The sequence below is a fragment of the Mirounga angustirostris genome, unplaced genomic scaffold (genome assembly GCF_029215605.1).
Source record: "Mirounga angustirostris isolate CCGP_5_RB_7025 unplaced genomic scaffold, mMirAng1.0.hap1 SCAF_1, whole genome shotgun sequence".
Lineage (NCBI taxonomy): Eukaryota > Metazoa > Chordata > Mammalia > Carnivora > Phocidae > Mirounga > Mirounga angustirostris.
The window spans coordinates 10,825,644-10,969,822 of record NW_026991709.1 but is presented as its reverse complement, the minus strand read 5'-3'; the positions used below and the strand labels follow the sequence as shown (position 1 = coordinate 10,969,822).

The window sequence follows — 144,179 nt, the reverse complement described above, 5'->3', positions numbered from 1 at the left end:
TATCACTTTCTGGTAGACGGCTTATGGAGGCTCTCTCCCCCTGCAGTTTATCTTCCCTTGTATTGTCTTGGATTCACTTCTCTGCACCTCCTACCTTCCCTAGGAAGTGGTCACTTTTCTATTTGTAGAATTGCAGCAATTCTTTTCTTAGATCTCAGGTTGAATTCACAGGTGTTCAGAATGAGTTGATAGTTATCTAGCTGAATTCTAGATGAAATGAGGATCCCCTACTCTTCTGCCACAGGCCGCCCTGTCCATAGATCAGTCTAAGCTGGATCTTTCCGGCTCCCACCATGTCCTGGCTGAGCCTGCAGGTCTCATGTATGCAAACAGCACTGTTGACCAGGACAAGCCGTGCCTGGTGTGGATCCTGGATGCTCCATGGTGCAGCCAGTAAACAACGATGTGTGTATTGATAAATTATTATCATTGTCAAGTTTCCAGCCACCTCCCCACCTTCCAGTGACCAACAGGTTGGCTCATGGTTGGCACCAAGAATGAGAGGCTTAAAAATTTAATCAGGTTCAGGTAACAGGTAAGGACTGGTTCTCCAGTGAAGGGAAAAACACAGCAAATATTTTGGATTAAACTATGTGTGCTGTATCTTGCTGGAGCTTGCAGGCCCTTTGGAGGCTCTCAGACGGCTCTTAATTAATTGCTGGAGCCAAGTAGGGCAATCTTGTGAATGAGGCTGCTTTTGCTAATCTGATCCAGCCATGCTCAGGGGAGGGGGCATCACTGGCCTTGGATTTGGGGGATGAGTGGGGCGGGCTGGGGCGTGGGAGGAGCTCAACCCAGATGGTTGCAACAAAGCTTGGAACAGCCAACCTGTTGGTCAAGGAAACAAACAGGCCTTCCCTTCTAGGCTTAGATTCCTGGCTTGGGAAGGAGGGACCCGAAATCAAATCCTAGCTCTGACATAAGTGTCCCCGAGAAAGTGGGCCGATTAACGCCTTTGAATTTCAGTGTATCATATGTGTGATGAATATAGGATTACAACCCTGCAGGATTGTTATGAGAATCAAATAAGATAAGGATGACGGCATGAAACACAAGCCCTGAGTCCAGCCCTGCAAGGCCACTGATCAGACGGGCATGGCAGCAGCTAGAAGCAGTGCTGATCCTGGGGTGGGGGAGAGGGGAAGAGATCTAGGGCGGGTCCATTTCTTTGATAGCAGAACAAGCTGTAGGTCTCTGGGGCACCACGGTGCTGGGGATAGAGGGTTGCCAGTGCTGGAGACCATGTCCCTAACTCCTCAGCAGCAATGGAGATAGCTCCTGAAGAGCTTGGCAGAACTGGGGCCTGGATGGGGTGTTCTTTTCTACCTTAGCCTAGGCCTCCAGTGGGTGCAAGGGAACCTTCCCTTGGGCCTGGTCCCTGTGGTGCCGCTTTTGCTTTCACTGCCTTTGGTGTGGCCCAAGGTCCAGTCAAGGAGGTTGAGGATTCCTTCCACAAGCTCCCATAGTGAGACAGAACACACCTCCTGGAGAATCAGGGTGGGCTGGACCTCAGGAAGGGCACGAGTACAGCTGCATCTGCTGCATCTTCCTGGCCCATGCTGACACTTCAATAATCCATGCTGCTCGGGCTTCCCTCCTGTTCCCTGGTTATGCCTTTGCTCTTGCTCTTCTCTTTGCCTGGGACACCTTCCCTCCTCACCCTTCTCTTGCAGAAAGTCTTCCCTGAGCACACAAGTTGGGGATAGCTCTCTTCCAGGCATCAGCACTCCCTGGAGACACCTCTGGCATGGTCCCTACCACATTCTGTTGCCCTTGTTCTTGTCTCCACTGCCTCCTCCAACCAGTCTGCAAAGTGCTTGAGGGTAGGCGCTGGATCTTATGTAGCTTTGAGTCTCCAGGATGGGAGTCAGCTCCCAGCGAATATTTGCTGAACTGAGCTGATTCCTTTCCTTATAATGTAAGAATTGAAGCTATGAGAGGGACAGTGACCTCCCTAAAGTCATATGCTACTCAACAGACTCAACCCCTACTTCTGGCAGGGTCAGACATAACATCCATTCTTATCACATTCTTCCTGGGTTGAAGAATGTCATACTCATGACTCAATAGGATCAGAAGCAGTCAATCAGAAAACGCTCTTTGAACATCTCATTGTGGTAGACACAGGAAGAGCAGGTAGTAATCCTTTACAAGTCTCAAAGTCAGATGTGCAGAAATGCAACTTTACTTTTTTTGTTGTTTTTCAATAGATCACACAATCATTACATAAAAGCAAAACAGTATTAAAAAGCCATACCTTAAGATGTCTTGTTTCCCTTTTATTAGTTTCTTCTGAATCCTTTTAAAATAGAACCAAATGTGAGCATAAATTCTTATTCTTCCCCTTTGACATTAAATGGAATAAAAATGAAATGCTTTCCTTTGCATATCATGATGTAGAGAGTTTTATCATTATTTTTTAGTAATAGAATATTCCATTATTGATTTAACCTGGCTTCTGTTGATGGACACTTGGTTGCTTTCAATCTTTTTTTTTAAGTTTTTATTTAAATTCCAGTTAGTTTACCGTGTAATATTAGTTTCAAGTGTACAATATAGTACAATATACTGTGTGCATATATCAATTTGCACAGAGGAAGGTACATCAATAGGAAAAATTCCCAGAAGTGGAATCACTGAAATACAGGGTAAGTGCTTCTGTAAGTTTTATGAATATTTCTAAACTCCTGTCCATAGAGTTGTGCCAATTTAGACTTGCACTGGCCCTGGAGAGAGTGCCTGCTGGCCACAACCCCAACAACAGAGTGTCTACTCAGTCCCTGATGGGAGTTCCCTTTCTACCTAGTGATAGTGCCAATCACTGAATTGTAGCCCCCCAAATTCAAATGTTGAAGTTCTAAGCCCCACTGTGACTGCATTGGAGATAAGACTTTCAGGAGGTAATTAAGGTTAAGTGAGGTCTTAAGATTGGGGTTCTGATCCAGTAGGACTAATAGTCTTATAAGAAGAGGAAGAGAGAGATCATGCTCTCTCTTCCCACATGTGCACCAAGAAGAGGTCATGTGAGGACAAAGTGGCCATCCAGAAATTAGGAAGAGAGCTCTCACCAGAAACTGAACCCTGATGGACCTTGATCTTGGACTTCCAGCCCCTAGAAGTATAAAAAATAAGTGTTGTTTAAGACACCTAGTTTATGGTATTTTGTTATGGCAGCCTGAACAGACTAATATGGGTAGAAAAAAATTATATTTACTCCAGGGTAACTTACTCATTTTGGTGTTTTTTTTGGGGGGGGGAGGTAGTTGCTTTGGGAACATGCTTGGTAAGTTCAAGAGTTTTTGTCTGCTCCTTCCTTCCAGGGCAACATCTGCATACAATCATGGCAACATGTCTTTGGCTTCCGCTGTGGTCTCATCATGGTTGTCTCCAGGCAACTAGTGCATGGCTACGTCTTTCTCCTCCTTCTCTTTTTCTTCTTCTGTGGATCTTGCGAGCACAGAATTGGATTATTCATAACCCTTGCTTCATGCCACACTCTCACCATCACCCACTTTTATTGCATTAGTTATTTATAATAATGATTAAAATAATTGTGAGTTGCTTGTATCCCACTAAAGTCTCCAGTTATCAGCTTGTGACTGTTTCTTTCTTGTTCTGATGCTCTCTGAGCCTCTCTGATGCTATCTCATCCTCCCTTCTAGTCCTGCTGCCTTTTCTACCCAACTGCTTTTGAGGTGGAGGCTGGGAGAACACTGCAGGCTCAGCAGTGCTGCTAAATGTCTAACAACTGTCTCTGGTGCTGGGGAGGGGGATGGATGTAGAAAGCCCAAATTTGTAGTTTTGCTTTTTTCAAAAGTGTGAAAACTAACCCCATGTCCAATTTTAAGCTGCTAACCTCAACCAGTCTACAAAATTTCTGAAAATTTAACAAATGGCTGCTAGCATGAGTGTGTTTCAAGCTTACCACTGGGATAGGGCATAGGGGCCCTCTTTAGACACCCACAGCTTTTTCCCCTTCGGTTTCTATCCCCTTGTTTGGGCAGCCCTTCTCCAGTCTAGGGAAAGGTTCATCTTGTTCTCATTTATGCTCTTTTAAACCCATTATGGTTGACCTGGGCTTGCCATTCTTTGGAGATTACCTTACAAAAAGTGACTCTGATCTCTGTACTCTGTGTACTCTGTACACATTAATGAGTGTGCATTTCTATAGGAATAAGGGAAGAGAGTTATGGAAAGAATAAGGCAGCATGGGGGAGAGTACCTCCACTATGGAAGGGGTTTTGATTTGTTTTGTCTCTGTTGCCTTCCTGGTTGGCATATTGTTGATGTGCAATAAAGATTTGTGGAATTAATAGATAACTAAAAATCTTATCTTTCTACTCAAAGGCGTAAAAGACATGGTCTTTGTCCTCATGGGACTTACAGTTGGTATAAGTCATGGAATGAACAAAGTGGTAGATGGCCAGTGCCAAATTATGGTCCAGACAATGGGTTTCGGTGGTTGTCTGGAGGATGGAGAGATCACCATGGGCCAAGATGCTCAGAGAGTGCTTCATGGAAAGGATGGGATTTATACCGAGGCTTGAAGGATGCTATTTCCAAAATAGGCCCATTAACAACTAATTGAAAGCACATAATTCAACTTTGACAGCCTGTCAGTGGTGTCTCACAGAAAGCCAGCAGAATTCTTCTTGCTTGGCCAAAAGACATATGCACCATGTCACTAGGAAGCAGGTTTGTTCAACACACTTTTGAAATTTTAGCTCCCCCAAGCCATCTATGGCCCAAATTTGAGAACAGTCATGTTGAATCAATCACTGAGTAGTGAAATAGGACCTGCAAACATTTGAGGAAGCTTCCTATTCTCTGAGAGCTACCAGTCTGATTAGGAAGATCCTGACACACTCAACTGACAGATACATGAGCAATGCCAGGGAAATGCAATTTCCCTTGTTGTCCATCTCAGCATGGACTGGAAACCTAGGGATGGGAGGTATGAAGGGAGATCATTATGCAGAGCCTCCCAGGATGTCCCAAATTGATATCTTAACTCCACACAGCTCAAACTTAACCCACTATCTTCCTTTTCATAGATGTCCAATCTTTCGTGTTTCTTACCTCCAGACCCAATGGAAACACCTACCTGGCTGTGCAAATTAGAAAACTTGGCAGTACCCCTAGTTTGCTGTGTGCTGTGTAGTAAGCATTCAGTTCATATGTTCTTTCACCCACATATTCATTTATTCATTCATTAATTCATTCACCATGATCTGTAGGGAAACAGTATAGTGTATAGACCAAGAGCTTGGGCTCTGGAGAGGATTACTTGGGTTGGAACCCAACTTACTGGCTGTGTGACCATGAGCAAGCTGCTTAACTTCTCTAAGACTCAGGTGCTTTATCTGTAATATGAAAACAATAATGTACCTGTCATATGGTTATTGTAAAGATTAAATGAGGTAATCCAGGTACAGACTTCATAAGGGCTAAGCACAGAGTTAACACTCGATACATTTACTATTTATCATTATGATTACTACTAGCTCCATCATTGTGTTTGGTCTCATAATTTAGTAGGAGGATGGATGAATATGACCCTGTCCTTGCACCTTTAACAGAAAAATTTTGTTGCTTCTTTTTTGGAGAGTGCATATCTCCCTTACCAAAAGGGTGTGTGTGAGCCCTTTAATTAAATCATTCATTGGAGGTAGTGTCTACCACGTGGACTTGAGTTTTGTTCGTTTGTTTTGTAGAATTATTTTTGCTTATTTTTAAGAAAGAAATTTAATTTTAGGTTGATGAAGAATTGGCATTAGGATTATGTATTAACATCAGCATTAGCTATTAGCATTTAGCATTAACAATTAGGATTCAGAGAAAATAGCACAGGGACATACATGGTAAGCTATAAACGACCTATTATTTTTAGAAATTGGAATTTTTTCATAGTGATTAGTAATTAAGAAAAACTGATTGACTATTTTATGTAATTTCAGATGATGATAAAGGGAAAACATCTACAACAAACTTTTTGAAAGTTAAGGATGATTTTTCATGTGTTTTAACATTAAATATGTTAAGGCAAGATATATTTTATCAATATGTTTTTGAGGTAGATTGATGAAGCTAATCTATGTTCCTCTAAATATTCTAAAGATATGAGCATTTGAGTCAATTGCACAGAAAACAAAAAGCTATTAAGAATAATTACAACAACATTGTGAAGAATTTACTTTGTGCCAAGTGCTTCATATCTATTGACTTATTGAGCTTCACAATAAACCTAAGAAGTGAGGAACTATAATCCTCTTTCTCACTGATGGCAAAATTGTGAATAATGTTCCCATGGTCACACATGCTGTTAGTGGCAGGGATGTTTGGACCAGGCAAGGTAGACTTGAGTCTTTTTTTTTTTTTTAATTCTTATTTATTTGAGAGAGAGAGAGAGCAAGTCTTAAAGGGAAAATGTGATCTAATCCCCTCTTATCCTTCCCTTGTAGACCCATGTCTGGAGGGCATCTGAGTCTTTCTCAATATGTGGAATGAACCGTTGACTCCTACCTTAAATACGTCTGTGTCTGTGGGCCGTCCCCATCCTTGGCTAGGTTGACTTCAGCTGCTTTTGTGCCTCAGCTGGTGCCCCCAGCCTCATTCCCAACAGTAAGATGCTGAAAGATGGTCCCAGACACATCTAGAAACATTCATCTCTTGCTGAAGGGAATGGATGTAGGCATGCACAAAGGGACCAAAGAGGTAATCATTAAGTTCAGTAGTAGCCAGGTAACAGGAAATTATTCAAGCCCAGGCTCTGTGGCAGAGGACAATGCAACAGAAATCACCTGGAGAAGACATGAAGCAGCAATTATTACATCATACTATCCAGACTTACTCAACTGTGATATTTGAGAAGGCTGGGCCACATAGATGTGTTTAGCAGTGGAACCTAGGTGAGGTGGCCGCTAACCCAACACATGTTGACACCTGTGGGAAGAGCCTGAGGGATCTGATCAGAGGCTCCAAGGAACAGGTGGCTCTGTGGGAAACTGGGTGTAAGGTCTGAGAAGACAAACAGGGAATGAAGTCCAAGGAATTTGAGATTAAGTAACAGGCTCAGGTCCACTTTTCTCCATGAGTGAAGCAAGGGTCAGCTTCATGGCTACTGAGAAGGCTCCCTGTTCTAACTCCTTGACTTCCTCACCTGCTTTCCCTCAACAAGAGGCCAAGCCTCCTGTAATTCTAGGGGATTCTTGAAATGCATCTCCACCAGGAAAAAAAAGCAACATAGTGATTCTTAATCACACTAGCAATGTCAATCACTGGCCCAGGGGCTTGTTTCAGAGAGTAGGCTGAGATAAGAGGACCTTAGAAAGGCGGAGAAAATACTGACCAATTTGGAAGACTCGATGGGGTGAGAGAGGTAGTGGGAGAGGACAAGGGCAATGAGGAAGAGGCCTGGGTATTTAAAGACAAACCTTGCCTCCTTTGCTCACAAATTAATTTGATTTCCTTTTTTTCTCTCTCCCTTCTTCCCTTTCTCCCTTCCTTCCTCCTATACAGATCTTTTGAAGCTTAATACATTTGTTTTTTGCACTGGACATATAAAAACAAATGATACACAGACTCTGTCCTTTCTGAGTTCCCAAGAGAAGACCAAGGGTAAACTAGTAAAGTATCACAATAAAATGTGAACATGCACTATAGAAAGATTAAATATAAAATGTAATGGGAGGAAAGGGGAGGGAGGAATTACTTTTGTCTGGGGTTAGCCTTCTACTTGCACAGCCTGATCTTGAGGGATTTCAATAAAGGCTGGATGTTTCACTCTTGCTTTTGGCTGGGTTGCAAGCAGAAACAGTCTCTCTCCCCAGAGGAAAAGAAAGGTTGGTAGTGGTAGTGGTGTCGGATTTACCCAAATTCGTAGAGCCTAGGTGGATTTTGGACCTAGGTTTTAAGTCAAGCTTGTGCCTAGTAATAACCTTACAGATCAGTTCATTTGCAAGCACCTCTGCTGGATTGAATAAATTCAGGTGTCTCTCTATGCTTTTCTCACAATTATTTGAAGGATTTTTGGGTTAATCTCCACAGGGCAGACAACTCACTTCCTTTATGAAACTTGTGGCTGGGAGGAGGGGGTAGAACCAACATAACGGTACCAGTTGCTTTCAGGAACCATGCCAGGCAGTTTTCTTAGGTCATTTAATTAACTCTTCACACAACCTTATTGAAAGGCATGCTATTCATCCCACTTTGTAGACAAGGAAAGCAATGCTGAGAGCAATGAAGTACCATGTCTGAATTTACACAGTCAATTTGTGACAAGGTCTGGATTTTTTTCCTCCCAGATTTAATCTTACTTCAAAGTCTATGCTCCATCCACCATTCTGCACAGGATGATCTGGCTTTGTAAAGCAATGGGAAAAATGGAGTCTGAATAGCCATGTTCATGGATTTCACTACAGTGGTTTAAATGGATTTTGTTAAATTGGACTCCAAGGGGACAATATGGTCAATGGTTCAATAATCCTAGAATGTTCTGTTATTAGATAACTTGGCATTGTGATAGTAGCTATAGCATCTTGGATGAGTCACTGAATTTGTCAATATTTCAGTTGCTTCATTTGTGTTATGGGGTTAATAACAATATCCACCTGCACACCCTATGCTCCCTCTGATGGCTGGAGTGAAGAGCAAGGAAGATAATGTATAAATACACTTTTTGGAATTGTAAACTGCCATGCAGTTTTTATTTGGTGTAATTTAGTTTTTTGGGTCTTGGGTGTTTAAACGTCAGTTTTTAGTTCTGATATTCAAATCCATTTATATACATAAAAAGCACAAATGGTAACTAGTGATTAGCTTGATTAATTACTACAAAATCAACATACTTCTATGTAACTCATATCAGAGATAGAACATTATCAATACCCAAGAAGCCTCTCTTATGCTTACTCCCAATCACTATCCTCTTCTTCCATCCTAGAGGAAGTAATCACTATGCTGATCTCTATAACCTTACATTATTTTTGCCTATTTTGAGGTTTATATAGATGTAATCATACAGTATGTATTCTTTGTTTAGCTTCTTAACTAAATCATATGTTTGGGAGAAAGCTCTTGTTGCTGAATCAGTAATTTACTAATTTTCATTACTGCATAGTATCCTATTGCATAAATAGGCCACAGTTTATACCATCCTCATAAATTGATTATTGAATAGTAAGTCAGTTTGAATTCTTGGAACAAACCCAACTTGATGTGATGCCTTATCCTTTTTTATATTGCTATATTCAGTTTGATGATATTTTGTTCAATTGTTTTGCCTCTATGGTATTATGGATGAGATTGGGCTCTACTTTTCTTTCTTTTTTTTGCAATGTTCTTGTCAGGTTTAAGGTTATGCTGGCTTCAGAAAATGAGGTAGGAAATGTCTTTTCTTTTATCATCTGAAGAAGTTTGTTTATAATTAATGTTATTAATTTTAAGAAATTAATTTAAACTTAAATTTAAGTAAATTTAAATAGATTTAAATTTGGGGAATTAATAACACAAATTGTAAACAAACTTTTTACCAATGAAAGGTACAGACTTGGAGTTTTGTTTATGGGAAGGTTTTAAATCATAGATCCAATTACTTAAATAGACATGAGATCTATTTAGAGTTTCTATTTCTTCTTGTGTCAGTTTTGGAAATATTTTTAAAAGAATTTTTCCATTCATTTAAGTTTTCATAATAATTGGCATTTTGTTCTTAATATCTTTTATCTATTTCATATCTGTAGTTTATTTTATCAGTGGATTAACCCTTTTATTACAAAATGTCATTATCATTATGAAATGTTCCTCTTTATCTAGTAATGCTCCTTGCCTTCAAGGCTACTTTGTTTGATATTAATATGGCTATGTACACTTTCTTTTGGCTAGTGTTTGCATGAGGGTGTATCTATTTCTATTCTTTTATTTAAAATTTTTCTATATACTCATTTCAGGTGTGCCTCATATAAGCAGCATATTTTTTTATCCAGTCTGATGGTCTTTGTCATTTCATTGGAATATTTGGTTTTTATACTGAATGGTTTCTGATATATGTAGTTTAAATCTACTTTTTGTCTTTTGTTCTCTTTTTGTCTCATCTTCTACAATTCCTTTAATTTCATTTTTTTCATGGCATTAAAATGTGTCCACAGATTCTTTGATATTTCAACCTTCAAGAGGTACAGCTTTATCTTCCTGTGAATGTGCCCTAGGCTTACTGACTCATTTCTATCAATAGAATAGGCAGAAATGACAGTGAATTATTTAAAAGACTGGATCACAAAAGGGACATTATTGGGACTCTCAAACATCCATTCACATGTAGTGAAGAATTGAGACTTCTTGCCAATAGGCTTACAAAGGAGTCATCTTAAAAGTAGGTTCTTCACTCCCAGTCAAGTCTTCCTACAATGTAGCTCCGGCTGACATCTTGATGGAAACCTCATGAGAGGCTCTGAGCTAGCACCACCAGCCAAGCTGCTTCTAAATTCCAGACTCACAGAAACTGTGGAATATTACTGTGTTGTTTTAGCTGCTAAGTTTTCTTTAAGCTGCTACATTTCTTACTTTATTTGGAGTAATTATTTCTTATTATTCTTTTACTCTGTTAGATATTTGTTGGTTATATATTCTTTTATTCTGGTTTGTTTTGTGCAGGCCTCAGCTTATTAATAGTGATGTTATTGGCAGGAAATGCCTGGGGGCACTCACCTGGGCCTGTGGTGAGTTCCTCCCAGTCATCTTTTTTTTTTTTTTTGAACCAAAGTTGTTGATAGACTGGCCTTTGTAGTTCTTATTATGATTGCAAGATGACCTCAGGAATAGCCATTTAGAAACTTTGAGAAAATAGACAAGATTTATTACTTACAGGTCCTGGAGGGCACATGGCACTCCTGGGGCCACACAGTGAGGACATGGGAAGAAAGAGGGGAGGTGGGGGAAGCATCCCTAGGGTTGTTTTTTATTGGGGTCAAGGATGGAGGCCTAAGGTTTGCAGGTTCACTCTTTATTGAGTGATTAAGACATAAAAGTGGGAATTAAAGTGCAGGAAGGGGAAAACAAGTGACCAAATGGTCATTTATCTGAGTCTACAAGAGATCTCCAAAACAGAGGGAAACTTCAGGGGTGGAGAGGGCTGGTTCTTTATCTAGTCCTGTGACTGGCAATTTGTTTATTCACAGTAGCCATCTTTGAAGTGGATGTCTTGGTAATCAAAAACTTAAGTTGGGCACTTGTGTTATAATAAAGGTGCTACCCCATTACTTCCTGGCTGCTACTGTTTTTGTTTGTCAATCTTATGGTTGCTCTTTTGAAAGTAATATGTTTTTCCCCTTTTTTTCTTGAACTGATTTTAGGAGCTTTTTCCTCTTTGTTTTTGGTTTTCAAGAGTTTTACTATGAGGGGCCCCTGGGTGGCTCAGTCGGTTAAGCGGCTGTCTTCAGCTCAGGTCATGATCTCAGGCTCCTGGGATGGAGCCTCATGTTAAGCTCCCTGCTCAGCAGGGAGTCTGCTTCTCCCTCTCCCTCTGTGCTCTCTCTCCCTCTCTCTCTCTTTCAAATAAATAAATAAATAAAATCTTTTAAAAAAGAGTTTTATATGAAGTACTTAGGTATAGTTTTCTTAGTATTTAAACTGCTTGCTTTTTTAAAACACTTAAATCTGTGACTTGATGTCGTTAGTTGTGGAAATTTATTGGCTGTCATCTCTTTGAATATTTTTCCTACCTACTCTCTTATTCCTGTCCTGGAATTTTGATTACACGTATATTAGAACTTTCACCATGTACTGTATGTCTCTTATGCTCTGTTCTGTATGTGCTGCTTTTTAAGAAAGATTTTATTTATTTATTTATTTATTTATTTATTTATTTATTTATTTATTTGAGAGAGAGAGAGTGAAAACAGGGGAAGTGGCAGGCAGAGGGAGAAGCAGGCTCCCTGCTGAACAAGGAGCCCAATTTGGGACTTGATCGAATACCCTGGGATCATGACCTGAGCTGAAGGCAGACGTTTAACTGACCTAGCCACCCAGGTGTCCCTATGTACTGCTTCCTTTTTTTTAACTCTGTATTTCAGTCTGGCTATTTCTTTTGACCCATCTTCTAGTTTACTAATCTTCTCTTCAGCCCTCTCTCATTTACTATTAAATTCATTAGTAAAGTTCTTAATTTCAATTCAAGTATTTTCTATTGTAGAATGTCTACATTTTTTTTTTTAATAGTTTCGAGTTCTCTGCTGAGGGTCTACAAATAGCCATCTAACTTTCTTACATTTATTGGCCACATATATTTTGAAGTCTATATCTGACAACTCTGGTGGGACTCTTTCTTTTATCTGTGATTTCTCTTGGTTTTCAGTTATGTGTTCATGTCTTTTGGTGTGCTAAATAATTTCCAATGGTACAGCAAACATTGTGTATAAATAATTGTTCATATAATTTGAGGATCCGTTATGCTTTGGGAAGCAGTTGGGTTTAGAGTAACTTAATCCATGCAGATACTGAAATGATTAGAGTCTGTGTTTCAGTGTTTGTGAGGCTATACTCCCAAGTATAGTTCTTTGAGCATTTCAGTGGGAAGCTTGGGTAATTTATAGCACCTCTCTCATGTCTCTTTCTTACAGGACCCTGAACCTGATTTTTGTCCCTGTACTTTGAAGACTAACCAAAAAAATTTTTTTTAGCTTCTTAGCATCCTTGAGATACAGAAAATGACTGGAAGGGAAAAGCAAAAGTAATGCCAAATGTCAGACTCATATCACTTCTCACTTCTTTTCTACTTCCCTTGCTTTCTAGGATATTGACCCCTTAGGGTCCCTGCTTACCTTGGTTTGATGTCTTCAAACACACACACGACACACACACATTGAAATTTTATTAGTTGTTCCATATGGGAGTGTTGCTCTGAAACAAGCACTCCAACCATTACTGGAGGCAGAAATCTCTTAAAACCTACTTTTCACATACCAAATGCATAATTCTTCTTAACTTCATGATAGGCAGTCTAATAAACTTCTGAGAATCAGGTCTTTGAAACCCTAAATTATGTTTATGATTTCAGGAAATGTATTAATTTAAACTCCTTTTCTGACTTTATATCTTTACCCTCCCATTTTATTCTTGCTCTTATTTGTTCTATCTTAGTCTGGGTAAGAAATATGTAAACTGTCCCAAAGTTCAGATTTGAACACAATGTTGCCAAGAAGATACAAGATAAACATGTAGGGACAATGACTATTAAGCAATGTGACTTGGTCCCCAGGCTCTCCATGACTTTGGAGACTTTTTTTGGGAGCCATTCTTTAAACTTCAAGTTCAGGCAGCACCAGAGAAGTGGTATCCTATGAGCTCTTACTTTTTTCCTACTTTGTGATATTTTCTTTTGTCAATGTGACCATTTGATTTTGAATCATAGTTATGGCATCTTCAGATTGACACATACGGAAACTCAGACCTGCACCCTTTAAAACTCAGCTCCATTAAAGGGAGGAACTGAGATTTTCAACATGTAGGGAATAGAGGTGGATCCTCCATTGAAGGTATTTCTTTACAAACTGTAGGACTCATTGTTAAGACAAGGTGGGAAGAGCCTAATAAGTTATTCTGAAAGAACTACCCGTTAAATGGTAGTACACTACATGTTTCAAAGTGACAAGCCCAAGAACTGAAAATGACTCTTTGATCTTTAAAAGGCTCATAAACAGGGGCAGTGTACTTGCAGACCTATATTTATGTATTCAAATATTAGGAGAAAATCCAAGCAGAATCTCAGGACTGCAGGAGTTTGTGGTTTAGACAAAGAGGCCAGGGAGAAGGGCAATTACATCAAACCTTTTACAGCATAAAGCAAGCTTTCTTCCCTCCTTGCTAACCAATGAGCTGGGATCTTGCTAAGGGCTTGTTTTTTAAGTGGATCTTGAACCAATCATTACACAGACATGAGGTATTTGTGAAGAAAGAAAAAGACAACTGAAACCAAATGAAAGACTGTTTTGTTTCTGAATTAAATTTGTGGTTATTGCTACCTTCTTTTACTATCTCCTACCTCTAAGTGCCACCCACGTGCACATATCCCCCTCAGTATTGAAATCATTAACCACATGTGGAGAGTTAATCTTTGGACAACATAGCTATTTCCTCTGTTTCGTGGAGCAACTAGAGAGGGTTCATAAATAACTTCAGGGACATCATCAGGGCTTTGAGGATGGTTTATTGTTAAAAAACATTCAAAGGAAGTCAAATAAGTATACCAGTTGTCCCCATGGATACTTTCAGTCCTCTTAGCATGTTCTTGTTTTTTCTTCCTCTGACCAAATGATCTGGTTATATAAGAACCACAGGCACTGGAATGTGGGATCTGAGCTGTGGTTCCAATAGCAGCCACTTACTCTTTTACTTAGTTCCCATGATGACCACCCATATATTTGTCACATGACAGGTTGGTTCATGGGACTAGAGCCACTGATCCAAAATTGAGTTTTGATCTCATTAGCAGTCTACTTGAACCAAGTTCTATGTATATGATTAAATAAATATGCCTATATGTACCCCCTAAGCTAAGAAACAGTATAACAATATCCCAGAATCTCTATTTGTTTCTCCCTCATGCACCAAATGTAACCAAGTATCCTGAATTTTGTGTTAAGCATTCCCCTAATTTTCTCATAACACCTGTGTATGCATCCCTTAAAATATTTTGCTTGCTATTGAACTTCATATAAATAGAATTACACTCTGTACACTCTTCTGATTTTTCTACCCATAACTTATTTTGTGACATGAAATTGCAGTCCATTCACTTTTATCTTGATATACTATTCCATTGTAAGAATATAACACAACTTATTTATCAATCTTCTATTGTGGACATTTGGGTTGTTTCTAGTTTTTGCTATGACAATTAATGCTGTGCTCCTGTAAGCATTTGAAATAATCTCTTGGTGTGTATGAAGAATGTATTGAGTATTTTTCTAGTGGTGGACATGCTGGGACTAAGAGTAAGCATGTGTTCAGTTTTTTGAGGGTAATGTCAAATTGTTTTCCAGAGTGGTTATGCCAATTTATACTCCCACCTGCAAAGTAGGAGAGTTGTAGTTGTTACTTATTCTCTCCAACATTTTCTATTGTCTTTATTTTTTGCCAAATATATTTATTATTTATAATAGATGAAATGGACATTTTTATTTATATCTCACAGGTGTGGAAGTTGAGGCTTGGGAATTTCAAGTCATTCTATTAGGCTTAAGGAGCATAGATTTTGGAAATGTCTTATGTATAAGGAGAAGATCATATCACTCAAAACCAATTTATAGAAAACCGAATTAATGGCCAGTCATCTAATCGCCAGTTTTCTTCAAATCCACTTTTTTGAAGGTTTTGCATCTGTTTTGAAGCTCTTCATGTGAAACTAAATACAAAGCAATATAACTAAATAAAACTAAGTAAAAAATAAAAACCAATATTGGTTAAAATTTGACAAAAGGATCTTTAGAAAAACTGGCTAAAAAGTCCCCCATTTATTTACAAAGGAAAAAAGAATATGCAAATTAAAAAAACACATTATCCATATAACACTGCAAATTTGATGACTGCCTATCAAAAGCTTTTTTAAAAAGTCAGAAATGCCCTCAGACATATTCAACAGTTAGGAAAACAATGTGGCAGATGAGGATGGGACATGGAAAGAAGGTGAAAACTCTGTAGCTGGATTAAATTTTAAGGCAATTTGATGATCAGGCAAATGAATCACAGGCAAAGTGGTTACTGACAAACTGACCTAGGCATTTTTGGGTTATTACGAATGTTAGGGCAGAGTTAGGGATGAACTAGCAGTGGACACATGTGGCCATTCATCCTGGTAGATTCTGGAGCAACTGTGCTACCTCCTCTCACTTCCTCATTACTTTGCAGTCTCTGAACACCCAGAAGGGCCCCTAATAAACTGGAAGGAATCAGAGTTTGGGAGAAAAGACAGCACTTCTTCCTCCAGTCAGTGCTTCTGCATAAGGTAATCATTTATGTGTGCATGCCACTTAAGATTAAGTTTGTCTGGGGTGACAGAAAACCCCACATATAGGTGGCTTAAGTGAGAGGTAAATGTTTAGTTTTCTTTCATGTAGATGCATCCAGACTTAGGCAGTTCAGGTGGGATGGAGATTCCATGAAGACATTGGACCAGGCTCCTAATGCCATCCACTCCTTGGGGTATAGGTCTCTTCCACTGACCATTACCTCCCCATTCTAGGCAGCAAGGCTGGGGAATGGATGAAGAACAAGAGGCAACATATGCATACCCACTCTCCTTTAAGTAGTTTCTCTGGAAACTGCCTCCATTTAGATAATATTGGCCAGAAATTTATTACATGGGATGCCAAGCTATAAGGGAGTCTGGGAGGTACAGTCTTTCTTCCAGGCAGTCATGTGCCTAAGGGAATCTTTACTAAGGAAAATAGATATTGGGATAGGCAACTTGCAGGTTTTGGCTCTCTAAAATTTATTAATGAAAGGAAGGTACATGTATTTCAGCTATATGAATCCTGTTGTTTTTGCAGGTTTTAACATGCAGGCCATTCTGTTTGACAACCAAAATCAAGGCACAAACAAAATTAGTGAAATCCTCCCTCCATCCTTGGGTGCCAGCTGATTGGTGTAGGGAGAAGGTGAAGCCGACACTTAGGCCTTGCTCTGGGTTTGCCTGCCCATGGGCCTTAAGGCCACATGGAGGGAAGATTCCTCACCTACCAAAGTAAAGAATGAGAACATGGTAGGAGGAGAGTTCAAGGCCCCCCTGTCCCCGCCCCTCCGGTTTTGCAAAAAGTCAGATCTAGATCACAGAATACTTGTTGGAAAATGGAATACTACTTTCTTAGTAAACCATGTATGTGGCTCTCAAGTAGAATTCTTAACAAGCAATGGAGGCCAATCTTTTTTGGCTACCACAGCTTCTGTTTCCACCTGGGTGGATTCTCCATTGTTGGAAGAAATCTTGAAGAGCATGTAGTACATCCTCCTCTTCCCCTGACCCACCACGAGACAGGGGTCTCTAGACAAACTCACTCCTCCCCAGACTTCTGTTTCCAGAGTGCCTACTTCATTCTTGTTTCTCAGATCTAAAACCTGGAAGGTATCTTCAATTCCTTTATCTCCCACACATCATATTTAATCTATCAGCATAGCCTGGTGGCTCTACTTTGAAAATAGATTCAGAATCCAACCATTCCTTACCTCCTCTTCTGCAATAATCTCCTACCTGGAGCACCCAGCTGAGTAGGTGAATGGGAGCTGAAATGAGCTCTACTCATTGAACTGTGTGCTTTGCTCCAAGGCTGCATCTATTCTTTTTTATAATTTTTAAAATTATGTTATGTAGTTGCCATACAGTACATCATTAGTTTTTGATGTAGTGTTCCATGATTAAGGAGGGCATGTATTGTATGGAGCACTGGGAGTTATATGCATCTGTCTGATAGAATAAACCTCGCCAACATCTTGATCTTGGACTTCTGGCCTCCAGGGTAGTCAGACACTAAATTTCTGTTGTTGCAAGCCATGTAGTTGTGGTATTTTGTTACCCATTTTTTTTTTTTTTTGTTATTTTTGTATTTTGTTATTCCAAGCAATCCTTGGAAATGAATATCCCATCTGATGCACAATATGTTATTGTTGATTTGTTTGGGGTCGGCTTCCCCCAGTAGGAGGGAAAGACTCTGTTGTTCACTGCTATAGAATAAGTTTTTGATGAAAGGCAGCCATTTTGTAAGAAAGACACTGCAGCTTTGAATTGTCTGCCGAAACCCTCCCATAATCCCTAAAGTGAGGGAAGAAAGTGGCCCCATACCACTACTTGTAATAACAAATCATCATACTTTGTATGCATGTAAGACTTTTCATCTTCAAAACACTTCCAAAACATTAATTAATCTTTACAATAGCATAAATGAAATGGAAACAAGGGAGAATTTGAGGTATGCAAAACTTAATTATCAATACTAAAATTTGGCACACAATGAACACTCCTCCTTCTGGGGCAGTAAACACATTCTGTGTCATCTTTCTCCCTTTGAAAATGTGAGCAGGGAACTTAATTCTAGAACATGTCAGGAAGGAGGAAAGGCTATCCCTGAGAAACTATAAGGGGTAGAAAAGGGTATTTATGCATCAGAGAGAGAGGGGAATTTCCTCACTTCAGAATTCCCTTAGGATTCTGGGATCTAGGATTCTGAGACACCATTTAAGGTGGGGGGGTGGGGAGGTGGATGTGGAGTGGGTTGGTTTTGAACAAAGATATGGGGAATTCTGTCAGGTCATAAGATAGAGCTCAACCAATGATCCACAAACCGAAAAAAAAAAAAAAAAAGATGGTGGTGACTTTTTGGCATCCTGAGCCACATTTGGATACTTTTTGGTCAGGACTTTATTAGCATCATCTGGAAGTAAAAGGTGAAGGAAAACTTGGCTTTGAAAAAAGACACTGGACCCAAAGTGACTAGGCAACATGGAGCTGGTTTCTAGAAATCTGAAACTTTGGATTGTCTAGGCTGGAGGGGGCAGAGACAGGGTGCTCATGCACTTAGCAGGAGGGTAGCAGAGAGAATGCTTTATGCCAGGAACAACCTGACTGTTGCTGGGGCTATCCTAGTGCTCTCAGCAAGGACTCCTGCCTCTTGAAGGGAGAGAGAATAATTCCTCCTTTCTTAAACACGGCCTGTTTGTAGTGACTTCCTTCCAAAGAGCACAGTATGGAAAGGGGAGTGGAGATTGAAGGGTAACTTTACAGAGGAGAACCTGACAAACACTTCCACCGGCTGATCAAGGTCAATGCCAACAGTCATAAATTATGTTGATAGTATGTACCCTTGATAAGATATGATAAAAATAGCATGTTACCTCTGTGATCTTCCTCCTCAAAACTCATAACCCCAGTCTAATCATAAGGAAAAAACGGCAGAAAAATTCCCATAGAGGGGCGTCCTACAATATGACTGACTAGTATCTTTAAAGATCCTCATAAACAAGGGAAGTCTAAGAAAATGTCACAGCCAAGAGGAGCCTAAGGAGACATGACAACTAAACATAATGCATATCTTAAAACAGGAAAAGGACATTAGGTGAAAACTAAGGAAATCTGAATAAACTGTGGACTTTAGTTAACAATAAGGTATCAATATTGGCTCATTAGTTGTTGCAAATGCACCATACTAATGTTTAAGATGTTAGTCATAGGGTAAATTGGTTGCTGGTGGAGGGGCTCTCAGAAGGTGCGGGGGAGATGGAAACTCTAGGTAGTATATGCTCAACTTCTTTGTAAATCTAAAACTGTCTTAAAAAACATAGTTTCTTCATTACAAATAAATAAATAGATGAAAGGTAGAATCGAGAAGGTATGGAAGACTAGGGCTGAAGCTTTCAATTAGACCTCAGAGGGTCTGCCTGACACACTCAGTCATGCAGGGAAGAGGCTTTTCACTTGGAACTCTCCATGATCTTCGGTATTGAGCAAGGGTGAACAATTTCTTTGGAAGCCCCTTGGGTTCCCCGTTTTCTGGAAACTCTCATGCACTCATTTCTCCCTTCTGCTTTTCAGACTAGCATTCTTTGAAGGGAAAGGCCACCCATGAGTGTTTACTCAAGTCTTTGGTCATCAGTGAATGTCAATGTTGCTCAGAGTTTCAGTCTAGAAAATGGTGAAGGGCAAGGAGTCATGCACCAGACTTGGGGCTCAAATCCTGGCTCCTCCACCAACAGCCATGGGACATAGGTGGATTGTTTAACCTCACTTTGTAGTAAGCACTTAAAGGTGTGTTGTTGTTTTTAATTTTAATTTTAATTCACTCCTCCTCTGGAATGCTTTAAGCACTTCAGAAAGTATAAGATCTCTCTGGCACTAAGATCTGCTCTAAAAACCTGCTACAGACAGTGGCCATCAAGCATTTACCTGGCAAGTTTCTGTTTTCTGCTTCCTAGCATATGGCCCTGACCCTGGAAATCTAATTCAATAAAACCTTTTGAAAGAGCATTCTGGAGGTATCTGTCAAAATGCAAAATCGTTTTGAACTAGCAGTTCCTTTTAAATGTACAAAAATTCAAGCATGAGGTCATAAGATATATGCAGAGAACTGTTGTATAGCAAGACATGGGGGGCACCTTCACTGTCTCTCAGTAAAGGAAGGGGTAAACGAATGAGTCCAACCATACAGTTTTATGCAATGTAGTCATTAAGAAGAATGTGGTAGATCTAAGCATGCTGAAGGACTCACATTGTATATTAAGCGCAAAAGCTATGCAATGATACGTATTGTATGATGCCTTTTTGCACAGATGTGATAAAATATGTGGTGTGTATTATAGGTATAGAGAAAAGTCTGGAATGGCAAACACCACCCAGTTAGTAGTAATAGCAAGGCATGGATTGGGAGAAGTAGAAAGCATTTTAGCTTTTTATTTGAAGCTGTTTATGTTGTTAATAATGAGCAGTATTGTTCTATTTCCATTTATTGAGAATGTATTATGTGCCAACGCTTTATACAACGTTTCACATATGTTAAGTTATTTAGATCTCCTAACTGATAGCATTAGTGTCTCTCTTTTATAGGTGAGAAGAGCGAGGCCACTGGTTTAATTTGTTGCCCAGTGTGAGGCAGAACTGGAACTCAAACCCAGGCAGTCTGGCTCCTGAAGACACACTCAGCGGCTCCACGAGGCTCCCTTTCTGAACACATATAACCTGATCCTCCCACCCACTTCCTGCCTCTGCTCATTAACCATGACTTTCCCGGTCAGTCATTTCTTTTGATCCCACTTGCGTGGGTTCCTGACATTCTTTGTGGCCACCCTGAAGACCATGGGAGACCCTGAAAAGGCAATGACAAGAACTGTGAAGGAGGGTTAGCTGGTGACTCTTGGCCAGGAGGTAACTTGTTTCACATAGTCTCGAGGCCGAGCTACGAATAATGCTTGGCACCGTGGGGGTGGTGAGGGAAGAACTTTAAAAAGCTCCCCATCACAGCTCAAGGCTGACTCCCGTGATTTAAAGAAATGGAGGCCAGGGATGGTGACTGGTCTCCTATTGAACATCCACCCTTTCCACTTCGTGTTTGCAAATCTCACGTCATTCTTTTGAATTATTATTATCATTATTATTTTTTTATACAGACATGAAAGCATGCTTCATTGCTCCTTTATACCCAGAGAGGCAGCACCGGGAGCCTGGGCTTTACCTGGGCCGTCCTGGCCTCAGAAGCCAGGGGGTGCGGGACGCATGGGAAGAAGAAGGCACGGATGTCAGCCTGAAGCCTGGCGAGCCCGTGAAGAGCTCGCTTGAAGGTGTTCTCCTGTGTGTTGCAGTGGTTTCACTTGGCTTCCTAGCCCCTCCATCTCAGAAAAAGACCACACCAGTGTGCTATGGTGTATGTACTTGCCAAACTGTTTATTTGCCATTCACTAGTGATAATATTGGATTTACAGAAGAAACTGTGGTACAAAGAAAGTAAGGCTCCAGTGGCTCCTGGGCAGCAGCAGTCCAGCTGCCCTGCACAGGCTGGGCATGGGAAAGCTCCCAGCAGAGGGGGGGGGGGGGGGGCAGCCACCCTGACTCTGAGCAGTAGACCACACACGATGGAGTGCCTGCTCTCCTGCACTGTCTGGAAACACCTTGGAGAGGACTTGGGGTGGGGGGTGTTCTCTCATACCGTATCTGGTTTAAACCTCTAGATTGACAGTTCCCTTTCGGGAAGTATTCAATATGTCAGTACCAGGGAGAAAGAAAGCACACACAAATTTCCAGGATGCTTTGTGAACAGATCCAGTAACTGCTACACAAATAGACACTAGGTGGGGCCTGTCCAAGTAGGACTGCAATTCCCATTGTTACTTTTTCAATAGATGTGTTTTACTGTCATTTCAATTTGGAAGTTTATTTTTTTCCATTGATTTTTATACATCCAGAATAGCGCAAATAACCAACAGTTATTTATTTTTTTTGCACATTCATTTCCCCTAGAACAAAACGTGAACTTAAAAAAAAATTGGAACCATGCTATTAGCTCTTTACAAAAGTGAATAAAAAGTAGCTCATTTTTAAGTCTAAAATAAACAAAGTAGAAAGAAGCATTTTTTGTCTACAGTATTTAGCAAACATAAGAAAAAGTCCTTAGAAACACACACAAAAAAATTGAAAAAAGTTATTACAGGTATTAACAATATTTTATAATGAAGCTTAAAATCTATTTACATACATAAATACAATTAACTTTGTTGATGCAACTCTTCTGGAAGGAAAAAAAAAATGCCAAATGATCAGCCTCATCAATTCTGATCTGGTTAAAGGGAGGGGAAAAACTCCAAAGAGACAAACAAAAACCCCAAACAATTGTATACTGTAGGTAAACAAAAAGGCATTTTGTTCAGATGTAAAAGATGTTTTCTGAGATTATTGTTAACTGATTTTTCATGTATAAAAGACCCCAAACATGTTGTACCCCCAGAAAACACAACCACCAGAAACAAAAATCACCAGGACGGAATGTCCTAAGGAAGCAGGTCTTTCAGGACAGAAACCTGCAATCCTAAATTGTAGGACATTTGAGTGAAACCATTCATTTCCTTTCCAATCAGAGCATTTCTGTTTATCTGCACAGAAATGGCGAGGCAGCAGAAAGGCTGTCTATTAACTCACTGATTGTAATTTGTCCAGGAAGGCAAGCAGATCCAAAATGGTTGGCAATGTCTCTGTTCTGCTGGAAGAAACCCACAACGAGCAGGAGAAAGGCTGACTCACCATGCTCCTTTATGTAAAGGGAGGAGACCTGCAGCTCCTCGTGTTCTGGACATTTGGTGTGAAGTTGGGGGTGTGTGTGTGCTGTCTCCTTATATAAAGCGAGAGAATGGAGGGAGGAGAGGCTTGGTGGAGGGAAGGGAAGAGAAACAGAGGGAGATATTAGGGGGTCAGAGAAAGAAAGAAATATAAGTCATATAAGAAATATAAGTCATATAAGAAATATAGCAAGAAAACCAAAAAGAATTAAAATACATGTCCATGTTGACATAAATAAAGGCATGAACAAGCAGTAGAAATGGCTTATTTAGTCTTTCTTCTCTTGGACCAATGCTCCCAGATACATCCAGTTATTACATTATTGGCTTAAAGGTCTCCTTGATTGAAGGACCACCTTAATTTACCTGAAGGCAATGAATGCTATTTCTCCAGGGAGGAAAAAAGCATTAAGTGTGACATGAGGCCTATCTCCAAAACAACTGAAGTTTTATTTAATTTTTTCTGGGATGATTAAGTACTACATATGCTGGTAAGGGTCTGTGAAACCCTTGACTGGCCAGACCAGTGGGTCTCCAACAAAGTGACAAGCCCTCATCATACATGTCTTTGAGAGTGAAGATTCAATGTGAAGCACTGTCTGATCCCCTTCCAGGGCATTAGGCTGGTTTTGAGTTGGAATATCTTCAGGTACCAGAAATGAACTGAAAAATATAATTTTTTTTTCCTTCATTTTCCCCCAACGTTTTGTCAGGTCAGATATGGCAACATGTGCTGAAAAGAACACTTAGGTTCGATTTGGGGTCAAGGGACCAAAGGTCCTTTTCAAAAATAAAAATTTTCAATTTACTGACATTTAAGGGTAATTTTGCTGCAAAAATGTAATATAGAATAAAACATCAAATTGAATCATGGAGAGAGAATCATGTCTAAAATGAAAGTGAATATACTCTGAGTTTCTCCAAGATCTGTTTTAGCTCTTTTCTAGATAAGAATGACCTGACTGACAACACAAACTGTTTTACATTTTAATTCTTACCAAAGTGCTACTGCATCTGTGTAAAACAAATAATCAATATATATATATAAGAAAACTCAAAAACAAGTTGCTTTAAATAAGACCAGCTGTTTTGCTGCCTGCAGCCAAAGATCTTTCTAATTTGAATCCTTAAATTTATAAAATAAAAATCAAACACTGTTCTGAAGTCCTGCTTTCAAATACTCTTCAGAGTTGACCTGAAATCATTTCAACTAATTTAAGAGGTACATTAAATAACAACCAGATCATTTTGAGCACATATATGTCAAAATCAGCAGTTAGTATTTATGAGTTGTACAACTGCATTCTGACCAAATTCTCCAACAAAAATAGTGCCATAAAATTTACAGTGACATTGGATACTTTTGAATTGTAGCCATGGGCAGCAGTGACATGAATCTCTCCTGTCATGCAGATGCACGGATAAAAGTGCACACACCCCATTAGGTAGGGTCTCAGCCTGGTGAAAGCAATGCAAAGTTGGGTGCTGAATGAGCAGCATGGGATGGAGTCCGGCACAGGTGGGACAGTACTTTCCCATGTGACATCATGGAGGCACACAGATGTAAACTGTCCTGTTCAGCTCTGCTTCTGAGCCCACCCTATGAAAACTGAGCTGGAGACTTTCAGGCATCAAAAGCACCAGGTCTAGTTTCTTCTACTCCCAGCCTTGGGGAACAGCCACAAGTTTTGTTCTGCATCAATGAACAGGTACTGTATCAAATAGGAGTATTTTCTTGGAGCTAAAAAATCTGAATTCTGGATTCAGATCATCTCCTTACTCCCCCAGAAGGGAGCAGTTAAAGAACCCATAAATCCGTTCATTCGGTTCCCATGTGGATATTGCTCTTCCACATAGCTTACTTTGGATTCAATGGTTACAAAGCATGTCTGAAATTATCAAGAGCCCATGGAGGAAGCAAACCCCTAGGCAGAAAATAAATCCTCTCCAGAGGTGCAATCATTGGCATCTATCTGAACCTCCTGGAACCATATTTGACCTTCTCTGTTTGAAGGGAGGGAGTCAGATATGAGACCCTTTGTTGAGCTTGGCAGAAAATTCCATACTTCAGATCCTTCAAGTGGCCCTCAGTATCTAAAAAGCATATTAAAAAGATTGCTGCATTAGCTACCAACTCGTTTGATTAACATGAAAGGGAGTTTAATGTAAACAATATTTAGATAACCAAGTCATCACATTGCCCATCCTTTTTTTCCAGCCTTCTTCAATGTGATACATTTAACTTTGGCTACTATCAAAAACAAAAATGTAGTACTTGATATTTTTCTTCTTAATATAAGTACATTTAAATAATAAAAAAAGTATCAACACATAAGTAAGTGTCTAAACAACAAGATACATAAATATCTAGGGATTCCTTGTGGGAATACAGTAGTTGAAAATGACCCAAAGCTGTAGCTGTTTCTCAAAAAAACAACTACACCAAAGTCCAAAAGAAAAGTTAAATAAAACTTACAGAAAAAGGAATCATATTTCTTTCAATTATCAAAGCAAGAAAGAAGCAAGCTCAAATTTATATATATATAAAAATAAAAACCACCCCAAATGCAAATACAAATTTTGCAATTCATAAGGTGCTGGAAAAGAAAATTAAAAAATATGAATTAGATATCAAACAAGAGGAGTTGCATTCCCCGCCCCCACCCAAACCAAAATTCCACTCTTTGGAATAAACAACTTGGTTAAAAAGTGAAGTCAAGGGTATAAAATCTTTCTTTTATTCACAGCATCGCTAAATCAGAAGCATTCACAGTTTCCCTCTGGGAATCTTCCTGTTTGCCTTACGACGCGTCCGCGTGGTGGCGAGACGGACACCCTCAGGTTGGGTCAAGCTTCGGAAAAGGTGAGCCGGGCCCACGGTGACGGCGCTCAGGCGCTCCGCACGGCCTCGGGGGGCGTAGGCGGCCCTAGGGCCTAGGGGGGGGCGCAGACCGGAGCTAGATCCCAGAACCCAGTTCGCAGGGCCCCGCCCCCTCCCCAGCGCCGGCCGCGGACCCCGCGTTCGCGGGCTCTCCCCGGCGAGGGCTGGGCCTGGGCAGGCGCGCTCCTGGCGCCCGGCCGCCGCGAGGCCCTCAGTAGGGCCGCCACACGGCCTCCTCGAGGCGCGCGGCGGGCGCCATGTTGGTGGGCGAGTTGCTGTGGCTGCCCTCAGCCTCTACCACGTCGCTCTGGTTCGGGAGGCTGGGGTTGAGCAGTGCGGAGCCGGTGGAGGCGTTGGTGCACGGCGGCAGGATGCGCGGCGGCGAGCGCTCGCCGCCCACCATGGAGAACTGGTAGGAGCCGGCTGAGGCGCCGTAGTACAGGTGGTAGGAGGGTGAGCTGGCCTGGAAGGGGCCGCCCTGTGCCTGCGACGAGCCGGGGTAGGGCGGCGGTAGGTATGTGTGGTAGCGCGTGGCCGAGCTCATGGCCGACATGCCGATGCCGATGCCCGACGTGACGGGCGTCGGGGAGTAGGTGAAGGCGCCGGGGTAGTGCATGCGAGGGTCTGAGATGGAGGGCAGCGCGGGGAACTGGCGCGGGTCGCCGAAGGCCGTCAGGTCGGGGGCCGCTGCGGGGGCGAGCGAGAAAAGAGCGTGAGGCTGGAGCAGGGGAGGCCACGCCCCTCCCGCCCGCGGCCCGCCCACAGGAGGATTACCCAGAATGCTGCTGCCCTGGGAGCCGAGGGCGCCGCCTACCCAGCATGCTAGTGGGCAGGGAGGTGGTGTGATGCTCTGCGATGAGAGAGGGTGGTAATCCGGGGCTTCGTGGAATGTAAGGTGGGGTAGGCTACAATGTCATTACAATATAATAGAATGTAATACAATGTAACGTAACACATACTATGTATAGTTAAAACAGGTATAATATCGATGTAATTACAGGGTTGGCAAAGCGACCGTCTGGCCACCACCAATTTTGTACAGCCCCAAGCTGAGAATGAGTTACTTTTCTAAATGGTTGAAAAAAGTGAAAAGACATAATATTTCCTGACGTGAAAATTATGTGAAATTCCCATATCGGTGGCCATGCCTAAAGTTTCACTGGAATGAGCCTCACTCCTGTTCAGTATTACCATAGCTGCTGATGAGCCACCACTGCAGAGTGGAATCGTCATGACACAGACCACAGGACCCGGGAAGCCTAAAATATTTAGTATCTGGCCGCTTATGGAAAAAAGTTTACCAGCCCTCTGTAATCAATATATTAATATGCCAATATTAATATAAATGTAATCTGTGATATTAGTATCATTGTAAGCATGTGTAACTTATAAAATTATGTAATACTAATGAAATGGATGCATCCCTAGATTAGTATTAATAGAATATATCATAATGATATTGTGTTTTAATATTAATATATAATAACATTATAATACATTATACATAATATTTAGATTGAATCATAGGAAACTGCTGTTTCTGTAGGTCTCAAACAATTAAAAATTGGCAATTTCTTATGATTCGACCCAATGTGTGGCATAGCAGTGACTGAGTGAATGTCAGTGAGTATCAGTACCACTCTTTGTCTCCCACATGTGCCTTTAAACTACTTCTACATTTTTAGAAAAATATGGCCTCAGTGTCACCTGGTATTCTCTCACATGTGCTTCACTGATTTGTTAACACAAATGGCCACAGGGCCTTGATTTATCCACTCCATTTTTGCACATGTTGAAATTTTACCAGGAATGGCAAAGCTTTGTCTGTAAAACTCATTTTGTTAGGATTCTGCATTTATGGTTTCAGAAACTGGCTTCGGCCTTTATTGCATCCTTCTGCATTTTTCTTCAGCATAGGCTGCCCTTGGGAACTACTAGGGCTTTGGGTGCCAGGAAGCGTTTCCTGTGTCCTGTAGATCAGTTTCTCAGCAGTGGTACTATTGACATTTTGGGCCAGATAGTTATTTGTTGGGAGGTGGGGGGTTGTCCCATGCATTGTAGGATGTTTGGCAGCATCCTTGGCCTCTGCCTACCAAATGTCTGTGGTGCCCCCACACCCCGCATTGTGACAACTAGCAATGTCTCGAGACACTGCCAAATGTTCTGGGGGTAGGGTGGGGGGGGCAAGAATTCTGCCCCCCGCCCCAACTGAGAATGACCATGTAAATATAGGATGGTGTCCTGGAGGTAACTGTTCTTCAGAATTATTCATCAAATACTGGGCCAGGACCGTACTCTTTACAACAGCAAACCCAAAAGATAGCAGAGGCAAGAATTAAATGTTTTAAAATCTGTAAGTTCTCAAATCAACATACAAAATAACTTCAAGCTCAGAATGGCATGTGGTTGGTGTCCTTTTGTGTTCAGGCCCATAGAGAAACTTGATGGAGCCAAGAGTTTGCTCTGAAAGGAAAGCTACCAGGGTGGATTAATCTGTTTTTGGAAGGCATCCGGGGTTGATCAACTTCCTCATATTTCAAGCCTATTATTCCAGCAGGGAGAGCTAGTGTTCTCGTTCTCTTTCTGCCTGTCTCTCTGTCTCTCTCCCACTCTCTCTCGCTCTCTCTCTCCCTCTCTCCCCCTTCTCCCCCTCCCTTCTCCTCCTTTCCTCTCTCCGAACTCCTCTATAAATTTGGGGTGAATGTGATGAGGAGGTATATACTCCTCATCAGAGAGGTAATTAAAGTTTATAGAAACAACCAAAGTCTGCAGCCAATCTCTCTGCTAATGAGGAAACCAGGAGTCTGACTTTCAAACAGACACTCCTGTTAATCTTTTCAAAGCCAGTCAGACATGTGGGCAGGGAAAACGTTGTAAACTGACAGTGGTTCTGGGGCTGCCCTTCTACGGCCACTCTCTAGCTCGTCCTGAAGCCAGACCGCACCTCATTCCACACAGTTTGTCCCTGCCCGCTTACTGGGGCTGTCTGTGAGCAAGCTCTGTGTCACTTGTTTTTGCTCATCCAGAGAGCTGTGACAGGAAGCTTGACTCCATTTTTCCAGTTAGATTTCTATAGTCTAGGGAGAAGCCAAGGTAGGAGGAAGAGCATTAGGCAAATACAATCAATTTGTTGGCATCTGATGCAAGACTCTGGACACAAATTAATGACTCCGCCCAGTATTCCTCTTGCTTCATTTGCCCTGAGACAAAAAGGTGAATCCACTGGAAAATGAATGAAAGGTCACCCTGTTTCATGGCGATGTCTGGACATGCTCTGCCAGTCTGTTCCAATGACTACATGGTAATGTGGTGATGGTACCAAGTTACCGTAATCCTGAGTGAGTCCGAGGCTGGTCACGGACATAAGTAATGGAATGATGTTATGGTCTCAGCTGTCAGGGGAAAATAGTTCTTTCACTTGTGGGCAGAATATCTGAAAGATCTTCAGTACTGCCCGTGATTCTCTTTCTATCTACATGGCACCAGTGCCACTGGACAAAAGACCACCTGTTTGGTGAAAGTAGCTTTTCCCGCATATTTTGATAATAAAAGAGCTTCAGCCCTCTAGATATGTTCCAGTTCAAATGATCTATTCAAATATTTGTTTCCATTTTTATGTCCCATCTGACATTTCCTACCAAGCCCCACGGTCACGCACCATTCACCCCACCTGTCCGTCGCCCATTTGTCCTTTGGGCTGGCCTAGTGCCCCCTTATTCCATAGTGGGTGGGGGTGGGGATGCCTGATAGTCACAGGGAGCTTTTAAAGAGTAGGAAATCTGGGGATTAGGAGGTTCAGGTATTTTAGTTGGAAATGTTTCCCCACCAATGGCGCTAAATATTTGCCATGACAGCTCAAGTGTTCGTTCTACAACTTGACATGGATGAAAGCTGTCCCACTCCAGCCCCTCCCTCTGCCCCCAAAGGATTAAACAGCCTGAGCAGATAATGATGGCCTTAAAAGGATATTTTGCATGACTCAGATTAATGCATGCCGTCTGTCGCCCAGGTTGGCAGCTAAACATTAATATTTTTTTTTAAAGAAAAAAAAAATAAAGGAAAACCTCCAGATGACATCTCTTTTCAGACAAGGTGTGGAGACTGTCTGCAAAGGAGAGAGCGAGAGAGACAGTGCAAGTTCCCCCCCCTCCCCCGCCCCCGTGCAGAAGGAAGTCCAGGTGGGGTTGGGGGCGGGGAGAGGGGCTGAACACAGACCTCTGGGGCGGGATTAAAAGGAAAAGCAGGAGCAGAGCAGTGTCAGGTTCTCAAGGCTGGCAGCCAGGCAGCCACTTGGCTTTTATGTGTTGCAATCCCCTACCGCTCCCAGGCATATGACAACGCTTCTCAGGCCGGCACTCCAGGCTTGATTTCTCAGAGGGAGACCTGCCAAGTTGAAGAGCAGTCTCCCATGCCTTTCCCAGCCACTGGAGAAAGCTCATCTGAAATTCTCTCCTGCCCTCCCTCCATGACAGGGGAGAATCATTCTTGGGTGCTGAAATGGGACGTGGTTTTTGTGTACCTCACATTCTCATGCCATAAAATGTCCTTCCCCACTCCTTGGGTAATTGAAGTCCTGGTTATTCAGAAGTGTAACAGCTACATGGGACTTGGGAGCGCACATTACTGATTCCCTTTAAAAAAAGGAAAAGTAACCCTCACATCTGAACACTGGTCAGTTGGAGCGGCTGCCCCCTGAGGGCTCTTGAAACTATAAGGTGCAGATCTTGGGTGCTGAGCAAGTCAAAAGTCTTACGTAATAAATTCCAAGGGGCCCAGAGCAGGCACATTACCAAGGAAAACAGTAATTGTTTTAGTTGTAGAGAGCAGAGCAGTGCCACTGAGAAGAATCAATAAAAGTTGACAAGTGCCTTTGGAATCAAACTGGTCCTGAGGGAACAGAACTTCTGAAACAACAAGCTGAACAGACGTCATCATTCTTATGCTACTTCCTCAACTCCTTAGCCCAGCAGGTGCCCTGACAATGTTGGCATTAATGCAAAAAGTGGACAACTAAGTTGGCTTTCCCATTTTACCACAGCACCTAAGAATACTCGAAGGTGGTGGTTCTCAACTGGGGGGCAGCTTGGGGGCCCTCTGGATATCTGGCAGTGTCTGGAGACATTTTTGGTTGTCTTGATGCTGGGGAGGAGGCCTGTTGCTGCATCTAGAGGCCAGAGATGTTGCTAAATATTCTGCCGTCAGGACAGCCCCCCACAACAAAGAATTCTCTGGCCCTAGATGCAAATGGTGCTGTTGTTGAGAAGCTCCGAGAAGAAGCTAAAGCATTTGGTGAAATCTCAAGTAATCACAACTGTCTGGAAAACACCACATTATATGACATTTAAAATTGCAGACGTGATGCCTTTGCCCCTTTCGCCTGCCCCCTAATCTACTATAATCTGATCTCAAGAGCTGAAAAGCAAAGACAACTACCCTCCCCCCGACACATATGAAGTTTGTTTGCAGGCTTCACAATGCTGAAGTTCTCTTAAGTATTTTCACAGTTTGGTCCAGCTCCAATTTCAAAGCTCCAAGCAGGGAGTTAGTTTCTTCTTTTGCTTTCAACAAAGGAATTTTTCTCTACCTCCGATTTCCCTGCCCACGAGCAAAGGTGAGTGCCAAGCCCAAAGGTCTCATAGGTTAAATGACTAATATTTAATGAGCACGTATTAACAACAATTATGCTAACCACGACACCTGAGCTTTCCATTCTGTTCCTCTAATCTGTGTTGAACAGCTCTTAGTTTGAAATGTCTCATTTGGGGTGTAGCTGCCTCCCGTTCCACAGGTACCCCAGTGTTGTTCACATGACCTTTGAAAACTCACCACCGTCAGATGGATAGTCCCACCTGAGTTCTAGAAGCTGATTCCTTTGGCCTTGTATATTATTAACCCATCAGCTGCTACCTCTGTCTGCCAAATATGAGCAACCCCAAAATACCCAAAGAATCCTCTTCTGCCTTCATATTCATAATCTCTGTCTCTAGGTGTCAGGGAAAATCAGTGCATGGACATGGGACTTAGACAACCTTGTCTTTAAACCACATTTTACCCCCCAGAATGACTGCCAACCCCTTCATGAATCTCCAGTCTCTCGAACCTTCCACTCTAGCTCGACTTCAAAGGGTGTGTTCAAGCAACTTACTTGTGAGTCGACTGGAAAGCTCTGCAGAGAGGGTTGTCATGCCACTGGCCCGTCCAGGTGAGATGGGTGTTGCTGGGTGTACAGAAGGTGAGGCGATCGATCCCAGGTATTGGTAGGACTGATCATAGGACCACGGTGGGGATGGCTGGATCTGCCTTGTGTCTGCAGAGAATCAGGGATGTCAGTCATACATAGAGTGGGGTGGGATTTAAGAAAAAAAAAATTTTTAATAAAAAGCTAGTCACCTTTTTTCTCTTTTAAAATTTCATTTATTTATTTGACAGAGAGACATAGCGAGAGAGAGAGAGAGCACAAACAGGGGGAGTGGGAGAGGAAGAAGCAGGCTCCCTGCTCAGCAGGGAGCCCGATATGAGGCTTGATCCCAAGACCCTGGGACCATGACCTGAGCCAAAGGCAGACGCTTAACGACTGAGCCACCCAGGCACCCCTAGTCACCTTTGTTTAAATATGTTATACATGTCTGTGGCCTGTTGACCAGTGTTTAGTAAGTCCAAGTATTTGCTTTTGTTTGATGATTTCCATCCCTCCCACAAAGATACTGAAATACAGTTTGTGTGCGATTCTTGAAGATTTTCCTCCGATAACTGTTCCTTCTGGAGGTTTGATTTAATCATGCTAATAATGATAGGAGAAGTTGAATATGCTTTCCAGGTAGAATTGTTAATGCTCACCTGTTGAACTACAGCACGTTTCAACTGCCCAGACAATATCAGCTTTACCAAGGGTTACAATTCTCATCCTCAGGAACATTTTATAAACTCAGGCGATCACCTATCCATCTGTACTCAGTAAGCGAAAAAGAACATAGAGGGTTTTTTTTTTTTTGTTTTGTTTTTTTGTACCTTTGGCAAAAATATCCCAAGGGCTTTTAAATATCCTCTATTTAGGTGAATTGTCTCCCAAGGAATTTAGAAAAGAAGGTCTGGCTGGGAAGCTGGTGATGAGGCCTGAGGATTAGTTCACAAGCCCAGCATAGAGAGCTGGCTCTACCACCCCAGACTGACAGGTGTCCCGCACCTTTTCAAGACCTCAAGTCTGCAACATTTAAAGGGCCGAATGTTGAGCAAGTATTTTATAGATGGCCATTAAATGAGGACTGGGATAGAGAAGAGACAAAACTCTGACTTCAGAAGATTTAGGTAAAAGGGATTTTGTAAATTTGACTCCAGCATTCATAGGAGTCTTAGTTTTCAAAAGCATCCCATTGCAGATGAAAAGGAGAAGAAAAAATGAACAAACTCTCTAATCTCAGGCAATACGTGTAAAAAAGTTGAATGGGACATGGTCCCCCCACAAGATAGCCTCCATTTCTTTAGGGTTAAACATTGATTTTCTCTCTGTGTCCCACCTTCTCTGTGGACTACGCTAGTTCCCAGGGGTCTTCATAGCCAGGGCTGCATGATGCTGGGAGTACATCTAGAAAGAGCAACGATCCTCAGGAAAATATGGGATGCAGGCTGTGTATGTGCCAGGATGTAAAGAAGTGAGTTCTTCCTACTCATTGTGAAATATTCAGTTCTCATTCCTCCAGGGGCTTTTCATTTCCAGAAGTTCAAGTTTGCTGTTTCTGTTTATCTGTTCGAAGCCGGCAGAGTGGATAACAGAATCAGGGGTTTGGAGATCCACCTGGATCCCCGGGTCTTCTGCCTGCCTGCCCCCTCCCCCTGTCCCTCATGTGGATTGATTTCTTTCTTTTCGTTAAAAATAACTCAATTTTTAAGTTTGGAAAATCTGGGCAAATATTTTAACTTAGAATCTCTGAAATCTAATATTAAAGAAGGGTCCTCATTCCATTCTGAATTTTGGGGAATTGAGCAGAAGGCAAGGAATAAAAGAGCTGGTCCATTCTAAACTCAGTGGAAATGAATGATCAGCTATAGTCAAAGATCCTGCACAGCCTTCCAGGCGACAGTGTTTCCAATAATTGAAAGCAAAGAACAAAACAGCAGATTGTTCAATATTCCCATTTTACTACAAGGGTTTTCCTCCAAGTGAAAAATAAATTATAGATTCAGATATTTTTGTAAGACTTGCATATGTCCTAGCTATACACATTTGCTAGGTGAGTATATAGTACTCAAATATTTTAATCATTTAAGAAGCAAACAAAAGAGGTTTTATAATTGTCATAAAGCCCTCCGGGGTGTGAATTGTGGTTCAGTAATTCAAGACTTGCTGTGTAGACAACCCAGCACCCCTAACCCCATGTCTAAAACCACAGTAAGCATAAAGTATTATGCCATGATTCATGCTCTGTCATGTTTTACTGTAGTGAAAAAGTTGTGCTAGGCTTTTCTAAACTCATAATTAAACCATGCAAACGTTGCATAATGTTTCACAGCCTTTTAAAAATATGCTTTGGTAAAATGATCTTTATGATTAAAGTCCAAGTTCTGTGATTGTTTTTTTTTTCAACACAGGGTTTTAGATTCAACATTCTTGCTTCACACCACAACTTAGCTTTCCAGCGTTAGAGGAGGGCGAGCACTTAAAACCCCTGCTTGATCAGTTTTCATTCATGTGACCCATAGTGAGCTGCCTTTGGATTCATTGCCAGCGGTGGGCCAGAAGGTGGTGATGGCGAGCTTCTCATGTCAGGTTTTTTGGGTGTTTTCTAATTCTATGTGTATTATTAATAAAAAAACCCAAAAGCACAAAATAGAACAAAAAAACTAGGGCCGACGATATGGTGTATGCTGAGTTTACTGTTCCGTTACCATTCTTGCTCTGATGGGGCCAACTTGAACATATGAAGGCAGTATGGAAATGGCAGTGCTGTGGGCAACCCCAAGCATGGGACTGAGAGGCAGGACAAGTGGCCTCCATGTTTGTCTTTGAGCCTGGACCACTTGTTTACACGTCCTCATTCTCCTCTCTAAAAACACATGATCTCAAAGCCCCTTCCAACAGTAACGGTGCAGGATTCTAATTCAAATAGGTCCTTTACAGTGTTTCTCTGATGAACATGTGCTAATCAGATTTAAGAAAGAATCAGGTGGAAGGAAGGGTGCAGTGAAGAATGGTGCTTACAACAATAAATATACCTATTCTCGGGAAGAGGAAGTAGGCAGGGAGAAGATGGGAGTTATCCAGAAAAGAAGCCGTAGGGTGAGGAAGAGAACCACTGTCAGCCATTCTCCAGAGAGCAGGGCTATTTATTCTTGAAGGGAGTGCCTCTGATAAGTCAGTCCATCAAAAAGAACAAAAGTTTATTGGAATTTTAGTATGTGCTAGGCATGTGCTAACTTAGCTAGTAATAGCCTGATGAATAAGACCAATCCCCTGCCCCATTGGAACTTCTAGTCTGATATCAGTGAAGATCCTGGGAGTAGATGATGCTTCAAAAGGTTTTTTCCTATGGCACTGATTATATGCTGAGAGTTGCTTCATTTATTCATTCACATTCATTAGTTCATTCACTCATTCATTCATAGGCTCATGAAGTTATTCACACCCTCATTCATTCATGTTGCCAATGAGCATTTTTGCTTTACTAGGGTCACTGCTTTGGGGACTCAGTAGTGAATGGATTATAGTCCTTGCCTTTAGGGAATCACAGCTAGTGGGGGACCTGTACTCAGGAGAACTGATGGGTTATCTGCCTAATCTGGACTTGCAAACAGCTGTTCCCACGTTAGAGATAACCCTAATGACATTTATTATGCACTTATGTTCTGCCTCTGCAAGGAACAGATTAGGGAAAGCACCTAATTTAAATAATAGATTTCAGTCTGAATTCTGCCTTTACCCTGGGCAAGTCACTTATTTTCTCTGATATGTAGTTTTCCTACTTCAAATGGTAGTAGTGAAGAATAAGTGCGATAAGTCATATGTAAAGCAAGTAACACAGTTTTTGGCCGTATTAAATGCTCAATAAGTCTGACTATTTTTTATGATTATATTATTAAAAAGGAAAATGAACCCATGCCAAGGGATTTATCTGATAATTTATTGGTAAGGCCACACACACCTGCTCCAGGGTGAGCCTCGTAATGCCACGCTGTTCACTGATAAAGGGCTTGCCGGCCGGTCTTCAGCACTGGAGAGGAACTGGGCTCCAGAGATTAAGTGGTAAAGCTCAAGAAATCTGGAGATTTGAGGTAAGGATAGAGGAGGCAAAGACCCAATCTCAACTAGTTCACATGTCCATTAAGAAAACGACTGGATTAGAAAATTTAAATTTGAGCCTTTCTGCCTCCTGTTTTTTTCAGGGTACATAATATTTTGATGCAGCCACTTTACTGAAGTCATTTTGTGATGGGTTATTTTCAGCTGTCTGATCATCAAAAAAGTGGGCAAAACAGAGCTCCCTCTCTCCCTTCTCTTTGAAATGAAGTCAGAGAAGGGGGAAGTTGGGGATAAGGTAGGGCGGAGGCGAGTAGTGAAGTCAGAGGGATCCAGGGCATACATCACTCAATAAGAAAGTAGAGTGCTTTCACCTTTTGATGCAGCAGTAACAAAAAGTCTCCAGAGTGAAAAATGACCCTATCAAATAACTGATGTCAAGATGTTCTGCTGCTTCCAGCTGCAGCTCTGAAATGTAAAGAGCTTGGGGGTCACCACTCCCCTCTCTACAAGAAAAGAGCGGCACAGACTGATAATCCATGACTCTTCTTGGATCTGTTAGAGAATTGAGACTGTAGGGCAAACTGCCACCCTGGAATCTTGAGAGGCAGGTGACTAGAAAATCACCTGAGGTCTGCGTACCAGGAGCAGAAGCTGCTAGAGTCAGAACGCTTAACTGGTAATTTTGATTAACTGTTGGAGACCGAGTATAGTCTACTGTGAGAATAAGAAACTTCTAGGGGCTGCAGTCTTGTGTACATGTATGGGGATTTGGGTGGGGACACTTTCATGAGATTGGCATCAGGAACTCCTCCAGGTTTTCACGGGATCCAGTATAATAACAGTGGGTTACGGCTGAAAGAGACTATTTAGGGAAGAGTTCTTAGGGAAGTCCAAAGACAACAAGGGAGACAAAAACAAGGACATTAGAGGAATTTGAAGCCTCTGGCATCTATAGCTACAGTAAACATGAAGCACAGCCCAACTCCTAGCTAGATGAACATAAAATCTCACACTGAAGGCCTATTTACATCCATTCCCATCACCTGATACATCATGTCCAGCTTTCTTTTTTTTTTTTTAAGACTTATTTATTTTAGAGAGAGAGAGAGGGAGTGTGCAAGCAGGGAGAGAGGCAGAGGGAGAGGGAGGGAGAGAATCCTCAAGCAGACTCAACGCTCAGCATAGAGCCTGATGTGGGGCTTGATCCCAGGACCCTGAATCAGGACCTGAACCAAAACCAAGAGTCGGTGCTTAACTGACTGAGCACCCAGGTGCCCCTCATGTCCAGCTTTTAAATCAGAAATAATGCCAAAAGGTAAGAAACGCAGTCTGAAGAGATACAACAAAAAGCAGAACCAGACTCAGATATGACATAGATTTTGGAGTTAACCAGACAGGGAATTTAATTGTGATTAATGTGTTAAGGGCCCTAATGGAAAAAGGAGACAGCATGCAGGAACAGATGGGTGATGTAAGGAGGGAGATGGAAACTCTCAAATACAAAAGGAAATTCTAGAAATGAAAAACATTGTAACAGATAGATGAGAAATGCCTTTGATGGGCTCATCAATAGACTAGATATGGCTGAGGAAAAGAATCAATGAGCTTTAAAATATGTTAATAGAAACTTCCCAAACTAAAAGGTAAAGAGAAAAAAGAAAGAAAAAAACAAAGCAAACAGAAAAACCCAAAACAGAACATCCATGAACTTTGGGACAATTTCAAAAGGTGTAACATATGCATAGTGGAAATATCAGAAGGAGAAAGAAAAGAAAACAGAGTAGAAGAAATATCTGAAGTATTAATGGCCAATAATTTTTTAAAATTAGTGATGGACACCAAACCACAGATCCAAGAAGCTCAGAGAACACCAAGGAAGATAAATACCAAATAATCTACAGAAACACCTTACCGAGAGCAATAAGGATAAGAATTACTTCCAATTTGTCTTCAAAAACCATACAAGCAAAAAGTGTAGTGAATATTTCAAGTGTTTAAAGGAAAAAAAGCCACCAGCCTAAAATTCCATATTCTACAAAATTGTATCTCAACAGTGATGGAGAAATAAAGATATTATCTGACAAAAACTGAAGTAATTTACCCAACAGCGCTGTCATGCAAGAAATGTTAAAAGGAATTCTTCAAGGAGAAGGAAAATATAGGTCAGAAAATTCAATTGAAACAAAGAAAGGAAGTTTCAGAGAAAAAATAAATGAAAGTAAAATAAAGTCTTATTTTTCCTATTCTTAGTTGATCCAAAAGATAAACTGTCTGTTTAAAATGATAATAGAGGGAATAATGTATTGGGTGATCACAGCATATTGGTAAATGAGATGAATAGCAGGAATGACAGAATGGGAAGGAAGGAATGGTATAGTGTTATTTAATGGTGACTTAGATTCATTATACATGTATTTTGCAAACTCCAGGGCAAACACTAAAAACATTTTTTAAAAAGGTATAATTGATTGGCTAAGAGAGGAGATAAAACAGAATCATATAAAATGTTCCATTAAAACCAGAGGAGCCAGGAAAAGAGGAGAAAAAAGAACAAGTAAGCAAATAGAAAACAGTTACAAACATGACAGATATGAATTCAACCATATCAATTATCACTTTAAGTATGAATGTTCTAAATGCACAAATTAAAAGATAGGGATTGTCAGAGTGAAGGCCCAAGTATATGTTGTCTATAAGGAACCTACTTGAAATATAAAGACTCAGGGTATAAGTAAAGAGATGCAGTAAGACCATGCTAACACTAACCAAAAGAAAGGCAGAGTAGCTATATTAATTTAATGCAAAACTGACTTCAGAAGAAGGAAGAATTTCAGGGATAAAGATGGGAATTACATGATGATGAAAGAGTCAGTTCTCTAAGAAGATGTAACAATCCTTAACGTGTATGCACTTAACAACAGTGTCAAAAAACATGAGGCAAAAACTGATTTCGAATTAGAAGAAATAGAAAAATACACTTAGTTGAAGGCTTCAACACCCCTCTTCCAGTAACTGATGCATCAAGCAGGCAGAAAATTAGGGCATTTTGACCTGAACAGTACTCCCAACTAACTTGATGTAATTAACATTTATAGAAGATTCCATTTAACAACAGCAGAATACACTTTGTTCTCAAGCTTACAGGGAACATTTGCCCAGACAGACCACATTCTGGGCCATAAAACCCACCTTAACAAATTTAAAAGATCAGAAATCATTCAAAGTATATTCTCAGGCCTCATCGATTTAAAACTAAAACCAAAAAAGCCAAAAAACCAAAACAACAACAACAAAAAACCCCACCAACAACAGAAAGTTAGCTAGAACAAATATTTGGAGCTCAACAACACACCTCCAAGTAACCCATGGGTCAAATAAGAAGTCTCCAGAGAAATTAAAAGGCATTTTGAACTAAATGAAAATCCAACATATCACAATTTGTGGAACGTAGCGAAAGCAGTGCTTACAGGGATATTTATAGCATTGAATGCATATATTAGAAAAGAAGAACGATCCAGAATCAATAATCTAAGCTTCCAGCTTAGGAAAGTAGGGGAAAAAGAGCAAAATAAACCAAAAGCAAGCAGAAGAAAAGACATAATAAAAAAGTAGAAATCAATGAAACAGAAAGTGACAAAGAAAATCAACAAAACTAAAAGCCGTTCTTTGAAAAGTTTAAAAGGTCCTACTTTGGTCCCAGGCCCCCACAAGGCCACACAGGAGAGCATGGCCAGAGACCGCTCTTGGTTCTACTCGACCACCTACCTCTCTGGGGTCTTGAATGCCCACCCTCAAAACGTGGATTCCCAACAGCACCACCATCTTCTCTCTGCCCTGGGCCAGGAGGAGGTTGGTGACTCTGTACCGTGGCTACTATAGTTAGAAGGCCCTTCCTTTGGCTCTTCAGCTGATATCTTTAAAAGATGCGACCTTTTGGTAACCTTTCAGAGCAGTTTAAAAACAGAGACCAGACAGTTATGTATGTCACGGGGCCCCAGCGTCTATTTTTAAGAGCCAAACCTGCTTGGTGAACATAGAAGCCCTCAGGGCCGTCCTGGTATTTTTTCCCTAGAGGATTTTTTTCCCTCTTTCTGTTTGGAAGACGGCTGGGTAGTTCCCAGGGTGCCCTTCAGATTCATCTCAGTCATGGGTAGCTGGTGTAATGCCCTCTTGGACGTCTCCAAACGCACAACAGGATATGACTCAGGGCTCAGAGATGTGAGTCAGTTTCCAGGGTGATGTGTCAGGGCGGGCCCTGGTGGTGGTGGCTTGCATCTCCCCGTCTGGGACCCTTGGGAGGGAAGATCTGGGCTCCCCTGCAAACAAAAGGCTGCCCCCCGGGGCTCTGCTGCTACGTTCAGAACCCCGTGCTGTCGTGGCCCCAGGCCCTGGGTTCTTCTCTGCTCTGAAAGAGGCATTTCCCTGGTGAAGTCCCACTGTCCTTCAGCGCCGTTTCCTCCGGCCTCTGCGGCAGGGAGTCAGGACGCAGCATGGCACAAGGAAGGAGGGCTAGCAGTCACCTAGAAGGGCGCCCAGGTAGCAGACACGGGATTCGCACGTTGTTGCTATCGGTGAAACCCCATGATAATGTGAGTCAGCTCCTACCAGCTTTGGATCCTGGAAAAAAGCGAGGTTGTGAAATAGCTCTGGTATTTGCCAACCGTTGTCTCTGCCGGCTACAGACATCTTGGTTAGTCATGTACAGCTAAGATGCAGTCATTGTTCCAGCAATTACTCTGAAGGGAAGCATCCAGCACCAAGCCCGGGCAGAGACCTGCCCGGGGATGCTGCGTTTTAAAGGCCTTCAGGGTTTTGAGGGGTCCCATCCAGATCACGGGGCCTGGGAGGTGGCAGGCTGCCTGCAGGAGGGCCACGTCTCCCCCATGCACAGCCTCTGGGACCCATATTCTGAGCCTGGCCCCCGGGGAGGCCCCCTGGGTTTGCACTCGGGGCCACTGGGTCAGGGCCGCTGGGAATCTAGAAAACCAGTTCCTTCCAGCAGAGCCGCCCCCAGCCCTGGTGGCTCACTACAGCCCTTTTCCTCTCAAACCTGTTTCCTCATCTCTAAAAATGGGGGCAACCAGCCTCACCTGCCTCACAGGTGTGAAAGTTAATTAATGTTTGTGGAGCAGCTTTGAGAACCACAGATGAAAGGCGCTCTATAAATGCAAAGTGCTGGTCCTCATTAGAGTTGCCAGACACTTCCCAGGGGAAACAGTTCAACTTTTGCCATGAGGCCTCTCCCCTCAGCCCCATCAGTCTGAGGCGCGTCTGGAAAAAGGCTCTGGATTCGGGCACAGTCGTTTCTGACGAAGGGCTAGGGGGTAAGTCACTGGCTTCTAGAAAAGATGGGTGTGTGGATAAACACCTCCTGTTCTCTGCCAGCACCGTGTCCCCGGGGCAGAGGGAGAGTAGCCTTCGGTTCCCATGGGGGGACTATGGTTTTGAGGGAACAGAAGGCACCTTCTGGTCTTCCCCCTGCCTTCCCTTGCAGATAGATCACTGCCCCGCACTTGGTTAAACAAACATCCACTGCAGACACCCTTCTGGTGAAGATTTTCTTCACTCTCACTTTCTGCACCTCTGACCCCGAACACGCTTTCCAGGCCCGCGCTGATTGTAGAGGCGGGCTGTGTAAATTCCTGTAAGGCCAGCCCACTGGCCATGTTCGAATGATTCCATGATTGCGTTGTTAACTTCCTGCCCTTCTTCCATTCTTCTCCAATGAACATCTCAAAACATGAACGGCAAAGATGGCTTTCTGGTCCCATCCCCTCATTCTCTAGCCCCTTTGCCCTCTTTGCAGCTCCTGGAAAGGGACGAAATACTGTGTCAACTGCGGGGAAATTTCTGGCAGCTCCGAGCTCGGGATCGCGCCCTTGACGTAGAATGAAGACCCTCCCTCGCAGGAAACAAATGACAGACACCTCGAAGGGGGAAGCTCCAAGCAGGAGTGGCACAGCATCACCCGGGATCCCCCGAAGCTGAAGAAACGGAATCTTCTGAAGGAACATTCCACGGGGGTAGCACATGCTATAAAGAGGACCATGCAGGTTTGAGCATCGTTGGCCCATGGCACAGGGCGGGAGACTGTCAGAGCCAAGCCACAGTCCAGACTGTCACTGGAAGGCCCTGTGCTGCTGAGGAGGAGCCCATTGGACTCCCCAGAGAGACACCAGAGATCTCTGTGACTAAGTAGATTCAGTAAGAGCTGTCCCTTGGGCAGCTCCTGTTAAGTAACGTGGCCGAGCTTTGCTAGGGCCCTTGTAATGCCTCAGGGTGGCAGCAGGCCAGAAAAGAAGGAGTGATGCTAGCTTTGGGGCCTCCAGGGCCGCAGGACGACTGACCCCTACCCCGTGAGCTGTCAGTATTGGAAGAGACGCTCTGGAGCCCAGCTCAGAAAGAGACACAACAGCTATGCGTCATATCATTTTGCGACCTGGCTTCCCCTGAGGCCACTCCATCCAGCTCTGTCGCCCCCAGCCCTCTGTGTCCACGCGCCTCCCTCCAGCCAACACCTGGCCTCAGGCACATCTCTCGTGGGAGACACAGAGGTGGCTCGGGGCCGAGAGAGTGGGAGGCCACCCTCCCACCAGTGCCATCATGGCTTTCCCCGCTGGGCTTTCTCCCAGAGGCAACCCTAGATTTTACTTTAGCACTTTGGTGGTTTTGTAAAAAGTGAACGACTGTTTGACAGATTTTTTGAGTGGCTGGAGCCGTTCAGGCAGCCTCTGTGTCCTCTGCTCCCATGCGGCGTGGACCTGAATGCACTCTTTCTGGGTTTTTCGGCCGGACACTCTGGTTTGACCAGCACACCCTGCAGCATGGCATTCTAATAAAATCAGGAGTCACGTGAAGGGGGAAGCAAGAACGCAGCACAACACAGTATCTAGAGAGCGCTGGCAGGGCACCCGCAAGGATGTTTCCCTAGCCTTTGGTTTGGGTAGCCCCCCAAACAGTTCCAGGATTTGGGAACCATGGCCGGGGGCTGTCCCTCAGACAATCAGGAGGGCCGGAGCAAGAGCCGAGCAAGACTATCTGTCCTTTGGGAGTTGGGAGAGATTAGGGCCAAGCCCCTGACTCGCCCTTCACTCGCGGTGTGCTGGGGCCAAGTGACTTAATCCCCTGGAGACTCAGTTTCCCCACCTGCGAGGCGCCGAAGTGCCCCCGAGCCCTTCCGCAGGGAAAACATGGTTTCGCGGGGAGCACGTGTGAGGTTCGGGCAGGCGGTACGCGGCAGGTTACCCAGAGGGGACCGAAGCCCTTGCTGCCGCTGAGCACCAGCCTCCCTCAGGGGGAGCCCCACAGCTGCTCTGCCCAAGCGGGCTGCTGGGTGCCCGCGTGTCGCGCCCTGCTGGCCAGCGCACCGAAATCCAGACATCCAGATGCTGAGCTTCGCCAACCCAGGACACCCTGTTGTTCTTTACCTTCCGAGGTGGGACCCATGCCGAGAGGCAGCCGCTCTTTCTTGAGGATCTTCCATTGGGCGCTACCCCCTTGAAGGGGAGTAGGTGAGCTTCCCAAGCTGAAGCGCCTGGCCTCCTTCCATAAACCACTGGCTCAGTGTCTGCTTCAGCATGCTCCCGTTTTCCTCACGCTCGCTGTGCTGTCCTGCCATGACTTTTCTTCCCCGACCTGCACCCGCTCCTTGTTTTCCTTTCCCACGCATCCAGCCGGCTCCGGGAATTCCCAAGGCAGCAACCAGGAGGCCGGGGCTGGGGAGGCCCGCCCCCTTCCGCACCTCCGCGAGCATCCGAGCAACCGAGCCTCCTGCCTTTGGCCCCAGGCACGAAGACGCAGCGTGTGCCTGGAGGGAGCGGCGAGCGCGGTGTGGATCCCGCCGTCCCTTCACCTCCAATGCTCTGAGCGCCCATAAAACTATGGGGCATGTCTCTGAACGGACCGAACAATGAACTTCTCCCTCTTAAAGGGCACTGCCATTCTAGTTGGCTATGGACCCTCTCGTTCCCCCACGGACATGAGGCAGGCCAAGGATGCATATTCTCTTCGCATAAGAGGGGTCTCACCCCCCACTCTGCAGTGGAGACCTGGGACCTCTGTGATTCACGGATTTACTGTCTTCCGTTCGTGGCCTCGGAGACGTGGCAGGATGGGCCACTGTGAGCTCAGCATCATCCTTCATTCCTAAAACTCAACATGCTCCCGACCCACCGGGTCTGGCTTCTTTTTCACAGACAAAGTCTTAGAGGAGTCGTGTTCATTATACTTCTTAAGCCCAAGGCTTCTCCATTCGTCAAAAGTCCCCAAGAAGTGGCTCTCTTAATGCTTCTCTTTATGTTGCAACAGCTGCAAAAGCACTAGGATATTTGCCATCGGAGCAAGACATTGAAGAGGAGCCCAAAACAGCTTCCTCATGGGGCGGCAGGTTCCATGCTAGTTTTGGGTTCTTTAGAATAACTGGGTTTCTTTGGCTTGTGAGCCGGTGTGGGGGGGAGTCGCTATCAACCTCTCCCGGGGGAGTGGGAGCGGACAACCCCCGCTTTTGTCTGACGCCTCTGCGGCTGCCTTCTCCCCCACCTTCACGCAAGCTCTGCACGAGAGGAACTTGTTCCCTTAAGTCTGCAGCCGGTTTGCACCCCCCAAAGGACTGACCTTGATGTGAACTAATTGGGACCGCCATAGATTAGTAACACAGGTTGCTGAGGTGCACTTTTGCTGCATAAAGGGGAGCTTTGAAGATAAGAGCCGCGCGTGCTTTCACAAGCTCATCCCTGGTGCTCTGAACAAAGGACATAAACTAATAAAGTCAGATTCATCTAGGGGCAATCTACACTCGCAGAGGAATATCACCCCAAACTGATTCAGAAAGGCAAATGGAAATCTGCCGGAATTCTTTTAAACTCCAGCACGGGTCTCGATTTTAAAAAATGACACACACACAAAAACTCTTGGTAATAAGCAGACCTCTGATGATCTAAAGATCCACAGCTTCATTTATTGACTTAGAGAAAGTAAATGGTATTTCAAATACAACCTTCATACTTTAATAGATGAGGTCACCCTGAGAAAGATGATACCGAGCCCAGCGGTGGGAAACCTCCCTCCAGAGGACTGCTTTGATTTACAAGGTCAAGGAAGGCTTTCTCAGAGAAGCAATAGGTTTTCAGTGACTTGGACTAACACAGAAGAATTAAAAAAAAAAAAAAAAATTTTGAAAGGAGTGTGTGAGATAGCAGACTAGGAAACTCTTGCTCCACAAAAGGGATGACCTACGGAGAACCGAAGTAAGGTGTCAAAACTGGTTCACTACCGAGTAGAGACGCCCGAGCAACCCCCCTTTGTTGCAGGCCTGGAGCGCCTCTGTGGACCACGAGATCCTTGTGACTTTCCCAGAATGTTCTCAATCGGGGCTGTTTCTCCTCCAGGGGACACGGGGCAATGTCTGGAAATATTTCTGGTCATTACAACTAGGGTGAAGGCTGCTCCTGGCATCTAGTGGGTGGAGGCCAGGGGTGCCGCTAAACATCCCACAACACACAGAATGCCCCCCACCGCCATGGCAGAGAATGATCTGGCCCCAAATGTCAGGGGTGCCTGAGGAAGACCCAGGCCAGGCTAGGCACACACCCCAGGCACGGGGCACATGAGACTCAGGGGTGTTGAGGAGAGAAGGGGTGTGCTGGGAACCTTTTGGAGCCCTTGTGGGAACCAGGGGCGCTGGGGGCCACGGTCTGCCCATGTGGCCTCAGCCGTTGGGCTGTGCCCAGGGAGAACTGCTCCCCCATGCCAGGATTCGGGATGACTCTTTCTCACAGCCTCATGGCCTGGCACCCAGACTTAAAGCTGGCAGGCCGCGTCCTGGGTGAGATGCAGGTGTAAACGACCAACAAGATCACTCCTGAGCTGACCGTCAGCTTTGCCACCTGGGAAGGGGACAGGCTAGTGCTTGCCTTTCCTGAGCTTCCCGGGCATGAGTCACATGTAACTAGATAATGATGCAAATCACTGTCAACATTTCTAAGGTTTCATTCCAACGTCTCAGGGAATGATAGCACAGAAAGCGACCTCAGAGACTTTCTGAGCCAGCCCCAGCTCGGAGAAGGCCAAAGCCTGGACAGGTGACGTGACTCTCTGCTCCCTGTGGTGGGCTGGTGAGGGGGCAGGGGACAGACCTTCTGGTTCTTTGCAGAGGGCTGTTTCTTTACTGTGAGACCCCTGCCCCCAGCCTAGTTACCATATACTGACAAAACAAAACAAAAAAAACTGGTCTGACTCTCAAAAAGAAAAAAAAGAAAGAAAGAAAAAGAAAAAAAAAGAAGGAATTGCTAAGCACAGCGCCCAGTGGACACAGGGGAAGGGATCCTTTCTTCTGCGTACAGGCCTGGAATTCTGAGCTCTGCGGGGCTGCCTGGGAAGCCCTTACTCCATTTATATCCCCTTTCCACCCTGAAACTGAGCCCCAACACCCCCAAATCTCAAATGAAATTTGGTGTCTGTTGCTGTGAATTCATGAATGCCTCAAGTCAAAGTTGGGGGAGGGGGGCGGCAGCATTTCCCTCCGAGCCCCCTGTGTCTTGGGGTGGTCATGGGGAGGGGGCAGGCTTCCAGAAACAAGGAGGCAGCTGCAAGGATCCGATCGTCGCCCTGGTTCCGCCTTTCCTTCTAATGGCCTTCAACCGCCAAGTGGCTGCAACGTGCCCATTTTAAGCCCTTTTATGGAAAGTGCCATACCCTTTTCGGCTCACATCACTTAAAATAATGAGTTAGCCGCACTTGTATTAGTCTGTCTTTCAAGTGGATTAAATTCACGGTCTCGTTCTCCTCCAGTCTCGCAGGCTTTGGCCTGGCTGTCTGAACCTCCAGATTAGACTGATGAGCACATGCCAGACAGCAATGAAACGCAATTACCTAGGCAAACTTTTGAAGGATTTGAGCCCTGGGGCACAGGCTGTTTACCGAAGACTAAAAGCACCGTTTGTACTGAGCAGGACCAGTTGCCTCCGTCTTTTTGAGTTCTGGATCCTGCCTGCCACTGGACTCCAGGCAGGATTTCTAGGGGCCAGATAACATCAGCCTTCTGTCCACACCTCTGTACCTCAGGGTCTTTGCTGCTTTTCAACAAGAAAATGCAAGTACCAACAAAAACCTATTATAACATCTCCTTTTGTGTTCACTGACTCTCTTGCTCTCATTGGTTTATTATGATTATTATTATTTTTTTGTATTGTGTATCACCCCGAGAAAAGGCAGTGAGAAATCATCCTATAGCTGCTTGGCTATGGAACGTCTTTGGAAATGAACAACCTTTCCAATAAACAGGAACTTCCTGTCTTTGAACAAAACAGCAAACCAGTCTCAACAACACGTCCGAAGTACTTTCCCCTGGCCTGGAACAAAAGAGGCTTCTGAGGAACTGAGGGAAGAGGAGGTGAAGAAAGCGAAAGGGAGGGTTGACAAAGAGGGTGACAAATGGCCTCCCCCGCCCCCCCCCCAGATGGTCCACATTCTGCTATTTTTTCAGACAGACGGGCGGGCCAGCATGGGTGGGTTGGAATGGTCCTTCATCCACCAGCTGAAGATCATAATGCGACACCACAACAGGGGATGAGCAGGGGGTGACTTGGCTTTTGTTGTCTGTCTTAGACACATGGTGAAGACATCGCGGGGGTGGCGGTGAAATGTTTCGGTGCTGGGGGGCCTGGGGTCCCAAGGCCGGGCAACGGGTCCGTTGGGGAAAGAGGCTTGGTTACAGGTGGGCAGGGAGGGGGGCCACCAAGGTCAAGAGTGGATGGATGGAAGGATAGATTTGAAAAGTGCCGTAACCAGGAAGAATCAGGAATGCTTTTAGGGAAGGAGGCGACACAGGGACACACCTGAACATGGGGGGAGGGGGCAGAGCGCAGGTGTCTGGGAGGCAGCAGTGAGGTGGGAGGATGGGGTTCCAAGGAAGTAGTGGGTAAACAACCTATTCATACATTGGGGTCCAAATCTCTAATTAAATTCGTAAAACCAGGTTCAGGTATTTGGAAGACAGTCTGAGGTGAGCTGTCTGAGGAGCAAGGCAGATGGCAAGGAAAGGCAGTGACACAAGAGGGTCTGGCCTGGGGGGTGGCGGGGGCAGCAAAAGAAAAGGGTAGCTTTAAAAAACAGAAGGCTGTAGAAGGTAATGGGGTCAGAAGCTCAAGAAGCAGAGACACTTCCCATCTTCTTCCTCGTCACAGAAGTGAAGGGAAAGGGGCAGGTATGTTGTCACCTGGTGGGGCCACTGAGGCTCCCTCCCCCAGGCTCTCAGCTGGGCTCTGGGAGGAGGAAGAAGGGTCAGTCGCAGAACCAAGATGCAAGGCTCTGCCCTACAATTGGTGCCTTGGGAGGAAGGAACTCATTCCGGGTGGAGAATTTTGGAATTGAGGTGAAAACGTGTCAATCACCAGTTTTGACCTGCTGTCCCGAGAGCAGGGAAAATCTTCCTCAATGACTCCCACTCACCCCTTACCCTGGAGATCTGGGCTAGGGTCGTGGGGGTCTGGAGAAGTAGGAGAGACAGTTCCTGCCTGCCTGAGCCTTCGAGGCGAGCCTGTTGCTCTCGGAACTATGACTGGAGATGGGGAGGAGAGGGTGCAGGTGCTCAGGGCTCGGGGATGCTTGGAAAACATCTCATCAGTCGGTTTCTAGGTCTGGATGATCTTAAAGCACAGAGGGAAATCTTGGGTCGTTGTTCCCAGGAGCCCAGGACAGTCAGGGCATCAGCAACGTGCACCCCATCGGGTAACAATGGGGCATGGCATGGGGAGATGGTGGAGTCTCAGGCCCCAACGGATGGGCTCCAGAGGAGAGAAGACGGACCAGCTCGATCACTGGAGGGGAAAGAGAGGGGGCAGGGAGGTGCCCTGAAGAATGGCAGGGTCAGGGGGAGGCAGGGGTGGGTGTTTAGAGGTCAGAGGAGGAGGCAGGTAAGGCAGCAGCTCACAGGAACCTCAGTGCTCCAGCCTCCCCCCACCCCCACCCCTTGTCTGCTTCCACTTGGTCATTTCGGAACCTGGATGGCTCAGGAGAGGGATGGAAACCTCATGGCCCAGAGACAGGCCGAGGCAGGACCAGAGAAGTCGATGAGAAGCCTGTGCTTAAAGTGATCTCAGTAGGAGCAGGTTTGGCTTCTGTATCCGGTCCTCCTTGGCCACCAGATGGCTTGAGGGGGCCACATCTGCTTCCTCTGCCACCATCCTCCGCAGGCCATGAGGTCAGACGGAGTGGCCTCAAAGAGGAGGCTTCGCAGGGCCACCCCTGGCCTCCCAGAAGGCCACGGGCTTAGCAGCGATGCCCCCTCCCACGGCTCAGGCTCTTCCCCTGAGTTGTCACTCAAGGTCACATGGAAGGGGTTCAAACCCCGGGGAAGGAGGGAGCCGGAAGTCCCCATGTTTTCTATCCCTCCTTGCTGCTTCCCACGCACGCCTCACTCTGCTGGCTGCCTCGGAAAAGGTGTCCTGGGGGAAGCCGGCTGATGTGCGCAGAGAGAAAGCAGGGCAGTGGAGTTCAAAGTGATTTGCTCTGAAGTCCCAGGCCTCAGATAAAATAAGCAGCCTGCACATTTTCCCCGCTGTGTCTCTGAGGCTGAAGCTATGAGTCAGCAATGGGACTTAGCGCTTAAGCCGGGTTTTTGCAGCTGAAAGGATGGGGACTACCTGTTTGTCGTTGGAGGACAAGCAGAATGGAGTGACCGTGGTACCTACGTGCGTCCCGGCTCAGGTGAGAGCCTCGCTTACCAAGAAGGAAGCGGAGAGATTTGTTACAAGCCTCCGAGACGTGACAGGTCCACTCGGGAGGAGTCACTAGGTGCTAGCGAGGGGCCTACTGTGGGGTCCGGCAGAAAAGGGTGGCTTTCATAACTCCGGGAAGCTCTTGCTTGATTTTTATCCCAAGGGCTTGCACATCGTGTGGTCCCATGCAATGCTAGTCATTTCAGGGTGGCTTTGACTGAGTAATGACCCTTCACAGCCGTCAGCCTTGAGAGCTGCTGACCTGGACCCAGAAGAGGTCCTGCCCAGTGGCTGCCTCGGGTCGGGGTCTCTGAAGAGCTGGATCTGCAAAGGGTCTGCAGACGTAAGCGCAGGCGGGCCCTGTGTTACAAGGGACTGGAGGGACAGAGCGGGGCAGAACAGTTTGCTGGTTCATCAGCGAGTAACTCCGAGCTGGGGAAACATTCCCCTCTGCTTACTGCCCCAGGCACTCAAATGTCAGCAATGGAAGGGGAAGAACAAGAAGAGAAAACCTTTCTTGCACAGACCCCACTGGTGTGGAAAAAAGCTCGGATTTCGGCACTGGTGTGGGGGCTACCCCCTCCCCCCCACGCCCCTCTGACTCTTCACTCTGTGGCTCAACCCCCTTGGTAACTGTGGACTTATTCTCCACCAGGCCCCGAGCTTCTTGTTTGGCAGTGGGAAATTCTCCTTCATAAGAGGGCTACTGTTGGTATTGTTTGTTTGTTTTTAATTTCCAAAAATAAGGAAAAGTTTATAAAATGGGGGGGGGGACGGACAGGGAAGGGGGAGAAGGAGAGGGCAAGGGAGGCAGCTGACCCCAGCATTTCCCAGTCTCGCCTTGGCTTCTGCCTGGCCCCCAGATCCCCCCGCCCCCTGTTCTGAACGTGAAAAATAAGCAGCCTGAGCCGCCCTGACTGGAGATGTGTCTAACAAGGCCCTCATTGTCTCAGACAGGTGTGAGATTGGACTTGATCTGAGGCCAACACCTCCGGTGCCAGAGCCAGCTCCGTGAGCTGAAAACATGCACCAGCCCTCCAGTAATACCACTGCAGCCAGCCAGAGTCTCAACAATTTAAGGCTTAACACACACAACATAAATCAGTGGAGGATGGACCAGCCGACCGGCAGCTTCTTGGGCGGATGCCTGCACACCGTCTGCAGATCAGACCCTGCCTGTTTGGGTTATTTGAGACCTTTTTTGGGGGGGAGGTAATATAAAGATGAGAAACTGGGTGGAGCAGTGCATGGGCACACTGGTGTTTGCCCTATCTTGTTCCAACAGCCCCTCTTTCACAGAAGTGCTGTTTTGCAGGGACTGCTTGGGAAGGTTCACTTTGCCGTATCCAAATACTAGGAATGTGTTCAGGCTGGGGAGGACGGGCAGGAGAGCTAAGCACGTGCGTATAGGAGCTGGCTGTGTGATCTTCGACAAGTCACTTAACCTCTCTGGGCTCCCAGTGTCTCCTCGATCTAATGAGGGGGCTGGCCATCTCATTCTAGCCCAGCTTTCTAGGATTTACTCATCTCCATGGTTAGAGGTTCAGAGTCTCTGTAAAAACTGCCCAAATCAGGGGAAATCAAGACGCTTGGGAGAAAGTTCGCAAGACTGCTGGATGCTGTGTTTCTGAGTGGATCTGTTCCTCTGAGCCAGAAAAGGCCATTTCACAGAATTTCCTTCATTGCCCCCTCCTGTGGTCTGTTATTTAGAAACTTGAGCTCCTCAGACCACTGAGGCCAGCCTCGAGAGCCCTGCGAGGCCTGGAACTCAAGCCCCTGGGGCTGTGGTCAAGACACGTCAAGACCGTGCACTGTGGGAGGTGAAGACCGGAGGACAGGTCCACATCGCTAGTTAGTGCAGGATCTCAAGTCCCCACTTCTCTTGATTAACCACTAAGTTTCACGTAGGAGAGGTGACAACCGAGTCACTGGGTCTTAGCCACCGGAGAGAGCCCAGAAGCCACAAACATGTCAGATACGGTGCCTCTGACAGAGGGCCATTCGGTTTCTGCCCATGAAGGTCCCAGGGTAGCTTTAGCCTTGCTGTCCATGACCCTGACTCTGAAATCACAGCAGTGGTCATCGAAGGGACGCCTGTCTCTGGCCCTAGTTCCCCTGTCCGCACGGCCACACACTGTTCAGGGAGTAAATGCAGAAGTTGGCAGGGGGTCCCAAACTGGGACGCAGGACCATCACTCAGCACCAGTCCCCAGACCCCCCCGCTCCCCCCCACAGCTTTGCTGTGTTCCCACAGCTGTGTCTGCCCGGCCCCGCCCACCACACTCGCACACCTGTCTGCAGCCCTCCTTTTGGCCCTGCAGCCCTCCTTTTGGCCCGCCAGCCCCAGCCGCCAGCAGACTTCCAGGGCCCGGGCCTGGGGGCGGAATCAGCCCAGGGAGGTATTTACTTAAAATCACACAGGAAGGTGAAACTCGGTTCAAAGAAATCCTTTTGCAGATGGTTCATTAAAAATGCCGAAGAGGCTGACCATTCACATTCTCTGAATGTGTCCGATTCATGCAAGTAAGGGACGGGTCAGGGTTCATCTCTGACTGCTGCCCACGTGGGCCTTGTGGCCAGGGAGTGTCCTGTCAGCCTCTCTGCAGCCGTTTGCTGTCCCCCAGGGGGCAGGGCTGAGAGGGACAGAGCGTGGCCTTGAGAGGGGTATTCTATCCTTGCCTTTTTGAAAAATCCCTCCTCCCAGAGCATGGAATTCAGCATTTTGAAAATGGAGGCACCAAGAAGCACACGATACAGACTCCAACCGTGGGGGCCTACTCTTTGAGGAGACAGCGTACTTCCAGAAAAAGGCCATGGAAGGCTGAGTGCAGTGTCACATCCTAGTGTACGTTCCATATTGACAGGAGAGACTATATTCTGTGGCCACCTCCCAAGCAGAGGCGGGACAGGCCCAAGACCGGGAGTTCAGGTCTGCCTCCAACTGGGCCAATCCCTGTCCTTCCCCGGGGCCTTGGGGGGTCTCAGGAGGAAAATAAAATGCTTTGAGCAATGATGTGTAAGGTCCCTTTCAACTCTAACAGTTCACCATTCCCATTTGATCTTGCGGAGCAGTGGTTATGGGCTCGCCTGTTGGAGTTCCCCCAAGGAAGCGGAACTTGACTGAAAACACTACTAAAACCACCGCAGGGTGACTGTTCTCCTGCAAAACGAGGTGCGGCTCATCTGACAGGACGGATGGACGGATTATAACACCCTGGTGAGACTCCACTGTCCCCCACGCGGGTACAAACAAACAGTAAGAGTAAAACGAGTAACACTGACCATTTATTTAGCGGGTGAAGTGTACCAGGCTCTATGCTAAATACTTGAGAATATACCTCCATCCTCGCAGCAGGCTCCTGAGGTAAGAGGAAAAAACCCATGCGATGCTCACTGCATGCCAGGCATCCCGCGCATACACGTAGGAACTCACTTACGCTCACCACTCTCCAGTGAGTCAGGTCCTATTCTTACCATGCCCATTTTACAGATGGGGAGCAGTGGCGCAAAGCATTTCGGTGATTTTCCCAAAGTCACATAACTACCCGAGCGGCCAACCTGGGATGTGAATTCCAAAGTCCATACCCATTACCCACCATATCGATTTTAGTGTTAATTGATAGATCCAGATTCTGCTTTCCTCAGAAAGTGCATTCTGGGGGCTCCCATGTTTTTCCCGAGTCCCCTTCTGATGATAAGGTGGGAGGAACAGGTGTATCCTGACTGATGGGATGGATGGACAGAAGAACTGGCGTTCTGTCTTGACATGTCCAGGCCGCTGTGTCTCCCTCTGAGGGAGCCATGACTGACCAGGGAGAAAGTTTGAAAAATAAGAGAAATTCCTTACAGAGCCTCTAATGTATCCCCCCTCCCCCCCCACTTGCCCCCTCCCCCAAGGCGTGAAAGAATCAAATGAGGAATTCGGGAAGAGATTCTGGAATAAGAGTAACAAGATTTTCTCTCCCTTCCACCTGAATTGGCCATCTGTAATTTTGCACAAATTCAATTTTAAAGTCATGCTTTGTAATTTGTGGAAAATCATATTAAATTAAACAGATCCACGTCTGGGCAATGACTTCTCTCATTTAGCAACATATGGTGCCTCAGAAAGCCCGATCCCATAGCAAAAATATTACCAAAAAAAAAAAAAGGGGGGGGGTGGCCTTTTAATCATAGGCAATAGAGCAGAGGTGTTCTCGGACATCCCTACTGGCTTCCCTGAGAATGTGAGGAGCGACCGTTAATCTCCAGGAGCTGCAGCGTCGAGAATTACAGAATGTTAGTGTTTAAGACCACGTCTCTAATTGCTTATATGAGATGGGGGGACCTGGCTCGGCGGTAAAGGAAACCATGGACCTGGTCACTTGGGCGGCTCCGCGCCCGCGCAGGCGCAGCCAACAGGACCCGCAGGACGAGGTCGTGCACCTCATGGGGGTGGCAGGCGGTGGGGATGAAAGGAACCAGCAACATCAGTCGTCTCTATAACTGTGAGCTCTAACTACTTTGTTCTATAGACACCATCACAAACATACGCTGCAGGTTCAAAACCCAGGCAGGGGGTGGCGGGCCGGGGGGGTGGCGGGGATAACTGCACGTTTCAAACACTCATGCTTTCACCCCTGCGATACCAGCCCTCTTGGACCAGCGAGAGCAGCACGGCTGAAAACTCAGGCAATGACAGGTCTACATAGCCAGCAATTTACAACACTGTACAGATGAAGATTAACAGACCCCGAGAGAAGCGATCTAAATAAACCACTTAATGGGCAGAAATGCCAAGTCGAGCCCTTGAGCTTGTGCTGACTTTTACAGATATTTTAATAACTTTATCATGTAATTTGCCATCTGATCTTGCAGAGAGATGCACTAATGGAGTGCGAGTGGCCACACAGCGCAGTAACCCCAGGAGACTTAATAAAACCACCATGTTCGCTTCCTGACCTGCGACTCCAAAAAGCGCAGTCGCTGGCCAGATTATTTCCTCCTCCCTTTTTACCTTGAGATGTCCTTTTACCCGCCATACTCCTGCCAGTAAGTGTGTATTGGTAACTCTCCCAAAGATGGAAGAATTGGCACAGCCTAAGCTGTCTGGGTCTTGGATCTGGCCTTGGAATGACTCAGATTGAACAAATAAAGCCTGTACGTAAAGAGACATCCTCTGCGGGAATCAGCAAGTTTCAGATCTGGGAGACTTAACTGTCCTGGATGGGTGAGCTGCTTACACCCAGGGTGGTGCCAACTCACCGGCCTTCCCTAGGGATGCTCCGCCTTTAGACACACCGGCAGCCACGCCCAAACCCCAGAGCTGAAGGATCACAATGCCTCCTCTCCCCGTCCTCCCAGCAGAACCGAGCTCATCACTACAGTGGCCCAGACCTAGCAAGCCACACTGCTCACGCTGACGTACAGAGGTGTAGACTCAGCGATGACAGCCGGAAGAACCAAGACGGTGTGCGGCCACGAGAACTCTGTTCGCGGTGTGCGTTTTAAAGCTCAGGGTTCGTGGCCACCCGGTAGTCGCTGGTGACATGAGATGCCTTGGACAGTCCTCTACCACCTCTTCCCCACTCTCGCTCACACTCCCTCCAGCTGGAAGAACAGGGGGTTCCGTCTGACAGAGAATCACCTTCACAAAAGGAGTAGTAAACTCTTGCTGTGGATCACAATTGGAAGATGTTTTTCAAAATCTTGAAACAGATATTTGGAATGTTCTAGATCCTAAATATGACCCTAAGGCGTCGTGAATAATGATGGTGCCCAGGACTGTGGCACTTGAGCCTGTGTCTGGAGGAAATGACTGTCTTTTCTGCCCAACCTGTGGTACTCACGGCTCATTCAGGGACTTGGTGTCATGAGACCGTTTGGTCTCGAAACTGCTGATTTCTTTTAAACATAAATATAATATTCCATGCCACGTAGGACGGCAGAACTGGCTAATACCTCAATCTGAAGACTGTCCGTAGCTCCACAATTAAAAATCAACTGGATAAGAAGTACTACCTCCCTTTCTCCCCCCTGTCAATCCTCAGGTGTGCACAAAGAAACAGAAAATAAACATGATTGGCCAATGTTTGTTTTTAGGGTGAGTTCCGTACTATTTTTAAAAATTATTTTGTTTTATTTACTGTGGTTGGTAACTGAATCTCTGGTATCAAAACATAAAATGTTCTGCCAGAAAGAGATTATGGAAGAAAGGTCTATGGAAAGAAACTGGGTTTGTCAGTGAAGATTTTATTTACAGGCGTTTTGCAATCTGTACCTTTAATCTCCATAACAATTGGGCTGTTTTACTGCTTTGAAGGCCATTGTTCAATAATAAGAAAGCTGCTGTGGGGCTAAAGCTTTGAACATAAAATGCAAAGATACAAGACAAATATGCACGGAGGTGGCCTTCTGAGAAGCCCTCTGCCTCTGTACACTTTCCCCCAAAGGTCTGGCAGTGGTGCCCCGAGGGCCAGAGAGAAATAAAGGAAAGGCAGAAGTCACCACAGTTCCTCAGCATTATTTAAATCATACATGTGGACTTTTACAGAGCCCTAAAATAACTGAATTACAGGGGGCCTGCATTTCCGTTCCCTGCTGTGAGGAAAAATAATGCAAATGAGTAAAACCAAGTCGGTTTGGGGAACCACCCCTTATGAGAAAGCATTCCTACCTTGCGCTCCTACCAGCACATGAAGTCTGTTCCTCCCTTGGTACCAACTTTTGGTAAACTTTGACACGGACTTCATGGCCATAGTCAAAGTTTCTTTTTCCAATATCCAAATTTGAAAGGCTATCTTCGGGTGATTTGTAAATTTGGGATTATGAGGTATGCAAAGTGAATCACCAGCCTTTCCAAATGGGTGTCCTGTCAACAGTGCCTTGCTGTAAAGCCATTTTTAAAAAGGCAGCTTGTCGAAATACGACAGTGATATGCCTGGCTCTGGGGAAGTCAAATTCTTGAATCCATCCCAACCGGCACAGAAGGTTCCTGCCATCTTCTGTGCCCCTGCTTACGACCCTGCACAATGTCATGAGCTGTGGGGGGCTAGGGCAGAAGGCACCCGGGGCCTCCTGTCTACGGTCTGCTTTGCTCCGGTGACAGAGGGCGGAGCCTGTTTTTTTCCCCTATTGAGCTCTGCTGGCCCTCTGGCCCCATCTGCATAGATGCTCTAGAAAATGTTAAGAAATATCTGATCTCATTTAAGAAAAAAAAAAAAATCATACATTTTCCTGCCTGGGAAATAAAAGTACCATGATAGTGAGTTCCGGCAATGGTGGGGTGAAGTGCTGGGAGCCAGAAGAGGTGATCGAGGCATTTAGCATGAGCCACTGAGCCCATACCTACCTGCCCATAATATCTGTTCTGGCGTGGGGGACATAGGAAGGTTCTTTCTTTCTTTCTTTCTTTTCTTTTTTAAAGATTTTATTTATTTATTTGACAGAGAGAGACACATTGAGAGGGAACACAAGCAGGGGGAGTGGGAGAGGGAGAAGCAGGCTCCCGGCCGAGCGGGGAGCCCGATTCGGGGCTCGATCCCAGGACCCTCGGATCACGACCCAAGCTGAAAACAGACGCCCAACGACTGAACCACCCAGGCACCCCAGGCAAGTTATTTCTAGACTCCTCTGCTGCCTCCTCTCCTTTCTACCTTGGTATAATTGCTAGGATGGTGGTCCCCCAAAAGGTGTGCCTGTGTTCTGACCCGTGGAACTGTGAATGTGACCTTATTTGGAAAAACAATCTACAGAGGCGATTGAGTGAGATGAAGTGAGATTCTTCTGGTTTATCTGGGTGGGGCCTAAATCCAACCACGGGTGTCCTTAGAAGAGACAGAAGAGGGGATGACACGGACACAAAGGCCAGGCAAAGATGAAAGCAGACATGGGAATGATGCAGCCACAAGCCAGAGAATGCCTGGAAGAGGCAAGGAAGGACACTTCTCTAGGGTCTTCACAGGGAGCCTGGCCCTGCCAGCACCTTGATTTTGAACTCTGGTCTTCAGAACTTGAGACCATACATGTCTGTGGTTTTAAGCCATCGAGCTACAGTGGCCACTGAAAACGAATACACCTGGTTTGGTGATGCTGAGCTTACCAGTTAACTAACAGTTTTAAGTGGTGTCCACGGGCTGGCACTATGGCTCGCTGCTTTGTGGTTCACAGTGACCCTAGGATCTCCAAGCATTAACTGGTACTCCCATTTTGCAGATGGAGAGACCAAGGCTTTAAGAGCTTCAGTAACTATGGCAATACGTGGTGCAGGCCAGGTTTGGGCCTCAGTGGCCTGCCTGTGGAGCCTTCACTCTCAGTCACTCTGCGCTCTCTTTCTTGGACATTAGGTTTCCAGCTTAGCTTTCCTGCTGATTAACCGTTGATACCAAGTAAGTGTTCCAACTGCAGTTGTATTAAAAATTTACTCTCCTGAACCAAAATCCTTTGTCGGGGTGTGTGAACCCTTCTTTCTTGTAATTAGAAAAGATGCCCACAAGGCATTATCAACATGCTCGGGAAAACACGGTCCGGTCACCTTGAACGACATCCATGAACACATTTGGTGTGAAAACGCAGTCCCGCTAAAATGTGGTTGATGATGACTGGGGTGCTGATGCCCGGCCGGGTTGGCAGCTCCTTTGAAGGGCCGGTTTATTAAGTACTTAGCTGTGCGGTGCTTGTAAATACAGCGCAGGCATTTGAGTGGTGCTGTTCAAGGGGGTTCTGTGTTGGTAGCTCTGCCTCTCCATAAACAGAGCGCAGAGAGTCAATGTCAGACTGGCTTCCACGCCAAGCACGGTTAAGTAACTCACAGGAGTGAGTGGAAAGCAGGGGTGACAGACACAGGGCAGCCACATCAGACTCAAGCCATGAAGGCACAGGCAGACTAGGATGCAAAGGCTTTAGGGCCGTTTTTTTTTTTTGAAGGAGAAAACAAAGACTTCACTTTCTTCCCATCCTACTTTCTCCTTTTCCAAATACTACGACGCCACTCATTAGTATGAGCTTTTCACACTTTCCCTAAACCTACAGTTTACATTGCACCGGCCCAGAACACAGAAAACATGAACTGAGTTCTCAATTCCTGCTTCTAGCCCTATTAACTCTAACCCCTCTGCCTGCTTGGGAGAAGAGGGGACAGGACAGGGTCGTGGCACCCCTCAGCTGGCTCCCACCCCACGTGTCAGCCCTTCATCACGCATCCATTCCACCATTTTCTTTTTCCCTCCCTTCCTTCCCCCTTGCATTTATTTATTTTGATTTATTCATGGGGACACCTGATCTAGGCTTGATGTCAACCATGTAAGATTCTGTCGTCAACCTTGAAAGGCTCTCAAATTCTACCACACCTAGATAAGAGTTATTTTTAAATCATTCACTTTTCAAGTTTACAGCATGCCTTCTGTGTTGATTCCTAGCGCCCTGACTATTTTGCTTTGTCGTGTGACCATTAAAAGACCACCGATAGATCTATACGTGCACATTTCTGGTGTCTGATGGTCGTCTTTACTTCCAAGGTTATCAAAGGGCTCCCATCCCCCCTTTGATTTTGAACTTCTAGAAGAAGAAGGAAGGAGAGAGAGAGACAGAGAGACAGAGAGACAGAGACAGAGAAGGAAGAAGAAGAAAAGAGAAGTGCTATGCAGTTCGGTATTTTACTCCCAAGGCTGGAAAGGGGATTTCTCTGTCCCTTCTACAGGGAAGTGGAAAGGCTTTTTTTTTCCCCTTTTGTCAATGCATCTGGTAAACACTGACATAAGTAAGCCTGAATAATAGGGGAGGAACCAAGGCAATTCATATCTCAAAAAGCGTCACAGACAACAGTACCAGAGAACATAGTCTTTCCAAAGTAACTTTATCCTTTGGGGAAAATCACTATCCACACAAAAAACATTTGGAAGACAAAAACTGAGGAGGTGAATCTGAGATGTCGGGGTCTCTGCTCCCTGACCATACTATCAACCTTCAAAGCGAGGTACCCACACTCCTCAACGCTGATCAGAGGTTGCCTGGATTTGGACGTTAAGGAGGCTTTGGTCCCAGTGGACCCCAAGGCAGACTCTTCCATGCAGGAAGGCCAGGCTGTCGCCCCAGTAAAGCAGACAGAGGGTAGCTGGGAAGCCCTCCTCCTCCCCCTTGTCCCTCATTCCCTCGCGCGAGAGATGCATTATTCTGAGTTAAGTTTTCTTTTGTCCCCAACTTGAAAAATAAATGTACATGTCCCCCCACCGGCCATCCCCCCAAAAAAACAGCTTATCGAGGTGCCCATCACAGAGTCTGGCCCTAAGGTTCTCATTATTAGCAATATCTAATAATAACAGACCATATTCAACACAGGCCCGCCAAGGGAATGCCCAGCCCCGTACTTCTCCCATGTCCCCTTTGATGATCGGGATTCCCTTGACGCTGGTCAGCCCTGTGTCTAATCGATCCTCGATCCCAGAGAACCTGCCACCTTGTCCACACTGGCTCTGTAGCCCAGAAAGGTCTGGGTTTGAGTCCAAGTCTGTCACTTATGCTCTTGGAGACTCTGGGCAATTGTTAACCTCTGAGGTTCAGCTGCTCTGTCTCTAAACCACACCCCAGGATTGTGGTGAGAGCGGGATAATGCATACAAAAGGCTTGACCTGTGCCAAAAGCTATCATAACCGGTCCAGTTAAAGAGTTAAACCTCACGCCCTGACGATTATGGCAACGCACGCAAGAACAACAAAACTGGCCTCTTTGTCCAGTTTTCTGCACCAGCAGATACTAGCCTGTCTCCATCTTCCCAGAAAGAGGGGTTTATGCAGCCTTAAATGTGGTTCATCATTTTTGGTAAATCGGGAGTCAAATTCTTAAAATTACTTGCTGGGGTTGCCTGGAGCCTTCTCTAGGAGAGTGTGTGTGACCCATCAGCATCAGCGACTTCATCTCGCTAGCATCTGTGCTGTCCCATCTTTTAAAAGGACACGTGTCCGTGTTCCTTCCCATGACTGAACACGAATTCTAAAACCCGCCTGTAGAAGTTCGAGACGATGTCTTCCTTAACTAATCGTGCAGCCATGACAAAAATGGCTTTCTATTCACTTTTAAGAGCCCGTGAAGGAGGAAGTTGAAGTTAACCTCAGCCCTTTTAATAGTTAAAACCTCAACAAGTAAACAGTGGTTTGGTGGCATGACAACCTGCCCCCCTCTTCCCTTATCCTGCTTCAGATAATTTGAGATGCCTATTTTGAGTGATTCTCCGCACATCTGATTCTAGATAAATAGAGGTGTTATTATAGATCTGTGATTTCCTACTGACAGAGTTAAAGGGGCAGGCTTAACTCTCCGGATGAAGCCCCATCCTCTCTGTCAACCCACGATCCCTCCAAGCCCCCAGTCGCGGATATTTCCCGAGGCTGGAAACATTCACACATCTGTACGGCACGCTGTGGCATTGCTGTGACTACCTTTGGGATATTTTTCTTACGACGATGGCTGCCGTTTCATAGCGAGCCATAAACACAGGCTGGATTTTTATATAAAGCATCTTCTTAAATATAATATGGAGTCTCTAGAGCTAAGCCAGGAAAATAACCATTTTCCTACTTGTCAAGAACAAAATGAAGGTTCTGGCTGAAAGAGACTTTACTATTATCCCTGTTAACTTTCTAATTTCAGGGGAAAAAACATCCCAAGGGTCTACTCAAAACATGACTAGGATAAAAAAGCATTTTCTTACAGAAAAAAAAAAAAAGAAAGAAAGAAAGAAAAGGAAAAGTAGTTTTACGTGAATATATCCTGGATAGTTATTTTTTTTAAAAAGCTCCTACGATTTTACAAGTGAAGGATTGAATAGGCAAATCATATTTTGGAAAGAAAGGGAATCAGCAATATAGTTAACACATTCTTTCGAGCAGCAACCAAGCCTCTGGGGCACTCTAAAAGCAAGTTATTACTACTTACATGTTGCAGAAGTAAAAAGTTTTTAAAAGGAACAAGAAAGGGGTGAGGCTCTGTGTTAAACCTGATCCTTTGCTAAGCATATAGTATTCCAAGAGCTAAAGAATGCCCATTCGGCCCTGGTAATATCTCCACCCCCGCCCCCCCCCCCCCCAAGAGCTGCTGACGGCTGAGGACAAGAATTCACTTACCACCCTCCCCCTCTTCTTTTTGGGAAAAAGAGCTATCTGACAAGGAGGCAAATCAGATCTGATTCACTCCTCACCAAAACTGTCCGAAACAAAGCTGACTTAACGGTGACCATTTCATCTTGCCGCCGTGTGGCTGAATCTTCCATTGCTTTTAAAAATGCTTCATAGTTTGGGTTCCAGTATCAGTAGAAGAAGGCAAGTCCCTTTATCAGCCGAGTAGGCTAAATCGTCAGTTACACGATGAGAGAATAAGAAAACAGAAGGCTTCCCTTTGCTGTTACAAATGGAGGCCTGCAGATGGCATAAATTAATTTAAATGGCCCTAAACACAAGATGAAGGAATCTCCTCGAGAATTTGTTCTGTTTGGAAGGAAAGTTTCATTTCACCCCTCATCCATCTCTCTCACTTAACTCCATCCGATTTACCACACACACTTGCATTTTGGCATTTAAAGAAAAATCAATATGCATATTTTGAACAAGTATTCATGATAAGCACCACAAAACTGATGATTTCAAGGAGGCTTTCTCCTAAATACACCGAAGATGAGTCCGTAGATGAGAGAGAACCCACCAACATCAAGCTTCGGTTTCTGTTTGGAGACAACGGGGCCACCCTACGGATGGGCCACTTAGCAGCTGTGGGCACGGTATCTGACGGGAAGCCTTCTCTGGGAACTTTCCACTCAAATAACAGAACCTCCGCAGACACATAACTAGGAGAGCTCGTGGGATGAGCCATCAAACTCTGTGCAAGAGAGCATGCTTGCCTTTCGAGAGCCCCACATGTGCTAACCCCAAAGGGAGCGACTGGCCCGGAAACCTTAAAAAACTCATGACGAGCACACATCCCCCGGTAGGACTCACACAGTGAAAACGCCTGGGGAAGCTAATTTCTGCGGTCCCAGAGGGCAAGTAGCATGTCCCTGGCTGGCCACCTGCCCTCTCCCCCAGATGTGTTGCTTATCTCTCCCTTTGAGTTAGACAAGCCTGCTACTTGGAGAAAGAATCTTACTGTGACCGTATCCCACGCAGCTGTGTCCTGCGCAGCACATAAAGAAAATGACTACATTTCGGAAATTCGAAATGGTATCACAGAGCAAATAATCATTGACGTCAGTGGTTTCTACAGTGCAAATGAACTCTGTGTATTATCTAATTTGGCACAGTGTGTTTTATGCAATTATTGTATTTTACAGTCATTTGTTTTCCAAACTGGCAATTTGTTTTCCAAATATACTAACTTACACTCTCACCATCAAGGCATAAGGATTTTCTCTTAATTGTTACCAACTATAGGTATTGCTCGCTAAACCCGGGTATGTGTGTATGGTGTGTGTGGGGGGGGGGGGGCGTTCATCTGCATTCTTTACTGATGGTCCATTTATTTATTGTAAATAATACCTTTGATGTGCTGGCATCCAGACTTTCCTAGTATTTCTTTATATTTTTAAAAGAACATATATTAGATACAAACCCCACAAATAATCTGAAGACAACAAGAACTGGAACCATCCTGACTTTCACCTTGCTTGGGCTGTGTGTGTGTGGTGTGTTCAAGCCTGCTGGGTAGGTAGGAAAACAACAGAGCCAAAGCTAACTTTTAAAAAATTCAAGATATTATCTGCATATAGATATATCTCTCCATAGCCCAGGCACCAGTGCCTCTCGATCTGGGGATCTCATTACAGCGTGGATCTGACTCAGGAGGTCCCGGGCGGGCCAGAGACTCTGCTGTCTAGCGCGCTCCCAGACTGCGGGTGTGAGGACCACCCTTTGAGCAAGGAGGAGAAGCCAGGACTGGTCTGGGGGGGTGCAGCCCAAGGGCGAGGCAGGAAGCGGGCTCCCTCCAGGTACTTACCCTGCATCTGACTCTGAGGCTGAGGGTTAAAGGCAGTGGAGTGGTTCAAGGAGGCCCGAGGGTTGGGTGTGGGGGCTGGGTGGTGTGGGCTGACCCTCATGGCCGTTCGCCGCAGCTGCTCCAGCTCACTGAGCCGCTCAGAAAAGGACAAGCTCCCGGGCTTGGTCTGATCATCTAGTTTCTGACGATGTCCTATTGTGGGGAGGGGGAAGGGAGTGGGGGTGGGAAGGGGAGAGGGAGGCAAGGAAGGAGGGAGGGAAAAGATCAGAAAATGTATTGTGGATTTTCTAAGATTGGGGGTTTTCTCGTCTTTCCCCTCCCTCTCCCCTCACCCCCAATGTGGATTTACTGGAGATTGGCACACACGGGGCTGGCTTCCCGAGGAAATTTGGGGCCATTGTCCCCATGGCAGACGGGGGGGGCCCTTTCATCACAGGCCACTGGGTGCTCCCCCAGCCTGCGCCCCATCTCCCCAACCCTCTGCGCCCATCTCCACCGGGCAGAAGGCAGTGGGCATACAGGGACTGGTGGCGGTGGACGGTCGGGCGGGAGAGAAGGTGCATTAATGGTTGGCACTTGGCCACGCGCTGCGGGCTGAGCTACGGCAGCCAGGAAAGGTGCCCTCCCTGTGGCATCGCGACCGCCGCTCCTTACTGCAAACCCAGCCACCGGCAGGTTTTAGAGGCAGCAAAGTGGGCCCTGGAGCTTAGCACACGCCCCTTCCAACAGGAAATGAGGTGTGGCTACAAACCCGCAGTCCTTGGGGAGGTCAGATTTCCTGTTAAATGCAGGGCATGGGCAGCCCCTTGGCCCCTCTCCGCTCCCTCTGTAAATGACTGCGATTAAAGCTTCTCCTCGAAAGCGTCTCACGAGCCTTCTTCAGCATGCTTCTTCCCTGAAACCGACTTCCCTAGGTGTACCCTCTAAGCTTTAGGGGGTTGACGGGAAGGTGGAGCCTGGGCCTCATCCGGGCCAGTCCTCCCAGAAGGCTGGGCCTCCTGGAGCCCAGAGGTCACGCCAGGAGGCTGGATGGGCTTCCCCCAAGGGCTCAGGAATCCAAGGTGGGAAGGTGGGCCTCTCTGTTGTCCACATAGACCATCAGTATCCTTGCCTTGTTCCCCATCCAAATCACTGTCACCGGGATGCAGTGAGCAGAAGCCATTCACATGGGACAAGCCAGGAGGGCTGCGCTTCCTGTTTCCTTCCTTCCTCCCCCAACACGAGGGCTTCACACTGGAGACGCAGGCCTATCAAGCACAACTGAGGCTCAGGGTGCACTGATAGAGCCACCGTGGGGCCAGGCAATCCCTTCTCCTTTCAAAGAGGATGTGCCCTTGCTCCTTTCTCACCCCTGGGGTCCGAATGAAGAGTCACTGACCAATTTCACCAGCATCACCCGCCCCCCAACCCGCCGCTGTCATCAGGTGACCTCCAAACGACACTGGAGGAGCGGCCCGCTTGCTGCCATAATCGAGGGCTTGTTCACGTGTCCTGACCCAGACCTCACTTAGAAAGAGGATCCGTGGATTCCACTCCCCATCCCACCCCCACCCCGGCCCAGGCTGGGAGCGGGGTGGGACAAGTATATTTTAGCCCAGCTCCCAATCGCTACAGTTACAAAATTAAATTTTATAACTTGTATTATGGTTCCAAATCTCCGTGGCTGGCCGTCTCTTCCTGCTGCCAGGCCCCTTGGCACAGTTGACATGGTTTCACATTCCAGACCAAAAAAAGGCCCCACTATATTGCGGTGATTTTATCATGAACAAGACCTGTTTGGCTCCCAAATGAGGAAAACGACTTAAGCATAATATCTGTGTAGTTCAAACGCAATGCTCCCTCTTTTCATAGGTCACCAAGGCAAATCTGGACTCTGATTCAGCCCCACAGCCCACAACCCTCGACCTGAACACAAACAGCCTGAGTCACACAGGCAGGGCCAGCACACATGTGAGAGGCCTCTTACCGGCTGAGTATTTTAAGCACCGGCCTTGTGGGCGAAAGGCCATCGGGCCAGGTCCCGGAATCACTCCTGTCATCCCTTTCCCTCAGAAGTATGAAAATGTCTTTTTCTAGAACGTTCTATTTCAGTCGGCCATGGTGTAACTGTCTCTGGATGGATCTTTCCCTGACTCCTCCCTCCTCTTATCTTTGTGACAGATTCTTAGCTTTCTGGTGATCAGACTGAAAAATCTGATATTCTTGCCCCCCAAACAATTCCAACTCAAAAGCCACTCAAAGCACAGTAATTTAGCCTTTTAAATGCCTAGCAACCTAATGGCTAGTATTAGGAGTCGAGCAGAGAAAAAGGCAGGAAAAACGATTCTGGACAGTTCTACAGCCTCCAAAAGAATGCCGGTTGGCGAAGTCATAGTGCAGAGGCTTCCAGCAGGCTTTGTACCCATTTCAAAACTTCACATTCCTTGGGCACCCAGTGGCATTTTTGAAGAACACCATGTCAAGGACAGTGGGTGATCCAGGAGAATGATGTGTACGAGATCATTCTAAATACAAGCATTCGGCACTGTGGAGTCCACGGTTGGCCTTTGAAGAAAGGCTGTCAGTTGTGTCTGTCTCAGCCACCGAGCTTGGGGACCACGTACCACCAAGAAACGGAGCGAGAATAAGTCATTTTAGGTAATGCACTCCTGTGGCCAGGCACAACGTGAGATTATTATTATTTTTTTTTTATCAGTCCCCTCTCATTGCCCTATGTTTAAAAAAATGTTTTAACATGTGAGCAATTTCTGGACCAGCTGACACCTGCCAAAATCGTAGTCATTTACAGAGATTAGCTGATGACTGTCTGCTTTAGCAGGAATGTTCAGGCATAACTTTCAGAGAAAACAATTCTTCACTCTGAGCTATTTCCTAAGCCCCGAGAGTCAGGAGGCTGAGTTTAATGCTGGAGGAGTGGTGGGTTGGGGGGCAGGGGAGCGTTCACTCCACACCCTCCCCATATGTGGTCCTGGCAGAAAGAGCGTTATTGCCTCTGCAGGGAATCCTGAGCCCCTTCCTCACCATGGGGCTGGAGGGCTGTAACACCAAGGAACAAGGGAAATAAAAAGCATTATCATATTAAAGGTGTGGTTCCGATGCATTTATAAGCTAGATCGAAAGAACACCTCATTCTTCTTTTCTGAAGCCATCAGATTTCATGGGCCAAAGAGCAATATTTTGTGTGAAATACAGAAGCTTCCGATCTAAAATTACAAGTGGGGGGAAAATGAATGCTTTATGTCTCCGGTTTCCTGTATCTGTGTGCAATTAAAATGTCAATTTGCCCCCTGAATTTTAAATACAGGAGTATGGGAAATGCCCACTATCAAACTCACTTTCCTTCTTTCTTGCTGAGTACTGGGCTTCAGAGGGCAGCAGGGAATTCAACTCTGGATCAGATCTAGTAGAATTACAATGCAGGCCTAAACACTTGCATGTTGGCAGCCTGGGTTTTTGAGCACATCGGAAGTCCACTGAAAATGTGGACACAGTGGTCCTTAAAATTGTGGCTACTTCGAGATTTCACACTAGGACATCTTAATGAATCTTGACCAGAGTTGAAAAGGATATACTAAATTATGTTTCTCTATTACCATTCCCACATTTTGAAAAAAAGTCTTTGATTAGGATTTTATTATATATGCAGAGTCATAAAAAGCCGAAAGAAAAAAAAATAAATTAATCCCATCTGCTAAATTTTACTTCTTCATTCCAAAGACATATGTCCTGTAGTTTTCTGGGCTGGCTGCCCACAAGGCATCCCTAAACGTTATGATATCTGTGATGGATAATGAGACCAGCTTTCAATTTTCCGCTATAAAAACGAGACTGAGGAGGTATGCATATCTCATCCATAACTGAACTATCTTTTTCAAGAAACCATTGCCGAACTGTGAAATATGCTATTATTTCTATCAGAGAAAATAGGTAAGGCTAAATTGTCACCTTTTCCTGGAAAATTCTGGCCAGAGAGAGTAATTTTATGGCAGTTTGTTAGTCCATGTTTCTGGTATGGGCTTACTACTTTTCTTGATAGATTCTCAGCAGAAAAAGTAGGAAGGTGTAGACTCAAAGCATCGTCATGACGAGCAGTTGAGGAAAATGTATGCAAAATGATAATACAAAAAAGAGATCTATCTCTCGGTGTGTATCCATCTACATCTGTATCTATCTATACATAACACTGTGATTCTTCTAAAAGCATACATGCATTTCAAAACATGCCTGCCAATCAATCTGATACTAACCACAGGGATCTGGATAGAAGACATGGATTTCCCCCTCCCCTTAATTTGCTACTGCTTTATGACCATGGAAAAGAAATTGACGTGTGTACAGAACAGCTCACTTTTCCTGGTGTAACAGTCGGGTCATTAAAGTCCCGAGGACAGGAAAGTAATAGTACTGAATGCGAATGTGATACTTCCTTAAAGCACCTTGTAGGTAATGAAATAAATCTTCTTAACCGCAAACCTATCCGTCTGCTGGCTAATTTTTTTTTTTAGATTATTTATTTATTTATTTGAGAGAGAGAGAGGGAACACAAGGGGGGGGAGTGGGAGAGGGAGAAGCAGGCTCTCCGCCGAGCAGGGAGCCCGACGCGGGGCTCGATCCCAGGATCCTGGGATCACGACCTGAGCCGAAGGCAGACGCCTAACGACTGAGCCACCCAGGCGCCCAGTCGGCTGGCTAATGTAATGTTGGGCAGCATTATACCATTGTGTATGTCACAATAGAAAATATAACATAACAATATATATGATACCATATTGTATATTAGAATGCATATTATATTTACATGTTTCTATATTGCCCAATGCTATATAAACTTTGGTGGCCTAACTTTTCCCTCCAACTTCTTCCCATATTATTAAACTAGGAGATCCATACAAAGTTAGAGTACTTCACAACTGGAGAAGAGCTGGAGAAATCAGCCTTGTTTTTTAACCCACGTGGGAGAAGTGAAGTTCAGAGAGGTTGTTATTTATCTAATCTCACACAGCTGATTAGAAAAAGAGGGCAGGTCTGAAAACACACCTACTCCCCCCGCCGCCCGCAATCTTGCTCAATGCACCTATAAATGCCAATTTCTGTGCGAGCCCAGGGTGCACAGTGTTAGGTGGTTATAGATCCCGGGGCCGGCAGAGCCTCATAAGGATTTGCCCTTTATCATCCCACTTCTGTTCCCAGCTCGTGCTTAGCACCAGACCCGTCTTGTGACCCACAGTGGAGAGCTAATGTCTCACACACCTGAATGAGCATCCGAATCACAGATCTGGCTTGGTAGGTCTGGGATGTGGCCCGAGAATTCAGATTTCTACTAAGGCCCAAGTGATGCTGATGTTCCTGGTCCCGGGACTATCCCGGGGATTTGAGTGATTCTTCCCTATACGCATGCGCCTTCAGCGTACTTCTAATTTGCCCTGGGCTGGAAAGGACCACAGCAAATAGACCAGAACTGTGCTTAGATTAAGTGTCCATGAGCACCAAGTGCTGGCCTTGTTTTGGTGACAACCATTTGGTGGTCTTTTTCTTAATCTTTTAACTCTTCAATGTATGCAGAGCAGCTGAAAATGCCAAAAGTCTGCCCGATAGGTAAGTGGGTGTTGCCCGTTTCTCCATGGCCATCACTGAGTTGAGTCAGTGAGTCACCGTGGCTGTACTCGGGCTGATCTGTAAGGTGGACCCAGAATTTTCAAGTGGAAAGTAACTCCTCTCCAGGCATCTAAGGAAGGACTTTGAGGAAGAGCAGGAAAGGTTTATGAGGAACCTATTCCGTGCCAGTTGAGACTTCCGGGTGCCCACAAGGATGGGGGTGTGAACGCAGGTGCTCTCATCCTTCTCTCCCCTAGAGAAACAACATGGCACCAGGGAAACGTGGTTGCCAGTCTGCGTGTTAAGAACCTCCATTATAAATCTGCTTTTCCACCCAACTTTCCTGCGGACAAGAGCAAGTCTCTTCATCACCCAGCCTCCTTATCTGAAAGCCTGGAATTAAAGGACTAAGATGGATTACTCTGAGGGGCTCTAAAAGCATTCACAGCAATTATACCTGCAGCAATTAGCTACTCAACTGGTTCTCGTTGGACGCCTCCAAGCACAGGCTTTCTTGAACAACTTCATATGATGTTAGGACTTTCAAAGGTTTCCTTCTGTCTTTTTTTCAGCCAGACACCTGGCCTGTGGGAGCCAGTCCCAAGCTCAGCTGTCAAATTGGTCCTTGGAGCTCGATCTTGAAGCTAGGCTTCTACCGGCCTCACTACTCTCCCATGTGCTGGTGAAAAGCAGCTCTGACAACACATGCTCACAATTCACTCTCCCTCTGCCTCTGGCTGTGTTGTCAGTGGCCCTTTGGACAGTGATGAGCGACCCAGGACAGTGGTCTTCCTGGAGCCTCACCTCTCTCCCCTCAAGACTTCACTGAGCCTTTCAGACTACCCTCCTCACTGGGGCGTCCCACTCTGGGGTTTGGCCCCTTCCACATTATCATCCGAGAGCTGCTTCCAGAGGCAGTGGGCCATTAGACTCACCTCAAAACCTGCTAGCAAGTTTCAGGGGTTTGCAGCTGGGAAAAAAGCCAGTCTGCCGAACCTTCTCCAGGGTCTCACTTCTTGCTTTTCTGATTGGATAGAAAACAGTAACACTAGGGGCGCCTGGGGGGCTCAGTCAGTTGAGCCTCCAACTCTTGGTTTCGGCTCAGGTCATGACCTCAGGGCCGTGAGATTGAGCCCCGCGTCGGGCTCTGCGCTCAGCTCAGAGTCTGCTTGAGATTCTCTCTCTCCTTCTCCCTCTGCCCCTCCCCCCGCTTGTGCACATGTGTACTCTCTCTCTGTCTCTCAAATAAATACATAAGTAAATAAAAATCTTAAAAAAAGAAAAAGAAAAAAATGATGATCTTTTGTTCCCGGCCAAACTCCTCTCATCAGCAGCAAGAGGAATGTGAGTCTGAGATTAATGCTCATCACCCTACCTGTACGATTATCCACTCCCCCTCACCTACGTGCCTTGGGCAGGTGCCCTCCCGCCTTCTACACATGGATAATCACACTGAGCCAGTATAGAAAAGTCCATCAGGATGCTGCTTCTTCCTAGGTCATGTGTTTCGACTTACTTAAGGATCCCACAGACATGACACTTTACCCCAGGAGAATCAGCTACAGGGACAGTGATGCCTTTGGTCGGGGAGCACTTTGATTCTCTTGCAGGTGGCAATAGGTAAGCGAGAGACCACAAGTCTGGCTGTGCATGGGGCTTCCCTCTCCTGGGTCTTCCCAAACCATGGTCCTGCAGTGGCCCCTCACACGGCATAAAGCACGTGTTTTAGAGGCCAGGCTCTACTTTTGCTAAGCCTGCTTTCTAAGGTCAATACCCCCCTATTTTGAAACTAGAAGTCAGACAATCTGAATTCTCCACTCTGCTCCAGCCACCCTGGCCACCTTGCTGTTACTCCTATACGTCTGCCTCAGGACCTTTGCATCTACTGTTTCTTCTGCCCAGAATGCCCTTCTCCCAGATATCTGTGGACCACATCCCCCCATCCTTCAAGTCTTTGCTCCAATTTCATCTTCTCCCTGAAGACTTTCCCAAACACCCTAGTTTAAATTGCAAACTCTCCCGACCCAGCCAATGCCTAGCCCTTTTCTTCGGTTGTCTCCACGGTACTTATTAATGTTACTTGTGGTCTGTCTGTGCCCACTGGACTGTACTCCACGAGAATGTGGGGTTTTGCCTCTGTTCTTCACGGCTGTATCCCTAGCACCAACGGGAGCATCCAGCACATGACAGGCTCACTAAACACTGACTGAACGGGTGCTCAGACCCTTCATGACTGGGGCCGTCCACCTGTCCTTCATCAGAACGTAGGAAAGAAGAATGTGTCTGGGGCGAAGGAAGCTGGAACTCAAGTTTTCTGCTGCCGCGGAACGGACAAGGGCTCAGAAAAAAGGACTTGTGGAGGAAACGTGCCATATTTGAGCTTATCAAGTTTCAGGGAGAACGGTCTCATTAGAAGTCAAACAGCCTGCAAAGCTTGTACCCTCTAGTGTTTTCTTCATCAAACTAAAAAATAAAAGAGAATGGATAAAAGGCCCTTGTGCTGAGTTGAGCCTCGCACCCTTGTGGGAGGAAAGGACTGCTGCAAAAAGCCTTGGGGTTTTTGGAGTATCTTCACACACGCACACGGACACACACACACACACGGACACGCCCCCTCCCGCCCCCACACACCGTCCCATGGGCCAAGACCTAACTTCGAGAGACAAGTAGAGAAGGAAAGGTATGCAAAACCACGGTCCCGGGGAGAGGCAAAGGCCGCTGGGGAGCAAGGAGCACAGCCTCCAGGCGGAAGGAAGGCCCACGTGGGGCCTGCCCCACTCCCTCCCAAACCAGGCCCCCAAGATTCACAGGGACAAAAACAAAAACAAGACAGGGCTGCTGCCATTTTCAAGCTTCAGAGTGACAGACAGCGGCATTTTTAGCTCGCCTGCAGGAGCTTTTGGAGACCTGGACCTCCCTGAAAGCAGAGGAGTTCAAAATCTGCAGTCACTGGTCGCCACGGGTTACCTCCTGTTTCTGTCTGGTGACTCAGGAGGTAATTGTAGCTTAGGGCGGAGAACCCGCCCGGTTTCTTTTGCTTTTGACCAGAGGCAGCCCTCTGTGGGGGTGGTGGAGGCAACCCCAGAGAGGGAGGGGTGCAGACAGCTCACAAGTTCAAGATCCTTTCTTCTCTATCAGCCTGTCATTCCAAGTATTACCCACTCTCCTCAATGAAGGGACTGTCTCCAGAAAACTCCGTTGGAGGGTGATTATAAAGTAACCCGAGAGCCTAAGGGCTGGTAATGTGCATTCATTTAACCTGAGGAGCTCCTGCCCCCACCGGGCTCTGAATGGAAGGTGCCTTCAGGGGGTACGTTTTGGTGGCAGGGTGGGGGCAGTACTGAGAGGTGAGTATGGCCCGAAATGTTGCCTGGAGCTTCTGAACTGGCTTTGGAGTCCTGGTTTTCAGCAGAGCCAGCCCCAGGGCCAGGCCCAGGGATGAGGAGAACACGATGGCAGAGGCCCACAGATTCCACCTGCTTCACAGCGTTGCAGGGGCATTCCTGTTCTCCACACAGGCCACCGCTCCACCCCGCAGGTCTCCTCCCCTCCGTCCTGGCACATACCCCGAGCGACCTGCAGAGGCGTGGGGAGGGTACACTGAGGCCCCCTGCCAGGTTCGGTGGTGCCCCAGTCAGTGTAAGCTGAATGAATAAATGGAGGGAAGGAAGGAGTGAATAAACTCCCCTTCCGTAGGCTAGACTGATTCTGGGATGTGCACCCAGCCGTGTGTAAGATGCTCTCCACTCCTCTACTTCTGAAGAGGGGTAAGGAAATTCCTTCCCATTCCTAAAAGGCCTGCTTACTGGGCCCCAGGGGATTTTCCTAGCAGTGGGGGGCGGGGGGTGTGGCAGGGGGGAGCATCTGATTTCTATCTCTCTCTCTGTCTCTCTCTCTCTCTCTGTCTCTCGTGTCATAAATGCCAACTGACTTTAGGGCTGTCCTCACAGAGGCAGGAGACCGAGGGGCTGTCAAAGTCCTTTAGAGAGTGGGCGAGCAGACCCTGCAGGTGAATGGAAGACCAGGGCACCCTGGTTCCTGAGCACTTGCTGGTCAGAAAGGCAACAATAACTAGTCGTTGTTCTTAATGGGCTATCAACCCCACCTCACACCATCCAGAGAAAAAGCTTTCAGGTTGTTTGGGGGATGAGGACCTCACTGAGGCCAACTTCTCTCCACGGCTGCCAACACCCAGATGAGAAGGAGCATCTGGAGGGGAGAAAGTTCTCCTCCACCCGTTACCTGAATGGGCAAGCGGCTATTTGCCTGGGGTCCACAAAGAGCCACGACGCAGTGAAGACAACATGAGTCCCACCGCCTGCCAGGAGACGTTGGGAGGGGACCAAGACACAAACTCCCCCTATTCACCCTGGTGACCACATACATCTGAGCCAGTTATGGAATGAAGGACGAGAAGGCTCCCCTAGCAAAGAAAGGCAACCTTCTCCCGGCAAATCCTTCCCAGATCTGAAAGGAACAGACTTGCCCCTTTCTCAGACTTGCCCCTTTCTCTGTCTTTTTCCCTTGGGGCTCTGCCTACCGCAGCCTGGCTTGCTGGGACCAGTTGCCCAGCTCCACTCCGTTCCGCAAGCAATAGGAGACCCTCCTTCTCCACGCGTGTTTTGATCTTTCTCTCCTTTGAACTCCGTAAACAGTCCCTCCTCTGTCTGAATACTCTGGTGCATGAAGGCAGAATCGCAGCTCCGGGAGAAGGTGCTCATAATCTTCTGCAGATGATGCCGAGTCCTGCCGCGGTCTGCGGGGCATCCCCCCCCACCCCACTCCTGCCCTGGCTCTTCCCCACCCCCAGCTTTTTTTTTTTTTTTTAACCACTTCTGCTTCCTTCATTTCTTTGCAGCTGCAGCAGGGAGCTATAGTAAAGCTACTGTATAGGATTTTGAAAGCAGGGCCTCTGAGAGCTTTCCAAACTCCACACAAGCTGGTTATTCTCTGCCTTGTTTTCTTTGGCTTCAGGTTAGTAACACAGAATGAGTCAAACAGTATTAACTTTCAATAGGGAAGTGGTGTGGTCAACCAAAGCTGTTTGCGGCTAGATTGTGCAGATAGGTAGGGCAGGTAATGAAGAACAGCTCATAACTCTGCGAGGAGGCGAACAAGGGAGGCAGGCCTCGCTCAGAAACATCGAACAATGAAGTCGACAGGGCTCAGACCATCTTTTTCAGTCGGCGGTGGAATGAACACTAAGGTCTCTGACCGGCCACCTTCAGGAAGCTGGCCATGTTGGGACTCTGTGGCTTGCACAATTGAGCACTTTGTGGGTAGAAGGATGTCTTTTTTTTTTTTTTCTTTTTTCTTTTTTTTTTCTTAAATGATGCCAAAGCCATGGGAAATCTAGTTAGGATGATTTCTTCTACTTGCGGCACATCACCTTTATTCATTTCTTGCTCTGGCTTGGGGAGTGATAGATGCACCCCCCCCCACTCTGTCTTCCCCTGCTGTTCCTCCCCCATCTTCCCAGTCCCAGATCTCTGCCTCCCTAGGTTGGTGGGCTGGCTGCAGGTCCGCAGGGCCCCGGGGCGGGGTGGGGTGGGGTGGGGGTTCTCCTTCTCCGGGTTGGAAGACGATGCGTTGGAAGTGCCACTGTCCCTAGACACGGATTGAGTCGTCCTTTGAGAAGCCGATGAAAGATCTTAAAAATCATCAGATCCTCTCTCATTCTGCAGATGGGGAAATGGAGGCTCTGAGAGGGGGACTGGGGGGCCCGCCGAGCTCCGCAGAGCCAGCCGGGGCCCGAAGCTGTGGCTCCCAGGCCAGGGGTCTTTCCACCAGGCCGGCCACCGCTCCCTTGCCCAGGGCTCAGGATTCCTTTTACAGTTGAACAGAGCAGCTCCCAAGATGAGCCCAGCCCTGCAGACTCAAATTTCAGCAGTTTCCAGTCCTTTCTGCCTGCCCTCAGCTGCCTATTTATTTTGCGCCTGGCTGAATCACCCAAGGAATAGAACGAGTTTCTCCCCACCTGCTCCTGGCAGCCAGTCAGCCAACTGAACAGGACAGAAAGCCGGCCTCTCTCTGGAGCCTTGAAAGATTCTCACCTCTGAGCGGCTACAGATTTGACTCTCGTCCTGGGAAACTGGCATGGAGGCTCAAGGGTGTAACATTTCACCTCCCTGAAATCTAATCCAGAAATCTCAGACAAGCAGCATATGTAAAGAGCCACGGGCTAAAAAAAAAAAAGGGGGATAAGGACTCCTCCGGCTGCAGTAGGACCTCACATGCTCCAGCCGCCCTTCCCAAGCCTTTCACTGAGAGAGAAGGGAGTTCCAGGGTTGCAGAGGAAAAACTGCATTAGGCTTTGGAAAACAAATATATCTTAAAAGAAAAACCAGCTCTCTTCCACAGTCTGGGTTGCTTCTTTTTGTTTTCAATCTTCTTCAAGGGGACAGAGTAGTAGGTAAAGAAAATATCAAGATATTCTGATGGAGGGTGCCTGGGTGGCTCAGTCGTTAAGCGTCTGTCTTCAGCTCAGGTCATGATCCCAGGGTCCTGGGATCGAGTCCCACATCGGGCTCCCTGCTCTGTGGGAAGCCTGCTTCTCCCTCTCCCACTCCCCCTGCTTGTGTTCCCTCTCTCAGTGTGTCTTTCTCTGTCAAATAAACAAAATCTTAAAAAAAAAAAAAAAGATATTCTGATGGCAAAAGATAAAATTCTCAGCAGCACGGATTTACAGTGGGGGCTGATTTGAATGTCTCTATTTTTTTCTCTACAAGTTTATTCTCCTCAATTCCAAGAGACCTCATGAGATGAAATCTACCTCCAAAAAAAAATAATTATTATTTTATTTAAGATCCCTAAGATTTTTGCTTAATATATACAAACAAAAATTTTTTCCATTATATTTTTCTATTATTTTACTACATAGCTCTTAGATTTCTACTAGCTAATTGATAAAACTGTTTACAAAGCACCTTGATATATATTATCTCAATTCATCCAAAACAACTCTATGCAGGAGACAGCTCCTATGACTATTCCCCTCTTATAAGATGACCCATTGGAAGCTTCTAGATGTTAAGAGACTTGGCAGGCACACAGCAGTATGAGTGCTAACTCACGTTCAGTTAAGAAACAACTACATTTTCATAAAATCTCTGGAGAAGGACCACCCCTCTGCAAGGCCATCCAGTTAACAGGATTTTGCTTCACTGAGGAATAAGTCGTTGAAGTTGGTTCAGTACTTGGAATTAATAATAGGGTAAGAAGGAAAACAGAAAAAAGCCCTTATTGTATTGTATTCTGGGGGCCCGATCTGCCAGGATTTTTTTTTTTTTTTTAAATAACTTTGCCAATGGCAGATATTTGGCCCTCACTTGGGCAGAATTTCAGTAGTTCCCTTGGTAAGGGCTAAGGGAGAAGGGAAAGGGACCTATGTGTCCAGGGCATGTGCTAATATTTAAGAAGCTCCTCTCTTCCAGGCTGGTTGTCATCAATCTGCACAAGACCTTGGCCCGCCCCTGCCCACCCCACCAAGGATATCACCTTCCTGGTTTTACACTTGAGGAGGCTGAGCCTGGGGAGGCTAATCTGATCTCAGACGAGAGGGGAGGCTAAATGGGCAGCCAGCTCTCTAGGGGCCAGCCACCACTCCAGTCCACCTCTCAGTCTAGCTCATTTTATCCTCAACCCCCCCCACCCCCCAGCAAGGCAGGTGTCACTGAGCCCACTCTACAGATGGGAAAAGTGCTGTGCAGCTAGTAAGTAGCAGGGATCACACTTGAAGCCAGGCTGGTCCAGTTCCAGTTGCCTCTCTCCCTCCCTCCCTCCTTCCGGCTCAGAGCTCTCTGCTTCATTTCTGAAACCCGGGGCTCTGCCCTGTTGGCAAAGCTGAAGATGAACAAAAAGAGGTGACCCTGTGCATTTCTCCTCAGCTCTTTAAAATGAATGAACTGGGGGGCACCTGGGTGGCTCAGTTGGTTAGGTGACTGCCTTCGGCTCAGGTCATGATCCTGGAGTCCCAGGATCGAGCCCCACATCGGGCTCCCTGCTCAGCGGGGAGTCTGCTTCTCCCTCTGACCCTCCGCCATCTCGTGTTCTCTCTCTCATTCTCTCTCTCTCTCTCAAATAAAGTCTTTAAAAATAAATAAATAAAATGAACGAATTGGAAGTATCACAAAACCACTTTAAAGCCAAATAAAAATAAGGTGATACCAGGAACAAATCCAAAAGGGGCCATGGATGCATACAGTCCTTAAAAATTTACTGATTTTCAAAATATTTGCTTTTTATCTCAGATGACCAGAAGACTTACTTCTAGACCGTGGCGAACAAAAAACAAAAACAAAACCAACCAAACACATAGCATATCAAGTATTCGACATTTCGGTATATGAAAGAATCCTGAAAGACTTTCATAACAGCCTGAGTTTTAGTCAATACTGTCTTTAATGGAACCTGAGCATATGTAAATCATGGAAGTACCAAGCTAATGTATTGCCGTTAACTTACTTTATAGGGGTCTAGGGAGTTGGCAGATTAATTCGATTGTGTTTCTTTAAAAAAAAAAAAGAAAGGCAAACAGCAAAGAAATTTGCTTTGGGTACTTAAATTTTTTTTTAACCTTGATTTTTACCTGTAAGTGTATATCCACAATATCTGGCTATCGGCTGTAGCCAACTTAACCAGCAACACTGCATAACTTATTTGCACACAGAACTTGAGACAAGCACACCACATGTACATGCCCAGTCATGTTATGAAAGAGGCATTTCACATTCAACCAAACGTCAGTGTCTTCTGTGGTGTCGGATAATACAGTTGTAATGCCCAGTAATCGATTATACCTAATTTATCCCTTCTTTATTGCCAACTTTCCATTGCAAAAAACCTTTAAGACAAATAATTATAAAGGACAAGAATATAGAAAGAACAGAAAACAGCCATTGCAAGTTAGCTCAAATGAACTTAAACCCAGATCTAGTGCAAGGGGGTAGTTTTACTTATTTAAGCTGAACTTTTGGGGAGTTTTGTTTGTTTGTTTTCAAAATGAGAAGTGGAAAATGGCTATGCGTGGAAAAAATTCTCAAGCCACCCCAAAGTTGAGAAGCCCACCATGATAACGCCGTGACTGGTGCTGCCAACAAGTCTTTCCCCAGCGTGGTTCCCAACCCCAGCCTTGGCGGTGGCGTGCCCAGCGCTGGGGCCCACCTGGTCCTGCAGCACCCAAGGTGACCAAGGCCCCGGCTTAGGTCCTCTGACAGTGCAACTGGAGCCCCAGGTCGGGGGCTGCTCCCCCAGGCCACAGGGCACGCTGGTTGCAAACCTAGGCGCCGCGCATGCGCAGAAGAGTCTCCAACTCTACGGTGGAGAGCACCTGTGTCGTCGAAATATGCCACTGAATGTCTTTGGAGGAAATGAAGAAAAGCCCTACCAAACAGATACCAAAATATCCAAAAAGCCCCAGAACAAGTCTAGCAAGACACATTGGTTTAGGGAACTTAGAAGGTGACTGAGTGTGTTTCCTAAGTCTGCAAAGCTTGCCTGTGGCTAACGGGTCCAGGCACCCCGGGGAGGTGAGCAGCTCTCCTCTGGGGCAAGAATTCAGACTCCAGGAGACTCTGGCATACTTCATGTCAGTTTTCTAGAACAGTGTGGAAGAGCCTCTCCTCCAGCCTGTCATGCATATATTGAAAAGAGCCTGCACGTTACGTCTCAGCACCCACTTCCGCTGTTACTCAGACAGGATTTTTCCCCTGGAATTTTTCACAAAGTTCACCATTTGGAGGTAAGGACATTTTACCAAAGAGGGACTTAGGAACAGTGCCCAGAGTGTTTCAAGGGTCCATAAAAATGCCAGAAAAGAAATTTTACTGGGTCTAAATACAAAAGGAAAACTGAAAAAAAAAAAAATCAAAATTTATAAATGTTTAATTAAATGTCTTAAAAAATGCAGCATAATGGCAACTTCATGAATTTTTAAACTTAGGATTCACATTTTTTTTGTTGTTGTTGTTTAGAGTTTTCTCATAGTCAAAGGATTCCAAGACTAAATGCAAATAATTGCTCCATCTTCTTGCTCCACACAGTGTGTTCTAAATGTTCTACAGAGGCTGTCTCCTCCAGCCTCCCGGCCCTGTGAGGGCTATAGCCACTGTCCTTGGAGGCTCAGCCAGGCCAGCCACCCCCAACCAGGTATGGTCACCCACACAGTTAGCAAGTATCAGAATGGGGAATCTCAACCCTGATTGTAATTACATCGTTCAAGGCAGTGAAATCGGGGCCAAAGGTAATGAAATGAGTTACTCATAGCCAGATAATTTCAAAAACAAATGATAAAAGCCCTTTCAAAAATTTACAGCCAAAGGAAAAAAAAAGGTATCTAACATATTATGCATGTGGGTACATGTGGGTATGTCCGATGTCACATAGGACAAAATCCCCTTCTCCCAGGGAAGGGGGGCCCAGGAGACTCAGCCTCGAAGGGGCCTTGTTTGTGGGGAACCTATGACTCTGTTTTCCTGACAATATTTTGTTACCCCTTCCAAGTGGGAATTAACTTGGAGATTATCTCATCCCATCACCTGGTTGGACGGAAGAGGAAAGTGAGGACCAGGACGAAAGTACTTAAGATAATTGACCAAGGTCACACCCACTGGCCTGGTGGCGCCAGTGTGAACCCAGGTCCTCCGTTCAGGATCCAGAGACTTTTCTACATGTTTTAAGATTAAGAAATGCAAGCCTAAATAGAGACAGATTTTTTTTTTTCCTTTTAGCCCTTCATGTACTAAATTCTAACAAGGACTGTGATATATTAGCTTAGATCCCGACCTCACTGGGATGACATTTAAAATAAAGCTTTGGGGTGGGGGGGCGCCTGGGTGGCTCAGTCGGTTAAGCATCTGCCTTTGGCTCAGATCATGATCCCAGGGTCCTGGGATGGAGCCCCACGTCAGGCTCCCTGCTCAGCAGGGGGAGGGGGGTCTGCTTTTTCCTGACCCTCTGCTCCTCCCCCCTGCTTGTGTTCTCTCTCTCTCAAATAAATAAATAAAATCTTAAAAAATAAATAAACAAACTAGCGCTTCAGTTTGCAATAGCCCCGATGGAAAGAGAAATCCAAGGGAATGATCTAAGTTTCACTGCATGCTTCTTCACTTCCCTGTCCTCCTCTATTAGACTGAGAGGGTACTTAGATCTTCTCCTGGGGTTCTTCCTGGTACCTACCTGGAAGGATTTCTCCCCCTTCCTTTCTGCAGCAATACAAATACCAAATAAAAATCTTAGTGACTTCGGTATAGATAGGGCTAGTTACCAAGAGGTTGCTGGCCTCCCCAGTCTTGGTGAGGGGATGGAGGGGGGTTATCACTGCTCCCAGGGGGAGAAGGGTACTTTCCCCAGGATCCTCTTATATTTCCACTTGTCCAAGGGAACCTTTTGGACCTTGGCCCGAATTAAGTCTGTCGAAAACTCAAGGGTCAGGGACATCTTTATGTATATAAAATTCTTCTTATTCTAGTTTGATACTACTGAAAATAATAAACAGAATGAGATTCTAAAGTTTACTAGACACATTTAGGCAGATTATTATTAATCCTTTAAAAATTGCTTTTGCCAAGTCTTGGGGTAGTTGGGGAGCTTAGCACAGTGGAAGTCACCCAGAATGTCCATCTTAGTACCTAAATGCCTTTCAGAGTGGGGAGGAGGAATATAAATAAGTAGAACATTTCTGCCTCTTGGAGCTTCTGTCTGTCTCCTACTTTATATCTGGGTGGGAGGGAAGAAAGCATTATTTCCTTTTTCTTTTGTGAATCAGGATTTCATCTAGAAAGAACTAAGGTCCAAATCTGATATTTGAAGAATCCAAGGGATTAAGTAGATCACTGTTCATTACCTGGAAGAAATGCTTAAGCATTTCTGAGCAAACAAAGTGACCGTAGATGGATAATTACAATCCTGAGCTCATAGATCTATAAAACGCCCTTCCAGTCCACTAGCCAGTGAGGAGCAAAGGACACAAGTTTCTATCCTTCTAGAGGACTGGACCCTCTGGTCCCCACCTGGATCCTCAAGGAAGCTCTTTGCCAAAGTGGGGGACCAGGACTTGGAATATTCACCTGGTGATCATTTTGTCACATTATCTGTCTTTCCTGCAGGCCCACACCGGGGGTCCCTGCTTCAGGTCCCTGTTGATGCCTGGCCCCCAAGCAGACCCTGGGGACAGATGTGGAGCCAACCATCGGTACCTGGGGCCACGTGGCTGCGTGTTGGGTCATGCCCCCTATCCCAGGGTGTAGGGCACTGTAACCCCATCCACCAGAAAATGCTAGTTCCTTGTCTGTCCAATGACTTCCCAGGCTCTGAGGCTCTGCTTTCTTGAAGACTGTATTTGAACCAGAATTGTATTGATAAACCCTCCTAATAAAAAATATCTGAAACAGAAATTTCAATACAATGAAGCCCAAGGAGCAGATGGTGCAGTTCTTAAAACCAAACATTGGCGTCTGTGGGTCGCCGTGTCTGGACTGCTTCTTTCCAGTTCTGGCTTCCTGATGGTGTAACCTTTGGCAAGGGACCTCACTTCTCTTTGCTTCGACTTCCTTACCTGTTCTTGCAAAGATGATATCAACTAATCTACGGGAAGCTCTCTGAACGGTGTTGGGCGAACAATGGTACTAAGTGCTAGCTATTATTATTATTAGGTGTTTTTATTATTATTATTATTATTATTTTAATTAATTAATTAATTAATTAATTTTTAAAGATTTTATTTATTCATTTGAGACACAGATAGAGAAAGCATGAGCAGGGGGCAGAGGGAGACGGAGAAGCAGGCTCCCCGCTGAGCCAGGAGCCCGATGTGGGGCTCGATCCCAGGACCCTGGGATCATGACCTGAGCCGAAGGCAGATGCTTAACCATTTGAGCCACCCAGGCGCCCCTATTATTATTTTTAAAGATTTTATTCATTTATTTGACAGAGAGAGAGAGACAGCAAGAGAGAGTGCATGAGCAGGGGGAGTGGGAGAGGGAGAAGCAGGCTCCCCACTGAGCAGGGAGAACCATGCTGGCTCGATCCCAGGACCCCGAGATCATGATCTGAGCTGAAGGCAGACGCTTAATGACTGAGCCACCCAGGCGCCCCATGTGTTTTTATTACTAAGAGAAAATAATATTTTAAAAACCCCGTGCCTTAGTCAGTCACAAAAGCAATCTGTAAACATTTCTGCTCATCCTGCACTTTTCTAAAGAAGCTTGATTTTTAGGCCCATTATCGCCATAGTTTATAGGTACTTTTCACGCATTCCTCTTTTTCTCTCCAAAAATGCTCTCCATGTTTAAGGATCTTGTTTCTTCTGTCTCTCTGTTAGAGATTTGCTGCTTCCATTCAAACTCATAAAAGGAAATATATTTGTGTGATGTAATCTCAACAAAGTCCTCCGGTGGACCTATTTTAACTATGATTCCCTATTCAAAAAAGGTTAGTCAGCAAGAAGGCTAGTGCCCCAGAAAAAAGCATTTTCCAAAGTTTTTAAGGACTCCACCTAGCTATCTGTGATTGTGAATTCCAAGCCAGCACAACACAGTTTCTGTGAGGGACTCCTTGAACCTGAGGCCAGGAGTTGCCCCAGAAATGGCCAATATTTGCTGTATTAATCTTTTCAAGTTTTAATTAGGTTACTCAGTGTTCCAGATGTAACCGATACCTGGCCAGACAGGGGATGGCTTGTGACATCAGAATGACTACCCAATTCATATCCCTGGGATCCCCACCCCCTGCCATCGGGTCGCTCATGGTCCCAACTGCTTAATCTCTCCTTAGCAAAATATCTTCCTCCATGGCACTGAGGTACTACATAGTCTCTGCAGAGAATATGCTTCAGTAACTTAATACCATCATATCCCATCATAACCCATACAGATGCATGGGTTCTAGAGCTAGAGTTTTTCACCGGATCCCCCCAAATAAAAAAATATACATAAAAATAGCTCTCAAATATCCTTGTCCTGAAAAATCCCTTTGTCAGTCTATCTTTCACATTTAATGAAATAAACGTGACTATCTCTCAATATATTACAAGCCTCAAAGTGTTCTATCTATGAACTGAACACAGATTCCCCATTGCTGCTTGCGAGAACGGAGCCCAGCCCAGAATACCTTCTGATGGGGCTCTTCTCCACGATAAATTCAATTTTTCATCCATTGGTAATTTTTCTATTAGTCTGAGATGTCAATAAAATCCCGTGGAATGTGGGAAAAAACAAGTTGTGACTCCCTAGGCGGCAGGTCAGTTGCTCTAAGTAACCATCTGAGGTGAAAACCATTTTCCATTCTCTTTGGAATGCACTTTTTGCTGCACCCTCAGCAAACCAGGAAACTGAGGCGGAAAGCATCAAGTGATCCCACTGGGCTGGCTGACGGTCGGCTGTGGCATGTTCTCTAGTGCTTAGTCCTTTTTACCTCAGTGTCAGGGCAAGCGACATAAGGTTCCCTGCTGGGTTTTTGCTCGAGTGTTTCAGGTTGAAGTCTCCATGCCTGCCACGAGGCACCGCCATTTGCCCCTTCTAGACCATCTCCCAGCTGGCATGAATGTGAGAAGTCCTGTAAACCAACACCTCATTTCAAACTCGAGGCTACAAAGCCACGTCAGAGAGTCTAGAAGAGGTCAGCGTACAGACAGCACAGGTGGATGGAGAGGTGCAGTGGACGGACCGACAGATGGATGGACGGACGGGAGTGCAGGACTATGTACCAGGAGTACGTACTATTCATCACCAACTGTTTCTTTTTAACCAAGGCACATCATTTCAGTTCCCTGGGCTTTTCCCTTTTTTCTAATCTGAGGCCATTAAGGCCCAGAGGCTCTCTCTTCAGCTCCCCCAGTCTTTGATCTCATGAAACAACAGAACTTTCCAAAACTACTGACCTGAGAATGCTGGAGCCACTTTGCCAGGATCGACCAGAATTCATAGCCCCATAATGATAATAGGGACTTGGGAGGTGTTATTAATCCAGAGATGTGACACTGTCTGGGCACCTGATTGACATGCAATGACCTCTCTTAACATGACATTAGAAAGTGAATTATCCACAATAGCCAAGACCAGAGACAACCTAAGTGTCCATCAATAAATGAATGGATAAAAAATACACACACACACCCAATGGGATATTATTCAGCCTTATAAGGAAGGAAATTCTGCCATTTGCCACAACATGAATGAACATCGAGGGCATTATGCTACGTGAAATAAGTCAAATAGAGAAAGACAAGTACTGTATGATCTCACATGTAAAATCTAAAAAAAAAAAAAAAAAAAGAACTCTTAGAAACAGAAAGCAGCAGATTGGTGGATGCCAGGGGCAGGAGACGGGGGCCGAGCGGGAGTGCAGGGACGTGGGTGAAGGTGGTCAAAGGGTACAAGCGACTAGTTATAAGATGAACAAGTCCTGGGGATGTAATGTATAGCGTGATGACTATAGTTAACAGTGCTGTATTGTATACTTGAAAGTTGCCGGGTGAACAGATCTTAAAAGTTCTCATCACACACATACACACACATACACACAAACAGTAACTGTTTGAGGTGATGGATGTGTTAACTCATCTTATAGCGGCAATCATTGTGCAATATATACATATATCAAATCATGTTGTAAACCTGAAACTTACACGATGTTATATGTCAATTATATCTCAGTAAAGCTGAAAAACACTCTCTTGATTTTCTCTTTACAAAAAAAGAGAAAGAATGAAAGAAAGAAAGAAAGGAAGGAAGGAAGAAAGAGGGAGGCTGTGAGCAGAGCTTCATCAAAAAGTAGTTCCCACCTCGAATCTAGATTTTCACATAATGAGGAAGACAGCACACGAAAATTAGCACTGAGGGCCCACCCTTGCTTCTTGGGGTGAATAGAGAAGTCGGCATTACTCAAGCCACCCCGGGAGTCTGTGTGCATTCGGTTTTTTTTCTAGAAGTCCTTTGTGCTGTGTGGGACTATCTACCTGGGACTGACACCTCTCTATACCATGCCTACTACCTTCCATTTAATTTTTCCTACGACCCCAAATTCCATTTGGCAGGAAAGACTCCATAAAAACGGGTGTCTCCTTGGAGCAAATCCCTTCTGTCTGTTCAAAGAGCCCTTCTCAATAATGACTCTTTTCTGAAGTTATAAAACAGCAGAACAGTAAACTGTATATACAGGCAGGTCATTACAATACCGTATTTTCCTGCTCTGACTGCCAATTCTTAAAAGTCAGAGCACCCACCATTTGTCTTCTGAAGCTCAGCCGCCTGGGTGGGTCTTTGAATATTACGGGAAATATGGGCAGTGGGGCAAAACCCGCCCCTTTTTTTTATTCACGAGAGAGTAACAGGTAGAGGTATACCAAGGGGTCACTGGTTTAGGCTTATTCCTCCAGGCGGGTCAGCATTAGAACGACTTCTGTTTTTTTTTTTTATTATGTTCAGTTAGCCACCATATAGTACATCATTAGTTTTTGATACAGTGTTCAATGATTGAACGGCTTCTATTTTTTTGAAGAGAGAGATTCTACAGCCACCTGATGGGCCTTTCTCAAAGTTTAATTACCCTCAAAGTCAACTTCCTTACACCTCACAACTGCCTGCCCCCAGCCCTGTGCCTTGCTAGAACCGAAGCCTGCTTCCTCTCTGGTCCTCTGTGGAAAGCCAAGGCGCCTGCGCCATGTTTCTGTCACGTTATTAACATAACAGGGTCAGTATGAGTCTTCAGTTTGCCACTCCTACTTGGGAAACCTATGAAGTGGGTTTGGTTGTCACTGTGTGGTCCCGTGCCCGTGACCTGCTTTTCAAACGTAAATTGGGATCGGGGGACGCTATCAACTCCCAGAGTTTCCTGAGTCTGGGCATGACCAGATCATCTCCATGACTTCAAGAGACAAAGCTGAGAGGGGGTAAATGAGGTCAGAAATAAAGGGAGTCACGGACTAGGCAAATGGCAGTAAGGGGACGGTGAATGGAATACCATGTCCCGGGGGGGCTGTCCCAGGTGGGTATGGTGGTTCCTTGTGCGGGGTGGGGGTGGGGGGTTCTCCCCACTCTAGGGCATTGAGAAAGCTGAGGCAGTGCATGGGATGGTTCTAGCAGGTGATTGAGACACGCTGAGGCTGCAGCCAGGACCCCAGGAGGCACTGCCACAGCTGGGGTGAGCACAGGGTGACCTGTAGAACCACGCCTGGGGGCGGCCCCACTGCCCCAGCAGCATCCCCACTGTGAGAAGCGCCTCTGGAGGACTGCCCCGCCGAGCCCCAGCCTCAGAGGCAGCCAGGGAACCTCTACTGGGGATGGAGAACATTGCTGAGTTCATTCTCTGTGCCAGGCACAGAGCACTGTCTCCTTCTGTCTTAGAAAGAGGCTCTTACGATTGTCTCCATTGTAGATGAGGAGACTGAGGTCCAGGGAGGCTCCGTAACTTGCTGAAGACTTATGTGCGTGAACCAGAACTCCACTTGTTTTGCCCCCAGAGCCCAAATTCCTAACCACTCCGGTTTACGACCTGACCTCCCTGCATCTCAACCTCCAGGCATAGTGGGAAGCCCTGTTTTTGAATCGCTCTCCCATCAGAAGAGAGAGTACTCATTTTCCACCAGGGACCTGATACGGTTTGGAGGCATGCCGGCGCTGGGCAGAACCCAGCCTCCGTCCTGGGGAAGGGTGTGGCTCTGGAAAAGAGAGTTACTCTTGTATTTACTCAAAGATAGTCATTAAGTCACCGTGAAGACATCTTTCTGCAGACTAAACAACCCCACTGCTTTTTAAAAAAGCTCTCCTCACAGGAGTTCTTTTTTTGGTACCGTCTTTCTATATTTACTGGTTTTCCCCCAGGAATTCTTCTGCCCTCCCATTCTCTATTTTCATCAGTCCTGTAATAAGATTCTGATCTGTGCCACAGAAAGAAAAAGGTCATTTTCATAGTTTTCATCTCTGGCCTTAACAAATGAATAAAAGGCCAGCATGGATAGTAATCAGCCCCTTGTGGTCCACTCTGAAGCTCAGGTATTTTTTTGGCCTCCCCTGTGGCTGGCCAATCTTCCATTTACTGTTTGTTTCTGATCCTGTTGAACTTCACCGTGTATTTGAGGGACTAGTCCTCAGTCTCCTGCAGCCCCCAAATACTTCGAACACGCACCTGACTCAGCCCGATTTGCTTCTCTGCCCCCTAAGAGAATGCTTTAAAAGGAGCCCAGGGCTCAGAGACAAACTTTGAGGGGTGAGTGCCAACAATAAAATCCTTTCTCCCTGCAGGGGCCTCACAGTCCTCTCTGACAGAGGTTTTAGCCACATTTGAGCAGTGACAGTTCAACCCAAGGATTCTGAGATACCATCCCTGGTGCCTCAGTTTACCAGCCCAGAAGGTATGCCAGCCCCATGGGGGGCCCACTTACTTCGAGGTTCTCGGGGTCCATCCACTGTGATTTTGATGGCTCTGTGGTAAGTGGCAACTTGCGGTGGATTTGTGAAGACGGTGATGGTCAGAGTGAAGCTTTTCCCTGTAGGAGCACAAAAGAGAACACCGAAAAATGAGGGCATGGTCTGAATATATCTTCTGGGTAGTTGACCATTAATTTATGCTTTCCAGCCCTCAGACTGGAAAGGTGGTACTTCTTCAGCATAAGTGAGTGGTTTTTCCAACACTGCCTTAGCTTTGGCTTCCCTTAAATTCTGGAATGCACACCTTTGGTGTTTGTCTAGATTAACACTTTGCATGGTTATGCGGCTTTCGTTAAATCATCAATAAACAACACAGGATCAAGAGAGATTCGGTTTTGTTTTCTTTCAAGTCGAGACTCCAGGGAACATGGGATCGGATTGGCAGCTGTCCACTCCCCCGTAACTGTCCCCAAGGAGTAAAAGAAACCATATCACTCTTTCCCTTCTAACATTGCCTGTCCCTCTAAGGGTTAGGAAACACAGAATTCCTGAGTTGGTGAATAGGCAAAGTTAAAATTATTCTCTCTGTATTTCAAAAACACTAATTGCTGGTTAATTGACTTTAAATATTACTTTTAAATGCTAGATGTCATTAGAGGCATTCAAGAGATTGGCCAGACAAAATTTATAGTCAATAAACTGACTTAACGATATGTAACTGACAGATTGAGATTCAATAAGGACTATAAACATATATACACACGTGGATCTCCACCTAAGCAGTTTACGTACACACGTGGGACATGAGCGTGTTTTCATTACAGATGTCTACCGTGATGCTTTTGGTAACTTTTAAAAACTATTTAAAAATATTTTTATAAGTTAGAAGACAATTACTAACATGGAAGTAAATAATTAATATAAATAGACCAACAATTAATATTAATAATATAAGTATTAATGTGCACCTATATTAGTAATTTAAAACACTTCTTCTTGGCCAAGTGGTTCAGAGGATGAACTCTGGGTTTGAACTCTGGCTAGCTGTCCTTTGGCAAGGCCCTAGACCCCTCTGTGCCTCAGCATTTCCCATAGCATGCTGTACCTCATAGCATTTTGGGGGAAGTTAAATGAGTTCATAGGAGTAACCATTAAAACAGTATCTGGGGCATGATATTCGAAGGTATGCGTGCGAGTGTGTGTGTGTGTGTGTGTGTGTGTGTGTGTTGTGCTCACTTTTACTATTTTTCTTTTTCTCTTTCTCAGAGTTCCCCAACAGGATTCTAAGGTTTGACTAAGCATGATGTTCGGACCGCCCACATCAGGGCAGTGGGTTTCTATTTAACAGTTTCTCTTCTTAGTCATGTAAAATGAAACAAAACCAAAAAGAAACGAAAGGAAAACAAAACAGGTCCATTCATTCCCCTATCTGTTCTGAAACTGTTTAAAAATCAACTTGTCCAAAAAAAAAAAATGAACTTGTCCTCCTTCCTCAAGTTAGAGCAGGATACTTTCAACTGTCATGCATGTTTTAATACAAAAGAAAGCCACAAAAAAAGTTCAGTAAAAATACAGTAGACCCTCCAACGGCACAGAGGTTAGGGGTGATGACCCCTGCACTGTTGAAATTCGTGTATAACCTTTGACCTACCCAAAACTACCATTAGCCTACTGCTGACCGGAAGTCTCACCCGCAATGTAAGCAGTCAATTAACACATATTTTGCATTTCCTTTGTATTATATACTGTGTTCTTACAATACAGTAAGGTAGAGAAAAGAAAACATTATTAAGAAAATCGTAAGGAAAATACGTTTACAGTCCTATACTGTATTTATCGGAAAAAATCTGCATGTAAGTGGGCCTGCGTGGTTCAACCCATGTTGTTCAAGGGTCAACTGTGTCATCTTTGGCTGCCGCAAGCCAGCGATTCCTAATCATGAAAAGTCCCCAGGGAACAATCCCCAAGGATCTGTACTGTGCCTCCAGGGAAGACTACGATAAGAAGAACAATGACAAGCTGCGATTGGATGCTGAAACCGGCTTTGGCCAGCCTGGCTTTACAGCCAAAGTCACGGCCAACCTATCTGCCAGGCGAGGTGAGGTTGCTTTCTGGGGAGAGGTGCCCATGGGGGCCAGAGCACTGGAGAAGTCCGGGAGGCCTGGCCCCCAGACTGATCTTCCCATCAGCAGCTCTTCTCTTCTGGAAGCCCGAGAACATTCCTTTTGGGCTTTAGGGATTTGCCATCTTGAGGACATGGTTCACGTGTGGCTGCAGGAAGACGCCCCAGATCACCTCTGCCCTGGCATCTGGCCAAAGTAGGGGGGCTGGCAGGAGGGGCCGCAGGTCAGGTCCAGCGAGCGAGGTGGGCACGGTGATGTGGAGGCGGGAGGCTCTTCCTGCAAGAGGGTTAGGTCGGAGTTCTTGTAACTAATGATTTGACCTCTCCAGTCTCCTGGTCTGCAAAACAGACGGTTCCAGGCTTGTGGGATACCTGCGAGGTCACTTGCAACTCTGACCGTGTCTTCTGAGTTCGCAGCCCTCCCAGCGCCCTCGTTCACGGACACATGTGTGCTTCCTCGGTTGCCTGTGGCTTCAGCCTTTCAGATTCCACAAAAACACTGGATCAGCGTCCTAGGGGTGCTGTAACAAACCAGCGCAGACCCGGAGCAGAGGCTGAAGACACAGAAATGCACTCTCTCACACTTCTGGACGCCACAAGTCCAAAATCAAGGTGTTCGCAGGGCCACGCTTCCTCTGAAGGCTCTAGGGGAGGATCCCTGCTGGCCTTGCCCCAGTGCTGGTAGTTGCTGGCAATCGGTTTGCGGCTGCATCATGTAGTTTTTGCCTCTGTTGTCACATGGCCTTCTTCCCCGTGGGTCTTTGGTCTCCAAATCAACTTCTCTTTGTAAGGACACCAGTCATTGGAGTTAGGGCCCACCCTAACCCAGAATGCCCTTGCCTTGTTGATTACATCTGCAGAGCCCCTCTATCGAAATAAGGTCACATATTCCGAGGTTCCTGGTAAGCATGAATTTTTAGGGAACATTATTCAACCTAGTTCGAGTTCAGACACCGAGTGTCTTAAGAATTCCGGTCTTGGCACTGTGAGTCACAGCTGCTTCATAGGCACCTGTGCATTCTACCCCCTGAAATGGGTCGCATCCCTGTGGCAGCCCTGCTATAACCATCCTATACTTGGTTTCCTAAATGAGAGCAAAGAATTACCGTCTTTATAATACTGGCATTTCTAGATTTGTGGAGAACTCACAAACTTTCAAACACTTTCCCATATACTACTGCATTTGGTCCTTATAATGCTCTCGTGAAATAAACAAGATAGATTTTATTGTTCCTGGTTAATAGGTAGCAAAGCTAAGGGTCAGAGACGTTAAGCAATTTGCCCAAAGTCACACAGCTTGTATACACAAAAGAACCCAGATCTCTCAGGTTTACACCCACTGTTCTTCACATTATTGTCATGGGATCCCAAATCTCTACTTGCAAAGTCGGTGACATTAGCACCAGGAATCCAGACTCTTGGTAGTTTTCCCCTGCTCTACCACTGCCCAAAAAACTGAATATAGGGACATCTGGATGGCTCAGTCGCTTAAGCATCTATCTGCCTTTAGTGCAGGTCATGATCCCAGGGTCCTGGGATCGAGCCCCACGTCAGGTTCCTTGCTCAGCGGGAAGCCTGCTTCTCCCTCTGCCCCTTTCCCTGCTTGTGTGCTCGCTCTCTCTGACAAATAAATAAATAAATAAAATCTAAAAAAAAAAAAAAAAAAGTGAATATAGTCCCGGGGGCCTCACTATACCCAGAATGTGCTTGACAGCTAACTGCAAGCGTGGGTTATAATTCAAAAGCAGCTTCTCACTGAGCTGAATTTGGACTCCTGGCAGTTGAGTGTTTAATGCCGCCCCCTGGTTAACCACAGATTGGCCTACTTAATCGGGAATGAAATTCAACCAAAGTGAATATTTGTGAAATTGTTGCTCATAATTATAATTCTATCATTTTATGTCCATCATTTTATGTGCAGTCATATGAAGTGCCTGCCCAGCAAAAGCTACTAGCTGGAGCGTTTTGGCCCCAGTGACGTGGTTCACCGAGGTGGAGATGTTCTGGTCGCTTCCCTCACAATGGGCTCTTGTTTAAAGCCTTGAGCACCGGGACATCTGCTTATTACCTCATAGATGGAGGTAATAAGTGATGACATTTTGTTCACAGGTGTGTGTGACATTTTCCCACTCCAGGAAAACTCTGCCTTCCACTTCCTCGTGCTCTTCCGACCCGCCCTGGCACTGTGCTTGATAACTGGGGACAGTCGGCCAGTGGGCACACGGGACCGACCCGCTGAGCTTCAGGACCCCCCACACTCTGCCCCCCACCACTTCCCGGCCCATCCCTCTTGAGACGCAGCCCATCTTGGCCAGCACCTGCGGAAGTGGTAGCCGCACCCCAGAATCACACGCGTTACTCGCCAAATTCCCTCATTAAAATGACCTATGGGCCTGGTATTTTAAGTGCGTGGGTGTGGAGGGTGAAAGACTCTCAAGTGTTTTTCTCAGCAAGCTGTAGCCAGAACAGTAAGTCAGAGAAGAGCAAAGGTGCGAGGGCTGGCTAAATAACAGCCACTCCAAGAGTGGACCAAATGCAGGACCAAGTGCAGGGGTGGGAGCACGGTGCTGCCGTAGAGACAGCTGATGCTCAGCCCTGCAGCCTGGAGCCAGTCCTTGCCAAGAGAACCTTGAAGGCTCCCCGCAGCCCTGGCTTTGGCACCAGGAGACAAGCAGGGGCCTTGGTCAGCGCTCAGGTGACCCTGGGCGTGCCGCAGCTCTGGGTTTCCCAGGGGGCAAGCTGCAGGGTTACAGGTGTCCTGCATGGGGATTCACAGTGGAGGGAGCTAACCAAGCGGGGAGGGGCACTGAGACCTTCCTTCTCCCCCTCATGGAGACCTAACCCCAGCCCAGACAAGCAGCCTCCGCACTGGCCAGTGGTTGGGTTCTAGCAGGAAACTATTTAGAAGCACAAACACGAGGAACGAATAAGAAGGTGGGAGGACGCAGTAAGGGACAGAAGGGCTGCCTGATGCCCCAAAGCAGCAAAAGATAAGGCACTGATTATACAATCTGGAGGCCCTGGGAATATACAGAGGGCTAGGCCTAGTAGGGACTCTCAAGTCAAAATGCCTGTGTCTTAAATCTCTCCCACTTGCTAGTTGTGTGACCTTGGGCAAGTTACTTAACGCATCTGGAGCCTCTGCCTTGTCATCTGTGAAATGGGGGTAATACCAGTCCTTCCATCTCACGGTGCCATTATGCAAGTGAAATGAAATAATGAGTCAGGAAATACCAGTTTAATTGTCGTTAAGAGACGTGAGAAACGTGATTCCGCAAAGACTGAGCCGTGGGCGATGCGGGGAGGAGGAGCAGGGGAGGAGGGGTGCTGGGGTCTGACGGGGGAGGTGGGTGAGCACGTCAGGGCTGGGCAGGCGGCGCCCACGGAGTCCAGCAGGCCCAGCCCCTCTTCCCCAGGAATTCCAGCAAACCAAGGCAGGGCGTCCGGGGCGGCCGGCCGGACAGCAGAGCGAGGCCTGCAGACCCATCAGGGAGACTGCGCGTTTAACTCGAACGGCCAGGTCACTCCGGCCCCGCCAGCTGGCGACCTCCGCGCTGAGCCGCCTTATAAACAAGCTGGGCCCAATGCTCCCAGTGGAGCCCGTGTCCTCCCCCTTCGACGCCAGCTTGTTCATCCAAGTGCCAGGACGCAATACCGACTGCTCTATTAGTCGGGAGGAAGGTCACGGGCGAGTCCTCCCGGACGCTTGCGGAGCTCGGAGAGCCAACTGTGGTCTCATAAAGCCGCGGCTGGACACGGCAGTTCCGCACGGCCGGGGCGCCCACCCCACTTCCTCACCGCATCTGGGAAGTGGCTAAACCTCAGAACTGCTTCCCGAAGGGCCGGGGCGGGGGGAGGGGGGCGACGAGGCGTAAGGGCCTCTCCAACTCATCTCTGGTCCAGGAGTGAAACAGCGGATTCGGAAGCGGGGGGCCCTGTCCCATCACAGCAACGTGCCCCTACGCCAGTGGCGTCGGGGGCGACTTTCTGACCAACCCCCGTCCGACTGTGACTGTCCCTCCCGGGGTCAAGCCCCCTGCTGGGGCTCCTCAGCCAGCTGGGCTGTGTTTCTCTCTCTCTCCTTGGGGTCCGTTTGGACCTGTGAGTCATCTTCTCCTTTTGGGGCAGTTTCGGTGGGATGTGAAACTTGCCCTTTGTCACGCAAGGGAAGGCCGTAGGCACAGAGGACCGTCTGCCGTGGGGGGCGGGGGTGTCAGACCGCGCGCGGGACACACCAGCAGTTTTCATGCATGCGTGCATCGCTGCAGGAAAGCAGGTTGGGCTCACACTCTTTAAACACTTCAGGCAGCACGTAAGGAAAAATCAAAGGAAACACAACAACGCAGCTTTTGAAAAGCAAGAAAGCCCGTGAAGGCTCCAGTTTGGCTCTTTGCACATTCTGGAAATCCCAACAGATTCTGAAATGTCGCCGGAGGATTTCTCCTTTTACCATGTAGATGGTGTCGGGCCTACTTTTTCATCAAGGATAACTGAGTATGGAAATTAATGCACCCTCAGATTCCGAGGGGAAATCTGAATTGGGGGTATTTTTCACAAAATCGTTTTAATCTACATTTCTCACTTTTCCACTGGAACAACCTAACGGCCAAAGTTCATGCTTTTGCTCCCTGTCCATTTCGTCATCCAAACACATACCACGACGTTTGACAGTCGAGCTGTATCACTGTTTATTTGGGGATTTCTGAAGAGGGTACAGACCCTTCAAGTGGCACAGAGTTTCCTACTTTCTCTAAATTGAACGGAAACTAAGATGTTGGTGTGTATCCACTTGCATGCAAAGGGCCCCCATGTGTTTGCAGATGAGTTTATCTAATTGTACCTGCAGCCACCCAGGCAAAATGCAGGTGGGAGGCCCACGCTAGCAGCACCCCTTCCCCAAAGTTTACGGACAGGTGCTCAAAACACAAAGTTTTTCATTAAAAAAACAGCTTTTTTTTTTTTTTTTTGAATGATGGATTGCTTGAAAAAGAGTTTTACTTACAGAAAACCAACATGAAAAGCATTTTCTCTGGAGATGTTCTATAAAAACAAGCTGAGGACAGGGACAGCATTTTGTTAATCTTTGTGTCTTCTGTTCCGAGGCAATAAAAAATGTCTGATAACTGGATCGATGAATTCTTCTATAAACTTTCAGTTTTGACAGCCGGTTCTTTATGATATCTGATTTCACTCTGAAAGCATCGCTTTCCTTTTTTCTGTGGCTCGGGTGTGAGCAACTCAGGTTTACCAAAGGAATGGAGGACAAGCTTTCTTCTTCAGGGAGAGTATTTACCAAACCCAAGGCGCTACGATGCTTATGTGACCTTGCACTCTTTTCCCCAGATTTCACGGTCCCTTGTTGATCTTCCTTTTTCTTTTGGTATCACAGTTCCTGACTATCTTGGTGGAAGAATCAAGTATTAATCCTTTTAGTCCAAACACTTCCAAGACCCTGAATTCACAGCTCTCTTTAGGCCAAGGCCACGCCTGTTGCCCAGAGAGCCCTCTGGTTGGTGACCCAAGTTCCTCAGCAGAGGTTGAGCTAGAAGCTAACATAGGACAGGTGATCAAAGTGGCCTCGTCCTCGCCCTGATTCTGCGTGTGTGATGGCCCATGGCCTCAAATACACAGCCCAACACCACACTGGTGCTACCCAGAGCTCCCAGGGGTGGACACTTAGAAGGCAAGGCAGCGCTGGGGTCTTCTGTTTAGACCACACAGTGGCTGCTTCCAGGAAGCATGAGGGCAGGTGGGTGTGGAGGCTTAGAAGGAAGAAGAGGGAGGCTCCAGGCAAGGCTGGGGGTGTGGCAGGCAGGGCCTGGCAGGAGTGGACTCTGGGCACAACGACATTTACCAAATGAGCTATCTGCAAACCGGGTATGCACACGTCTGAGGCTGGCCTGCAGGGAGAACTGGGAGTTCTTGGTCTTTGAACCCCCAAGCATGCTTTCCCTTCCTCAGTCTGCAATCTGACTATCTTCCTACAATTTGTATCTGGGTATGTCAAGTCCCTGCTGAAAACAAGTCGGCGGTTCTCCATTTCCCTGGGAGCAGACCAAATTCCCAGTGTGGATGGTTGTCAAGGTCCTGAGCAACTCTCTGAGTCTCATCCTGCTCCAAGACCTTCCCCAGCGGGCCACCCAAGTATCTCCTGGCTCCTGGACAGGCCAGGCATTTCTCCCCACCCTATTTTCTCTGCTTGGACACTCTTCACCTCGATAACCTCTTCCACACCCTGAAATGTCTCAACCGAGATGACAATTTGTCCAGGAAGACCCCTCCTCTCTTCACTAGGTTCTGCACGGCTGCTCCTTTGCTCTGTCGCACCTGCCCATGGTGCTGACCACTCAGAACACTGATGGCCTGCTTAACTGTTGGCCCCTCACTAGCCCCTGAGGCTGTGGCTTCTCTTTGGCTGCCTTTGTATCTCCAGTGGGAGCCCGGTGCCTGGAAATTGGTAGGTGCACAATGCGTATCTGATGAACGACTGGATAAAGAATGAATGAGATACCCTCACCAAATGACCTTGCGGGGTGGGGGTCAGTTGTCAGAAAAAAGCAATGGACATTATACTTCCCTGACTGGAAGGGTCCAAAGCCTGTGAGAGACTCACCAATATTAAAATGGAGAACACAAGGTCCTGCCTGTGTCAAAACATCCAGCAAATGTCTGCAATGATCATATTATTATTATCATCGTATTTACTTATGAATATTTATGAAACTCCTGCTACGTCTCCGGCATGCTCATTTTATGAGGTTCTTTGCAGGATAAAGGAATTCCTTCCATCCAGGAGTGGACACTGGAAAACAGTCTCCTTCCCAATGTTCTGGTTCAGGGACTCAGGGGCTGACCCCACCTGCTCTCAACCCACCTCCCCCAGTGCTTCTCATTGCAGAGGGAAGGACCATGCTGAGGTGAGTGCAAATTCTTCTTCCTGAGTCCTGCCACACGGACATCATCTAGTTTCAATCATCCTAACCTTCAAAGTGTGTATGAAGGGCACCATCACACCTACTGCACAGAAGGGGAGACTGAGGCCAGCACCTCTTAGCGAGTCCTGCAAGGGCATCCACTTCTCATACATGTCACGCTACTTTCCAAAGACCCACCGAATCATCACAACCAGACGTATGTGTTCTATGTTGTCATTATGAATCAGAGGACCCTCGAATGGGAGACAATGGCTTTAGTATCACCTAGAACCCATTGATTTGGACAGAATGCAAGATGGTAGCATAGTAAGAGACCTTTCCAAGCCGTAGCCAGATTAATGAATTCCCCATTTATAGCTGGCCAAAAAAAAAAAAAAAAGTGCATGGATGTTCACTTGCAGTTTTTGAAACTGCTGAGATACAACCTTAAAATGGCTTCCAGTGGGACAGCCAGGATGTCCTTAAGCACGGTCCAAGGCAGGCTGTTGTGACTACCATAAAACTCCCTAAACTTGGGTGGAGTCAGCAATTACCGTGCAGGAAGAATGTGATGCTGCCGGGTGCCAGCCTGTGGAGCCCAGCGACAGGACAAAGGGATTATTCTGCTTCATTGTGAAAATGCAGTGTTTATTGTTAAAATACAGTTGGGAATTAAAGGGGCATGTATGAATCATAAATATTTGCATGCCATTAATGTTTGGACAAAAGACTTGGAATGGCTACGTTGGGAGAACTTCTTTTCCCATGAACAACAGTGCTTCATATTACAGGACATATTTAATTTCGTCTCTGCCATTGCTAATCTGAAATCTCAGTGCCCGCTGCGTATAACTCTTTCACGACCTGAGAACTCCACGCGGCTGAGGAGCCAGGACCAGCGTTGAGGTTCCCTTCCTGGAAAACTCACCTGTTTGGATAAACAAAAAAGCAGGTCCCTATTGCTCTTGTTTGTTATGAGCTCACAGAGTTTCCATCACCTCCTCTACCGTGTTAGTGTCCCTGAAGCAGATAAACCCCGTAAAGCAATGGTGCTTATAGTGTGTCTTAGGTCAGGTAGTCCTCCCTGCACACCCCATCCCCGCAAGGACAAAGCCAGATTCAGGCTCAGAAAGGTCAAGTCACTTGCCCATGGACGTGCAGCTCTGTGCTAGTGTTCTCAACAGGGGGCCATCCCTCCACCCCCGTCCCCAAGGACATTTAACAAAGCCTGCGGACATCTGTGGCTGTCACAACTAGGAAGGGAGATGCTATTGGCCCCTGGGCTGAGGCCAGGGATCCTGCTAACCATCCAACAACACACAGGGCAGCCCCACAACAAAGACACACCAGCCCTAAGTGTTGATAGTGTTGAGGGTGAGATGCTCTCCTCAGCAGAGAATCCAGTAAAGCCCACGTACGTGTGAACCACAAGACTACACTGCCCAGAGAGCAAGAGGACTGGGGTAGTCACTCATTCGAAGACGTCTCATGAGTCTCCGCTCTGCACCAGGCACGGGTGATACCACAAGGTGCCTAGAATTTCTAGGTCTTGAAAATTCTTGGGCGTCCACCTCTTGGGAGTCGCGGGCACATCTCTCAGGGTGCTTGGGTCTCAGTTATCACCGCAGTGTCCCCACGCATGCCCGCTGTTCTTGAGCTCTGGCCCTGGCGAACTTCACTCCCAAGCACACGTAGGGACAGCATGTGGGCTCTGTGCAGTCCCCAGCACAGATGATACCCGTGAGCTCCCACTCGGATAGCAAGCTGTCTCAGCCTATTTGACACGCACTGGAGCTCCATGCCGAATCTGGGAGATGGTTGCTTTTCTGAGGGGAGCGTAAAAGAAGCAGGTGTATCCATGGGGCAGGAGAGTTAGGCGTGGGGCTTCCCATGCAGGGTAAAAGCAAGCAACCAAACAAAAACCAGAGAAAGCCCTCACGGCAAAACTTACTCAAGAAATTCAACCCGCAGCAGACGCTACCTGGATACAAGAAGAACCCATAGCGGACTCTTCGGATTTTTTTCAAACCACCTTTGCCTGAATCTCAGTATGGGAAACAGGTGAGAGCAGATGTGTTGGGGTAGGTGGGAGAAAGCTCTGGGAGAATCCACCTGTCTGTTTGTGGTACCTGCAAACCCAGGGCCATCTCAGAGATGACCAGCAACTTGGGTCCCTTCTCTGCTCCTTCTATATGTCCCCCCCCCCACCTTTTTTCAGGTGTGCAGACCAAGCCCTTTCCAGCGTCTGCAAGGTTATCTGTCAGTGATGCATTCCAGCACTTGGCTTTTCGCACTTTTTAGTTCGAGTGGACACTGGCCATTCACATCCATTTGTGTTCCTGGGTCGGAGGATCTGCGGTCCCGGACTGAAGCCCTGTGGGGGTTGGTGCTGAGCACTGAGAAGCCGGCAGGGTACTTTCATTTTTTCTGACAGTCCCTGTGGACCTGCACCTGTGGGACATTCCTGGGGGAGCGGCTGCAGTGGGGGGAGTCCTCCAGGAAGAGCTTCTCCTGCTATGTGGCCCACCCCACCTGCAGCCTCTCCTGGCCCCCACCGGGGATGTTCCTGTTCGGAGATGGGGCAGTTCTATGCATACGGAACACTGGTATGTTTTCATACTTAAAACAAGACTTGAATATTCAGTGATGCTTTCTCATTTTATTTTTTTATTCTCTGTGCACTTTTTAATGTAAGTGTTTCATGCATTTTGTAGAGAGGCAGAAAGTGAGGGTAGAGGGGCAAGGGAGACATTTTACAACTTCTTATGAATGAGTGTGACGTGGGATGAGTGTTCTCAGTCTCGGCAGGACTGACATTTCAGACGGGTAACGCTGCTGTCGGGGGCTGTCCTAAGCACCGCAGGGCGTATGGCAGTGTCCCTGGCCTCCGCCCACTAGATGATCACGGCGGTCCCCCATCCCAGCTGTGAGAGCTAAACATGTCTCTAGCTATTGCCAAGTGTCCCGTGGGGGTCAAAATCACCCTAGGTGGAAACCACTGAGAGAGACCACCATCAAAATCGACAAGCAGATGGATAGATAAAATACCAACTGCGAAGTGCCGGGGGAGGTTTCCAATGGGACGATGAAGGCAAAGCATCTGGAAAGACCCAGCGGTGCAGGTGCTGAAGACACACCATTTAATGGGGCAGACAAAGCCTTATTATGAGATGAGTTGAGGTCTGCTCCTCATTAATTCTAAATAGATAAATAGATACTGATTGTACTCCATACGACGGTTTCAGATAAGAATGAAGGAAAAACATCTGTAAAGACCCACTCAAATAAGAATGAAGGAAAAAACATTTGTAAAGACCCAAAACCACTGCCTTGAGCAAACTGGAATGTTTCCACCTCGGAACAGGCCCATCCCTCCTCGCCTTGTCTGCCCAGATCTGATAAGCACACAGATCACCAACTGTGCTCAAACCGCCCATATTCCTGTGCATTGCCTTTGTTTCAGCCAAGGAGAGTCTCCTTTGTTTGCATACAGTGACTCAGTAAGGGCCACCAGCACCCATGAGAATGCCTGCCGAGCCCTCCCATTAACCAAACCCAGGCATTTCCTTGGGTCGGGAGGCTTCGGGGAGCTGGTATGGATCTGCAGTTTGCGCCACCCATACATTCGTAATGACGGGCTTAACTCTCCAGGTATAAGCAGGAATTAATCCAAATTGAAAAACAAACCGGAAATTTACTTACATCTTCTTGGAGAAAAACACAGGTTAAGTAGATTCTAAACGAATGCGTCCTCACCAAGAAATCACAAGACAACACATTTTGAATCCGGCGTCTGAAAGGCCATGAGCCTCTCGAAGGAGCTTGTTGGGATCGCTTCGTGGTTTGGGGGTCCTCAACTACCTGAAATCCTCCCTGGAGACAGATGGAGTTCCTACATGGATCCATGCCCAATATAGGCCAACAGAGGCTGGGCAACATGCTTGAGTCCCAACTCAGCGCAGGGCAAAGGGTACGACAAGGAGAGCTCCGTTCTGAGCACAGACGGAAACATGCCTCTCTTGAGTGCGGGACTCACAACACAGCTGATGAAGGGGGGCAGACGTTGCCTGGAGTCCACTAATGCGTGTGTATAAAATACAAATCTCGAAGAACAGCAATTCGTCCCTGACGCCCCAAGAGTGAGCAATAAAAGTGGCATATTTGGAAGTATTCCCATGGATACTCATTCAATCCATGCTGCTCACTTATTAATTTTTGTTAATTGCATCATTTAGGCTTCAATGAGAAGATGTGATTAGCATGCATTTAGTCCCGAAGATAATTTGGTCCAAGAAGACTTCTCAATGGGAGGGTGAATGCCTGTGTGCACACACGAACACAGACACACCCCACTGACTGAAAGTCCAACAGATCCTCCAAAACCACATAACCTCTACATACTGACAGGACACAACTATTTATAAACATCCCCTTACTGATCTGAACTCGTTTCATAATCAACAGAAAGAGAACAGTCACCAGACAGTATACCCTCTCTCTTTTCCGACAATTTTTCCAAAAAAAAAAAAAAACAACACAGACTATGCTCTTCCATAACCAATCTTCTCCACCCTCTCTTGCCCCTCGCCAACCAGCACAGAAAGAAAATACAAAACTGATTTATTAGAACCAGAGCAGCGTTGCAGCCGTTGGCCGGATCACTGTTTATGTCTATAATGCTTGCTGCTGAAACAGGAAGCTCTAAAAATCATTGAACCATTATTTCTCTCGGAGGCTCTTTCTGACTGATAGCCCGCGGTCGCCACCAAAAGGAACCTCCTTGACCAAATGCAAGCCGGCCGGCACAGAAGGGGTGGAGGGTGGGTGAAGCCTAGCATCTGACCACCAACTCTGAAATACTGTTCATACCATTAACTTCATTTTTAAAAAAGCTGTCTGACACCATCGGTGAAGTCTGGCACTTCATAAAATCAGTAAGAAAACCGTGAAGAGATAAATTGTGAAATTCTATGTTCCAAGCATAAGCAGTTTCTAAGAGAGCTTTCCTCCTTGGTCCTTGCCATGGTGTTGGCAGGGACAAGGACTGCCAGGGGTAGTGGCTGGGGGTAGGGAGCAACTTGCTTTGAGAAAGTGTTGCTACCCTTTTATTGGCAAATGGGAAACAGAATGAGAAACCTGATCTCTAAAGATGAATTCTCCATCAGATCCGGGACACCAGCTTTCGACCTGCCATCTAAAGGAATTATTTGCTAGGGCTGCCTGGAGCTTGGTGTCTCAGAAGCTGGGTCTTTTGTTGTTTTTAATCACACCTTTTTCTTGTATTCTCTCCAGGAGATCTGATTGCCAGCTTATTATCTTGAATGTTGCCCATGGAACAACTCTGGGGTTGTCAGATAAATTTTTCCTACCCCTCTTTCTGGGACTCTGGGATGGAGGGGAGAATGCCTTGGATCCTATGATAATATTGTGAGTCATTCCGACCATTTCTTAGTAACAACCGCTCCATAAAGACACGTCTCTTTTCGTGTAGGATACCAGGACAGTTTAAATGGACCTTCCTTTCATCTCAGCCGTGGTCTTTCACTCGTCTGAAAGCAACCTCCCCATACTGTTCCTCAAATAATGCAAAATACCGTAAGAATGAAACTGCCTTAAGTAACAAACATTACGCAAATATGCAATAACCCAGATTGTGACAGGGTAAATATTATGTCTGAGAAGACATCCATAGCAAGAATATAATGAAGGAATTTCATTTTATAAAAGCACTGGGAAAGGGTACTATTTTGAAAGTGGGGGGAGATTTAAGTTGCCAGGGAGGTCAACATAAACAGAAATTCCTCCAAGGAATTAAACCCCATTCTAACAGACAGGAGAACTCCCAGACCTCAAGGGGCTGAGTGTGGAATTCACACTGCAGCGCTGCAGGGGTCGGGGGAGAGGGAGAGGTAAAGGGGGGAAGGGAGAGCTTAGGCATTCACTAGGCAAGAGGCTATAATAAAATGGGCCCCTTCCCCTTTGTGTGCATGTGTGCATGTGTGCATGTGTGCATATCTGATGACCTACGGGAAGTTTGGACCAGCAGTTTGAATGGGATCTATTTTCCTAATTATACAAACCAGGTCCTGGCTATAATAAAAACAGGTGTTACCAAAACACACAGGGTGCAAGAAGAATGTCCACCTCGTCTGTTCATTTATTCATATTCCAGTTATCTACTCTGTGCAGCCCGGTGTGAGGCTGGCCCTCCATGGTCAAGACAAAGTTCCAAATTCACAGACGCTTGGCTTGGGGGCCCGTGGATCCCCAGAAGGTCCACAAATGAGCCTCAACAGTCCTGGAAACTGGAACTGTGCATGAAACTCTGGGTAGAAGAGCACATGCATATTTTTTCCCCCCTTGGGAGAAGGCTTCCAAAGGATTTTCACAATTATCTATGATGTTCCCAAAAGATTAAAAAATCATATTCTTAGGAATTAGGAGGAAATTTGCACTGGATTCTCTTCCCCCCTTTATGATGTGGTTGATGATACGGTCTGGTAGATTTCCTCTTTGGTTCTAAAATGAATTAACTAAAGCCGTATTCCCTGATTGATGGATTCCTTTCCAACTGATTATGTACTACAACAGCGGCGGAAGCACTCACAGATCTCACTGCTAAAATTTCTTCAGTGTCTCTCAGCGGCAGCCACGATACGCTTTCTTGTCACTGAAAATACCAGTGATAACCTGTCTCGACTGTTGATGTCAACCGACGTAAGCTACTGCTAATTAACCTCGCCAAGGAGAAACTCCTTTTGATCCTGAACTTCAATTTTCCGGGAGTGAGGGACAGTTCTTCAGAACCTGTGGTTAAGTGTGAAAGGTTCTGAGCAACCACCTGTGTGCTCTGCATCTCCTCTCATCCCCTGTAAAGGCAGAGTCCATTTCTATGGAGACCCTGAATCGAAGGGAGCAAAGCCCAAGGGGGACGTATCCCCTGCACGGGATTTAAATTGGCCAGGAGAAAAAGTAGGGAAGGGGAAGAAGGAAGACGGTTCAGACTACTGAAGGCTTCACCAACATTTTTTAGGGGCCAATGTTGTCAGCAAGTCCCTCAAAGCCGGACGGGCAGGTTTTCCCGGTTGCAGGCTGAACTTGAGGTTATAAGTTGTGATCCTGGATAAGAGCCAGCACTCAGACAAATCAGTTCTGTCGACCAGAGAAAAACCCTTCCACGTCCAACCTCTGGCAATTTCTGTGAGGTTTTCCAAACCCCACAGACTGGCAGCTGGTAAAAGAAAAGGGAGTTTTCTTTCTCTGCCCTCCATTTAGAACTGAGAACCAAGCCCTTTTGAGAAACCCTCGGATGGGTGCTGTTTGACAGAATGTGAACCTGGCATTGAAATGTTTGGATGAGCCAACAGCCAGGACCTTCTCGGCCACGGTGGCATGTTTATGCCAATGACGTGTTTTTAGGCACATTTTCAAAAACAGAAAATGAAACAGTAAATAGTCTTACGATCGCTTCATAAAACGTAATGAAACTTTTAAAGGACAAGTTTCAGTGAGGAAGATTAAGGCTAATTGTCAAAATTAGCGAGAATCATCTGTTCTCTTCGTAATGGGAAGCAAATTGCAAAAAGAAAAAAAAAATCTGGCAGGCTTTGCTGTTGACACTTACACTCGAGAGAGTAAAATCAAGTTGTATTTTATGACTGGAGAGCGATCACGAGACAAAGTCAAACGGGGACTTTTGACAGCTCATTTTGTTTTGTAGTATTGACCAAAAAAAACCCCAAACAAACAAACAAAAACCCCCACAAACAAACAGAAAAACAACCCACTAAAGACCAATAATACACAGGGTAACCAGAATTGGGTCAAACACGGAATTAGGGTTCCTGTATTTGGGATTGCTTATGATCACTCCTGGGAAGCCGAGCCCGTTCAAAACAGATATTGTCCGTTTATGGCATTTTCATCGATTTTTTTTTTGTTCCAGGTTATCCGAAGACAGCCCAGCCTTGGTTGTAGCTATTTTACTCTTTGGGTTTTATGCAAACTCTAGGGCATACTGGCATGAATCAGGCAGCCAACTGCAAACAATCCACACCTTGGGGAAACAGTTCACTGTTACCCAAGTAAACACAAGGCACCTCTATTAGTCACCCACTCAAAACAGAAATGGCCAATGAGGGACCAGAGACCAGCCCTCAACGCCAGAAAAGGAAGCACGCTGCTTTCAAAATCCCATTCTTTATTATCACCAACTTACTGCACACGGCCCCAAGGCCACCACAGCTCTTCTCATGGGAAAGTGTCATGGGCACGATCCGTTCACGTTTCCCAAACTTTTAAAACCAAAACCTGACACGGGGACCCACACTGATGCACAGCTTTCCCTGGAAGGGCAACCCAAGGCACCTCAACCATCGTCCCTGATGGTATAAATCCCCGAGAATTGAACCGAGGTTGTTAGCTAGGCTGGTAGGCAGGGGCCAGGCAATAGGCCTTTGTGTTTTATTGGCTTCTCACTGACTCTACCAGCTACTCATCTGAAGCCTTCACGATGTTTTCCAAACACACATCTCTGAATCATAATGTGAATTCCATTTACGGAAAGGCGGGGACTTTTAATATAACAAGTGAACTCGTTTAATGACTTTATGCTTTCATATGTTATAGCATCTCTCCTGCTCTCAATAAGTTGATATAATTTTCTTTGCATTACCCTATTATTAACATAGTTATATTATGAACATATATTTTCAGTCATGTTGTAAGTTTATTTTTTTTTAATTTTCTCCACCTAGGATTCTATTTTAAAAATGCTTCGGGCAGCTAAGATAGCCAAAACTGAAGGCCCAAAAGAGCAACACACCTTTACCCCTTCCTCTCTTCGACTAATCACAGATTTTCTTGTATTTTTGAATGCCTTTATAAAGAGTATGATTACTCTTATGTTTAACTGTCCACTGGTTATACTTTAAATATACTTTAAATTTTTTTTAATACAAGAGTCATCTACTGCTGTTTATGTATTTATCATGTCTTTTTAAAATTATATTCAAAATAACTTTTATTCATTAGCTTATTCAATACTATATTATGAAAATGAGATTTTCAAAACAAACTATCCTTCCTCCTTCCATTAAACTTCTAGTACTTATTGCTATTTATAAAATACGACTTCAGTTCTTAACAATACAGCAAAAACATGATATTTGAAAATAACTGGAAACCAGAGGAGATTACGAGCCAAAATTCCTCTCTCTGCTCTAATGCTTTAGTAACAGGCATAGAAAAATAAAACCACACAGAACTGCCCTGACGCAACGGTTCCTTTGGGTAATCCAGTCTTTAACAGATCGGTACTAAAATGTTAACTGGGTCTGACCCTCCCCCAAATAATAAGAAGGCATCCAAATTACATGTGACAGGAAAGTCATAAATGCCACCACACTTGCCAAACCAGAATGGTACTATCACTGTCTCTTCATATTTTATCATAAAATGGTAAACTTACTTGCAACCATATTTCAATAACCATATACTGTATATCCCTTAAAATGTGATCATTTGAAACTCTGTCCCTTGTCATAGATAGCACATGGATTCTAAGTTAAAGACTTCCCTGATATACATTTTTGATATTATCAAGTGGAGAATACCAGTTATATAATCTTAGTTTCCATGATGGTGAGTTTTATATTTTTACGTTTTAGTAAAGATGGGAGGGATTTCCTTGAAATTCACAATTCATCCCATGTTCCAAATCAGTCTTAAACTAATTCAATAATAGAAGGCAACAACGTAAAGGTAGATTGTTGAAAAGATACTACATTTTAAATCCATATTTTTTTAAAAGCTTGAAGTAGCAATATCAACAAGAAAGACTGTGCTTCCAGGGATTCCATCACAGACACTTCTAGGACATCACAGACACTTCTAGAAGTTTTGAAATTTGGATTTGTTGCCATGTAAGACTCTGCACTCCCATTTTAGTTTTGACAGATACATACCTCTTCCACTCCGACCGACAAACCTGAGGTCATTGAATCTCGCAACCTGGTTTTTCATGGCTGCGGTGGCATTTCTCAGTTCAGCTGAGTAATTTTCATCATTGCCCGCCATCACAGTGACCAGAGTGCCATCGGGGACATCCCCCAGAGCCACCACCTAAACACCAACCAAGGGACAGATGCAGACATCAGAAATGTTGTAAACTTTTATGCCATTGGTGTATTAATTATTTTAAAATTAAATATATATTAAGTGATCCTTCTTTTAAAAAAAGATTTATTTACTTATTTTAGAGACAGAGTGTGCACAAGAGAGCAGGGGGAGGGGCAGAGGGACAGGAAGAGGGAGTGAATCTCAAGCAGATTCTGATCTGAGCGCAAAGCCCATAACGGGGCTCCATCTCGAGACCCTGAGATCATGACCTGAACTGAAATCTAGAGTTGGACGCTCAACCCGACTGTGCCACCCAGATGCAAAGGAATAGCAAAACAACAGGAAAGTTATTAATGGGAAGAATCTCTTTGAATTCCATTATGCAGAACTAAATACAAATTTTGGAGTCCTAAAACATTCACCTAATAAAGCCACCTAAGGTTACATGGTGCAGTTGGGACAAGACTGACTACAGCAAGGACTTTTAAAGCTATGCCTTTTCATGAATGCAATCATCTTAATATCTGAGAAATGCAGTGTCTTGTTTTTGTAAGTTTATAACCTGATCCATCTCTTGCTCATCCAGACGTCCACTGACAGGCCTCACAGGGCTCACTTTGCTTTTAGGTGTTTAAACTTATTTCTGCTAAAATTAAATTCGATCTTTACAACTGAATTGCTGATGATTCTTGAATGACTCTCCCTTTGCAGTTCATCGTTGAGACCCCCTACTTGCTTCTCTGATTTTGATTATCAGTAGCTGGGAATTCTAGCATGCAAGGAAAAAAGTGAGAAATCTACCCTTTGCTCATTACCAACTGCAAAATCAACAGACCTCAGAGAAGAGGGGAACTCACTTTTATGTGCTGCTCTGAATTCAGGAGTCGAACTACGTGGCATTTTTGTATCTGTGGGTCCCCTAGATGCGCCAACTATGTCCTGATAGATGACTGAGGTTTTCCCCAAACCCAGCTGATCTTCAAGAAGAATTCCTTTAATGTAATTGAATAGGAATGGATTTCCTAACAGGGCTGCTGGAGAAAACTGGTGGATACATATTTTTGATATTCAGGCAATAAAAAAGCTATAATTTCAAGGTAAAATGCTCTAAGGAAGATGCCATAAAGATGGTTTGTACAGTTGTATCTATTTCTTGGCCATCATTTGACTCTTCTAGAAATGTTTTTTTGGGAGCTAGACAATTATTATTACCTATATTTCCATTGTTTCTATTTTTTAAAGTGGTCATAGGATTTCAAATCAAAATGCCCCAAGTTGTTCCTATTCCTATCATTTCTGATATTCCTCATGGTACTTTCTCAGTCAGTAGTGAATTCTGTGTTAATCATTCCAATTATATAATCACTTTCTTCTTTCTGTATTTGAGTTGTAACAGCAATGAATTCTCCAGTGATTATTCTTCCATTTTACCTAATCATCACTACATAATTTTGGGAGTAATACCTATATTTTCAATCCCCTTTTTCTGTCTGTAAATAAGGCTGCAATAGGCTCCCGTGTATGACAGCAAAGCCATTGTTTCTCGAAATGCCCATCTTCATTGCCTGCTTGGCCATTACCCCCTCCCCGTGTCATCCAGGTGACCACCTACTGCTTTCATTCCTTGTGATGCTTCAGCTCTGGGATTCTGAGGAGTATGACAGGGAGGACCAGCCATCTCACCACAAGGGACTAGGGGACCAGGAGAACGAGCCCACACAGCAATAGGTAGGCATGTTCTTCATCTGTCTTATCCCCCTTGCTCCGTGGAGCACCGTCTGGGCCTTTTATCTTTCTTTCTAATCCTTTCCATCCCAACGCTGTTTTCTATGAAGGAGATTTAAAAACACAGATATTTACTCCCCAAGTACCCTCTAATTAGATATTTAGTTCCCATTATAAGTGTGTTTGTTGCCTTTTAATTAAGAGCAGTAATACGACAATTCTCTTTTGTTTCGAAAACATCATTGAAATAAATCTCCCCGATCAGTTATTTACATATTTTACCTTTTTTTTTTCTATTCCCACAAAATGGGCTTGCTCGAGTCTGCTTTTTTCAGTCTCTGAAAAATTTTTCCATTTTATTTTTCTCACTATTTTCACTTCCTTCTGTAAAATTAGCTCACAGTGTTGAAATGCCCTCCTTAAACACATATTTTTACTTCCTCATCCCCATCTCGCCTGGCTTTTCTATTTTAATCCAACATTTAGTAAGTATACAGGGGCTGTATACTTAACTATGTGGTTTTCAAACTGAATAACTCATTGTTGGGGCAGAATCTGTGAAGAGGTTAAAATAAGTAAATCTTGTTGTCTATCTTCCAAAATGTATGCTAAAGCACCTTCCTCCCATTGGCTCCCGACACGGTGCTCCACGCCTGTTCCTCTCTCATCTTTCCAAAACTATCCTTGTCAGTAATTTGGCAAACTCACGAGACCTTCACCAAGTAGAAACAAATATAGAGTAAAATGATCATGGTGGCTAAATATGAAAAGGTTGTTGATGCTGGAATTTAAGACTAACAAAATTAGCAGTTGAACCCTTCCTACCCCTCCCTTTCTAAAAAAAAAAAAAGCAGCAAAAATCGAAGATATGTGTGTGCTCGAAGATCATTCTTTTTGTTTTTTTATTGATCTCCCAGGGATTTTTTTCTTTTCTTTTTTTTTTGGCAGGGAAGAAAGGGAAGAATATTAAATTACACTAATAGCGTATATATCATCTAATTGTTAACAAGCACACTTAGAATAGATTAAAAAATTAAAAAAATTAAAACTAACATGTCTGCTAATTTGATACAGATTGTCCCACTGATAGACAATAAGAAGAGCATAAAAAAAATCTAACTTCAAACAGAAAAAAAAGAAGGAACTGGAATGAAAAGCTATAAACAATAGGTAAGGAAACACAAACATTTACATTTTAACACAGACCAAACAGACAAGAAGGGACTTGCTGGCCAAAGGATATCTCATATTTTGTTTTACTTCTCTGTTTTTAAAGTATCAGGAAGTTGGGCAAAACATCAACCCTCCTATGTACTGCATGGGTCTCCTCACACTGCCATTGGCTAGCCTGTTCCCAGTTCAATATGGCATTTCAAACAACTCTAATTAGGTTGAAATTACAGTTACAATTCATTTATTTTAAATCCTTTAATTTTCCAGAGTTTCAAAGAAAGCTGTGGAGTGGAACCCAGAATTCAGCCAAGATGACATTAAATGCATACCTAGGGACTGAATCTTGCCGATAGAAACACTACTTACTGCTTTTTTATGGAAAGAATATGACTATTAGCATCCGAAACCTCTGAACTGGCTGATGGCATGTTTATGCCTTTGGACCCTGGTGTACGGGGGCCTAAACAAACTGTAATATTGCAGTATTTAAAAAAATATATATATGTTCTAAGTCATCTACATAGCTCTTTAGATTGCTTCTGGAAATGGTGGGTAACACGTAGCAAATTTAAGATTTTCCCAGTAGTAAAATAGGTCTCTTTTCTACGCTACAAAAATAAAGGTGTTCCATGGGAAAAATGAAGGTGGGGTATATTTTGGGGTCCAGGATAAGCAAATAGGAAGATTTTAATCTATTTGAAGGAAAATTCATAATTTGAAGTCTCCATTTAGTTTCAAAGATTCAAGCAGGGGATTTACACACAGGATTTCAGAGACTAGGAAAGAATCACTTAAATGCTCTGTTCAACCATATCATCAGATATTATCACTGTTTCACATTTTCTCCTCCTTATTACAGGGAATATAACCATTTTTACTGATTAACTACTTAAAAAGATTGTCTGGGCTTATTTGAAATCCACATTTTGAAGTCATAATTTCTGTAGAAACTGTTTGGGAGGCGGGTAGGTGGCTAAGTGAGGAGTGGGGCCAGGGTTACGGAAGCAATCAACCTGGGCACAGTCATGTTTTGAAGGCTAACTTGCTTTTCTGCCTAACCTTTGGGTTCGTTCCCTCACTGAAAATTCTGTCAGCTCCTTCAGTTGGTGCAGGGAGCAGGCTTCCTTCAGGAAGAGGCCTCTCTTGATGGGGACGGAGTGGTGACAGATATTACTCAAGTGGCCTCATTTCCCCGCTGTCCTTCCCTTTCCCCCCTATGTTCTCAAGACCCACTTGAACTTTTTTCAAGAGAACTATGCTTTGGTCATTTAGGAGACAACAAACTCTTACTCAGTAAAACAAATTCGATTTTTTTTTTTTAAGTGCATTGTCAAAAATCATTTTGAAAAAGAAATCTCTTTGGTTACTAAGATTTCTACTGAAAAAAAATTCCCTGATGGCTCAGAAAAGCAAGTTATATGATTTTTTTCAGTCTTTTGGAAAAAAATAATGCTTTTCTTGGGGTGGCTTGAGAAACTCCATCACTTCACCTCCTGAAAATTATTAATCACTCAGTGTTTTGATATGTTTGGGCGTTGGTTCCTGGCAGAGGAGGGGACATCCAGGAGAGATCCTGATTTACCCCCAAAGGAAGCCACAGATCTCTTAGAACCCACTCCATTGGTGTGTCAGGGGCACCGGGTTTAAATGACCCTTTGGCCGATTATGATTATCAGCCTGTCTCCTCCCTCTGTTCTTATCTGAAAGTGGCCCCAGGGCCAAGCCCTGTCTAGTCCCCTGTCACTGAGGGGACTCAGTCCTATCCTTTAGCTAGAGGAGCCTGTTTAGGTAAAGAGATTAGAACGATTTAAAATTGAAATGGACTCCCAACCCAAATCTACAGAGATGAAGGACAGCAGGGAAAGAGTCCAGCTGGGCTGCTCAACCCATTCCTCATTCCCTCCCCCTCAAAACCTTCTGCTTTCAGAACAGTGAGGGGCTTCTAGAGACACAGCCAATGACACATTTTGTTTTGTTCTAGGAATCATAATGTAAGTTCGGAGGATGCATAAGGCCTAAAATTAAAGAACTCCCACAGTACTTTATAAAAAAGCGAACACTGTCCATTGTAACTAGATCAAGATCCAGTAGAGGCCTGGAACCATTAAAAAAGCTTATATTAAATTAATCTCCCCTTAGAGGGCACAATTACCTTAAAAAGAAAGAGTAGCTGATCTTTACAGCTCCCCCCTCCACCTGCCTTTCTCAGTCCTTTCAATGAACAGGAAATGACTACAGACTGTACTAACAAGTTGCCCCTTCCTAAACCCCCTCAAGACAGAAGAATAGAATCCCCACCGCCGAAATTAAATTCCTACTCTTTGGGGCCAGGGTGTGTGCGAGGGGGGTGGGGGAGGCGGTGGTTTTTTAAAACGCCAAGCGTTGTTTCTATATCCCCGTTGAAGGCCGAGGGTTTTAAAGGCGGCTAGGGAAAGATTAGGGGCTCAAGTGAACGAAGACCCCTTGAGCTGTTCATCTGAAGTGCGGGATCCACGCCACCCGCCTCCTCAGACAAAAATGCTGTGAGCGGGTTAGACCCCGACTCGCAGAAGACAGGCTTGTCACCCTTCCAGGCCCCGGGCTTAATCCAGGTGAGCCAGAGATAAGGTTCAGGAGGGTTCCAGGAAAAGAAACAGGATTCGCTACTTGGCGGCTTCTGGCAGGAGCAGACTAGAAGCTGCAAAAACTCTTTAGAAAACTTTTGCAAAGTTAACTACGCCCTCCGTGGACTTTAGACATGCTAATTTCGATGGGACTGTTAAAGAGGGGGTGGGGGTAGGAAACCCTGACAGTTTTCCTTGTCAGTTTATTTTCACTGACCCGAAAGTATAAAAGTATCTTTATTTCCTGATGCCTCCATCGGAGGGAGGCAGAATGGCTTGGGTGTCAAGTTCGGGGGTGGGGGGTGGGGGGGTGGGGGGGTGGGGGAAGCATGGGAGCAGACAGGCTTGCCGGAGCTGGCTTATAACTTTTTCTACTTTGTAGCAAAGCTAAGGACCTCTGTCGGGGAGCTCGCAACCGGCCCTCAGTGGACCTCTCTGGGGTCATCCAGATTGTTTTCAGTCCTCCCTAGAGGCAGCCCCTGCGGGTCCCCCCCGCACACACACACCGAGGATCGCCAGGGCAACCCAGCATCCCCCGTGTCCCGAAAGCAGGAGGATGGACCAGGGGCCGCGGGGGGCAGCGCCGGCCCCTTTCTAGAACCCGGCCCCGCCCGCCTGGCCGCTGCCCTCCCGGATCGCCCCCGGCCTCCGCCGGCCTCCGCCGGTCCTCCCGTCCTCCCGCCACCCGCTCCGGGCCGAGTACCTTGAAAGCGATGGGCAGGGTCTTGTTGCAGCGCCAGTGCGTGGGCAGCACGGAGCAGAGGAAGTTGGGGCTGTCGGTGCGCACCAGCTCGCCGGGGTGGTCGGCCAGCACCTCCACCATGCTGCGGTCGCCGCTCCTCAGCTTGCCGGCCAGGGCGGCGCCGGCGTCCGGGGCGCCCAGCGGCAGCGCCTCGCTCATCTTGCCCGGGCTCAGCGCGGTGGAAGGCGGCGTGAAGCGGCGGCTCGTGCTGGCATCTACGGGGATACGCATCACAACAAGCCGATTGAGTTAGGACCCTGCAAACAGCTCCTACCAGACGGCGACAGGGGCGCGGATCTTCGGCGAGTAGCTCCAGGGAGACCAACATACAAGTTCAGGGGCCTTTATTGCTGCGCGGGGGGAGGGGGACTGGGGGGAGGTGGGAGACTAAGTTACTAACAGTCCAGGAGGGGGAAAGTTCTGTGATGCCGGTCAGCCTCAGACCGGGCAGGGCTCCTAGCAACCGACCGCTTAATGCTTTAAAAATTGGGCGACTAGAATCCAAAGTCAAATGCCGAGGGAGACTGTCTTCTGAGTCTTGCTTTGAGAGTTTAACTTCAGTTTTTGGCTGTTAAAAAAAAAAAAAATTCCCGAAGCCAAAATTCCCATACACTTCCTAAAATATTTATACAGAGAGCAAAAGGACCAGCAAATACATAATTTGGAAGTTCCAGTAGTAAATCGCCTGTCAGTTTTTTTTTTTTTTTTTTTAGGTGAGTTTTGTCTAAAGTCCCAGTACAACACAAAATATACGAGTGTCTTCCATACACAGAGCCACTTTCATCATGCAAAACTGGCTTCGGTCCTCAAAAGCAAGAACTGCGACTTCCAAAGGTCATGCTACTAATGTATGTGCACGTATATATAAATATATACATATGCTCTACTTCATAAAATATTTACAATTCAATCTGTAGAGAATTTAAACACAACAGAAATCCATTAATGTTCGCTGCTGATTTTTTTTTTAAGTAGCCTTGAAAATAAGCTTCAGTAGTTGAAGAAGGGCTGGGCTAGAAATACTTGTCATGTTCTCTTAATAAATTCTGGCGAAATGCTCAGTTCAGAAAATTCAGCTTTTCAAAGAAAAGCTAATCTTTAAAAAAAAAAAAAAAGTCCAAGTCGATGACACTCAAAGTACAGCTCTCCACATCTGAGAACTCGGTTTTGGGGATGTTGGTTAAGTTTGTGGCTGATCCTGTGGTTGGTGGGAGTTGAGCAGCAGTCGAGTCACACGCACGCAGACACGCACTCTTCCGAAGCCAGCCACTGTCTACATCGACTCGGTGAGTCAGCCCTACTTGGGCAGTAGCGAGATGATCTTCCTCCAACGTCGCCCCAGCGCCGGCCGGTTAAATGCCCGGGCGCACCTATACCTACGATCACCGCGTAACCGCAGCAGGTGGAGCGGGCCTTGAGAGGAGGCTCCGCAGCGCAGATCGAAACAGACGGGGTGGCTCGAATTACACACGCAGTCACACTCCCACGCACACTGCCACGCACACGCAACTTCACGGCTCGCCTCGAAGCACAGCACACTTTCTCTTGCAGTTGTCAAAGGAAACAACCGGGGAAAAGTTCACAGGCAGGAAAGAAGTTGAAACGTCCAGCCAAGAAACCAGTTCATTCAAAAGTAAAGAGCGAAAGAAAAAAAAATCGTAGCTCCAACGCAGGTCAAGAAGCAGCAGCAAGGGTTGACTTTCTTCTGGCGTCCCCAGGAGCCCCAGGAAGAGGTGCCTGCCGGCGCAAGGCCGGGCAGCGTGGTGCCCTGGCTGGGTCTGGCCGCGGGGCGCCCGTCCCGCCTGCGCCCGCTGGCTCTATGAATGAGAGTGCCTGGAAATGAACGTGCTTTTACTGTAAGCCCGGCCTGAGGAATTCCATTCCCTCAGCTCGTTTGCATAGGGGCGGCCGCCGGCCAATCACAGGCCTTTCCGGTATCAGCCAGGGCGCGGCTCGGGGCCGCGGGCTCCTGGAATTGGCCCGCGCGCCCCCGCCGCCGCCGCGCGCTACTGTACGCAGCCCCCGTGGAGAGTCGGAGGCTACCGCGGCCTCCCCGCTCTCCCCGCGCACCCGCATCCACGCACACACACGCACACACACGCACACACTCACACATTCTCCCGAGGCCCCGCCCTGGTGCGGCACGACCGCGGCCCTGCGTCTTTGCACACAGGCACAGTCGCGCGGCCGCCCGCCCGGGGCTGCAGTGCGCAGCGGCGCCATAGGCGGCCGCGGTCTGGAGACCGAGGAGGTGGAGAGAGAGGAGGCCGGCCGGCCCAGGGAGGGCTTGGGCTGCGCAATGTGCCCGGAGCGGCCCGGGCCCGGAGACCAAGCCGGAGGGAGGCGCCCCTCGCGCCCTGGAGATGCAGCGGCCGCCGCGAGGCTCCCGGGACCGGCGCCGGAGCCCCGGGGCGGCCCCCGGCCGTGCGCGGCCACCCACGGCCGAGCCTCTGCTTCCCCGGCGTGGGTGGGATTCGGCCGCGCGGGGGCCGGAGGGCCCGGCTGGAGAGCGGCTCCGCGCGGCACCATAGCCGGGTGGGCAGCAGTAGAGAAGCGGCGCTGATTCATTTAATGAGGCCAGACGGTTCTCGGTCTCCACAACATGGTTTTGTGTTTTTAGTTTTCTCTCTTGGTTTGTTTTCTTTAATTGGTGTTTTTCACCGCGTCTGGGCTGAGGCTTAATTATGCAGCGCGCCCCACTCAGTCTGAGTGTGCTTCGCGGCGAGCAAAGGAGTGTCCTTATCAGAAAAGACCCCAAAGAACAAGCTACGGGAAAGAAAGTTGAAAGCATCCGCTGGGCCGGTTCCCTGTTCTCGGAGCATCGGCTCCCCCGCAGGCGGCACGGAAAGCCCACCGCTGGGCCCAGGTCGCCCGAGCCCCGCACCCACCTCCGGCTCCCCGGAAACGGCGCTGGCTCCTCTCCCCGCCCGCCCGAGAAGCCGGGGGTGCCGAACCCACCCTAGCTTTGCGCGCGGGCGGGAACTTCCCCAGCGTCGGTCCCCACGGCGCCGCGGGAATTTTCGCGGAGCTTAGAGGGGCCCCGCCCCGGCGCGCAAGGCCAGTTCCTCCCCCCCTCCCCAGCCCCCAGCCGCGGGGCTCCCTAGCTCCCCGGGGAACCCACCCCGCCCCCACCCCCCGCCGTGGGGCCCCTCATACCCCGGGGGCAGGGCGCCCACCCCCAACATGGAGCCCTCCACTTCAACTCCCTGGAGCGGGTGTCCCTCCCGCTCCCCCCCGGGGGGCCCCTCCCGCCCGCAGCCTCCTTCCCCGCTGCGGACGCGCGGCTAGGGTGCTGGGGCCGCCGTCGCGCCGGATTCTCCTTGGGCTCTGCTGCTCGGGCCTAACGGAGGCGTCAGCCAGGGCGGGCCAGCCGGGGAGGCCCTTCCCGGGCGCCCAGGCTGCTTCCCTTGCCCCAGGAGCAAAGAGGCCGCACGGGCTGCGCGGAGCAGCCTGCAGGCTGGCGCATGCCCCGCGGGAGGCGCTGCGGGACACGGGCTCGAGGCGGACGCCAGGGGGCAGCAGCCGTCCTCGCTGCCGCCCCGGGAGCCCGGGAACGCCCCCGCTGGAGCGGGACTCTGCTGGCCCTCCCCCAGGCCTTTGGGTCGCTCTTGTAGCAACTCCAGTTTGGAGAGAAACGACTGGAATCGGCCGCGTCCCTCCCCTACTAACCCGGGCGGCGGAGCTGGTGGCGCGGGAGCCCTCCGGCGGGGGTCTCCGCTGTCCTGACCCGTCAGCATCAGGGTCTTTTCCCGAAACCCCTATGCACGCACACCGCGGTCGGCCAGCTCGCCACCATCGGTGCTCCTGGCGTCCGGGGCACCGTTGCCGGGCCCGCGGCCTCTGCTCCCTCCTGCCTTTCCGAGCTTCTCCCCAGGTGGGCCGTCCACTCGCTCCTCTCCCGGGCACCAGGGACACTCCCGAGAACAACCAGCAACTAGCTGCATTTTGTTTGTTTTAATGGGTCTGGGGTCTCCGAAAACTCCTTTTTATTTTTCCTTAAAAATGATCTTGAAGAAGCCGCATTTCAGGAGTAGAGACCCCCGAAAGTCCTCTCTCCACCTTGGCCCAGCGATTGCAAATGTTGCGCAATGGCCAAGCCTCCCTGTCTGCCGCCCCCCTGCCGGGCTCGGACGCTGCCGGCCCTAGCGACGAGTTGGGGCGACTGAAACCCCTTTGCTCAAATACCTCGCTGTAAGAGCCCACCAAGCGCTCCTGGGGACAGCCTCCAAGTGCATCCCCAGGGACCCCCGCGCACGTAGAGGGTGGGGCCCAAGAATGCGGCAGAGGCGAAAATGGGCTCTGATTCGGGGGAGGTAGTGGACTGGGGGTAATTCGCCCTGCGGAAAGGTCCGCGAAGAAAGCTCCTCTGGGGCTCAGGCGGTTTGAAACACTAAACCCAGCGAGGGGCTGCCGGGCGGACTCGCCGCGGCGGTCTCCCTGGCGGGGTCAGGTTCCCTTCCTTAGAAAAGAGGTGCAGGAGTAGATGCACCAAGTGTAGCCCTTCAACGGCAGCACCGTGGACGCTGCTCAGCTGAGTTTCAACCAGTAAATCTCGAGTGTGAACGTCGACAAGGACGGTAAGAGCAAGAACAGCTTTTGCTGATCTATTCTCAGTCCGGCCGCCGCGCATTTAAGGTTCCCGGGACCTGCGCTGGCTCTGCGGTGTGCGGTGCACACTTGAAAACCAGAAACAAAACGCAGCAACCTTCCTTGTCGAGGAACTAAAATGAACGGAAAGCAGGGAGCCTGAGGCTCAGCTAAGGTATACCTGGAGTCCTTTAGTCTGAAAGACTTTTTACACACGGTACAAAGTTCATTAACATCGCATACGAAACGAAGAGTTCCTTCCCACCAAAAGCGCCCATTTTAGCGGCAATACAGAATTTCCCTTCCTCTGCCTCTCCAAGAAAGGAAAGGAAACATTACCACATTCACTCCTGGAATAATACTAAAATTTACTCTTGTCATAATACAAAAAAAAAAAAAAAAAAAAAAATACAACGAAGCGATGTGTTGGGCGGATGCTATATGATGGATTTTTCCAAATTTGCTGCGTGGGGGAAATTCCAATAATGCTCATAACAGGAATGAAATGTAAGTTTACATACGGAATTTTAAAAGTACTATTTGGTTAGTTGGAAGAAAAATAACCATTTCACTGGGAAAAATAACAGCTCATTGACGTTTTTCTTCAACTTTAGGTAAATATATAACTAAGTGGTCTCAGAAAATATCTAAATATTTTACACTTTTGCTGTTTTAAAACCCTCTCAAAAATAAAATATGCCTAAAGATAGGATTAGAATCTGAACCATTCTCTTAAATCAAAATTCTCGTCTGTGAGTAACATATTTCTAAAATTACATTTCTAAAAATGTAGTATTTCTAGAAAAAATCATTTCTATTTCAGTGGACCATTTCAATGAAATAAAAACCAGAGAACGTATTTTGCTAGCGTTTTTGGACCAAATTGGTACAGCTGATACAATGTCACAAGGATGGAGAACATTCTTGTGAAGAGTAACATATTAATGTCTGTGCAAATAACATGCTATACACACCATCCAGTTTTCAACACTGGAATTTAAACATCCCCCCACCCCCAGCCCACCAGCGGCTTTGAGATTATTTTACTTTTGAAATCTAATTACTTTGGGGACAGGATTCTTTTGTTCTGCCACTATATCCTTCCTCCATATGCATGTTTTCATAGGTTGCGGTGCTTGATGGATGAACTGTTCACTCTCACATCACAATGGTGCAGCTCACAAGTAGCAAACTGAGAAATTATTTAAATTAAAATTTTTTTCAAATTTAGGGTGCTTAGTAAACATTTTACCCTCATAAAAATTTTGCATTGCCATGCTGTAACAAAGGTAATAAACTAGGTTATAACAGATAGAAGCCAAGCTCTATTTTTTTTTTCAGAGAGTCATGTAGTCATTTAATAGCAGCAGAATACACCTGTGGTAAACTACTCTGCAGGACCGAGGGTATCATTTAAAGTTTCATTGGAATGTTTTATATGGTTTGATATTTAAAATATGAAGAACAGCTTTTAAGTAGTTTTGAATCAGCAAAAAAAAAAAAAGAGCCTCAATTATTTGGCTAATTTATGTCATAAATTATTTATACATTTACATAGGTAAAAATCATGTATATGCACATATGAATGTGCATATTTTATAAAAAATATAATTTGGAATCCAACATACCGTGAACATCTCTAGATGGATTCATTCCGTGTACACATTCTGAAAGAACAGAAAGTAGGAAAATAAAAACGATTGTATAAATATACTGACAGCAAACACCAAATTTATTGATGGTTGGTGAATTTCATTCTAATCGTAATACATGCAAGTATAAAAACTAAATTTCCCCCACTTATTTTTTGTTGTTGTTGTTGGCTGATTGCCCCTCACACTTTTTAGCACTGGGGAGTTTTACAGCATATTGTCCAGCTTTGGCACAAAAATAACTTAAAACAGTAAACCAGCAAATAACAAATGAACTGTTACATTTGCACATGTTTTTAGGGGAGTCTAACCAATGTTTTCCATTGCTAGCTGGTACTGAATCTTTATCTTTCATAGAATCACCTTTTTAAAGCTCTGTATGTGATGCCAATGTGATTTATTTATGAACTTCAGAAATACATTTGGAAAATGTAAAAGTGAATCAGAATTCAAGGTGAAATTAAAACCAAACCCTAACTTAATGCCAAAACACTTGAAAATTGGTATTATAGCAGAGGTGAAATGCAAGAAGGAAAAACATAAGTTTTTTAAAGCCATGAAGATAAACAATTTTGAATACATCTTTTGAAAGAAACAAACTGATAGGTAAACATTATCATAATTTACTTCCAATAGGACAGTTTAGAAATATTTCCTCCTTGCTTGCTTTACTCTCCTTCCCTTCGCTAAGGGTGCAGATTATTTATACTGAAACCTCTCATTCTTGAAATAACAGATGATATCAATTATTATTGAAAATAACCATCATATAATATTCATATATGTATCACTTACTATATGCTGCTGCATGTACAGTTATAGGTAAAACCATTAAGCAAAATCATTGGAGGCTACTTCTCTTTCCTTTAAATATCTACATGCAATGTTCTGATCTTGAAATTACTAGATCAGCCTTGTATATTGATAATGCTCAGCCCTGAATGATTAACATGGAGGATACACCATTTTTCAAAGCCTTAGGATTTGAGCATTTCAAAAATTGCAGACCTAAAGCTTTCAACTTTACTCCACAATATTAATATATCTTAAAAAAATTTTCAAACAAAGAAAGGAGGTAATTATTTCAGATTTCCAGACGCTGTTTAAATAGGCAGGAGAACAAGATTTACAGCTCCTCAGTCTTATATTTTTTGCCAAAGCAAAAAGAGCAACTAAAATAATAAAGGGTTCTGAAAGACTGCCCTATGATGAAAGATTAAAGCAATTAAATAGGTACTGTCTCCAAGGAGCATCCTTAAAACAAAACAAAACAAAAGAAAACAAAAGACCAAGATTGTGGTTTGCATATACATAAAATGACTCCATAAAGATTTAAAAAAAAGTAGAGCAGGGAAAAATCATTTGCACTAATTATGAATGATAGGTAAGAAATATCAAATGTGCCCTGAAGTTAGTTAAGTTCACTTTTAATAAGCAGGGGGAGGAATCCACAACAGTAATACTAACCAGACAGCCAAATTCATACTAAAGAGACCCAGTAGAACCCCACACTGGAAAGTCTCTCTCATGAGACCCTGAGAAGCCTTTCCACGTCAGAGGCTGAGAAACAGGAGGAGTAAAGTGGAAAAGCAAATGTTTTGCTTACACACCTAATATTTCAGTGGTTCTGAGAGAAAACCCAAGATTTTTTTTTTTTTTAACCTAAAAGCAAGTGCAAAAGTGACGTTTGAAAGGGGTGCATGCTGTCTGTTGGAAGTGGCCTTAGTTTGTCCTGTGTCGTGGTCTTGAGGCCACAGCTCACATCATTAAACTTGGGGGGGGGTCTGCAGGTGAGGTGGCCCCTGTGGAGGTTTGCAGTCATTTGCCCGAGAAGTTGTTAAAGGTGCTAGAACCTAGACTGCAAGAGAGGAGACGCCTTGGGTGTTCATGGCAGCAAGAGCTCAGTTTGGCTAACTTATGCTCCAGCTCTCTCCCTCCATGCCTTTCTTTCTCTCTCCCTTCCTCTCATGGAATGCTACTAAGTGCCAGGTAATGGCCAAAATGCTTTTATATACCTTGCCGCAACCGCACCACGAATCCTCACCACAACACCATTACCATCCCTAAACCCTCACACTCAGAGGGTTTAGGAAACTTTGACAAAGTCACTCCACTCTGCAAGCGCGCGTGCACACACACACGCACACATGCATTCAGTGGGTCTGAATGCATGATGAGCTATGTTTCTGGCTACAACTATGTATTTTCATGGGTATCCTTGGTAGAGCTCTGAAAAATTAAGCTCTGATCTCATCTGTCAATTTGATCCTCCCTTGTCTCATTGTCTCCATTAGACACTATCCCTGCAATTCTTTACATTGCAAATCTCAAATGTTTAGGAGTCACAGTATGAAGTTATTTCTGGCCATCCATAGAGTTTGAGGAGCCGGTCAAGATCCGTTCAGCTTTTAAAGTCTTAATAAATATTAAATGGCTTTCTAGTCCTTTCCTGCTTCCACTCATTCAAAGTGACATCTTTGGGACTTCCCCAGATATGAAGTATGTGATCTCCTTCCCTCAGCATTTCTGTAAAGCTTTCTATGTGCCAGGCAGAGTGCTAGGATAGTTGGTAACAAAGCACAAATAGAGGAGAGCAATGGAGTGTCATGGCTCCAGGAAGATGGCGGGAGGAGATACAGGAAAAAGAAAATGGCGTACCACCTGGTGGCCTCGGGAAGGCCTTCTTTCAGAGTAGAGGTGATACTTGATGTGACTCCTGGAGGCTGGGTAGGTTTTTACCAGGTGGTTGGCAGGGCTGGAGGAAGGGTTTAGGGAGGTGGGAGGGCACAGGGGAGAAGGCACTCCTGGCCGAAGGATCAGTGGGAAAAGACGTGAATTTGTGAAACAGAGCCCTGTGTCAGTTCGGGATCACAGTGCTCACCAAAGACACAAGGCTGGCAGACGTGAACACAGGTCATAAGCAGCTTACAAACATGCATAAATTTGCACTTGCATGAGGGCAATGGGTTCTATCAGAGCCTTGAAATCTGGGAACAACATGATTAATACCTGTTTGAGGGAAGTAAATCTGTCAGAGGTGGGTAGGTGAGTAGGGGGGGGTAGAGATGAGGAGTGGAAGAGCTACTGCGGTTGTCACACAAGGAACTGTGAACATCTGCATCAAGGTGGAACAATGGAGATGGAACAGAGGGCGGTGGTGGGCGGAGAGAGGAGTCTCCCCTGCTTCTGGCCCAGGCACCATTACCAGCAGTAGAGAAGACCAGAAGAGGAGGGACTTGGAGGTAGACAGGAGAATCTGGCTTTGGATGAACAGAACTGAGCTGTAGGTGCTGGTGGGGAAAACAGCCAGGAATTGAGGGCAGAGGTCCTCACAGATCTACGGTGGCTTCACATCATACAGAGACTGTGTCTGGGGAGAAGGGAGCATTGAGAGAGTCTGAGATCATCAACATCTAAGAGGTTGATTAGAAAAAGATGGAACCACCAAGGAGATTGAGCTAGGAAAAGAAAGAGGAGAGACTACAGTCTTTAAAAGAAAGTCTTTAAAATAAAAGAGGAGGGGGATTTTGAGAGGAAAGGCATGTCTCAAAGGCCAAGGCCAAGGAGGGGCCATGGGGATGAGGACTGAAACAATTACATTGGATTTGTCTCTAGGGGAGCCATGGTAACCTTTGTTAGAAGACATTCAGTGGAGCAGAGGATGGGGGCAGCAAATGGATATAGGGAGGGGGAGGTAGGTGCTCGGTAGAGGAGGGAGGGAAAAGGTGGGGTGGCCAGGAAAGGGAAAGCTCAAAGTTGAGATGTGTGTGTGTGTGTGTGTGTGTGTATGTGTGTTGAAGATGGAAGACACATGAGAAAATTAACATTAGTCATGTGCATTTTATTGAAGGTCAGACTCATCAGCTCCCACCCCAACCTAGCTCTTCTTGCTTTGCCCATTGCACCATCATCCTCCCCGTTTCCAAAGTTGGATCCACGGATTTATCTTTGACCTCATCCAATCTGCTGCCAAGTCCTCTTTCTGGTTTCTTTGTTATAATTTATCCCCCTTTTCTATCCCTGTTGCCACCATTCTGGTTAAGGGTCTCATGACCTTTCACCAAATCTCCTGCAAAGGTCTCCCACAAAGGAGCTGCTATTAATTTCATATAGTACTTCCAGATGGATCTCCCATACCACTGCTCTGCAGACTCTGTCACAGAATGCATCCCCTATGTGCCCTAACTTCAGAGCAAGATCTTCTGCACTATCCTGAAGGATTAAGGGCTACCTTCTATCACCATCTTGGCGGGGGGGCCTCAGATCCCTGTGCCTCAGGTGAAATTTTCTCTCAAGGACCAAACATATGCTTCCTCATGTTTTCCATGCCCTCTGAGTGACCCTTGAACTATATTTTACTTTGTGTTATAGCTATTTGAATACATTGAGGAGTGGGGTGGGTAAGAGGGAAGCAATGATTTCAGGTTTCTATGTGGAGTGACATTCTTTGGTGTAAACCTCTTGGCCTCTTGCCACAGTCTCATTCATCCTCCACCATGAAAGACTAAATTGCTTGCTTAGTAGCTTTGGGAATAGAAACCAAGCATAGTAGGCAGAATCCTAAAATGGACCCCCAAGACTTCCCACCCTAATCTGTAGGACCATGAATAGGATGAGGTGTCATGACCTGGCCATGTTATGTGGCAAAAGGAATTTTTCTAATGTGATGAACGTCACTGATCAGTTGGCTCAGAGTCAACCAAAAGAACAATTATCCTGGTGGCTTCATCTAATCACATGAGATCTTTAAAAGCAGAGTTTCCCCAGGCTGGAGCAGAAATGAGGTAGAGAAGGATCTGATGTGATGTGATCTGATGTGATCTGATGTGATCTGATCTGATGTGATCTGATTGTTGGCTGGATGGTGGAGGGAGCCATGTGCAAGAATGGAGAGCAGTCCCCATAGGTGACCCCTGGCTACAACTAGCATGGAAACAGGACCCTATCTTGCAGTCCTAAGGAACTGCATTCTGCCAATAACCTGCAGAAGCCTGGAAGTGCATTTCCCCCCAAAGCCTCCAGATAAGAGCTCAGCCTGGCCAACACCTTGGTTTTTGGCCTTTTGTCTGAGCTGGGAACTCGCTCAAGCCCAACTGGACTTCTGACCCACAGAGCTATGAGCTAATAAGTGGATGTGGTGTAAGTTGCTAAATTTGTGGTAATTTGGTTGTGTGGCAGCAATAGAAAATTAATACTCTGAGCATGCCTTTCCCCTCCCCTTTTTGTTTTGGGGAAACACTGCCTGTGTGCTAATGAGTAAGTCTCTTTTTGTGGGATTCTATGGCAAGAAGCCATGTTCTGAGCCATGGGCTCCCCAAATCCTTGGTGATAAAGCTGATATTTTATTTTATTTTTTTTAAAGATTTTATTTATTTATTCATGAGACACAGAGAGAGAGAGCAAGAGAGAGGCAGAGGGAGAAGCAGGCTCCCTACTCAGCAGGGAGCCTGATGTGGGACTCGATCCCAGGACCCTGGGATCATGACCTGAGCCGAAGGCAGAAGCTTAACCATCTGAGCCACCCAGGTGCCCAAAGCTGATATTTTAATCCCTGCCTGCCTGACTACTTTGTCTGCCCCACAATTGGTTCTGGATCACTGGGGAGCAAGGATCTTTTATTGGGCTGATTCACCCTCACCCCCACGCAAACACATAACCACTAGATTTCGAACACCTTGCTGGTGAGGCTGCTTCCTCCTTCGTGAATCTCTAGACAGCACTGCATAAACCAAATGTGTTTTGGAAGCCCCTTGGGATCTGGTTGAGTGCAGATTCTGATTCAATAGGTTTGGGTGGGGCCTGAGATCCCGCCTTTCCAGCAAATTCTCAATGCCACTTGGTTGAAGGACCACACTCAGAGAAGGCAAGAGCACCTGCTCAGTATCCAGCAAACATTGTGCCCAGCACACATGAGCACATAAGAGCTTGAACTGTCTAAAAGGTTTTGTTAAACAACATCGCCAAGTGCAAATTGACATCAAAGCTATTTCTGATTTGGCTTTTTGAACTATTGTTACGGACTGAATGTTTACGTCCCCCCACCACCCCATATTCATATGGTGAAGCCCTAACCCCCCATGTGAAGGTATTAGGTGTGGCCTTTGGGTGGTAATTATGTTTAGATGAAGTCACAAAGGCGGGGTTCTCATGATGGGATTAGTGCTCTTATGAGAAGAGATCAGAGAGCTTTCTCTCTCCCCCTCATGTGGGCACTCTGTGAGAAGTCAGACATCCGCAAGCCAGGAAGAGGGCTGTCACCAGAACACGGTCGTGCCGGGCACCCTGATCTTGGACTTTCAGCCCCAGAACTGTGAGATATAAATTTCCATTGTTGATGCCCCCCCACCTATGGGATTTTGTGAGAGCAGCCTGAGCCGACTAAGACAACTGTGATAACAGAATTTCCTTTTATCAGTGCATCCTCTAACTGACCTTACCCCAAATGCTTTACATGTATTCTTCCTTTTAACCCTCTGGCAACAAATGACCCATCATTCTTCCCTTCACTTTACCAGTGAAGAAACAGAGATTTAGTAATTGGCCCAATTTCAACCCATGCAGTTTGCCTCTGGAGCGCCCAGCTGTGACCAGCCAGCAAAACCAGGTTGCAAGGTGGTTCATATCATTATCCTATCACTAGTCAAGTTTCTTTACTAGATCCTGACAAGTTTCATTCAAACTATGTGGGTGTTCTTTCTCATTCTGGAACAGCACTGCCCAATAGAAATATAATGTGCTGCATCTACCTAACTTAAAATTTTCTAGGAGCCACATTAAAAAAGTAAAGGGCGCCTGGGTGGCTCAGTCGGTTAAGCGTCTGCCTTGGGCTCAGGTCATGATCCTGGAGTCCCGGGATCAAGTCCCACATCGGGCTCCCTGCTCCTTGGGAGCCTGTTTCTCCCTCTGCTTCTCTCTCTCTCTCTCTCTGTCTCTCGTGAATAAAGAAATAAAATCTTTAAAAAAAAAAAAGTAAAGAGAAATGGGTGAAATTAATTTTAATAATATATTTTATTTCACTCAGTATATCTCAAACATTTTCATTCCAACATGTAATCAATATAAAAGTCATTGATGTATTTTTACATTCTTTCTTTCTTCCTTTTTTTTTTTTGCACTAAGCCTTCAAAGTCCTGCGTGTATTCTACATTGATAGCACATCTCAATTCAGTCTGGCCACGTTTCAAGCCCTCGAGAGTCGCCTGTGGCTAGTGGCTTCTGTTTTGGACGGCACAGTTCTAGAGTGACCCCTCAAGACAACAATTCCCTCCACATAGCAATTTTGCTACTGTTGGACTAGTGCTTGAGTGAGCCCTGTTTTTAACCTTGCTATCGGGGAAGGCCATTAAAGATTTTATTTATTTATTTGAGAGAGAGAGAATGAAAGAGAGAGAACACATGAGAAGGGATAGGGTCAGAGGACGAAGCAGACTCCCTGCCGAGCAGGGAGCCCGATGCGGGACTCGATCCCGGGACTCCAGGATCATGACCTGAGCCGAAGGCAGTCGCTCAACCGACTGAGCCACCCAGGCGCCCCTCGGGGAAGGCCATTAAATAATGCATCTTTCCTGACGCATACATTCCCTCTGGGCTGTCCTGAAGCGAAGTTCGGAATTCGCGTTACAGTATCACTGGACGGACGAAGAGGCAGGAGGACACACACGCCACGACAGCCACTGAACCACAAAAGCCACTCACCACGGTCAACAGCACTACTACAGCTTCACAGCCACGAAGGAGCAACAGATCCACCTCACGCATCGTTCACTTGCACTTAATATCTACCAGCCCCTGATGGCTCAGCCTATACAGTAGTGCTTGGGCTTCCATGAGCTCTGAAAGACGATTACCGAAGCATCTCTTATCTCTTTCTTTTACAACAAAGTTGGTTTTCTATGAATTTCATGTAAGCAGCACGGATTAGAACAAAAAGTTTTATTTTTAATAGGCCGTGATTTTATTTTAATTTTTTTTTAAAGATTTTATTTATTTATTTGAGAGAGAGAGAATGAGAGAGAGCGCATGGGGGGGGGAGGGTCAGAGGGAGAAGCAGACTCCCTGCCGAGCAGGGAGCCCGATGCGGGACTCGATCCCGGGACTCCAGGATCATGACCTGAGCCGAAGGCAGCCGCTTAACCGACTGAGCCACCCAGGCGCCCCAATAGGCCGTGATTTTAAAATAGAATGGCAAAGTGACCAAATGATACTCATTCTCCAATAGCATTTCGTATAAACAGGCTTATTTTGAAAGATAGCTTTTTTTTTTTTCAAAGAATCACTCAATGTGTCAATTTGCTGACAATCTTCCAGTTAAAATACATTAATAGTTCAAACTGGTGAGGCAGCTGTTGGTCTAAGTTATGGAGTGGATCCACCTCTCTGTCCTCCAGTGCTCAGAAAAAATAACAAAGGAGAAGATATGGGGCCAGATGTTATAGAAACCACTGGCTCTACCTCCCTGCATTGATCCTCAGGGGCTGCTTGGAACCTCTGAAGGTGCAAGCATCTCTTTAGGGCAAATGTACCTGGGTTCTACCCCTTGGTCTTGTGGGTTGAGCACAGAGGTCAAGAGGCTGATGTGTGGAGACTTAGAAGGGATGTAGATCTTCTCCACATTTTCTTTGGCTCATTAGCCATGGGCAGAAGGCGGTTTTCAGTGAAAGGCTGAAAAACCACTCTGTGCATGAAACTGGTCTCCTCTTTGAATGATATCCCTTTATCCAAGCACTGAGGGAAAGCACCCAAGCATCAAGAAGTATCTCAGAATCTACTGAACGGGGAGGTGAGTTTATGTGTTTTCCCATGGTTCTGAGTCCCCTCACTAGGGAATGTTACAGCAGTAAACCTTTCTGGTGGATGATAGAAATCGAGCCTATAAAACAGTTATGACTTCTAAGTCTGCTTTACTTTAGGCTAAAATTCAGTTAAAATATTTAAACCATTCCTGCCACAGTGGATGAGAAACAACACACAATTTTACTAAAGTCGAGTAAAAAATGTCAGATGAATACACAGGAGCCTCGTGCCTTGTACCCCGCGTCATTCTGCAGTGAACTCTCCTCCCCCAGGGAAGCAGTTTATTTTATTCTTTGTGTATATGATTTATCTCTCCTCTCTCACTGGGGGAATAATGAAATAGGAAGGTATGATTTTTTTCCCCTATGCAACATGTATGTTTAAAAATAACTAGGTGTGTCCATTTAACCAGTTCTTGAACTGTTAGACGTAGGAAGGAGGGCTGGGGAGGGAGTGTAGGTCAGTTTGATAAAATGAGCCCAATGACCCCTTGTGAGCTGATAGAGCAGTGAGGGGGCCCACGTGATGTTAAATGTAGACCATGGTGGGTAACGGGGCAGCCAAGTATATATATAATCCATATATCTTCAAATGATGGGATGATGGCGGGGAAGACTTTCACTTCCCTCCCAACAGCAGAAGTTAAGTTTTGAAGTTGTTGATGGCATGATTGAATGGACGATGGTGTGGTTCATGCAGCCAGCATAACCCCCGGTACGTCTGATGCAGGAGCACCCAACTTATGTCTCAGCGGTAGGGGCACACCTGGAAGGAGGCTTCAGGGAGCTACTAGCCAGAAGGCCCCGGGACACTTAGATACTTACCTCGGCCCAGCCTCAGTTTTCTTGCCTACACAATCATCAGCACCATGAACATTTACACATAGATGCCATTTGCACTTGTGAGAGATTGACCTGGTTGGGCGCCGACCTAGGTCAGCGCGTGGCTGGAGTGAACTTGGATTTCGAATGGGGAGGGGAAGGAGGAAAAAGGGGAACCCAGAATCAACTTAACACAATTGTCCTATCTGTGGTTCCCCCACAGATGGTAGAGAAATTTCCCGCAATTGTAGCAGAAATCATTAGAGAGGGACCACAGAAGCTCGAGATAAATCTTGGGTGCTGAATCAACCATCTGTCCCAGACACGGGAATCTGCTCAAGAATCAAGAGGGAGTAAGAAGTATAGGTCTCGGGGTGCCTGGGTGGCTCAGTCGTTAAGCGTCTGCCTTCGGCTCAGGTCATGGTCCCAGGGTCCTGGGATCGAGCCCTGCATCAGGCTTCCTTCTCCGTGGGAAGCCTGGTTCTCCCTCTCCCACTCCCCCTGCTTGTGTTCCCTCTCTCGCTGTGTCTCTCTCTGTCAAATAAATAAATAAAATCTTAAAAAAAAAAATAAAGAAACCTCTGTGGGTGAGACCTTTTCACTCCACCCACAGAAATCTACTTTGGGGGGCGCCTGGGTGGCTCAGTTGTTAAGCGTCTGCCTTCGGCTCAGGTCATGGTCCCAGGGTCCTGGGATCGAGCCCTGCGTCGGGCTCCCTGCTCCGCGGAAGCCTGCTTCTCCCTCTCCCACTCCTCCTGCTTGTGTTCCCTCTCTCGCTGCGTGTCTCTCTGTCAAATAAATAAATAAAATCTTTAAAAAAAAAAAAGAAGTATAGGTCTCTATGAGGAATTGCAGAGATATCTATATTGATCAATTAAATAATAAATTGCCAAATGTTGGTCTTAGAGTGTTCTCCACGCACCCCGATAAGAAGGCAGATCCTCTCGTGTTAGTCCTGCTATCTGTAGATGTAGAAAAACAGAATTTTATATGAAACAGTGGTCTCATACTATCAGTGCTCTGTTTTGTTGTGGGGCCATGGAATTACCACGCTCCACAAAAGCCTGAAAATTTCACCTTGTAGTATGAAGTAAAAAACAGTTAAAAAAAAAAAAAAAGCAATAATAGAAGAGATCGTTCAATTCTCTAATTACATAATTACATTTTCTGTCTTATAAAAATCCTAAGATCTGCATTGTAATGGTTGGTTACATATTTTCAGGTTACATAAATATTATACTACTATGTTCTAGTAATAATCACAGTTTTATGAATAGTGTACCAGACACACGATGAAAGAGGATATTAAAAACTTTTGTGGGGATTTCTTATGGGACCTCATTGTTTATTTCTCAATCAAAAAGTGGCTAAGTAAGATTTAAACTTTTTGATATGATTGTTTCATGCTTGCTTGGAAAAATGCTATGATTTAAATCTATTTTTCAAAAAAAATCAAAGCAGATTTTGCTACTTTTTTTTGGAATGTAGAGGTCCCCTGTTCTTGAAAGGTAGAGGGGAAGGGCAAAAATTATTTTTAACAAAATGAAACCAAAACATCCGAAAAATGAACATCTGTTCGCTAATTTCTAACGTCCAAAAATTATTAAAAATGATTAAGCATACAAACATCACTTGAAGATTTATTCTTTCATACTTCTTTTTCTTTCTTTCTTTCTTTTTTTTAGAGAGTGAGAGAACGAGAGCAGGGGGAGGGACAGAGGGAGGGAGAGAGAGAATCTTTAGTAAGCTCCACACCCAGCTCGGAGCCAGACGTGGGGCTGGATCTCACAACCCTGATATCAGGACCTGAGCTGAAACTAAGAGTCCGATGCTTAACCGGCTGAGCCACCAGGCGCCCCAACACTTGAAGACTTTTTATCACACATTTTTGCAGAGAAGGTAGTTTTTTTTAAATACAAGAAGAAAAGGAACAATGGCTGGTCTATCATGATGACAAATGAGCCCCCAAATGAACTCTAGTTCATTTCTAGTTGAACTCCGGACCAGTGAGTGCGCTGATGTTTAGTGACTATAAAGTGCTTCCGTTTTTCCTGCTTCTCTAGTTACCGAAAGCAATTCAAATGCATATGAAGATACGCCTCTTTAGGAGAATTTCAAAGCATTAGTGGTTAATACAACATTCTAGGGTAAGTTTTGAAAAAGGTCATGCAGAAAGTATTTAAAGAAATGTGGACTCGAGTTTTTAAAAAGCATTGAATTTTAAGATGTTCTGTGATGGTCAAGTTCTCGATTTAGGGAGCATCTTACTTTTTAGAGAAGATCCCGGATCAAATGTATTTCCTTACCACTTCTAAAGTAGAAAAGATTTGTTTAGCCAAGCACTCTTTTGCTGGAGACACTACATGATGAAGAGGGCTTCTAAGGAGGAAAGAAGAAAACTTTAGCAAACATTCCAGTAGGGGCTCCACTTTTTGTCAGCACACACGGGGCTGAGTGGTCAAAGGGAGCCGGCTCTAGGGTGAGCTGAACGAAGGACAGACGCTGCTCCGAAATGGCCCGGTGGGCCCTGTCTAAGCCACCTGGGCAGACCCCCTCTCCTGAGTGCCACACTGTTCTGGAGATCATGAGTTAACGGTAGCAAATGCAACAAGGGCATGAAGCAAAGTGCAAGATGTAGCTTTCTTCCCCCTCACTAGCCAAGCCCACAGGAGATTTCATTTCTTCTCTTTTTGCCTCAGGCACATAGAAGCTAGCAATTTTCATTTCGTTCCTGAAATGATTTCCACACCCTCCCCCCTTCCCAATTAGAGTGGAAATGGATTAAGACCTCTGGTTAACCCCTTGGATACTAGGAATGAGAAGGAAATAAAGTTACATGGAAACTTAATTTCACTTTTGTGTATTTTTTCCCCTGATAATGAAAAAAATGAAGGTTTGATTAATCATACTTCCCCCCCACAAGACATTTCTTTAGTGAAGACATGATAGATACTGCCTTGAAGGTAAAGCAACAGAAGAAAAATTTCCTTAATGAGAATGTTATTCTGTTACTAGTCTTTATATATAAAAGTGTCCTAGAATTCTTATGAGTAAAATTAGATGCACATTCAGGTACAACCGAGAAGTTATCCTGAGGCAGCAATCACACAGGTGGAATGTTCTCTTGGTTTTTACTAAGCTCGAGATATCTGGAACTAAAAAAGCAAAGTGGCTAAGTATCTAGAAACTGCTAGACCACCCGAAGCTTATCAAATAACGCTGCCCCCCTCCCACCCCGGGTTAAAAAAATAAAAACTTCTATAAAAAAATACCTTCTCCTTCAAAATATCTTTAAGATTTTGGCACGTTGAATTCCAAAGTATGTATACCCCAAATAATGCCTCAGCAGCCACCTGTGAACAAGAACCCTCTCTCTGCGGGAGGTCTGTTTATTTCACTTTGAACAGAAGGAAGAGAGGCCCTTGTGACTTGCGCTCTAAGTCAGCGTTTTGGCTATGCTAGGCTTTAATAGCTCTGGGGGTTCATCTACCTGAAGTCAAGAGACGAGGTGGTTTGACCTCTGGGGGACCCACTGAGCGATCCTAGCCTAGGAGAACAGGGAAAGCCGTGGAATTGACTCATCAAAAGGGAAAGCCTTATTAGTGCTAATTCGGTTCTAATGACTTAGCAAGTGTTAGCGGACAAATAATAATGGTCTCTAACAATGAGCGAGCTACTTCTAGGTAGAGGCCTGTGGTGTGGGCTTCTCCTGCATTATCACAGATAATCCTCTTAATAATCCTATTAAGTTTGGAACTCTGATCCCCTTAGGCTTCACGGGTTAAACAATGTGGCCTCATTGAGATAGAGCACAGAAAGGAAGAGTTTGACCAGGTGCAGACAGAAATCAGTCTCTGAATTGTGTGTGTTTGTGTTAGAAACAATGTTGTTCTTCGTAGGGCTCCTGCAAGAAGTTTCCTAGACAATGACTTTCCGAAAGGACGGCCTTTGCTTCTGACAGGTAGCCCCTGCCTAGTTCAAGGGGGGCTTGTAAACAGGTCCACTCTAGATGTGTGGTGCAAGGAAAGGAGCTGCTTTAGAGACACTGAACCCAGATAGATGGATAAATATTTCAGTGACTTTTCCAGAATGTACTTAAGGAGCAGAGTCCATCTCAATTTGGGCTTGAGCCCATGGCCTTATAGTTTAAATATAAAATGCATTAAAGCCCTTTATTTAGAGAGCCATATGCCATTTTTAGGGAGCAGCCCCAGTTCTCCTTCTGACTTTATTGGGAGTACAATGCAAATAGGTGTCCTGATATTGTCATTAGTATTCATTATTTATTAGGACTTGATGGTGTGTTCAAAGCCGGGAGGGTCATGAGCCGTCTCCAGTGGAAGGCTTGACTCTCAGGACAGTGTTTCCTTAGACTTGTGGGGCTTGCTACAGAGCCAGAAGCCCACGACAGGAGAACCCCACTTGGCACTCACCTGTGGGTTGGGAACTCGGAGAAGCCTATCTCAATTTCTGATTTAGAAAAAGGCAGGACACAGCCGTGTAAGAAGTTTCTGAACAGTGACTTCCAAACCATAGACTGTGACCCACTAATTCGTTGTAAACTAAACATAAAGATTATTATTGTTACAATAACAATTAAAGAAAGGGAAAAGAAAGAAATAGAAATGAGTAAGCGGGAAACAGAGAATTTTTCAAGTACTGAGAGAAAGGATTATATCCTGAAGCCCATCTTTTGACTGGTAGATCCAACTCCCGAGTCATGCATACAATTGTCTTCTTACTGTCACTTGCTATTCGAAAAAGTTTGAAAGCCTCTGGCCTAAAAGCTTTTTTTTTCTCTTGGTACTCATTTTGTGACGTGACTCAGTGTGTGACTCTCTGTGATTCTCTCCTAACCTCCCCATGCCTCAGTATCCTCACTGGCCCTAGAGCCCCACCGTTGTCAAAGGTCTCAAGAAGCCCAAAGTAAATCATAACTGCTGAAGCACTTTGAAAAGCCAAACACAGTCATCCCGGGCAAAGGATCATTACAAGACAAACCAGGGGGAAGAGGTTTTGAAGACCACCCTTTCATGGAATGACATCAGATCCTGTCGAGACGTTGAAAACAGCCTCAGCAGGGGCACCTGGGTGGCTCAGTCGTTAGGCATCTGCCTTCGGCTCGGGTCGTGATCTCAGGGTCCTGGGATCGAGCCCCACCTCGGGCTCCCTGCTCGGCGGGAGGCCTGCTTCTCCCTCTCCCACTCCCCCTGCTTGTGTTCCCTCTCTCGCTGTGCCTCTGTCAAATAAATAGATAAAATGAAAAGAAAAGAAAAGAAAAGAAAAGAAAAGAAAACAGCCTCAGCAAACACTTTGTATGCTCCGTTCATGAGAAAAGAGAGAAAGGAAGCTCTGGAAAATGGAGTAGTTTCTCCAAGGTCCCGCAACAGTGGTGGATCTGGGACCCCCTGACCTGTTCATTAGAGTCCTTCCCCAAAACTGACCGCCGTTGCCAACAACCATCTTGCTACTTGTTGGAAAAAAAAAAAAAAAAAAAGCAGGATCTTGTGAAATTTTATTTACAGAAAATTTACAACTCACGAAGAGCTAAATTGATTTCTTCCCTTTCAAAGCGGTTTCCTGATTGCAATCACATAAATTAAAGTCCAGCCCCCAAGAAGTTGCGGGGACCGAGTAATAAATCTCCAAGAAGAGATACGGGGAATCCTTTGAAAGTCTCAAGAACACTGCGGTGAAATGCAAACAGTAAATATTACTAATCTCCTGCCTGAAATGTCAATCGGGAAGGGATTTTTAAAACTCTACTGGAAAGGTGAAAGGAAGAATGTCTCTTTCCTCTCTTTAATAGTCTAAACTGAAAGCCAAGGGGGAGCCCCAAAATGTCACTCAAATGTCCTGTTTGTCTCTCCAGGGGGAAAAGTGGGCTGGAACATAGGCTTCGCTGATCTGGCCAGGCCGTTGCTCAATGCTATGTTGTGACACTATTTTAACTGTCACTGAGGGCTGGGATGGCAAATATTGCACCAACTCCTCTGCAAGGTGTTTCCTGGGCTTTGCAGACAGGATGGTTCGGGGGAGGTGCAATCTCTCCTCTTGTGGAGCAGATAAAGCCTTCTGCTCGGGGGGGCCACTATCTTTGAGTGCTGACTCTGTAGATAACACGGTTGGTTTCACACTCGCTGCCCAAGCCCTGCTTTCCTAATTGGTAGGTCTTTATTGCTAAAGTCTTTTGTGTGTGTTTTATCAGAGACATTTTATCATCTTTCTCCAAACGTCCTTTGTCAAGGTCGGCCTTTGAACTTCTTTTGCATATACATTGAATGTGACCAATGATCCAGGGTATGTAAAAAGCTTATCTATAATTCTGAAGAAAGAGGAACAGAGTCATTGATCTTTCTGCCGGAATAGATTTCTTAGGGCCTCTGTGTGTGTGTGTGTGTGCGTGCACTTGCATGCGTGTGTGGTGGGGGACAAGAGGTGTCATCTTATTTATTTTCAAGGCATTATGCAACAGATTATCCCAGGCAAATACTTTATGGCTTTTGGTTTTGAGCTAATTAAATCCCCAAATGCTAAGGGCCAGCTTGTCTTGGATCGTAGAAAGGCCCATTGAGGGCAGGGCTGACATCACACCCGGCCAACTCTGTGCTCCCTTCCTTGTGCAGCTTGTGGGCAGACGGCAGCCAGAGTCTTCATAAGACTCTTGCTTTGCTTTCATTTCTTATGGTGCTCCCTGGAACCGAGCAGCAACCCCTGCAGGACGAATTCATGCTTGCTCACGTTATTTATATCTCCTTTATGTGCAAAACAGATGGAATCCATTTGGATCCCATCAGATAGGTTTATAACTTCACCCCTCCCCTTTCATTTTTTGCACGTCTCATGTCAACCCCCAGCCTGCAACTGTGAAGATCAGACTCGAAAGGCGGACAGAGAGGGACAGATGAAGAGGGTGGCATTCCTCCCTCTGGGCACAGAAGCAGCCTCCCCATGCCGCTCAGGTGCTGTAGCAAGCACGTTCTTATAAGGACCACATCACCTTTCTTAAAAAAAAGAAAGAAAGAAAGAAAGACAAAAAGAAAGAAAGAAAGAAAAGAAAGAAAGAAAACTAGGTGATGTTTGTTTGATGTCCTGCCCATCTCCAGAAGAAGGTGTGGAGAGTGGTGAACTCCTCAGCCAGGTCAGGAAGGCTCGCCCTGGGTGACCTCCTGGGGCTCTCTGGCTCTGGCCCCAGCCATCCTCTGTGACAGAAGATGAGCTTATTTCGTAGCTGGAAAGTATAAAGGAGCAGAGAAATCTTCGCAAGACTAAAACATGGTCTTTAGTACGGTGGGTCCTCTCACCAAACTCCCTTGGCTCATCCTAGTCTTTCTCTTTTTCTTCATCCTACTGTTCACCCTTTTGGAAACTAGTACCCACCGGGGTGTGAGTGGGCCAGGCTGTGGTGTTCTGTGGTGTGAGGAGAACCCACAGGTCGGCGTGGACCTGTAAATCAAGGTTTACGTAAACTGGCTCTGGGATCAGCTTCTGCAAACCAGCACCAAGGTCTGCCTTATTCATGGCCTAACCCTCTCTTCCCCATGGGCGCTGCTTGGCCGTCCCACTCCCTCCGCTCCTGCCATCCCTGGAAAGCAAAGCTGGCCTCTATGGGCCTGAGTCATGCCTTGTGGCTCCCTAGGGTCTGGCAAGCAAGCAAAGGGCTATGCTTCTCTTGCTTCCCCCCCTACCCCCACTGGCTGGAGTGCTCAAGGCTCTCCCAGGTCTTATTTTTCTTCTTTTTGTAATTTCCTGATCGAATCATCAACGATGGAGATCATTTTCAAAACTTTTTTTTTTTTTTTCTGGTGGGGAATTCATTTAGGTTTCTGGGAACTAAGAACAAATGAACTCTTTCTGAAGTCAACAACTGCATAATGAAAGCTAAATGCAAACGCAGAGGTCCCTCTCCCCCTTTGTCCTCTCTCTCACTAGCCCTTGACACGAGAGTGAAGCTCCCCCCTTCCCCCACAGGAACCCAGCAACTACTCTGAAGGCACCGGACAGAGCCCTCTGCCCACTGGACGGCACCCACCCTGGCCGCCCCCCACCCTGGCCACCCCAGGCGCTACGGGGGCGGGGTGGTGCTTGCTCGTGAGTCACACACGGGCCAGGACTCCTACTGCTCATGTTAAGGGCTTTATTTCAATATTGCATAAAACTGCAATACAAGACCTCTGAGGAGGGCACAGAAAACCTTGTTGGACTTCCTGGGGGAGGGAGACCTGTCAGACTGGGGTGGTGGGGGAGGGGATGCTTCCTGATTTAACTCATGAAGCTTCTCCCCGTGGTGGTACAGGACCCAGGGAGATGAAGAGTAGGTGCTGCATAAAGGCTTGCTCAACAAAAGTTGGTAGAAATCAGTATCAGAAACACATTTCTGGGGATGATGTAGGGAATAAAGGAAAAAAAGCATAAAATGTTGACAATCGTAGCAACCAGTGTCTACGAAAACAAACTTGCCTACCGCAACCCTGGGAGGGAGATCTTAGTCTTGATCAGCTCAGCGAGGCACAGAGAGATGGGGACTTCTGTCAAGGTCGTGCACCTGCAGTCACATTTGGATGTATGCTCCGATGGAGGAGAGGATGCAGTCTGGTTGGTGTTGGGCTTTTCGGTGGGGAGAATAGGCAGTAGCCCCCCTGGCCAGCCCCACTGCAGTCTGGTAGGCAGAGACCCTTGTGAATGGGATCATGTCTCTCCTCTAACCAAACTCTGAGGGCTTTCCAGGATCCTCAGAACTCCAGGCTCTGGGTGAATAGGCCCAGCCACCACTCTGCCCTCACAGAGCACCTGTGTCCCTCAGCCTGTTCTGCCACGGCCTCCATCTTGTCCTCCAGATACACCAAGCTCTTCTTGCCTCAAGACCTTGTCATGTGCCTTCCCTCTGGCTGGATCACTCGCCCCGTGGTTTTTCCCATGGCTGCCCAAATGTCATCTGTTAAAGGAACAGCTAAAGTAACCCTACTCCCTGCCCCTGCACCATCCCTCCTATCAATCCCCACACACTGATTTACTCTCATCATTGCATTTGTCCTATTTAATTTTGGTGTTTACTTATTTATTTTCTGCTTCCATCCTTCAGAGGAATGGGTGCTGCAAGGGAGAAACTTTGTCCTGTTTATTGCTGGAGAACTCCCAGTTTCTAGAAAAGTGCTTGCAACTGTGTAGATTCTCAATAAATACTTCCTATGGATGAATGAATGAATGAATGGGCTGTAGCTGCCACCTCCTCTCCAGTCTGTTGTACCCTGAGTCAGCCCAGATATCTCAGAATGACGAGATAACTGCTTCCAGGTGTTGAATAATGAAAAAAAAAAAAAAAACAAAACCAAAAACAACCCACCAAAAACAAACTTCCCTTTGCAACTTGCTATTTAAATCACTGGGTTCCAGTAAGTCTCGGAGCCCGGGGAAACTCCCTTCTGTTTTGCCACTCTTGGTGCCTAGAGGGCTTTGTAAGTTGACAGGGTCAATAACCTAAGAAGGCACCTCAGAGTTTCAGACACAGTGATGACCACAACTGGGTTGAAGTGGCAGGAGCCTGCTTCCTAATAGAGTTTCGGATGCTTTGGTTATGCAAATGTATGGCTTTTCTCACTCAGATGGTAAACATTTCTGGCCAAATCAAAACCAAAGAAACACAGCAAGGAAGACTCATCTATAGAGCCCCTGGTCCCAGTGCCCCCCACCGGCCCCCTCATTTGGCAATTGCAGACAACTCTTTCCACAGGTCTCCTAGTCTTTGGGGTGCAGGCTAAGTGGAACAGGAAGGGATTCTCTCTACATCTGGGGAATCCACATCTGATGCGTCTCTGAAATTTCAGGCCAGTCTTAAATTGTTCCCAGATATATAGGACACATATGGAAGAGTGTGACCAGGTTGAGCTAAATCTTGCTAGTCGATGGCAACAGGGGACAGGAGAAGCCCCTGGCTTCGGGGCACACCTGCCTGGCCCAGTCTAGGCTGCAGGCAGGCATAGAATTGGCAGGTGCAGGAGGGAGCAGTGGGCTCGGCATGAGCTTTTGCTGGGATGAGCGGGGCTCCGGGAAAGGAAGAAAGCTTATAGGGCTCTGACTCAGGGCTGCCCGCCTGTAAATGAACGGAGCTGTGCAGATGGCTGCAGATTTTCTGCAGTCGTTCTCCAAAAAGATAGGTGTACCTGTTCGAGAGCCCAGGACTGAGAGTATTATTGCTGGGGCAGCATCCAGAAGCACCAGCAAGCTCCCGCTGTCCCCAGTACCACATCCCTGAAGCCTCATCGTGTTTTCTCTCTCTCTGTCTTTTTTGGGGAGCCCCTTCAACTTTGCACTATTTTCAACTAGTCTTCAGGGCAGAATGCATATTTTGCACAACCCCATGACATAGGGCTTTGGTTTGGGGTGGGGGTGGAGGCCCTTATGTTGTATTCTTTAATAATTCACATGGCAGCATTGTAGGAATACTCTTAACTGCTTCTTAAAAGTAATTAATTGATTTTCTGACATATCGGTTAACAATGTATTATACTGACACAAAGTTGTGTTTAGGCTTTAGGTTGGACCCAAGGACTGGATGGATTAAATTCACCCCAGAGTTTCGCTTCAGAGACTCTAAAAATATGCCTCTGAAAAGGAAGAGCTTTTTACATAGAGTGTTGTCTAAAAAATCTAAACCATATGTCCTTTCCGGGCCTGTCAATGGGGTAAAATATAGGTTTGAGTATGTCTAGCTGCTCAGACGTCGAACATTCAAGAGGCATGAAATAACCTAACTGTTCCTCAATCTGCTCAACACTCTGCATGAAAAGTCAACGTGGCTTTTCCAGAGAATTCTCTCAGTCAGTGTGTAACAGGAGGAACTCCATCAAAACATGGTTTGCTAAGGACTCTTGGAAGAGGCAGACCACTCTACATAGAGTGGTCCTCTCTTGGAAGGTTGGCTCTTTTTGTAGCTGAGTTTGCAAGATGCATTCACTGCTGCCTGTGATGGAAGGAGTCTCCACAGGGAGGATTGCCATCAACGAGGCAGACTTTATTAATGGGGACATTAAGACACAGACTAGTTAAGTGGCTTGCCCTAGGTCATGCAGTGAGTCAGTGAAGTGCAGGAAACAAGGACTTCCTGACATCTTGGCCTCTGTACGGAATCATGTGACAAAGTTCTGCTGCAAGTATGGTGTAATATTAATGCATTTACCTGCCAGGGGGTCACCATGTTTATTTGAACACCTAGTGTACCCACTGTATAGAACTCCTTAGAGTAAACGTTCAGGGGAGCAGTGTTTCTTTCCTGCTCCTGATGCTGCCTGCCACATGGAGGGGACCTCGGGGAGGCATTGCTCCTGGCCCTTCTCCCCCTCGCTTGGTGCATTGGTAAGTCTGGGACTGTAGCCAGGAACCCTCAGGCGGGGGGAGAGAGGGGGCCAAGTTCCCAGACCACCACGTCCTTCTCCCAGACACATTCTGGCCTGTATCTTCATCGTGTGGTATGTTTGAAGTCCAACACTGGTTCAGTGGTACCTGAGGCAGACGAGCAAGTCTGTCTACTTTTGGAGTTCAGTGTTAGGAAGTCTGTTGTTGCTGCATGTCTGAGCCCCATCCTGCAATCTGGCTGTAACTGTGGTGATAGAGCTGGCCTCTTGACCTGCATATGTCCCCCTCCTTTTGTCTATCTCCTAGTTGATTTGGAATCCAGAAAGGCTGCCATTTATTGGACCTGCTTCAATCTTCAGCATCCACAAAGAGATTTGAGCATAAAGCTGGGACACGTGGTGACAGGAGAGCAAGCCCCCTTGAACTTGATACACAGATTGCTGAGACTGGCTTCCTGACTGTGCTACTTCCCTTCGGCTGCTCAGTTAATCTGTTCCCTGGATTATAGAATGGGGGATAATTCCTTCTTTCCAGCTCTGTTATGAGGATTAGATGAGATATGCTATGAGACAATGCTTAAGACTACGTTTAGCCTATCTGTTGCCAACCGACGGGACTTGAACCATTTTCTATTGCAAAGCACAGGAAGAAAGACATATCAAAGTGTACTTAAATACCTTAAAACATTTCCATATTTTTGCTACGTTACTTTTTACTAATTTGAGAACATCTTACGTTCTGACTAACACTTCTGAGGAGGAGACTGTAGGGAAGAAGTTAAAGACCATATGGAGAGAAGAGAGTGAACCCTTTAAGATGAAGGAGATGGAGAACCCTCACAGGTAAAGTCCAAGCTCATCACCGATCTGGTCCTGCAGAGAGCTGTACTTGACATTCCTTTGGTAATTATTTGAGTTACCACTCCCTCTTCCTTGCTTAGCCCAACCCAAGTGGGCATAAAGACTCCTGTTCATAGCACCTGCTTTGAATGCATGGATGGTTGTCAGGGTAGGCAGTAAAGGGGATCAGCATTTTAAAATAACGGAAGAAACATTATATGCAAATGCAAAGTGTTCTGATTAATATGCACATGACTATTTCCATTGTGCCTACTACCCTGTTTGTTGTTTCTTGGCAAAGTGGAAGGTGTTGTCAGACTAGAGACATTAAGTACAAGAGATCAGTATTGTTTAGGTAACTCATTTTAGAATCGTCTTCAAATTTTAACACTTGCAAATTCCATTTTTCTAGGTCAGTGTTATTTTGCTAACACGGAGAACAAACGTTAACATTATAAAAATATGAAGACAAGTGTCCTCAGGGGCCTGAAGTGTTGACTACCAACAGCCTCTTCACACTGTTAATCTTGGGAAGTAAAAAGCTTTTAACCAGAGGTGTAGGTTGTCTTCTTTACTTTTTAAAAGTATGGTAACAAGAGATCCAAGGCAGATTCAATAATGCATATTCTGAAAGTTGTTTAGATAAAGAATAGACAAGATTTTGTAGGGGGAGTGGGGAAGGAGACATGAATTATTTACCATGGCTCTAGAGATGGAGGAAAAGTCTCAGGATTTTGCTGAAGTCACTGATTGATTTTCTGACACAAGTGAAACGAAACTTAAGTGGCCTGTTGGTATTGTACATCAGACACATGACTCCCTGTGAAATGCAAAGCTGCATTTCAGGGGCTAGAAGTTTGTGTCTTGGGTGTGTGTGTGTGGGGGGGGGCAGAGGTGATGATTTTTGCTGCCTTATAGTTAAACTCTCCTATAAAGTTCTTGAAGTAGTCAACAAAATACGAATTCCAGATTCAAGTAATGAAATGCAAGCACTTCCCTTGTGCAAAGACCCATCCCAGCCATTCTTGGAGAGGAGGAACGGTTGAAGGCACCGCCCCAAATCCTCAATGAGTGCCCAGTTTTGTAGGGTTGGTCACCGAATACTGACAGTTTGATGCAGAATGCAATGAATGTGATCATGGAGATACAAACCACGTGTTGGGAGGAGGCCCAAGAAAGAGGAAGGAGGAGTTCCATCTGGAAAGCTTGGGGAGCTCTGAGGAGAAGATGATGGGAGGACTACATCTGGAGGGAGTGGAGGGTTTGGGAGGAGAATTTAGGATAGTTCTCTGACCCAAGCAAAGGAAGCCCGGAAGCACAGAGGATGCTCTGGAATGGTGCATGCAGGATGCGGCGGCAGGGCGCACCAGCACGGGGAGGAGAAGGTCCAGGAGGGACACAGGGCTGCAGGGAGGCCAGCCTCAGTAAGGGGCAGTGTGTGCAGAGTACTGGATGTGGGCTGCCAGGCCCTGAATTGGTCCCAGATGTGTGTTATTCTAAAAGAATACTCACAACAGTTCTTCGAGAAAGGCAGCATGATTTTTCTAATTTTACACATAAAAAAACATGTTTCTATAAGGTCAGTAATATACCCAATGCCACCCAGAGGCAGGTGGGCATTGTTGGAGGCAGCATGGTCCTAAGCACTGCCCTGCTTCAGGGACCATGTCAGCGGTCAGTGAGAAGGATGAGCTTGAGTGGGTTGAGGTTGGAAGCCTATCAACCTACTAGGAGATCTGGCAGTCACCTTGGGGAGGAGGCCATGGCCTCCAGGAAAGAGGAGGCAGATGGAGAAGACGAGGTAGGAGAGAAGACTCAGAACTTTGGAGCTGGACACTGGGGTGAGGCACCAGGACAGATGTCCAGGGTTTTAGTCTGGGGGACTGGCAGAAGGATACAACCCACGCTGCGAATCCTTAAGTGGCCTTCAGTTTAACTAAAAAAATTAGAATTCTATGTTAGCATCCTGCATTCTAATTCTGAGTGTATGAGCCTTTGGTTCTTTGGCAGTAAAAACCATTGGGCAGAGTTGTAGCCCTAAATCAAACCAAGGACACCTCTACTGGGTGAGAAACGTAATGAAACGGTGGCATCCCTTGATAACTCTCTCTTTCGTGGCAGAGATATCTCAAAGAAGACAGATGCAAAGGTGGGCAGGCACAGAGAGGCAATGAGAGAGAAAGCCTGGAGTGTTTAACCCTCATGTCAGTGCTGGAGTGAATGTGGAGCCCGGCTCGGGGCAAGAAAGGCAAACCGCTCACCATCACTGGAACTTGGAGTCAATTTGTAAGATGGCTCAACTGGACTCCAGGCACATAATCAGAAGAATAAAGGGTGGTCATAAAGGCCTTGGCTTTGACACAAGTTACGATGCTATGTCAAGGTCAGGCTGATGTGCAAATAATCGGAGTTTTTCCCTTGAGGGTGCTCATGAGATGGGAAACTGCAGGGGATGACGGCAACTTTCACCTTGAAAAACTCTTGGGGAGATTTCTCAACATAGGTTTACGACAACCATCCTCTCTGGCCTAGGAGTTGAAAACAATCTGGCTCATCACAAGCATTGCTTGATTAACATGTGTGCTTAGTGAAGCAGTTATCCCTAGTCATCGGGGGTATGTGGAAGGATCTATGTTTATTGGATTATTTAAAAAATTGCTTATTTTATATATTGTGTCTTGCTTGTATTCTTTGTTGAAGAAATATCATGGCTTTATAATCATGAGGGTATACTGTAAATCTTTCACCTGTTTAATAAATTACACGAAATAAGATACATTAGATATATACATAAAATTACCATGTATTGATTTTGAATTATTTTGAGATATACTCTAATGCTTGGAATATGCCAGAGAGTGTTGCAATATATCAATTCATTATAAATTAATATATCAATTCCTTTTCCACCCATGCTATGAGCTCTGTATTATAACCATCCATATTTTATTGATGAGGAAACTGAGGCACAGAGCTGTTGATTAACTTGCTTACAGTCACACAACTAGCAGAGTCGGGATTTGAACCTAGACATTTTGGCTCCAGAGCACATCCTCTTTTTTCTTTTTTTTAAGATTTTATTTATTTATTTGAGACAAAGAGACAGAGAAACGGAGAGAGTGTGAGCAGGGGGAGGGGCAGAGGGAGAGGAACAAACAGACTCCCTGCTGGGCATGGAGCCCAATGCAGGGTTC

General features: G+C 45.9%; 1 protein-coding gene across 3 annotated transcripts; it reads right to left on the bottom strand.

Moving 5' to 3' along the window:
* Positions 1-25,174: 25,174 nt before the first annotated feature.
* On the bottom strand, positions 25,175-115,980 carry RUNX1 (RUNX family transcription factor 1). Of its 3 annotated transcripts, XM_045902493.3 has the most exons (6): positions 112,903-115,972; positions 106,545-106,701; positions 87,558-87,662; positions 63,587-63,778; positions 31,827-31,988; positions 25,175-26,368 (listed from the first exon to the last, which is right to left on the bottom strand). In XM_045902493.3, exons 1-6 carry the CDS (start codon positions 113,170-113,172, stop codon positions 25,893-25,895), a joined length of 1,362 nt encoding a protein of 453 aa, XP_045758449.1. In that variant the 5' UTR covers positions 113,173-115,972; the 3' UTR covers positions 25,175-25,892. The 3 variants fall into 3 exon arrangements, with proteins under 3 accessions (XP_045758449.1, XP_045758450.1, XP_064435185.1); XM_045902494.3 differs by lacking the exon at positions 63,587-63,778 and having other exon boundaries at positions 112,903-115,975; XM_064579115.1 differs by lacking the exons at positions 25,175-26,368; positions 31,827-31,988 and adding an exon at positions 51,890-53,435 and having other exon boundaries at positions 112,903-115,980.
* Between the last annotated feature and the right edge of the window lie 28,199 nt (positions 115,981-144,179).

Excerpts from the sequence above, each read along its gene's own strand:
- RUNX1 (XM_045902493.3), bottom strand. The coding sequence starts at position 113,172 with ATGCGTATCCCCGTAGATGCCAGCACGAGCCGCCGCTTCACGCCGCCT. Across the intron at positions 63,779-87,557 it reads TGGACCCCGAGAACCTCGAA|GACATCGTCAGAAACTAGAT; the intron begins GTAAGTGGGCCC and ends TCCCCACAATAG. Across the intron at positions 26,369-31,826 it reads GCTTTCCAGTCGACTCACAA|CGGCCCCCGACCTGACGGCC; the intron begins GTAAGTTGCTTG and ends TCGCCCCCGCAG.